The 133,706-nt window shown below is 39.4% G+C and overlaps 1 protein-coding gene across 3 annotated transcripts; it reads right to left on the bottom strand.

The window, feature by feature from the left end:
• Positions 1 to 50,076: 50,076 nt before the first annotated feature.
• On the bottom strand, positions 50,077 to 119,117 carry MAEL (maelstrom spermatogenic transposon silencer). Of its 3 annotated transcripts, XM_065882341.1 has the most exons (12): positions 118,899 to 119,092; positions 118,559 to 118,651; positions 116,658 to 116,757; positions 115,581 to 115,736; positions 114,310 to 114,351; positions 94,938 to 95,062; positions 94,125 to 94,179; positions 93,864 to 94,005; positions 55,060 to 55,122; positions 54,168 to 54,300; positions 51,136 to 51,211; positions 50,077 to 50,606 (listed from the first exon to the last, which is right to left on the bottom strand). In XM_065882341.1, exons 1-12 carry the CDS (start codon positions 119,028 to 119,030, stop codon positions 50,419 to 50,421), a joined length of 1,305 nt encoding a protein of 434 aa, XP_065738413.1. In that variant the 5' UTR covers positions 119,031 to 119,092; the 3' UTR covers positions 50,077 to 50,418. The 3 variants fall into 3 exon arrangements, with proteins under 3 accessions (XP_065738413.1, XP_065738419.1, XP_065738422.1); XM_065882347.1 differs by lacking the exon at positions 114,310 to 114,351 and having other exon boundaries at positions 118,899 to 119,117; XM_065882350.1 differs by lacking the exon at positions 118,559 to 118,651 and having other exon boundaries at positions 50,419 to 50,606; positions 118,899 to 119,030.
• Between the last annotated feature and the right edge of the window lie 14,589 nt (positions 119,118 to 133,706).

Raw genomic sequence — 133,706 nt, 5'->3', positions numbered from 1 at the left:
ATTTACACATTAAAATGATTCGATATTTGGGATTTGCTTCAAAATCATCTCTTGAGAGGTATGGGGAATGGGTGGGGATATAGATAAAATGAAACTGTTCACGTTTTATTAATAATTGTTCAATCAGGGTGGGAGTTACATTATATATTCTCTCTACTTTTATATGTTTGAAAATTTCTATAATTAAGAGTAAAAAGACCACAAAAACAATAGCCCTGTATCAAATAGTAAGATGGCCCCATTATTTTGACTGAAAAAAGGGAATAATAGGTAAGCTCATTCATTCATTTTTTCATTCAACAAATATTTATTGATCACCTACTCTGTGTCAGGCAACATGAAAACAGCAGTGAACAAAGAGGAAGAAAAATTCCCTGCTCCCTTGGAGCTTACATTCTAACGATGGGAAAAGGCAATCATGAAAAATTGAGTTAGTGAAACAAAGTATGTCAGATGCCTTTTTTTTTTTTTTTTTTGGCCTTGTGCAGCTTGCAGGATCTTAGTTCCCCCATCAGGGATCAAATCTGTGCCCTTGACAGTGAATGCACGGCAGAGTCCTGACCACTGGACCACCAGGGAATTCCCAAAGTATGCCAAATGCTTCTAAATGCAATAGTGAATGGTAATAAATCTGGATGGGGGCTAGGGAATGTTGGAGGACTTTTATTTTGAAGAAGAGGTCGCTGGGAAGATGACATCTGAGCAAACACTTAAAGGAGATGAGGAGAGAGCTACACAGATTATCTACGGAAGAGCATCGCAGGCAGATGGACCACCAAGGGCGCAGGCCCCATGCAGGAGTGTTCCTGCAGTGCTTACGGAACAGCAAGGAAAAGAGTGAGGCTAGAGCAAAGGTGAGGGTAGAAAGCAAGGTCAAAGAGGTAGTGCAGGGTCTGGGTAGCTAAAGAAAGAATTTTGACTTGTTCGTGACTTGAGATGGAAAGCCGTCAAAGGTCTGTTTGCTTGTTTTTTTTTGTTTTTTGGGGTTTTTTTTTTGCGATACGCAGGCCCCTCACTGTTGTGGCCTCTCCCGTTGCGGCACACAGGCTCCGGACTCGCAGGCCCAGCGGCCATGGCTCATGGGCCCAGCTGCTCCGCGGCATGTGGGATCTTCCCGGACCGGGGCACGAACCCGTGTCCCCTGCATTGACAGGCGGACTCTCAACCACTGCGCCACCAGGGAAGCCCTGTTTGCTTGTTTTTAAGTAGCTTTATTGAAATATGTATTAATTTCCTAGGGCTGCCATCCAAAATACCACAAACTGGGTGGCTTAAAACAATAGAAATTATTTTCTCGCAGTTCTGGAGTCCAGAAGTTTGAAATCAGGGTGTCAGTGGGGTTGATACTTTCTGGAGGCTGAGCCTCGAGGAAGTGTAAAATTTTGAGGAAGGTGGGTAATGCAGCTAAGACTGAAGAGCAATCAGTAAGACAGGAGAGAGCTAAGACAATGTGGTATCCTGGAAGCCAAGTGAAGAACCTATTTCAATTGTGTCTAAGACATGTTGCTGGTTAATTAAGAGGAGGAGGGCTGAGACTTTGACCATTCAGTTTAGCAGTATGAAAGTCACTGGTGACCTTGATAGGAAAAGTCACTGTTGACTGAGAGGGACAAATGCCTGATTGGGTTCAAGAAACAATGGGAGGAGAGGAATTGAGGCAAGGAAGAAAAGCTTTGCCCTAAAAGGGAGCCACTAATGGAGCAGTAGAGGAGTACAAGGATTGTTTTATATTTTTAATGGGAGAAATAATATCAAGTGTGTACAGTAATGAGTATGATTGAATAGGGTGGGAAGCATTAAGGATACCAAAGGAAGAAGGAGAATTACAGGTGCAATGCCCTGAGTGAAAGGGACGAGCTGTAGCCTGGAGGAGTGGTGCTGGCCTTAAGGAGGGTCATGAGCAAGTCGTCCACTCAAACAGGCTGGGGTTGGGAGGACACAAGTATGGGACAGATGCCAGTAACTGGGTAGATGTGGCGCAGGGAGCTTGTTGGAGATCTAGGAGTATAAAGCTAGGAGTGAGGATGGGGAAGGGGGTTTAGAGTTTTAAGGAAAGAAGAAAATGTATAGTCATCTAGAACAGTGGGAGAGTGAGGGACTAGGGACATACAGCAACACTAAGGGCCCCCCGGAGGTGGGGGTCATGAATTTAGAGTGAGACTGGGCAGCATGGCTGTGTGTCTTTCTCCTGCCGTATTCAGATGTGTGGGTGTGGACATAGAGTAGGCACAGAATTGGGTTTAGCAAAGATTTGAACTGTGCCAAAAAAAAGAGGAAGAGATGAGTGAAGGAGGTGAGAATGTATTCAAGGGAGTGATTATAACACTTGATTGTGGTCTTTGTTTGGTAAAAAGCAAAGTGAAGACAAAGCATGGTAAGAGATGGGGGAAATGGTGACTGAATCAACAGGTTGTAGGTTCCATGTGCAATAGAAGAATTGCTGAACTTGGGGTGCCAGAAGGTGCGAGCTAAAAATGTGAGGTGGTGAGTAGAGCACAGAACACTTGAAATGGAATGTATGGTAGGGTTGTGTTATTGGGAGTGCTAAGGACTAGGATATGACTAGGGGCGGGGTAGTTGAAGAGAGATAAAGGACAAGTTCACTGGGGAGAGGATGTCAAAGAACTGAGACATCAGGATTTGAAAAGATCATTTCCGTGGAGACTGAAATCACCTAGAACCATGGCAGAAGTGGCATTGGAGAGTGCGACAGTGAGCCCAGAGCTGAAATTGGCAAGGAATGAGTGGGAGTTCTCCGGTGGGGTAGATGACAGCAGCAAGGAGGGATAGTGAGTGACAATCTATCAACGGGACATTCAAGCCCAGAGGTCCTTAGGGTTTAGCTTTTAGGGAGGAGGAAGAGAGTGGGAAAATGGTGTTTAAAGAACAATGAGGAGACAGGGAACACCCACCTCGCCTCTAGGCCTCGGGGTATGAGGAAGGTGGGAGAGAAGCAGCTGGCAGTGGAGGGGACTACAGAGCATGACGGGGACGGGACGGAGTGTTCTGAGGAGAGGTGGTGTATATACAGGAGGGTGTGCCCACAACTGCCCTTGAGCTCCAGAGGGCCCAGTGGAAGGGTTTTATGAGATGGGGAGGGCTGAGAGATCAGGTCAGGGAAGAAACGTACAAAGCTGCAGGGGACTTCCGTTGTGCGGGAAGAGGGATGACCTGAGTCTGGTGTTTGGGGCCAGGGTTTGGGGGAAAGGTGGATGATGCAAACAGGAATAAACAGCACAGTGAGATTCGCCCAATAGTCTCAAGGCAGATGGTGGTAAAGCCACCATGTGCATGGGGGGTGGGGTGGGGTCTTGGACCATGGTGACATTTCTGCCAACCAGTACGGAGGAGCCTTGGGGGAAGACATCAGAGCATTCAGAGACCCCTGAAGGCCCTGGGGCGTCAAGGTGAGATGGTCTTACCTAGAATTTACATGGTGCCAAGGATTTTCGAAGTACATTAACTCTTTTAATCCTCGTAACAACTCCATAAGGTAGGTGTTATTATCACCACTTTTAGAAGAGAAGCACAGAGTCAAATAATTTGCCCAAGGCCATACGGCCAGTAAGTGGTGGAGCCCGGATGTGAATGGAGACTATCTGCCCAGGGCCCATACTCTTAACCACTAATACTGCACGTATTTGACATTCATTGAACATTGATTGGGTACCATCTATATGCCCACTTCTCTGTGAATTCCCTAAGAGTAAGGACTGCTGTTAATCTTTTTCTCTCCTGCACCTGGCATAATGCCAGGCACTTAGAAGGTGTTTGAATAGTAAATAAATGAATTAATAAGTAGAAAAGTGAAATAAAGGGTAGAGGTTGGATTAAAAATGAATAAAACTCTTCCTTTGCCATATCAGATGTAAACACTTGTTGTAAAGCTATAATAAATAAAATGGAGCCTAAGAACACATGAATAGAGTAGAACAGAAAGTCAGGCATTAGACCTAAATATACATAGGAATTTATGAAAAATCTTTATTTTGAAATTAGTGTGGAAATATGGATTATTTAATAAATGATGCAGGGAAATCAGCTAACCATCTGGAAGAAATACAATCTGAATCCATATCTCACACTGTCACCAGGATACAGTTTAGATTAAAATATAAAACAATGAAATTCTGGAAGTCTGAGAAGTAAGTATGGTGTATATACATTTATTTTTCACCTCAATATGGCGAAGGCATTTCTAAACATAATATAAAGCTCCAAACAAAAAAGACTGATAAATCTGACCAACATAAAAATAAGAATTTCAGCATGGCAAAAACAACAAAGAAGATTTAAAAATATAAGCTGTGGGTTTCCCTGGTGGCGCAGTGGTTGAGAGTCCGCCTGCCGATGCAGGGGACACGGGTTCGTGCCCCGGCCTGGGAAGATCCCACATGCCACGGAGCAGCTCTGCCCGTGAGCCATGGCCGCTGAGCCTGCGCGTCCGGAGCCTGTGCTCCGCAACGGGAGAGGCCACAACAGTGAGAGGCCCGCAGACCGCAAAAAGAAAAAAATATATAAGCTGTGATAAAATATTTGCAATTTATGTCATAAAGGGCTTCTGAAAATCAAAATCAAACTCAGTAGCATAGTGGACAAAGGATAGGAATGCTTAGTTAGCAGAAAAGGAAATATAAATTGCTCTTAAGCATATAAAATATCCTCGGCCTCACTCACATTAAGACAAATGGAACTTAAATTATGCTGCTGTACCATAGTTAAACATAGTTAAACCCTATCACACTGGAGAAAATCAAAGTTTGGGAACATACTATGTGGTGAGTGTGGGGAAACAGGGACTCTTACGTACTTGCATATGTGCAAAATTACATATGTACATACAAGGATATTCAATGCAGCTTTTGTGACAGTAAAAGATAAGAAGTGACTTAACTGTACCTGAGTAGGGATAAGCCACGCCATACAGCGGTGTGTTGCTACATACATGTGCAAATACAGGCACCTGTTAAAAAGCATGAAGAAACTCTGTAGAATGATATGGAATGAGTTCACAGATGCACCAGGTAGAAAAAAACAAGATGCAGGACAGTATGCTATCATTTCTAGTTTTTGAAAGCGAGGATAAAGGATATATGAATGCATGCACGTTTAGTATGTTTCTGTAAGTGTAAAGTATTTCGGAAGGACACCCAAGAAACTGGCCATATTGGGTGCCCCTGGGGAACAGAATTGGGTACATGGTTACATTGGGCACAAGTGGTGTCACGCACTTCATGCGTGGGGATTACCATGTACCCTTTGTATCTTCTGAATTTGTACGCAAATATAGTACCTATTCCAAATAATAGTAGTGATGATAGCTAAAAAGGATGTCTTTTTGTCCTCAAGTTGAGGAGACAAAATATCCATTCACTGCTTTACTACAAGATGGAAAGCGTTTGGTGTCCTAAGAGAGGCAAGGATGAGATTATGTTCTGGCTGGGCTGGAAAGACAGGGCTCGTGGAAATTTAGGCAGGAGTAGCTTGTATTTTATTTAAGTATACTTAAATGGAATTGGAACTAGTGCCCTAATCTCCAAGTTCAAGTCATGTTCAGCAGCATTTTGGCCTCCAATGAGTTTTTTTTCTGGTTAAAAGCAGGTGCCTGAAAACTTGAAGAGTTCCCAAAGAGCCCTGATAGCATCTGGTAAAAGTCAAGGGTCTAATGTCACTAGTTAAAGCCTTTTTAAGCGCTCATCACCCTCCATTGTAATCTGTTCCAGTGTTAAAGTAGCTGTGCTTAACACTATTGTATGCCATCAGGAGACAGAAAATGTATGTTATTTTTAGCAAATTCCAGTGGTAGATGCTCTTTAGACTCTGCTGGCAGACTTGCCTCTCAGCTCCTGGGAAGCCAAATTTATTTAAATTGCCATCCTTGTCTGTCATCGCAAGTGGAGAAAGGAACTTTTTAGAGTCCTCAAACTGTGATGTGCTGTGTGAATAAATTCCCAAGGTGGCATCCAACTGCAGCTGGACTGACAGTTTTGAGATTTTTTTTTTTCCCTAAAGCTAAGTAAGGACACAAAGTTTCAGCTTAGCAGCTGATAAAGACATCTGATTTACTGAGATAGCACACAGAGCTCTCCTGCCTTTATTTTCTAAAATAGAAGTCCATTAACTCTAGCCCGTTCCATAACAACTAGTGTAAACTGTCTTAAAGATTAAGATATCATAATTTGAGAGAAAGTAACTTGCTATTTTACTATTGCTTTAGTCACCAAAAGGCCTCTATTAAAATTGGCTCCTTATTGTCCCTTTAAATGTAATATTTGACACATGCATTCCTCTGCTTTCTCACTCCCATTCCCCAGAGGCAGTTGCTGTCTTGATTCTGTGCTTATAATTTCCAGTTTGTGGCTTGTCTTTTCACATTCTCTGTAGTTTTTTTTTTTTGTAATGAACACAGTTTCTTAAATTAATGAAGTCATATTTAGCAATAGTTTCTTTTATAGTCCACTCTTTCTGTATTGTGTGTTCAAACAATCCTTATAACCTCAGATATTATTATACATTTTCTTCTAAAATTTAAAAGATTTCCTTTTCATATTTAAATTCTTAGACCAAGTGGAATTGCTTTTTATGAATAAGGTGGGGAAGGGTTTCAACTTTTCCCTTTATGCGTTTATCAGTCAATTTTCCCTGGACAATTTTCTAAATAGTCCCATTGGTCAGAAATGTTACCTTGGTCATATACCGGTTTCGTAAATGCATGGGTCTTGTGATTCTGTACCATTCGTTAATTTGGCTATTACTTTAGTATCTCACAACACTAATTATCATTATAATAAGTTTTATAATCAAATATCTGGCAGAGCAACTCCCATCCTGCTTACCATATTATTCTTCCATAGGTGTGTCCAGGGTTTTCTTCGTCTCTATCTTCCTAGAATTAGCTGTGAAGTCCCACGAAAACAAGGTTGGGACTTTAATTGAAATTGCATGAATCTACAGATCAGTCCAGGAAGAATGAAAATCTTTACAATATTGAGTCTTTCTATAGATAGAAAAACTAGGTCTTGGTTAGTTTTTTGGTCAGATTTAGTCTTAGGTACCTCACAGTTTTGTTTTTGTTTTTTTTTTTGCTGCTGTAAATGCTGTCTTTTCCCCCCTTTTTATTTTTTTCCCACATCTTTATTGGAGTATGAATGCTTTACAATGTTGTGTTAGTTTCTGCTGTACAACAAAGTGAATCAGCTATATGTATACATGTATCCCCATATCCCCTCCCTCTGGAGCCTTCCTCCCACCCTCCCTATCCTACCCCTCTGGGTCGTCACAAAGCACCGAGCTGATCTCCCTGTGCTATGCAGCAACTTCCCACTAGCTAGCTATTTTACATTTGGTAGTGTATATACGTCAGTGCTACTCTCTCACTTCATCCCAGCTTCTGCTTCCCCACCCCTGTGCCCTCAAGTCTGTTCTCTATCTCTGCTTTTTTACTCCTGCCCTGCCACTAGGTTCCTCAGTACTGCTTTTTAAAATTCCATATATATGCGTTAGCATATGGTATTTGTTTTTCTCTTTCTGACTTACTTTACTCTGTATGACAGATTCTGGGTCCATCCAGCTCACTACAAATAACTCAGTTTCATTTCTTTTCATGGCTGAGTAATAGTCCATTGAATATATGTGTCACATCTTCTTTATCCAGTCATCTATTGATGGACATTTAGGTTGCTTCCATGTCCTGGAGATTGTAAATAGTGCTGCAGTGAACATTGTGGTTCATGTCTCTTTTTGAATTATGGTTTTCTCAGGGTATATGCCCAGTAGTGGAATTTCTGGGTCGTATGGTAGTTCTATTTTTAGTTTTTTAAGAAACCTCCATACTGTTCTCCATAGGGGCTGTATCAATTTACATTCTCACCAAGAGTGCAGGAGGGTTCCCTTTTCTCCACACCCTCTCCAGCATTTATTGTTTGTAGATTTATTTATTTATTTATTTTTTGCGGTACTCGGGCCTCTCACTGTTGTGGCCTCTCCCATTGCGGAGCACAGGCTCCAGACGCACAGGCTCAGTGGCCATGGCTCACGGGCCCAGCCGCTCTGTGGCATGTGGGATCTTCCTGGACCAGGGCCCGAACCCGTGTTCCCTGCATCGGCAGGTGGACTCTCAACCACTGCACCACCAGGGAAGCCCTGTTTGTAGATTTTTTGATGATGGCCATTCTGAACAGTGTAAGGTGATACCTCATTGTGGTTTTGATTTGCACTTCTCTAATGATTAGTGATGTTGAGCATCTTTTCATGCATTTGTATATCTTCTTTGGAGAAATGTCTATTTAGCTCTTCTGCCCATTTTTGGACTGGGTTGCTTGTTTTTGGGATATTGAGCTGCATGAGCTGCTTGTATATTTTGGAGATCAATCCTTTGTCAGTTGCTTCGTTTGTAAATATTTTACCCCATTGTGAGTATTGTCTTTTCATCTTGTTTATGGCTTCCTTTGCTGTGCAAAAGCTTTCAGTTTCACTAGGTCCCATTTGTTTATTTTTGTTTTTATTTCCATTTCTCTAGGAGGTGGGTCAAAAAGGATCTTGCTGTGATTTATGTCATAGAGTGTTCTGCCTATGTTTTCCTCTAAGAGTTTTATAGTGTCTAGCCTTATGTTTAGGTCTTTAATCCATTTTGAGTTTATTTTTGTGTTTGGTGTTAGGGTATGTTCTAATTTCATTCTTTTACGTGTAGCTGTCCGTTTTTCCCAGCACCACTTATTGAAGAGGCTGTCCTTTCTCCATTATGTATTCTTGCTTCCTTTGTCAAAGATAAGGTGACCATATGTGCGTGGGTTTATCTCTGGGCTTTCTATCTTGTACTATTGATCTATATTTCTGTTTTTGTGCCAGTACCGTACTGTCTTGCTTACTGAAGCTTTGTAGTATAGTCTGATGTCTGGGAGCCTGATTTCTCCAGCTCTGTTTCTCTTTCTCAAGATTGCTTTGGCTATTCGGGGTCTTTTGTGGTTCCATACAAATTGTGAAAGATTTTGTTCTAGTTCTGTGAAAAATGCCATTGGTAGTTTGATAGGGATTGCACTGAACCTGTAGATTGCTTTGTGTAATATAGTCATTTTCACAATATTGATTCTTCCAATCCAGGAGCATGGTATATCTCTCCATCTGTTTATGTTATCTTTGATTTCTTTCATCACTGTTTTATAGTTTTCTGAGTACAGGTCTCTTGCCTCCTTAGGTAGGTTTATTCCTAGGTATTTTATTCTTTTTTTTGCAATGGTAAATGGGATTGTTTCCTTAATTTCTCTTTCTGATCTTTCATTGTTAGTGTATAGGAATGGAAGAGATTTCTGTGCATTAATTTTGTATCCTGCAACCTTACCAAATTTATTGATTAGTACTAGTAGTATTCTGGTGGCATCTTTAGGATATTCTGTCTGTAGTATCATGTCATTGGCAAACAGTGACAGTTTTACTCTGTTTCCAATTTGTTTTCCTTTTATTTCTTTTTTTCCTCTGGTTGCTGTGGCTAGGACTTCCAATACTGTGTTGAATAACAGTGGTGAGAGTGGACATCCTTGTCTTGTTCCTGATCTTAGAGGAAATGCTTTCAGTTTTTCACCATTGAGAATGATGTTTGCTGTGGTTTGTCTTAAATGGCCTTTATTATGTTGAGGTAAGTTCCCTCTATGCCCACTTTCTGGAGAGTTTTTATCATAAATGGGTGTTGAATTTTGTCAAAAGTTTTTTCTGCATCTATTGAGATGATCATATGGTTTTTATTCTTTAATTTGTTAATATGGTGTATCACATTGATTATTTTGCATATATTGAAGAATCCTTGCATCCCTGGGATAAATCCCACTTGATAATTGTGTATGATCCTTTTAATGTGTTTTTGGATTCTGTTTGGTAGTATTTTGTTGAGGATTTTTGCATCTATGTTCATCAGTGATATTGGTCTATAATTTTCTTTTTTTGTGATATCTTTGTCTGGTTTTGGTATCAGGGTGATGGCGGTCTTATAGAAAGAGTTTGGGAGTGTTCCTCCCTCACAATTTTTTGGGAGAGTTTGAGAAGGATAGGTGTTAACTCTTCTCTACATTATTGATAGAATTCACCTGTGAAGCCATCTGGTCCTGGACTTTTATTTGTTGGAAGATTTTTAATTACAGTTTCAGCTTCATTACCTGTGATTGGTGTGTTTATATTTTCTAATGCTTCCTGGTTCAATCTTGGAAGGTTGTACTTTTCCAAGAATTTGTCCATTCCTTTCAGGTTGTCCATTTTATTGGCATATTGTTGCTTGTTGTAGTCTTATGATCTTTTGTATCTCTGCGGTGTCAGTTGTAATCTCTCCTTTTTCATTTCTAATTTTATTGATTTGCGTCCTCTCCCTTTTTTTCTTGTTGAGTCTGGCTACAGGTTTATCAATTTTGTTTTTCTCAAAGAACCAGCTTTTAATTTTATTGATCTTTGCTATTATTTTCTTTGTTTCTATTTCATGTATTTCTGCTCTGATCTTTATGATATCTTTCCTTCTACTAATTTTGGGTTTTCTTTGTTCTTCATTTTCTAGTTGCTTTAGGTGTAAGGTTAGATTGTTTGAGATTTTTCTTGTTTCTTGAGGCAAGCTTGAATTGCTATGAACTTCCTTCTTACAACTGCTTTTGCTGCATCCCATAGGTTTTGGATCATCGTGTTTTCATTGTCATGTGTTTCTAGGTATTTTTTTGATTTCCTCTTTGATTTCTTCAGTGATCTCTTGGTTATTTAGCAGTGTACTGTTTAGCGTCCGTGTATCTGTTTTTTACTGTTTTTCCCTGTAATTGGTCTCTAATTTCATAGCGTTGTGGTTGGAAAAGATGCTTGATACGATTTCAGTTTTCTTAAATTTTCCAAGGTTTGATTTGTGACCCAAAATGTGATTTATTCTGGAGAACGTTCCATGTGCTCTTGAGAAGAAAGTGTATTCTTGCGCTTTCGGGTGGAATGTCCTAAAAATATCAATTAAGTCTATCTGGTCTGTTGTGTCATTTAAAGCTTGTGTATCCTTATTTATTTTCTGTCTGGATGATCTGTCTATTGGTGTAAGTGGGGGTGTTAAAGTCCCCCACTATTATTGTCTTACTGTCAATTTCTCCTTTTATGGCTGTTAGCATTTGCCTTACGTACTGAGGTGCTCCTATGTTGGGTGCATAAATATTTATAATTGTTATGTTTTCTTCTTGGATTGATCCCTTGATCATTATGTAGTGTCCTTCTTTATCTCTTGTAACAATCTTTATTTTAAAGTCTAATTTTACCTGATATGAGTATTGCTACTCCAGCTTTCTTGTGATATCCATTTGCATGGAATATTTTTCCACCCCCTCACTTTCAGTCTGTATGTGTCACTAGGTCTGAAGTGGGTCTCTTGTAGACAGCATATATAAGGGTGTTGTTTTTGTATCCATTAGCCAGTCTGTGTCTTTTGGTGAGCATTTAATCCATTTATATTCAAGGTGATTATCGATACGTATGTTCCTATTACCATTTTCTTAATCGATTTGGGTTTGTTTTTGTGAGTCTTTTTCCTCTCTTGTATTTCCCACTTAGAGAAGTTTCTTTAGCGTTTGTTGTAAATCTGGTTTGGTGGTGCTGAATTCTCATATTTTGCTTGTCTGTAAAGCTTTTGATTTCTCCATCAAATCTGAATGAGATCCTTGCTGGGCAGAGTAATCTTGGTTGTAGGTTTTTCCCTTCCATCACTTTAAATATGTCCTGCCATTCCCTTCTGACTTGCCGAGTTTCTGCTGAAAGATCAGCTGTTAACCTTATTAAGATTCCCTTGTATGTTATTTGTTGCTTTTCCCTTGCTGTTTTTAATATTTTTTCTTTGTATTTAATTTTTGATAGTTTGATTAATAAGTGTCTTGGCGTGTTTCTCTTTGGGTTTATCCTGTGTGGGACTCTGCACTTCCTGGTTGACTATTTCCTTTCCCATGTTAGGGAAGTTTTTGACTGTAATCTCTTCAAATATTTTCTCTGACCCTTTCTTTTTTTCTTCTTCTGGGACCCTTATAATTCAAATGTTGGTATGTTTAATGTTGTCCCAGAAGTCTCTGAGACTGTGCTCAATTCTTTTCATTCTTTTTTCTTTATTCTGCTCCCTGGTAGTTATTTCCACCATTTTATCTTCCAGCTCACTTATCCATTCTTCTGCCTCAGTTATTCTGCTATTGATTCCTTCTAGAGTATTTTTAATTTCAGTTATTGTGTTGTTCATTGGTGTTTGTTTGCTCTTTAGTTCTTCTAGATCCTTGTTAAATGTTTTTTTGTATTTTCTCCATTCTGTTTCTGAGATTTTTGGATCATCTTTACTATCATTACTCTGAATTCTTTTTCAGGTAGGTTGCCTATTTCATCTTCATTTATTTGGTCTTGTAAGTTTTTATCTTGCTCCTTCATTGTAACATTTTTTTTGTCATTTCAACTTTTTTTTTTTTTTTTTTTGATATGTGGTGCTGTGCTCCTGTCTTACTGGTTGTTTGGCCTGAGGCATCCAGCACTGGAGTTTGCAGGCAGTTGGATAGAGCCAGGTCTTGGTGCTGAGATAAGGACCTCCAGGAGGCCTCACTCTAATTAATATTCCCTGGGGTCTGAGGTTCTCTGTTAGGCCAGCGGTTTGGACTCAGAACTCCCACCACAGGAGCTTGGGTCTGACCTCCAGTCTGGGAACCAAGATCCTGCAAGCTGTGGTACAGCAAAAAAAAAAAAAGAAAAAAGAAAAAAAAAAGCGATACAATAACAAAGGCTAAAAAACAAAATAAAATTAGAAAGATAAAAATATATTAGGAAAAATATAATTGAAACAACTGCAACAAGGTAAAATAAAATCACAACAGAAAAAAAAAATAACAAGGAGGGGGGAACAAGCCAAAAGGAGCAGAGCAATAACAAAGTATAAAGCATAAAGTAAAACTAGAAAAATAAAAGCTTTATTAGAAAAAATAAAAATATAAATGAATCAACAAGGTAAAACAGAACCCCAATCTGAAAGAGGAGGAAAAAAAAAGCCTTGGCTATGGGGGGCGGAGTTTAGGCAGGGGTGGAACTTAGGCAGGGGCGAGGTTTAGGGTGGGATGGAACCTAGGTGGGTGGGTGGTGACATTTGAGCATGGGGTAGGGCCTAGGCGGGGCAACGTTCAAGTGTGGGGTGGGACATCTGCTTAGGACCTTCTGTGGAAGGAGACAGGCAGCACCTCCAAAGGAGGGCCTCTGGAGTGTGGAGTTGGGAGTTTGGAGGTAAGGTCCTTGGTGAGGGTGTGTGGGTGGGGTTTAGGCCCAGTGCAGTTGGAGGGGTTCTCAGAGGGGATCTCCAAGTGTAGAGGTAGGGCCCTGGGTGGGGGTGTAGGGGCAGGGCTTGGGCCCTGCGCCACAGGAGGGAGACCCTGAGGGCAGAGGATTAGGCCTGGGAGACCAACAGGTTCCCTGGCGCCTAAGTGGACAGGGAAAGCTCTGGCCACCTTCTGTTCCGTCTCTCCACACACACACACCCCGTCTCCCCAGGGTCTCCAGCATCCCGGCTGGACCCCAAACCGTCGGTGGGTCCCGCCGGGTGTAGGAATGCCTCCCCTCCCCCAGCCACCCTCAGGGGTCCGGGTCCCGGAGGTCCGGCCTTTACTTTTGCTCTCCCTTCCCTCCTTCCCACTCCCTCAGGACCCGCATGGCTGGAGGGGGCCTAGGTGGGCAGAGGATCAGTCCTGGGATCTCAACAGGCTCCCAGGGGCCCAAGTGGGCAGCAGAAAACTGGCCATGCTCCCTTTTGATCCTCTGCCCTCCCAATGGTCCCCCAATTTCCCCCTTTTGGGCGTGGGATCCCTTCTCCTCCCCTAGCCACCCCTCAGGGGTGCCAGTCCCGTCCCACCTCCACTTCTCCTCCCCACTCACTCCCCCCAATGCCCCACATCCTACACAGTTGCTAGGGGTTCCTCCCGTCCCCTTAGGTGTCCATGGTCACCCACCAGTGCCTGGTAGGTGTCCTAGTTGTGCAGAGTTGCAAATTCCGTGTCCTCCTAGTCCGCCATGTTGACTCCACCCCCTCCCGTGTTTTTAAAAATGTTTTTCAAACTATTTGTTGCTGATATATAGAAATGTATTTGATTTTTTTATATTGACCTTATAGCCAACTAAACTCTTCTATTTTTTCTACTTTTTCTTTTTTTTCGGCCACACCACATGGCTTGTGGGATCTTAGTTCCTTGACCAGGGATTGAACCTGGGCCCACTGTAGTGAAAGCATGGAGTCCTGATCACTGGACAGCCAGGGAATTCCCTATTTTTTCTACTTTTTATCTGCAGATTCCTTTGAGCTATGTAGACAATCATATTGTGACTAATGACAATTTTATTTATTCCTTTCCAAACTTTGTGCTTTTATTTTCTTTCTTATATTGTGCTTGCTAGAAACTCCAGAACAATGATGAATAGAAGTAACCTAGTACATTTTTTTTGTCTTGTTCCTGAGTTTAAAGGAAAAGCTTTTAAAGTTTCCCCATTGAGAATAGTACTTGCTTTAGAATTTTTGTAGATGCTTTTCATCAGGCTAAGGAAGTTCTAATTCTATTTCTAGTTTGCTTAGAGGTTTTATCATGAGTGGGTGTTGAATTTTGTCAAATACTTCTTTGTCCATCTATTCTAATGATAATATGCTTCTCTCCCTTGAACATATTAATGTGATGAATGACATTTATAGATTTGTCTAATGCTAAATCACTTTTGCTCTCCTGAATAAACCTAACTTGGACACAGACTATATATTTTTGTATATATTTGGAATGACATATTCCTCGAAAATTTAGTAGGATTCACCTGTTAAACTATGTGGCCCTGGCATTTTATTCTTAAGAATGTTTTAAATTAATGTTTCAATTTCTCCATTACAGGAAGTGTAGGCTTTCTATGTCTTCTTAAAGCACTTATAGTGAATTACATTTTTCTAGGAATTTGTTTCCAGTTCATCTAGGATTTCAAATTTATTGGTATGAAATGTTCCAGTATTATTTCACATCTTAACCTCTGCTGGTCTGGATTTATGCCTCCTTTTATATTCCTAATTATTGTTTGTGCCTTCTTTTTTGCTTGATGCATCTCATCAGAGTTTTTCATCTATTTTAATAATCTTTTCAAAGAGCCAGCTTGGGCTTTGTTGAACCTCACGGTTGTATCTTTGTTTCCTATTTCACTGATGTTTACTCTTTATTTTCTCCTTTCTCCTACTTTTCATGGGTATATTGTTCATTTTCTAACTTCTTAAGTTAGTTACTTAGTTGCTTAATTTTCAGCCCTTCTTTTCTTCCAATATATTTAAAGCCATGTTTTTTCCTCTCTCTTAATGTAATATGTAGTATTTAATAGAATTGTTATGCAGATTTTTTACTATCAATTTAGTCATAAGTTTTTGGATTTCATTATGACTTCCAAATGTATGAGATTCAAAAAAATTTTTTTAATATATACTGATAATTGAGAAAGAACATGACTTGTCAATTCCTTGAAATTTATTGAGACTTGTTTTACAGTTTGGTCCATTACCATTGAAGAAAATTCCATGTGTGTTTGAAATAAATGTAGTTAACAAATTGTCTGTTAGTTCAAGTTTAATTAAAAATTTCAAATATTCTATATATTTACTGGTTTTTAGTATGCTTGACTTACCAAAGACACGTTTAGATCTTACAGCATGATGGTAGATTTGTCAATTTCTCCTTTTGTTCTATTACTTTTAATTTTGCATTTTTGGAAACTATTAATGAAGAAAAAATTACTGAATTAATCAGGAAATATAAAAAATCTAACTGAATGATTTTTGCTAAACCCTCCTTTGATATTAATAACACATTTTTTGGGGGTTGGTATTTCTCTGGTACATATGTACTTGATTATCCTTTTTCATTTTTTCTGCCAATTTGCTTCTACTGTATAGCCTGTAAACAGCATATAACCGGGTTTTTAAAAATCCAGGTTGGCAAACTTTTGACTGGTGAGTTTAGTTCTTTTACATTTATGGTAATTATTGACGTATTGCACTTGATTCTACCATTTCACTTTTTGCTATTTATCCTTTCCCACAACTCCATGCTTTTTCTTTCTTTTCCTCTCTCCTGCTTCCCCCAGGGAGTGAGTTTATTTATTTCTTTATTTTTTAAAACATCTTTATTGGGGTATAATTGCTTTACACTGGTGTGTTAGTTTCTGCTTTATAACAAAGTTAATCAGTTATACGTATCCATATGTTCCCATATCTCTTCCCTCTTGCGTCTCCCTCCCTCCCACCCTCCCTATCCCACCCCTCCAGTTGGTCATAAAGCACTGAGCTGATCTCCCTGTGCTATGCGGCTGCATCCCACTAGCTATCTACCTTACGTTTGGTAGTGTATATATGTCCATGCCTCTCTCTCGCTTTGTCACAGCTCACCCCTTCCCCTCCCCATATCCTCAAGTCCGTTCTCTAGTAGGTCTGTGTCTTTATTCCTGTCTTACCCCTAGGTTCTTCATGACATTTTTTAAAAATTCCATATATATGTGTTAGCATACGGTATTTGTTTTTCTCTTTCTGACTTACTTCACTCTCTGTGACAGACTCTAGGTCTATCCACCTCATTATAAATAGCTCAATTTCGTTTCTTTTTATGGCTGAGTAATATTCCATTGTATATATGTGCCACATCTTCTTTATCCATTCATCCGTTGATGGGCACTTAGGGTGTTTCCATCTCCGGGCTATTGTAAATAGAGCTGCAATGAACATTTTGGTATATGACTCTTTTTGAATTTTGGTTTTCTCAGGGTATATGCCCAGTAGTTGGATTGCTGGGTCATATGGTAGTTCTATTTGTAGTTTTTTAAGGAACCTCCATACTGTTCTCCATAGTGGCTGTACCTATTCACATTCCCATCAGCAGTGCAGGAGTGTTCCCTTTTCTACACATCCTCTCCAGCATTTATTGTTTCTAGATTTTTTAATGATGGCCATTCTGACTGGTGTGAGATGATATCTCATTGTAGTTTTGATTTGCATTTCCCTAATGATTAATGCTGTTGAGCATTCTTTCATGTGTTTGCTGGCAGTCTGTATATCTTCTTTGGAGAAATGTCTATTTAGGTCTTCTGCCCATTTTTGGATTGGGTTGTTTGTATTTTTGTTATTGAGCTGCAGGAGCTGCTTCTAAATTTTGGTAATTAATCTTTTGTGAGTTGCTTCATTTGCAAATATTTTCTCCCACTCTGAGGGGTGTCTTTTGGTCTTGTTGATGGTTTCCTTTGCTGTGCAAAAGCTTTGAAGTTTCATTAGGTCCCATTTGTTTATTTTTGTTTTTATTTCCATTTCTCTAGGAGGTGGGTCAAAAAGGATCTTGCTGTGATTTATGTCATAGAGTGTTCTGCCTATGTTTTCCTCTAAGAGTTTGAGAGTTTCTGGCCTTACATTTGGGTCTTTAATTCATTTTGAGCTTATTTTTGTGTATGGTGTTAGGGAGTGATCTAATCTTGTACTTTTACATGTACCTGTCCAGTTTTCACAGCAGCACTTATTGAAGAGGCTGTCCTTTCTCCACTGTACATTCCTGCCTCCTTTATCAAAGATGAGGTGAACATATGTGCGTGGGTTTATCTCTGGGCTTTCTATCCTGTTCCATTGATCTATGTTTCTGTTTTTGTGCCAGTACCATACTGTCTTGATTACTGTAGCTTTGTAGTATAGTCTGAAGTCAGGGAGCCTGATTCCTCCAGCTCCGTTTTTCGTTCTCAAGATTGCTTTGGCTATTCGGGGGCTTTTGTGTTTCCATACATATTGTGAAAATTTTTGTTCTAGTTCTGTGAAGAATGCCAGTGGTAGTTTGATAGGGATTGCATTGAATCTGTAGATTGCTTTGGGTAGAAGAGTCATTTTCACAATGTTGATTCTTCCAATCCAAAAACATGTATATCTCTCCATCTGTTTGTATCATCTTTTTTTTTTAATTTAATCTGTTGTTTTTTTTTTTTAAACATCTTTATTGGGGTATAATTGCTTTACAATGGTGTGTTAGTTTCTGCTTTACAACAAAGTGAATCAGCTATACATATACATATGTTCCCATATGTCTTCCCTCTTGCGTCTCCCTCCCTCCCACTCTCCCCATCCCACCCCTCCAGGCCGTCACAAAGCACCGAGCTAATATCCCTGTGCCTTGCGGCTGCTTCCCCCCAGCTATCTACCTTACTACGTTTGTTAGTGTGTATATGTCCATGACTCTCTCTCGCCCTGTCAAAACTCACCCTTCCCCCTCCCCATATCCTCAAGTCCGTTCTCCAGTAGGTCTGCGTCTTTATTCCTGTTTTACCCCTAGGTTCTGCATGACATTTTTTTTCCCTTAAATTCCATATATATGTGTTAGCATACGGTATTTGTCTTTTTCTTTCTGACTTACTTCACTCTGTATGACAGACTCTAGGTCTATCCATCTCATTACAAATAGCTCAATTTCATTTCTTTTTAAGGCTGAGTAATATTCCATTGTGTATCTGTGCCACATCTTCTTTATCCATTCATCCTATGATGGGCGCTTAGGTTGTTTCCATCTCCGGGCTATTGTAAATAGAGCTGCAATGAACATTTTGGTACATGACTCTTTTTGAATTTTGGTTTTCTCAGGGTATATGCCCAGTAGTGGGATTGCTGGGTCATATGGTAATTCTATTTGTAGCTTTTTAAGGAACCTCCATACTGTTCTCCATAGTGGCTGAACCAATTCACATTCCCACCAGCAGTGCAAGAGTGTCCCCTTTTCTCCACACCCTCTCCAGCATTTATTGTTTCTAGATTTTTTGATGACGGCTATTCTGACTGGTGTGAGATGATATCTCATTGTAGTTTTGATTTGCATTTCTCTAACGATTAATGATGTTGAGCATTCTTTCATGTGTTTGCTGGCATTCTGTATATCTTCTTTGGGGAAATGTCTATTTAGGTCTTTGCCCATTTTTGGATTGGGTTGTTTGTTTTTTTGTTATTGAGCTGCATGAGCTGCTTGTAAATTTTGGAGATTAATCCTTTGTCAGTTGCTTCATTTGCAAATGTTTTCTCCCATTCTGAGGGTTGTCTTTTGGTCTTGGTTATGGTTTCCTTTGCTGTGCAAAAGCTTTGAAGTTTCATTAGGTCCCATTTGTTTATTTTTGTTTTTATTTCCATTTCTCTAGGAGGTGGGTCAGAAAGGATCTTGCTGTGATTTATGTCATAGAATGTTCTTCCTATGTTTTCCTCTAAGAGTTTGATAGTTTCTGGCCTTACATTTAGGTCTTTAATCCATTTTGAGCTTATTTTTGTGTATGGTGTTAGGGAATGATCTAATCTCATACTTTTACATGTACCTGTCCAGTTTTCCCAGCACCATTTATTGAAGAGGCTGTCCTTTCTCCACTGTACATTCCTGCCTCCTTTATCAAAGATAAGGTGTCTGTATGTGCATGGGTTTATCTCTGGGCTTTCTATCCTGTTCCACTGATCTATCTTTCTGTTTTTGTGCCAGTACCATACTGTCTTCATTACTGTTGCTTTGTAATATAGTCTGAAGTCAGGGAGCCTTATTCCTCCAGCTCCTTTTTTCGTTCTCAAGATTGCTTTGGCTATTCGGGGTCTTTTGTGTTTCCATACAAATTGCGAAATTTTTTGTTCTAGTTCTGTGAAAAATGCCAGTGGTAGTTTGATAGGGATTGCATTGAATCTGTAGATTGCTTTGGGTAGTAGAGTCATTTTCACAATGTTGATTCTTCCCATCCAAGAACATGGTATATCTCTTCATCTATTTGTATCATCTTTAATTTCTTTCATCAGTGTCTTATAATTTTCTGCATACAGGTCTTTCGTATCCTTAGGTAGGTTTATTCCTAGATATTTTATTCTTTTTGTTGCAATGGTAAATGGGAGTGTTTTCTTGATTTCACTTTCAGATTTTTCATCATTAGTATATAGGAATGCCAGAGATTTCTGTGCATTAATTTTGTATCCTGCTACTTTACCAAATTCATTGATTAGCTCTAGTAGTTTTCTGGTAGCATCTTTAGGATTCTCTATGTATAGTATCATGTCATCTGCAAACAGTGACAGCTTTACTTCTTCTTTTCCGATTTGGATTCCTTTTATTTCCTTTTCTTCTCTGATTGCTGTGGCTAAAACTTCCAAAACTATGTTGAATAAGAGTGGTGAGAGTGGGCAACCTTGTCTTGTTCCTGATCTTAGTGGAAATGCTTTCAGTTTTTCACCATTGAGGATGATGTTTGCTGTGGGCTTCTCATATATGGCCCTTATTATGTTGAGGAAAGTTCCCTCTATGCCTACTTTCTGGAGGGTTTTTATCATAAATGGGTGTTGAATTTTGTCGAAAGCTTTCTCTGCATCTATTGAGATGATCATATGGTTTTTCTCCTTCAATTTGTTAATATGGTTTATCACATTGATAGATTTGCGTATATTGAAGAATCCTTGCATTCCTGGAATAAACCCCACTTGATCATGGTGTATGATCCTTTTAATGTGCTGTTGGATTCTGTTTGCTAGTATTTTGTTGAGGATTTTTGCATCTACGTTCATCAGTGATATTGGCCTGTAGTTTTCTTTCTTTATGACATCCTTGTCTGGTTTTGGTATCAAAGTGATGGTGGCCTCGTAGAAGGAATTTGGGAGTGTTCCTCCCTCTGCTATATTTTGGAAGAGTTCGAGAAGGATAGGTGTTAGCTCTTCTCTAAACGTTTGATAGAATTCACCTGTGAAGCCGTCTGGTCCTGGGCTTTTGTTTGTTGGAAGATTTTTAATGACAGTTTCAATTTCAGTGCTTTTGATTGGTCTGTTCATATTTTCTATTTCTTCCTGATTCCGTCTTGGCAGGTTATGCATTTCTAAGAATTTGTCCATTTCTTCCAGATTGTCCATTTTATTGGCATAGAGTTGCTTGTAGTAATCTCTCATGATTTTTTTTATTTCTGCCGTGTCAGTTGTTACTTCTCCTTTTTCATTTCTAATTCTATTGATTTGAGTCTTCTCCCTTTTTTTCTTGATGAGTCTGGCTAGTGGTTTATCTATTTTGTTTATCTTCTCAAAGAACCAGCTTTTAGTTTTATTGATCTTTGCTATCGTTTCCTTCATTTCTTTTTTAGTTATTTCTGATCTGATTTTTATGATTTCTTTCCTTCTGCTAGCTTTGGGGTTTTTTTGTTCTTCTTTCTCTAATTGCTTGAGGTGCAAGGTTAGGTTGTTTATTCGAGATGTTTCCTGCTTCTTAAGGTGGGCTTGTATTGCTATAAACTTCCCCCTTAGAACTGCTTTTGCTGCATCCCATAGGTTTTGGGTCGTTGTGTCTCCATTGTCATTTGTTTCTAGGTATTTTTTAATTTCCTCTGATTTCTTCAGTGATCACTTCATTATTAAGTAGTGTATTGTTTAGCCTCCACGTGTTTGTATTTTTTACAGATCTTTTCCTGTAATTGATATCTAGTCTCATGGCGTTGTGGTCAGAAAAGATACTTGATACAATTTCAGTTTTCTTAAATTTACCAAGGCTTGATTTGTGACCCAAGATATGATCTATCCTGGAGAATGTTCCATGAGCACTTGAGAAAAATGTGTATTCTGTTGTTTTTGGATGGAGTGTCCTATAAATATCAATTAAGTCCATCTTGTTTAATGTATCATTTAAAGCTTGTGTTTCCTTATTTATTTTCATTTTGGATGATCTGTCCATGGGTGAAAGTGGGGTGTTAAAGTCCCCTACTATGAATGTGTTACTGTCGATCTCCCCTTTTATGGCTGTTAATATTTGCCTTATGTATTGAGGTGCTCCTATGTTGGGTGCATAAATATTTACAATTGTTATATCTTCTTCTTGGATCGATCCCTTGATCATTATGTAGTGTCCTTCTTTGTCCCTTTTAATAGTCTTTATTTTAAAGTCTATTTTGTCTGATATGAGAATTGCTACTCCAGCTTTCTTTTGGTTTCCATTTGCATGGAATATCTTTTTCCATCCCCTTACTTTCAGTCTGTATGTGTCTCTAGGTCTGAAGTGGGTCTCTTGTAGACAGCATATATAAGGGTCTTGTTTTTGTATCCATTCAGCCAATCTGTGTCTTTTGGTGGGAGCATTTAGTCCATTTACATTAAAGGTAATTATTGATATGTATGTTCCTATTCCCATTTTCTTAATCGTTTTGGGTTTGTTATTGTAAGTCTTTTCCTTCTCTTGTGTTTCTTGCCTAGAGAAGTTCCTTTAGCATTTGTTGTAAAGCTGGTTTAGTGGTGCTGAACTCTCTCAGCTTTTGCTTGTCTGTAAAGGTTTTAATTTCTCCGTCAAATCTGAATGAGATCCTTGCTGGGTAGAGTAGTCTTGGCTGCAGGTTCTTCTCCTTCATCACTTTCAGTATGTCCTGCCACTCCCTTCTGGCTTGTAGGGTTTCTGCTGAGAGATCAGCTGTTAACCTTATGGGGATTCCCTTGTGTGTTATTTTCCCCTTGCTGCTTTTAATATGCTTTCTGTGTATTTAATTTTTGACAGTTTGATTAATATTTGTCTTGGCGTATTTCTCCTTGGATTTATCCTGTATGGTACTCTCTGTGCTTCCTGGACTTGATTAACTATTTCCTTTCCCATATTAGGGAAGTTTTCAACTATAATCTCTTCAAATATTTTCTCAGTCCCTTTCTTTCTTTCTTCTTCTTCTGGAACCCCTATAATTCGAATGTTGGTGCGTTTCATGTTGTCCCAGAGGTCTCTGAGACTGTCCTCAGTTCTTTTCATTCTTTTTTCTTTATTCTGCTCTGCAGTAGTTATTTCCACTACTTTATCTTCCAGGTCACTTATCCGTTCTTCTGCCTCAGTTATTCTGCTATTGATCCCATCTAGGGTACTTTTAATTTCATTTATTGCATTGTTCATCGTTGCTTGTTTCATCTTTATTTCTTCTAGGTCCTTGTTAACTGTTTATTGCATTTTGTCCATTCTACTTCCAAGATTTCGGATCATCCTTACTATCATTATTCTGAATTCTTTTTCAGGTAGATTGCCTATTTCCTCTTCATTTGTTAGGTCTGGTGGGTTTTTATCTTGCTCCTTCATCTGCTGTGTGTTTTTCTGTCTTCTCATTTTGCTTATCTTACTGTGTTTGGGGTCTCCTTTTTGCAGGCTGCACGTTCGTAGTTCCCGTTGTTTTTGATGTCTGTCTCCAGTGGCTAAGGTTGTTTCAGTGGGTTGTGTAGGCTTCCTGGTGGAGGGGACTAGTGCCTGTGTTGTGCTGGATGCGGCTGGATCTTGTCTGTCTAGTGGGCAGGTTCACGTCTGGTGGTGTGTTTTGGGGTGTCTGTGTCCTTATTATGATTTTAGGCAGCCTCTCTGCTAATGGGTGGGGTTGTGTTCCTGTTTTGCTAGTTGTTTGGCATAGGTTGTCCAGCACTGTGGCTTGCTGGTCGTTGAGTGAAGCTGGGTGCTGGTGTTAAGATGGAGGTCTCTGGGAGATTTTCGCCATTTAATATTATGTGGAGCTGGGAGGTCTCTTGTTGACCAGTGTCCTGAAGTTGGCTCTCCTACCTCAGAGGCAGAGCCCTGACTCCTGGGCTGGAGCACCAAGAGCCTTTCATCCACACGGCTCAGAATAAAAGGGAGAAAAAGTAGAGAGAATTGGTAGAAGTATGAGGAAAGAAAGAGGGAAAGGAGGAAAGGAAGGAAGGAAGAAAGAAGCAAAGAAGGAAAGAAAGGAGGGAGGGTGGGAGGAAGGAAGGAAGGAGGGAAAGAAGGAAAAAAGACAGAAAGAAAGAAGATACAGTAAAAATAAAATAAAGTATAATATAGTTATTGAATTAAAAAATATTGAGAAAAAAAAAAGGGACGGATAGAACCTTAGGACAAATGTTGGGAGCAAAGCTATACAGAGAAAATCTTACACAGAAGCATACACATACACCTTCACAAAAAGAGGTAAAGGGGGAAAAATCATAAATCTTGCTCTCAGAGACCACCTCCTCAATTTGGGGTGATTCGTTGTCTAAAGGAGGGAAGGAAGGAAGGAAAGAAAGAAAGAAAGAAAGAAAGAACGAAGGTAAAGTATAATAAATATATTACAATTAAAATTAATTATTAAGAAAAAAAATTTAAAAGAAAAACCATGGCCGGATAGGGCCCTAGGACAAATGGTGGAAGCAAGAGTATACAGACAAGATCTCACACAGAAGCATACACGTACACATTCACAAAAAGAGGAAAAGGGGAAAAAAATCATAGATCTCGCTCCTAAATTCCCCCTCTTCAATTTGGGATCATTCCTTGTCTATTCAGGTATTCCACAGATGCAGGGTACATCAAGTTGGTTGTGGAGCTTTAATCCGCTGCTTCTGTGGCTGCTGGGAGAGATTTCCCTTTCTCTTCTTTGTTCTCACAGCTCACAGGAGCTCAGCTTTGGATTTGGCCCTGCATCTGCGTGTAGGTCGCTGGAGGGCGTCTGTTTTTTCGCTCAGACAGGACGGGGTTAAAGGACCCGCTGATTCGGGGCCTCCGGCTCACTCAGGCCGGGGGTTGGGGGATGGGGGAAGGAGGGGCACTGCGTGCGGGGCGGGCCTGCGGCGGCAGAGGCGGCGTAACGTTGCGGCAGAGGCCGGCGTGACGTTGCACCAGCCTGAGGCCCGCCGTGCGTTGTCCCGGGGAAGTTGTCCCTGGATCCCGGGAACCTGGCAGTGGCGGGCTGCACAGGCTCCGTGGAAGAGGGGTGTGGAGAGTGACCTGTGCTCGCACACAGGCCCCTTGGTGGCGGCAGCAGCAGCCCCAGCGTCTCCCGCCCGTCTCTGGGGTCCGCGGTCTCAGCCGCGGCTCGCACCCGTCTCTGGGGTTTGCGCTTTCAGCCGCGGCTCGCGCCCGCCTCTGGGGTTCGCGCTTTTAGCCGCGGCTCGCGCCCGTCTCTGGAGATCCTTTAAGCAGCGCTCTTAAACCCCTCTCCTCGCGCACCAGGAAACAAAGAGGGAAGAAAAAGTCTCTTGCCTCTTCGGCAGGTGCAGGCTTTTCCCCGAACTCCCTCCCGGCTAGTCGTGGTGCACTAACCCGATCAGGCTATGTTCAAGCCGCCAACCCCAGTCCTCTCCCTGAGCTCTGTCCAAAACCAAAACCCGAGCCTCAGCTCGCAGCCCCGCCCGCCCCGGCGGGTGAGCAGACAAGCCTCTCGGGCTGGTGAGTGCCGGTCGGCACCGATCCTCTGTGCAGGAATCTCCCCGCTTTGCCCTCCGCACCCGTCGCTGTGCACTACTCCGCGGTCCCGAAACTGCCCCCTCCGCCTCCCGCAGTCTCCGCCCGCGGAGGGGCTTCCTAGTGTGTGGAAACTTTTCCTCCTTCACAGCTCCCTCCCACTGGTGCAGGTGCCGTCCTTATTCTTTTGTCTCTGTTTTTTCTTTTTCCCTACCCAGGTACGTGGGGAGTTTCTTGCCTTTTGGGAGGTCTGAGGTCTTCTGCCAGCCTTCAGTAGGTGTTCTGTAGGAGTTGTTCCACGTGTGGATGTATTTCTGATGTATCCGTGGGGAAGAAGGCGATCTCCGCGTCTTACTCTTCCGCCATCTTCAAGGTCCCCCCTGTTTGTATCATCTTTAATTTCTTTCACCAGTGTTTTATTTGCATACAGGTCTTTTGTCTCCTTAGGTAGGTTTATTCCTACATATTTTATTCTTTTTGTTGCAATGGTAAATGGGAGTGTTTTCTTGATTTCACGTTCAGATTTTTCATCATTAGTGTATAGGAATGCCAGAGATTTCTGTGCATTAATTTTGTATCCTGCTACTTTACCAAATTCATTGATTAGCTCTAGTAGTTTTCTGGTAGCATCTTTAGGATTTTCTATGTATAGTATCATGTTATCTGCAAACAGTGACAGCTTTACTTCTTTTCCGATTTGGATTCCTTTTATTTCCTTTTCTTCTCTAATTGCTTCCAAAATTGTGGAGAATAAGAGTGGTGAGAGTGGGCAACCTTGTCTTGTTCCTGATCTTAGTGGAAATGCTTTCAGTTTTTCACCATTGAGGATGATGTTGGTTGTGGGTGTGTCATATATGGCCTTTGTAATGTTGAGGAAAGTTCCCTCTATGCCTACTTTCTGGAGGGTTTTTATCATAAATGGGTGTTGAATTTTGTCAAAAGCTTTCTCTGCATCTATTGAGATGATCATATGGTTTTTCTCCTTCAATTTGTTAATATGGTTTATCACATTAATTGTTTTGCGTATATTGAAGAATCCTTGCATTCCTGGAATAAACCCCACTTGATCATGGTGTACGATCTTTTTAATGTGCTGTTGGATTCTGTTTGCTAGTATTTTGTTGAGGATTTTTGCATCTATGTTCATCAGTGATATTGGCCTGTAGTTTTCTTTCTTTGTCACATCCTTGTCTTTTGGTATCGAGGTGATGTTGGCCTTGTAGATTGAGTTTGGGAGTGCTCCTCCCTCTGCTATATTTTGGAAGAGTTTGAGCAGGATAGGTGTTATCTCTTCTCTAAATGTTTGATAGAATTCACCTGTGAAGCCGTCTGGTCCTGGGCTTTTGTTTGTTGGAAGATTTTTAATGACAGTTTCAATTTCAGTGCTTGTGATTGGTCTGTTCATAGTTTCTATTTCTTCCTGATTCAGTCTCAGCAGGTTGTGCCTTTCTAAGAATTTGTCCATTTCTTCCAGGTTGTCCATTTTATTGACATAGAGTTGCTTGTAGTAATCTCTCATGATCTTTTGTATTTCTGCAGTGTCAGTTGTTAGTTCTCCTTTTTCATTTCTAATTCTATTGATTTGAGTCTTCTCCCTTTTTTTCTTGATGAGTCTGGCTAGTGGTTTATCTATTTTGTTTATCTTCTCAAAGAACCAGCTTTTAGTTTTATTGATCTTTGCTATCATTTTCTTCATTTCTTTTTCATTTATTTCTGATCTGATTTTTATGATTTCTTTCCTTCTGCTAACTTTGGGGTTGTTTTGTTCTTCTTTCTCTAATTGCTTTAGGTGTAAGGTTAGGTTATTTATTCAAGATGCTTCCTGTGTCTTAAGGTGGGCTTGTATTGCTATAAACTTCCCCCTTAGAACTGCTTTTGCTGCATCCCATAGGATTTGGGTCGTCGTGTCTCCATTGTCATTTGTTTCTATGTATTTTTAAATTTCCCCTTTGATTTCTTCAGTGATCACTTCATTATTAAGTAGTGTATTGTTTAGCCTCCATGTGTTTGTATTTTTTACAGATCTTTTCCTGTCATTGATATCTAGTCTCATAGCATTGTTGTCAGAAAAGATACCTGATACAATTTCAATTTTCTTAAATTTACCAAGGCTTCATTTGTGACCCAAGATATGATCTATCCTGGAGAATGTTCCATGAGCACTTGAGAAAAATGTGTATTCTGTTATTTTTGGATGGAGTGTCCTATAAATATCAATTAAGTCCATCTTGTTTAATGTATCATTTAAAGCTTGTGTTTCCTTATTTATTTTCATTTTGGATGATCTGTCCATGGGTGAAAGTGGGGTGTTAAAGTCCCCTACTATGAATGTGTTACTGTCCATTTCCCCTTTTATGGCTGTTAGTATTTGCCTTATGTATTGAGGTGCTCCTATGTTGGGTGCATAAATATTGACAATTGTTATATCTTCTTGTTGGATCTATCCCTTGATCATTATGTAGTGTCCTTCTTTGTCTCTTTTAATAGTCCTTATTTTAAAGTCTATTTTGTCTGATATGAGAATTACTACTCCAGCTTTCTTTTGGTTTCCATTTGCATGAAATATCTTTTTCCATCCGCTTACTTTCAGTCTGTATGTGTCTCTAGGTCTGAAGTGGGTCTCTTGTAGACAGCATATGTATAGGTCTTGTTTTTGTATCCATTCAGCCAATCTGTGTCTTTTGTGGGAGCATTTAGTCCATTTACATTTAAGGTAATTATCGATATGTATGTTCCTATTCCCATTTTCTGTATTGTTTTGGGTTCGTTACTGTAGGTCGTTTCCTTCTCTTGTGTTTCTTGTCTAGAGAAGTTCCTTTATCATTTGTTGTAAAGCTGGTTTAGTGGTGCTGAACTCTCTCAGCTTTTGCTTGTCTGTAAAGGTTTTAATTTCTCCATCAAATCTGAATGAGATCCTTGCTGGGTAGAGTAGTCTTGGCTGCAGGTTCTTCTCCTTCATCACTTTCAGTATGTCCTGCCACTCCCTTCTGGCTTGTAGGGTTTCTGCTGAGAGATCAGCTGTTAACCTTATGGGGATTCCCTTGTATGTTGTTTGTTATTTTCCCCTTGCTGCTTTTAATATGCTTTCTGTGTATTTAATTTTTGACAGTTTGATTAATATTTGTCTTGGCGTATTTCTCCTTGGATTTATCCTGTATGGGACTCTCTGTGCTTCCTGGACTTGATTAACTATTTCCTTTCCCATATTAGGGAAGTTTTCAACTATAATCTCTTCAAATACTTTCTCAGTCCCTTTCTTTTTCTCTTCTTCTTCTGGAACCCCTATAATTCGAATGTTGGTGTGTTTAATGTTGTCCCAGAGATCTCTGAAATTCTCCTCAGTTCTTTTCATTCTGTTTTCTTTATTCTGCTCTGCAGTAGTTATTTCCACTATTTTATCTTCCAGGTCACTTATCCGTTCTTCTGCCTCAGATATTCTGCTATTGATCCCATCTAGGGTACTTTTAATTTCTTTATTGTGTTTTTCATTGTTGTTTGTTTCATCTTTAGTTCTTCTAGGTCCTTGTTAAATGTTTTTTGCATTTTGTCTATTCTATTTCCAAGATTTTGGATCATCTTTACTATCATTATTCTGAATTCTTTTTCAGGTAGATTGCCTATTTCCTCTTCATTTGTTAGGTCTGGTGGGTTTTTATCTTGCTCCTTCATCTGCTGTGTGTTTTTCTGTCTTCTCATTTTGCTTATCTTACTGTGTTTGGGGTCTCCTTTTTGCAGGCTGCAGGTTCGTAGTTCCCGTTGTTTTTGGTGTCTGTCCCCAATGGCTAAGGTTGGTTCAGTGGGTTGTGTAGGCTTCCTGGTTGAAGGGACTAGTGCCTGTGTTGTGGTGGATGAGGCTGGATCTTGTCTCTCTGGTGGGCAGTTCCACGTCTGGTGGTGTGTTTTGGGGTGTCTGTGGACTTATTATGATTTTAGGCAGCCTCTCTGCTAATGGGTGGGGTTGTGTTCCTGTTTTGCTAGTTGTTTGGCATAGGGTGTCCAGCACTGTAGCTTGCTGGTTGTTGAGTGAAGCTGGGTGCTGTTGTTGAGATGGAGATCTCTGGGAGATTTTCGCCGTTTGATATTATGTGGAGCTGAGAGCATTCTTGTTGACCAGTGTCCTGAAGTTGGCTCTCCCACCTCAGAGGCACAGCACTTACTCCTGGCTGCAGCACCAAGAGCCTTTTGGGAGGTCTGAGGTCTTCTGCCAGCGTTCAGTAGGTGTTCTGTAGGAGTTGTTCCGCGTGTAGATGTATTTCTGGTGTATCTGTGGGGAGGAAGTTGATCTCCGCCTCTTACTCTTCCGCCATCTTCCTTACGCCTATTTTTTTATTGATCATATTTTTCCGTATTCCAGTTGTTTTCTCTTTATAAATTTAGAAATTATTCACTCTGTTTGTGTTCTCTCAGTGGTTACCCTGGACATTTTGCCAAACCTATTTGATAAGATCTAGTGTCAAATAATATATTAACCTTTTAGTGAACAATTCTAGGAACTTAGAACACTTTAACTTCAACATACTCCCTGTCTGACTTACATGTTATTATAGACCCAGTATTTTAGTGCTGTCCATTTATAAACACCCTGGATTAAACAATATGCTTATAATTTTTTATATGAACAATATTTGCTTGGGTTTACATACATGTCTGTTATTTTATATCCTCGCCATTTCTTCTTGTGTCTTTAGACTGTCTAGGATCATTTTCTTTCAGAAATCCTTTATTGCAGTTCTCTTGATGTTTTCTTTTCTTTTTTTTAATCTATAAATGTGTTTTTCTTAATAGTACAGACTGCAAGAGACTGAGTGATTTATTTATTTATTTTTAAATTTACTTATTTATTTATGGCGGTGTTGGGTCTTCGTTTCTGTGCGAGGGCTTTCTCCAGTTGCGGTGAGCGGGGGCCACTCTTCATCGCGGTGCACGGGCCTCTCACTATCGCGGCCTCCCTTGTTGCAGAGCACAGGCTCCAGACGCGCAGGCTCAGTAGTCATGGCACATGGGCTTAGTTGCTCCACGGCATGTTGGATCCTCCCAGACCAGGGCTCGAACCCGCGTCCTCTGCACTGGCAGGCAGATTCTCAACCACTGCACCACCAGGGAAGCCCTAAATGTGTTTATCTTATCCTCTTTCTTCAAAGATAGTTTTACTGGGTTAACAATTGTTTCTTTGCTCTCAACGTTTTGAAGATACTATTTCACACCTTCTGATTGCCATTACTGCTTTAGAAGTTTGCTGTCATTGTCCTTTTGAAGGCAATATTTTTCTCTGGCTGGTTTTGAAGTTTATTTTGGTGTTCATGAATTTCCCTTCAATATCTCTAGGATAGTTTTTGTTTTTTAATTTATCCTGGGGATTCATGTTTTTCATCATTTCTGAAAATTTTCAGCCATTACCTCTCTAAAAACCACCTCTCCTTTATTCTCTCTATTCTTTCTTCCATGGAAATTCTAATTAGACAAATATTAGACTCCCTTTTTCCTCCAAATCTCCTACCTTTCTCTCCTTTTCCATTGTATTGTCTCTTTTTGCTGCATTCTAGGTAATTTCTTAGACCTATCTTCCAGATTTCTTTTTTTTTTCAGCTGTAGTCTTCCACTGAGTTTTTTTTTCACTTCAACAATTTATATTTTTTCACTTCTATAACTTCCCTTTGTTTTTTGTTCTTCAAATATGCCTGTTCATTCAAATAATTATTACTTTCTCTTTGTGAATGAATCTTAAACATTTCATGCATAGCTGTTCTATATTCCATATCTAACCATTCCAGTATCTGCAGTACCTGAATGAGTAATTCCATTATTTGCTGTTTCTGCTGTCATAATGTTTCACCTTTTCCTAGGTTTCATGTGCTTAATGAGCTTACTGCTTGACCTTAATCTGAGGGAATCTTGGAGGACTAAATTGGACAAACATTTCTTAAGAAAGGATTGCCATTTGTTTCTGATAGTGTCCAGGGGGTTTCACCAACCTGGTACTATTTCAGACCCCTGAGACGTGAAAGGCCCAGGCTCAGACTCTCCACCTTGCTCCTGGTCTCAGACTCAGACAAATGATAGCAGTCCTGCTACCTGCATTAAGCTTTGTGCCCATCTTCTACCCCCAGGCCTTCCACAACTTCCTCAGAATTCCCACCATGCAGGAATGAGGCAGACGTGTTTTGAGTGACCACCCTTCCTTTAACAGAGGTCTAGTGTACTGGGTCTAGGAGCATACCTCCCATAGCCCTTTACTCTTATCATCATGAATGAAAAGTCACAGAAACTCACTCATCCTGATCTGCTAACAGTGATAGTCTTAGCATCACTATCTGCTTTGAATCCACAAGGACCAACTTTCTCATGCCCTTTAGAGCCCTGTTTATGTCAGTTATCACAAGAACCACCAGATTCCTAGGTCAAATCCCACACTCAAGATTTCTCCAAGGTTCCTGACATCCCTTATTCTGCCCCTTCTACCACTCTTCTCCAATTCCTGAACCTTTCCATCATTCCCCCTAAAATTCATGGTTCAGCAAAACTGCTTTAATTTCAATGTCTTTTTCTGAAGACTCCCTTCATCTTCTTACTATAACTGAAATGTGGATTGCCCCTGAAAGCACAGTTTCCCCTGCAGTCTTCTCAAATGCTGGCCGTTTTTCTCTCACACCCCTGTTGCCACTGGGCTTAGAAGTTGGGGTAGTGTCTCCTTGTTCCTCACTGCTTCTTTCAGACCTATCTTCTTTCTCCCAAAAACCTCTACCTTTGACACTCATGTCATCAGAAAGATTACTTATTACCTCATATTTTGATGTCAATAAGATATGAAAAGGAAATTAAAGGTAGAAAGGCCAGGAAGGAAGAAATAAAATTGATTTTGTTCACAGATGACATAATAATCTATGTAGAAAATCCAAAAGAATTGACCAAAGAAACCCCTGTGAGTTTAATTATAAATTCACAATTATAACAAAGTTGCAGGATACAAGACTAATATACAAAAGTCAATCACTTTCCTATATATCCGTAATGAACAAGCAGAATTTGAAATTAAAAACACATTAGCAGGGCTTCCCTGGTGGCGCAGTGGTTGGGAGTCCGCCTGCCGATGCGGGGGACGCGGGTTCGTGCCCCGGTCTGGGAGGATCCCGCATGCCGCGGAGCGGCTGGGCCCGTGAGCCATGGCCGCTGAGCCTGCGCGTCCGGAGCCTGTCCTCCGCAACGGGAGAGGCCACAACAGTGAGAGGTCCGCGTAACGCATAAAAAAAAAAAAAAAAAAAAAAAAAAAAAAAAAAAACACATTAGCAGAGCACAGAGAATTTTTAGGGTAGTGAAAATACTCTGTATTATAACGATGGATATATAATGTATCATGTCATTTTACATATGTCCAAACACATAGATTGTACACCATTAAGAGTGAACCCCCAGGTAAACTATGGACTTTGAATGATTATGATGTGTCAATGTAGTTTCATTAATTGTAAACAATGTACCACTCTGATGGGGGATGTTGCTAACAGGGGAGAAGCTATGCATGTGTGGAGGCACAAGGTATATGGGAAACCTCTGTAGCTTCCTCTGAATTTTGCTGTGAATCTAAAACTCCTGTAAAGATGTAGAAAACAAACTTATGGTTACCAGGAGGTAAGCGGGGAGGGATAACTTGGGAGATTGGAATTGATATATACACACCATTATATATAAAATAGATAACTAATAAGGATCTACCATATAGCACAGGAAACTCTACTTAATACTCTGCAATAACCTATATGAGAAAAGAATTTAAAAAGAGTTGATATTCATATATGTATAACTGATTCACTTTGCTGTACAGCAGAAACTAACAGAACAGTTTCTAACTATAGGAATTATACAATAAAAAATTAAAACTATAATCAACTATACAGTAAAAAATAAAAAAATAAAGCTACTTTAAAAATTGTCTTTAGGGCTTCCATGGTGGCACAGTGGTTGAGAGTCCGCCTGCCGATGCAGGGGACGCGGGTTCGTGCCCTGGTCCGGGAGGATCCCACATGCCGCAGAGCAGCTGAGCCCGTGAGCCGTGGCCACTGGGCCTGTGCGTCCGGAGTCTATGCTCCACAACGGGAGAGGCCACAACAGTGAGAGGCCCACGTACTACCAAAAAAAAAAAAAAATTGTCTTTAAATATTAAAAAAATTATTTCCATCAGTACCCCCTAAAAATAAAATACCTTAGATATAAGTCTAACAAAATATGTATATGATATATATGAGGAAAACTATAAAATTCTGATGGAAGATATCAAAGAACTAAATTAATGTAGAGATATTCCATTTTCATGGATAGGAGGACTCAATATTGTCAAGAGGTCAGTTCTTACCAACATTGATCTATAAATTCAGAGTGATCCCTATCAAAATCCCAGTAAGGTATTTTGTAGATATCAACAAACTGATTTTAATGTATATATGGAGAAGTAAAAGACCCAGAACAGCCAACCCGGTACTGAAGGAGAACAAAGTTGGAAGACACACTATCCTACTTCAAGATTTACTTTAAAGCTACAGTAATCAAGAGTGTGTAGTATTGAAATAATAGACAATTAGATCAGTGGAACAGAACAGAACCACATAAATAGACCCAGATAAATATAGTGCACTGATCTTCAACAAAGGAGCAAAGGCAACACAATGCAGAAGAGATGTTTTTTTTCAGCAAATGGTGCTAGAACAACTGGACATCCACAAGCAAAAAAGTGAAATCTAGTCACAAACCTTAGATTTTTCACAAAAATTAACTCAAGATGGAGCATATATCTAAATGCAAAACACAAAATGATAAAAACCCTTAAAAAATAACAAAGGAGAAAACCTAGATGTCCTTGGGTATGGTGATGACCTTTTAGATACAATACTAAAGGCACAATCCATGAAAGAAATCATTAAGCCAGACTTCATTAAAATTAAGAATTCTGCTCTGCAAAAAAAAATATGAAAAGAGTCAGAAGCCAGACTGAGAAAATATTTGCAAAAGACACATCAGATAAAGGACTCATATATTTTTAAAAATTTTATTGGAGTATAGTTGATTTATAATGTTGGTTTAAGGTGTACAGCAAAGTGATTCCGTTTTATATATATATGCACATATATATTCATTCTTTTTCAGATTCTTTTCCCATATAGATTATTACAGAATATTAAGTAGAGTTCCCTATGTTATACAGTAAGTCCTTATTCGTTACCTATTTTATATATAGTAGTGTCTGTATGTTAATCCCAAGCTCCTGATTCCCGCCCCCTCCTCCCCTTTCCCTTTGGTAACCATAAGTTTGTTTTCCATATCTGTGAGTCTGCCTCTGTTTTGTAAATAAGTTCATTTGTATCACTTTTAAAAAATTAGATTCCACATATGAGTGATATCATATGATATTTGTCTGTCTGGCTTACTTCACTTAGTGTGGTAATCTCTAGGTCCACCCATGTTGCTGCAAATGGCATTATTTCATTCTTCGTGGATGAGTAAAATTCCATTCTATATCTGTACCACATCTTCCTTATCCATTGCTCTGTCGATGGACATTTAGGTTGCTTCCATGTCTTGGCTATTGGAAATAGTGTTGCAATGGACACTGGGGTGCATGTGTCTTTTTGAATTATGGTTTTCTCTGGATATATGTCCAGGAGTGCGATTGCTGGATCATATGGTAGTTCTGTTTTTAGTTTTTTAAGGAACATCCATACTCTTCTCCATAATGGTTGTACCAGTTTACATTCCCAGCAACAGTGTAGGAGGGTTCCCTTTTCTCCACACTCTCTCCAACATTTATTGTTTGTAAACTTTTTGATGATGGCCACCTCACCAGTGAGAGGTGATACCTCATTGTAGTTTTGATTTGCATTTCTCTAATGGTTAGCAGTGTTGAGCATCTTTTCATGTGCCTTTTGGCCATCAGCATGTCTTCTTTAGAGAAATGTCTATTTAGATCGTCTGCCCATTTTTTGATTGGGTTGTTTGTTTTCTTACATAGAGCTGCATTAGCTGTTTGTATATTTTGGAGATTAATTCCTTGTCAGTTGCTTCTTTTGCATATATTTTCTCCCATTCTGTGGGTTGTCTTTTTGATTTGTTTATGGTTTCCTTTGCTGTGTATAAGCTTTTAAGTTTAAGTCCTATTTGTTTATTTTTGTTTTTATTTTCATTACTCTAGGAGATGGATCCAAAAAGATATTGCTGTGACTTATGTCAAAGAGTGTTCTGCCTATGTTTTCCTCTAAGAGTTTTATAGTGTCTGGCCTTACATTTAGGTCTTTGATCCATTTTTTTAAAAAAACATCTTTATTGGGGTATAATTGCTTTACAATGGTGTGTTAGTTTCTGCCCCATAACAAAGTGAATCAGTTATACAAATACATATGTTCCCATATGTCTTCCCTCTTGCGTCTCCCTCCCTCCCACCCTCCCTATCCCACCCCTGCAGGCTGCCACAAGGCACCGAGCCAATATCCCTGTGCCATGCGGCTGCTGCCCACTAGCTATCTACTTTACTACGTTTGTTAGTGTGTATATGTCCATGACTCTCTCTCGCCCTGTCACAGCTCACCCTTCCCCCTCCCCATATCCTCAAGTCCGTTTTCCAGTAGGTCTGCGTCTTTATTCCTCTCTTACCCCTAGGTTCTTCATGACATTTTTTTCGCCCTAAATTCCATATATATGTGTTAGCATACGGTATTTGTCTTTTTCTTTCTGACTTACTTCACTCTGTATGACAGACTCTGGGTCTATCCATCTCATTACAAATAGCTCAATTTCGTTTCTTTTTAAGGCTGAGTAATATTCCATTGTATATATGGGCCACATCTTCTTTATCCATTCATCCGATGATGGGCACTTAGGTTCTTTCCATCTCCGGGCTATTGTAAATAGAGCTGCAATGAACATTTTGGTACATGACTCTTTTTGAATTTTGGTTTTCTCAGGGTATATGCCCAGTAGTGGGATTGCTGGGTCGTGTGGTAGTTCTATTTGTAGTTTTTTAAGGAACCTCCATACTGTTCTCCACAGTGGCTGTACCAATTCACATTCCCATCAGCAGTGCAGGAGTGTTCCCTTTTCTCCACATCCTCTCCAGCATTTATTGTTTCTAGATTTTTTAATGATGGCCATTCTGACTGGTGTGAGATGATATCTCATTGTAGTTTTGATTTGCATTTCTCTAATGATTAATGATGTTGAGCATTCTTTCTTGTGTTTGTTGGCATTCTGTATATCTTCTTTGGAGAAATGTCTATATAGGTCTTCTGCCCATTTTTGGACTGGGTTGTTTGTTTTTTTGTTATTGAGCTGCATGAGCTGCTTGTAAATTTTGGAGATTAATCCTTTGTCAGTTGCTTCATTTGCAAATATTTTCTCCCATTCTGAGGGATGTCTTTTGGTATTGTTTATGGTTTCCTTTGCTGTGCAAAAGCTTTGAAGTTTCATTAGGTCCCATTTGTTTACTGTTGTTTTTATTTCCATTACTCTAGGAGGTGGGTCAGAAAGGATCTTGCTGTGATTTATGTCATAGAGTGTTCTTCCTATGTTTTCCTCTAAGAGTTTGATAGTTTCTGGCCTTACATTTAGGTCTTTAATCCATTTTGAGCTTATTTTTGTGTGTGGTGTTAGGGAGTGATCTAATCTCATACTTTTACATGTACCTGTCCAGTTTTCCCAGCACCATTTATTGAAGAGGCTGTCCTTTCTCCACTGTACATTCCTGCCACCTTTATCAAAGATAAGGTGTCCATATGTGCGTGGTTTTATCTCTGGGCTTTCTATCCTGTTCCATTGATCTTTCTTTCTGTTTTTGTGCCAGTACCATACTGATTGATTACTGTAGCTTTGTAGTATAGTCTGAAGTCAGGGAGCCTGATTCCTCCAGCTCCTTTTTTCGTTCTCAAGACTGCTTTGGCTATTCGGGGTCTTTTGTGTTTCCATACAAATTGCGAAATTTTTTGTTCTAGTTCTGTGAAAAATGCCAGTGGTAGTTTGATAGGGATTGCATTGAATCTATAGATTGCTTTTGGTAGTAGAGTCATTTTCACAATGTTGATTTTTCCAATCCAAGAACATGGTATATCTCTCCATCTATTTGTATCATCATTAATTTCTTTCATCAGTGTCTTATAATTTTCTGCATACAGGTCTTTTGTCTCCTTAGGTAGGTTTATTCCTAGATATTTTATTCTTTTTGTTGCAATGGTAAATGGGAATGTTTTCTTGATTTCACTTTCAGATTTTTCATCATTAGTGTGTAGGAATGCCAGAGATTTCTGTGCATTAATTTTGTATCCTGCTACTTTACCAAATTCATTGATTAGCTCTAGTAGTTTTCTGGTAGCATCTTTAGGATTCTCTATGTATAGTATCATGTCATCTGCAAACAGTGACAGCTTTACTTCTTCTTTTCCGATTTGGATTCCTTTTATTTCCTTTTCTTCTCTGATTGCTGTGGCTAAAACTTCCAAAACTATGTTGAATAAAAGTGGTGAGAATGGGCAACCTTGTCTTGTTCCTGATCTTAGTGGAAATGCTTTCAGTTTTTCACCGTTGAGGATGATGTTTGCTGTGGGTTTGTCATATATGGCCTTTATTATGTTGAGGAAAGTTCCCTCTATGCCTACTTTCTACAGGGTTTTTATCATAAATGGGTGTTGAATTTGGTCGAAAGCTTTCTCTGCATCTATTGAGATGATCATATGGTTTTTTTTTTTTTAAACATCTTTATTGGGGTATAATTGTTTTACAATGGTGTGTTAGTTTCTGCTTTATAACAAAGTGAATCAGCTATACATATACATATGTTCCCATATGTCTTCCCTCTTGCGTCTCCCTCCCTCCCACTCTCCCCATCCCACCCTTCCAGTCTGTCACAAAGCACCGAGCTAATATCCCTGTGCCTGCGGCTGCTTCCCCCCAGCTATCTACCTTACTACGTTTGTTAGTGTGTATATGTCCATGACTCTCTCTCGCCCTGTCAAAACTCACCCTTCCCCCCCCCATATCCTCAAGTCCGTTCTCCAGTAGGTCTGCGTCTTTATTCCTATCTTACCCCTAGGTTCTTCATGACATTTTTTTCCCTTAAATTCCATATATATGTGTTAGCATACGGTATTTGTCTTTTTCTTTCTGACTTACTTCACTCTGTATGACAGACTCTAGGTCTATCCATCTCATTACAAATAGCTCAATTTCATTTCTTTTTAAGGCTGAGTAATATTCCATTGTGTATATGTGCCTCATCTTCTTTATCCATTCATCCGATGATGGGCGCTTAGGTTGTTTCCATGTCCTGGCTATTGTAAATAGAGCTGCAATGAACATTCTGGTACATGACTCTTTTTGAATTTTGGTTTTCTCAGGGTATATGCCCAGTAGTGGGCTTGCTGGGTCATATGGTAATTCTATTTGTAGTTTTTTAAGGAACCTCCATACTGTTCTCCACAGTGGCTGAACCAATTCACATTCCCACCAGCAGTGCAAGAGTGTCCCCTTTTCTCCACACCCTCTCCACCATTTATTGTTTCTAGATTTTTTGATGATGGCCATTCTGACTGGTGTGAGATGATATCTCATTGTAGTTTTGATTTGCATTTCTCTAATGATTAATGATGTTGAGCATTCTTTCATGTGTTTGTTGGCATTCTGTATATCTTCTTTGGAGAAATGTCTATTTAGGTCTTCTGCCCATTTTTGGATGGGGTTGTTTGTTTTTTTGTTATTGAGCTGCATGAGCTGCTTGTAAATTTTGGAAATTAATCCTTTGTCAGTTGCTTCATTTGCAAATGTTTTCTCCCATTCTGAGGGTTGTCTTTTGGTCTTGGTTATGGTTTCCTTTGCTGTGCAAAAGCTTTGAAGTTTCATTAGGTCCCATTTGTTTATTTTTGTTTTTATTTCCATTACTCTAGGAGGTGGGTCATAAAGGATCTTGCTGTGATTTATGTCATAGAGTGTTCTTCCTATGTTTTCTTCTAAGAGTTTGATAGTTTCTGGCCTTACATTTAGGTCTTTAATCCATTTTGAGCTTATTTTTGTGTATGATGTTAGGGAGTGATCTAATCTCATACTTTTACATGTACCTGTCCAGTTTTCCCAGCACCATTTATTGAAGAGTCTGTCCTTTCTCCACTGTACATTCCTGCCTCCTTTATCAAAGATAAGGTGTCTATATGTGCGTGGGTATATCTCTGGGCTTTCTATCCTGTTCCACTGATCTATCTTTCTGTTTTTGTGCCAGTACCATACTGTCTTCATTACTGTTGCTTTGTAATATAGTCTGAAGTCAGGGAGCCTTATTCCTCCAGCTTCTTTTTTCGTTCTCAAGATTGCTTTGGCTATTCGGGGTCTTTTGTGTTTCCATACAAATTGCGAAATTTTTTGTTCTAGTTCTGTGAAAAATGCCAGTGGTAGTTTGATAGGGATTGCATTGAATCTGTAGATTGCTTTGGGTAGTAGAGTCATTTTCACAATGTTGATTCATCCCATCCAAGAACATGGTATATCTCTCCATCTATTTGTATCATCTTTAATTTCTTTCATCAGTGTCTTATAATTTTCTGCATACAGGTCTTTCGTATCCTTAGGTAGGTTTATTCCTAGATATTTTATTCTTTTTGTTGCAATGGTAAATGGGAGTGTTTTCTTGATTTCACTTTCAGATTTTTCATCATTAGTATATAGGAATGCCAGAGATTTCTGTGCATTAATTTTGTATCCTGCTACTTTACCAAATTCATTGATTAGCTCTAGTAGTTTTCTGGTAGCATCTTTAGGATTCTCTATGTATAGTATCATGTCATCTGCAAACAGTGACAGCTTTACTTCTTCTTTTCCGATTTGGATTCCTTTTATTTCCTTTTCTTCTCTGATTGCTGTGGCTAAAACTTCCAATACTATGTTGAATAAGAGTGGTGAGAGTGGGCAACCTTGTCTTGTTCCTGATCTTAGTGGAAATGCTTTCAGTTTTTCACCATTGAGGATGATGTTTGCTGTGGGCTTCTCATATATGGCCTTTATTATGTTTAGGAAAGTTCCCTCTATGCCTACTTTCTGGAGGGTTTTTATCATAAATGGGTGTTGAATTTTGTCAAAAGCTTTCTCTGCATCTATTGAGATGATCATATGGTTTTTCTCCTTCAATTTGTTAATATGGTTTATCACATTGATAGATTTGCGTATATTGAAGAATCCTTGCATTCCTGGAATAAACCCCACTTGATCATGGTGTATGATCCTTTTAATGTGCTGTTGGATTCTGTTTGCTAGTATTTTGTTGAGGATTTTTGCATCTATGTTCATCAGTGATATTGGCCTGTAGTTTTCTTTCTTTGTGACATGCTTGTCTGGTTTTGGTATCAAGGTGATGGTGGCTTCGTAGAAGGAATTTGGGAGTGTTCCTCCCTCTGCTATATTTTGGAAGAGTTTGAGAAGGATAGGTGTTAGCTCTTCTCTAAACGTTTGATAGAATTCACCTGTGAAGCCATCTGGTCCTGGGCTTTTGTTTGTTGGAAGGTTTTTAATCACAGTTTCAATTTCAGTGCTTGTGATTGTTCTGTTCATATTTTCTATTTCTTCCTGATTCAGTCTTGGCAGGTTGTGCATTTCTAAGAATTTGTCCATTTCTTCCAGATTGTCCATTTTATTGGCATAGAGTTGCTTGTAGTAATCTCTCATGATTTTTTTTTATTTCTGCAGTGTCAGTTGTTACTTCTCCTTTTTCATTTCTAATTCTATTGATTTGAGTCTTCTCCCTTTTTTTCTTGATGAGTCTGGCTAGTGGTTTATCTATTTTGTTTATCTTCTCAAAGAACCAGCTTTTAGTTTTATTGATCTTTGCTATTGTTTCCTTCATTTCTTTTTCATTTATTTCTGATCTGATTTTTATGATTTCTTTCCTTCTGCTAGCTTTGGGGTTTTTTTGTTCTTCTTTCTCTAATTGCTTGAGGTGCAAGGTTAGGTTGTTTATTCGAGATGTTTCCTGCTTCTTAAGGTGGGCTTGTATTGCTATAAACTTCCCCCTTAGAACTGCTTTTGCTGCATCCCATAGGTTTTGGGTCGTTGTGTCTCCATTGTCATTTGTTTCTAGGTATTTTTTTATTTCCTCTTTGATTTCTTCAGTGATCACTTCATTATAAAGTAGTGTATTGTTTAGCCTCCATGTGTTTGTATTTTTTACAGATCTTTCCTGTAATTGATATCTAGTCTCATGGCGTTGTGGTCAGAAAAGATACTTGATACAATTTCAGTTTTCTTAAATTTACCAAGGCTTGATTTGTGACCCAAGATATGATCTATCCTGGAGAATGTTCCATGAGCACTTGAGAAAAATGTGTATTCTGTTGTTTTTGGATGGAGTGTCCTATAAATATCAATTAAGTCCATCTTGTTTAATGTATCATTTAAAGCTTGTGTTTCCTTATTTATTTTCATTTTGGATGATCTGTCCATGGGTGAAAGTGGGGTGTTAAAGTCCCCTACTATGAATGTGTTACTGTTGATCTCCCCTTTTATGATTGTTAGTATTTGCCTTATGTATTGAGGTGCTCCTATGTTGGGTGCATAAATATTTACAATTGTTATATCTTCTTCTTGGATCGATCCCTTGATCATTATGTAGTGTCCTTTGTCCCTTTTAATAGTCCTTATTTTAAAGTCTATTTTGTCTGATATGAGAATTGCTACTCCAGCTTTCTTTTGGTTTCCATTTGCATGGAATATCTTTTTCCATCCCCTTACTTTCAGTCTGTATGTGTCTCTAGGTCTGAAGTGGGTCTCTTGTAGACAGCATATATAAGGGTCTTGTTTTTGTATCCATTCAGCCAATCTGTGTCTTTTGGTGGGAGCATTTAGTCCATTTACATTTAAGGTAATTATCGATATGTATGTTCCTATTCCCATTTTATATATTGTTTTGGGTTCGCTACTATAGGTCGTTTCCTTCTCTTGTGTTTCGTGTCTAGAGAAGTTCCTTTAGCATTTGTTGTAAAGCTGGTTTGGTGGTGCTGAACTCTCTCAGCTTTTGCTTGTCTGTAAAGGTTTTAATTTCTCCATCAAATGTGAATGAGATCCTTGCTGGGTAGAGTAGTCTTGGTTGCAGGCTTTTCTCCTTCATCACTTTCAGTATGTCCTGCCACTCCCTTCTGGCTTGTAGGGTTTCTGCTGAGAGATCAGCTGTTAACCTTATGGGGATACCCTTGTGTGTTATTTGTTGTTTTTCCCTTGCTGCTTTTAATATGCTTTCTTTGTATTTAATTTTTGACAGTTTGATTAATATGTGTCTTGGCGTGTTTCTCCTTGTATTTATCCTGTATGGGACTCTCTGTGCTTCCTGGACTTGATTAACTATTTCCTTTCCCATATTAGGGAAGTTTTCAACTATAATCTCTTCAAATATTTTCTCAGGCCCTTTCTTTCTTTCTTCTTCTTCTGGAACCCCTATAATTCGAATGTTGGTGCGTTTCATGTTGTCCCAGAGGTCTCTGAGACTGTCCTCAGTTCTTTTCATTCATTTTTCTTTATTCTGCTCTGCAGTAGTTATTTCCACTACTTTATCTTCCAGGTCACTTATCCGTTCTTCTGCCTCAGTTATTCTGCTATTGATCCTATCTAGAGTGGTTTTAATTTCATTTATTGCATTGTTCATTGTTGCTTGTTTCATCTTTAGTTCTTGTAGGTCCTTGTTAACTGTTTCTTGCATTTTGTCCATTCTACTTCCAAGATTTCGGATCATCCTTACTATCATTATTCTGAATTCTTTTTCAGGTAGATTGCCTATTTCCTCTTCATTTGTTAGGTCTGGTGGGTTTTTATCTTGCTCCTTCATCTGCTGTGTGTTTTTCTGTCTTCTCATTTTGCTTATCTTACTGTGTTTGGGGTCTCCTTTTTGCCAGCTGCAGGTTCGTAGTACCCGCTGTTTTTGATGTCTGTCTCCAGTGGCTAAGGTTGGTTCAGTGGGTTGTGTAGGCTTCCTGGTGGAGGGGACTAGTGCCTGTGTTGTGGTGGATGAGGCTGGATCTTGTCTCTCTAGTGGGCAGGTTCACGTCTGGTGGTGTGTTTTGGGGTGTCTGTGTCCTTATTATGATTTTAGGCAGCCTCTCTGCTAATGGGTGGGGTTGTGTTCCTGTTTTGCTAGTTGTTTGGCATAGGTTGTCCAGCACTGTGGCTTGCTGGTCGTTGAGTGAAGCTGGGTGCTGGTGTTAAGATGGAGGTCTCTGGGAGATTTTCGCCGTTTAATATTATGTGGAGCTGGGAGGTCTCTTGTTGACCAGTGTCCTGAAGTTGGCTCTCCTACCTCAGAGGCAGAGCCCTGACTCCTGGCTGGAGCACCAAGAGCCTTTTATCCCCACGGCTCAGAATAAAAGGGAGAAAAAGTAGAGAGAATTAGTAGAAGTATGAGGAAAGAAAGAAGGAAAGGGGGGAAGGAAGGAAGGAAGAGAGAAACAAAGAAGGAAAGAAAGGAGTGAGGGAGGGAGAGAGGAAGGAAGGAAGGAAGGAGGGAAAGAAGGAAAAAAGACAGAAAGAAAGAAGATACAGTAAAAATAAAATAAAGTATAATAAAGTTATTGAATTAAAAATATTTAGAAAAAAAAAGGGACGGATAGAACCTTAGGACAAATGTTGGAAGCAAAGCTATACAGAGAAAATCTTACACAGAAGCGTACACATACACCCTCACAAAAAGAGGTAAAGGGGGAAAAATCATAAATCTTGCTCTCTGAGACCACCTCCTCAATTTGGGGTGATTTGTTGTCTAAAGGAGGGAAGGAAGGAAAGAAAGAAAGAAAGAACGAAAGAAAGAAAGAAAGAAAGAAGGTAAAGTATAATAAAGTTATTAAAATTAATTAAGAAAAATTTTTTAAAAAACCACGGACGGATAGAACCCTAGGACAAATGGTGGAAGCAAGAGTATACAGACAAGATCTCACACAGAAGCATACACGTACACATTCACAAAAAGAGGAAAAGGGAAAAAAATCATAGATCTCGCTCCTAAATTCCTCCTCTTCAATTTGGGATCATTCCTTGTCTATTCAGGTATTCCACAGATGCAGGGTATGTCAAGTTGATTGTGGAGCTTTAATCCGCTGCTTCTGAGGCTGCTGGGAGAGATTTCCCTTTCTCTTCTTTGTTCTCACAGCTCACAGGAGCTCAGCTTTGGATTTGGCCCTGTCTCTGCGTGTAGGTCGCTGGAGGGCGTCTGTTTTTTGCTCAGACAGGACGGGGTTAAAGGACCCGCTGATTCGGGGGCTCTGGCGCACTCAGGCCGGGTGGGGGGGGGAGGGAGGGGCACTGCGTGCGGGGCGGGCCTGCGGCGGCAGAGGCCGGCGTGACGTTGCTCCAGCTTGAGGCCCGCCGTGCGTTCTCCCGGGGAAGTTGTCCCTGGATCCCGGGAACCAGGCAGTGGCGGGCTGCACAGGCTCCGCGGAAGAGGGGTGTGGAGAGTGACCTGTGCTCGCACACAGGCCCCTTGGTGGCGGCAGCAGCAGCCTTAGCGTCTTCCGCCCTTCTCTGGGGTTCGCGCTTTTAGCCGCGGCTCGTGCCCGTCTCTGGAGTACCTTTAAGCAGCGCTTAAACCCCTCTCCTCACGCACCAGGAAACAAAGAGGGAAGAAAAAGTCTCTTGCCTCTTCGGCAGGTGTAGACTTTTCCCGGGACTCCCTCCCGGCTAGCCGTGGTGCACTAACCCCTTCAGGCTATGTTCAAGCCGCCAACCCCAGTCCTCTCCATGCGCTCTGTCCGGAAACCGAAACCCGAGCCTCAGCTCGCAGCCCCGCCCGCCCCGGCGGGTGAGCAGACAAGCCTCTCGGGCTGGTGAGTGCCGGTCGGCACCGATCCTCTGTGCAGGAATCTCCCCGCTTTGCCCTCCGCACCCGTCGCTGTGCACTCCTCCGCGGTCCCGAAGCTCTCCTCTCCGCCTCCCGCAGTCTCCGCCCGCGAAGGGGGCTTCCTAGTGTGTGGAAACTTTTCCTCCTTCACAGCTCCCTCCCACTGGTGCAGGTGCCGTCCCTATTCTTTTGTCTCTGTTTTTTCTTTTTCCCTACCCAGGTACGTGGGGAGTTTCTTGCCTTTTGGGGGGTCTGAGGTCTTCTGCCAGCCTTCAGTAGGTGTTCTGTAGGAGTTGTTCCACGTGTAGATGTATTTCTGGTGTGTATCTGTGGGGAGGAAGGTGATCTCCGCGTCTTACTCTTCCGCCATCTTCAAGGTCCCCTGTGATCCATTTTGAGTTTATTTCTGTGAATGGTATTAGAGAATGTTCTAATTTCATTCCTTTACATGTAGCTGTCCAGTTTTCCCAGCACCACTTGTTGAAGAGACTGTCTTTTCTCCATTGTATATTCTTGCCTCCTTTGTCATAGATTAATTAAGCAAAAGTGTGTGGGGTTATCTCTGGGCTTTCTATCCTGTTCCATTGATCTACTTTTCTGTTTTTGTGCCAGTACCATACTGTCTTGATTACTGTAGCTTTTTAGTATAGTCTGAAGTCAGAGAGCCTGATTCCTCCAGCTCCGTATTTCTTTCTCAAGATTGCTTTGGCTATTCAGGGTCTTTTGTGTTTCTATACAAATTTTAGAATGTTTCGTTCTAGTTGAGAAATGCCATTGGTAATTTGATAGGGATTGCATTGAATCTGTGGATTAACTTGGGTAGCATAGTCATTTTGACAATATTGATTCTTTCAGTCCAAGAACATGGTATATCTTTCCATCTGTTTGTCATCTTTGATTTCTTTCATCAGTGTCTTATAGTTTTCAGAGCACGTCTTTTGCCTCCTTAGGTAGGTTTATTCCTAGGTATTTTATTATTTTTGATGTGACGGTAAATGGGGTTGTTTCCTTAATTTCTTTCTGATTTTTCATTGTTAGTATATAGAAACGCAACAGATTTCTGTGTGTTATATTTGTATCCTGCAACTTTATCGAATTCATTGATGAGCTCTAGTAGTTTTCTGATAGCATCTTTAGAATTTTCTATGTATAATATGTCATCTACAAACAGTGACAGTTTTACTTCTTTTCCAATTTGGATTCCTTTTCTTTTTCTTCTCTGATTGCCATGGTTAGGGCTTCCAATCTATGTTGAATAAAAGGGGAGACAGTGGACAGCCTTGTCTTGTTCCCGATCTTGGAATGCTTTCTGCTTTTCACCATTGAGAATGATGTTAGCTGTGAGTTTGTCATATGTGGCCTCTTATGTTGAGGTATGTTCCGTCTATGCCCACTTTCTGGAGAGTTTTTATCATAAATGGGAGTTGAATTTTGTCATAAGCTTTTTCTGCATTGATTGAGATGATCATATGGTTTTTATTCTTCAGTTTGTTAATGTGGTGTATCACACTGATTGATTTGTGGATATTGAAGAATCCTTGCATCCCTGGGATAAACCCCACTTGATCATGGTGTATGATCCTTTTAATGTATTGTTGGATTCAATTTGCTGGCATTTTGTTGAGGATTTTTGCATCTATGTTCATCAGTGATATTGGCCTGTAATTTTCTTTTTTTGTGATCTTTGTCTGGTTTTGGTATCAGGGTGATGGTGGCCTCATAGAATGAGCTTGGAAGTGTTCCTTACTCTGCCATTTTTTGGAAGTTTCAGAAAGTTGTTAACTCTTCTCTAAATGTTTGACAGAATTCACCTGTGAAGCCATCTGGTCCTGGACTTTTGTTTGTTGGCAGTTTTTAAATCACAGTTTCAATTTCAGTGCTTGTGATTGGTCTGGTCATATTTTCCGTTTCTTCCTGGTTCAGTCTTGGAAGGTTGTACCTTTCTAAGAATTTGTCCCTTTCTTCTAGGTTGTCCATTTTACTGGCATGTAGTTGCTTATGATCCTTTGTATTTCTGTGATGTCCACTGTAACTTCTCCTTTTTCATTTCTAATTTTATTGATTTGAGCCCTCTCCCTTTTTTTCTTGATGAGTCTGGCTGAAGGTTTATCAATTCTGTTTACTTTTTCAAAGAACAAGCTTTTAGTTTCATTGACCTTTTCTATTGTTTTCTTCCTATTTCTGCTCTGATTTTAAAGATTTCTTTCCTTCTACTCACTTTGGACTTTGTTCTTTCTCTAGTTGCTTTAGGTGTAAGATTAGGTTGTTTATTTAAAGGACTGTTATCTTACTTGTACAAAGAACTCTCAAAACTCAGCAATAAAAAAATGAACCCAATTTAAAATATGTTCAAAAGACCTTGAGAGACACCTAACACACTTTAAAATTAGATTGTCTCTTTATTGTTGAGTTGTAAAAGTTCTTTATATATTCTGTACACTAGACCTTGCTAGATAAATGATTTGTAAATGTTGGGTTGGCCAAAAAGTTTGGGTTTTCTGGTAACATCTCATGGAAAAACCCAAATGAACTTTTTGGCCAACCCAATATTTTCTTCCATTCTGTGGGTTGTCCTTTTACTTTATTAATAATGTCCTTTAACACACACAAGGACACTTTTTCTGGACTTAATTTTGATGAAGTCCAATTTATATAATTTTCTTTGGTTACTTGTGTTTTCAGTGTCCTATTAAGAAACCATCGCCTCATCCGAAGTCATGAAGATTTACGCATATTTTCTTCTAGGAATTGTATATAGTTTTAGCTCTTACGTTTAGGTCTTTCATCCATTTTGAGTTAATTTTTGTGAATGGTTAAGGTCCAAATTCACTCTTTTGAATGTAGATATCCAGTTGTCCCAGTACCATTTGTTGACAAGACTATCATTTCCCCCATTGAATGGTTTTGGCACAATTGTTAAAAATCAATTGATATAGATTATTTCTGGATTTTCAATTCTATTCCATTGATCTATGTGTCTACTAATTTTAGTACTGCATTAATTGTTTACTGCTTCTACGAAACTGAGTTTCTCGAAGGCAGGGGCAACATCTTTATTCTTCTTAGTATTTTTAACCCAGCTGTTAGTAAAGCCTTAAAACATGCTCACTAAACAAAGTTAATCACTTAGTTTTGAGGAAAGGAATGGGAATGAAGTTCATAAGACAGGTGGGCTCCTTTACTCATGGAATACTTTATCATTTGATGTGGAAATGAAATTCTGGCATACCTTCTCCATTACTTCCAATGATTCTAACATGTACTGAACACCTTTCTCATACAGAAATATGGGCACCGCAAAGTTTGTAATTGGGTAAAAGATAGGTCTTGAACTCAACAGTAATTAAAAGCTGTAAGTATTGTCAGATAACACAAAGAAAATGCTACTGGAGTTGCAGCAGAAATCACCTTCAACCAGGATATGTTATCATTCATCAGGTCTTCTTGAAGGGTAGTTAATACTTTTGAATTTACTGCCAAAAGAATTTTGAAAATAGAGGACAGGAGTTTGAGAAAACAGCCATTTGAATTTTACTACTAATATAGTTTAGAGTTTTAATTATCTCTGAAGGGAAAGACCAGTTATTCTCCTAAAATAAAGACGTGGGGCCTACTGAATTGTTTTGGTTTGACATATTATAATATACCTCAAAAGTACAGCACAACCAGAAAAAATTTTAAAATACAAGTTGAATGATTGATTAACACGGGATTAAAGTCATATGGCACAGAACAAGTCTTAGGTACCTAAGGCCATAGCTCTGAATTATAATTTTAGGCTTTCCCTCCACATTTTAAAAAAATTTATTTTATTCATTTATTTTTGGCTGCATTGGGTCTTCGCTGCTGCACGTGGGCTTTCTCCAGTTGCAGCAAGCAGGGGCTACTCTTCCTTGCAGTGCGCAGGCTTCTCATTGCAGTGGCTTCTCTTGCTGCTGAGCACGGGCTCTAGGTGCACGGGCTTCAGTGGTTGTAGCATACAGGCTCAGGAGTTGTGGCTCACGGGCTTAGCTGCTCCCCAGCATATGGGATCTTCCTGGACCAGGACTTGAACCCATGTCCCCTGCATGGGCAGGCGGATTCTTTACCACTGCACCACCAGGGAAGCCCCTTCCCTCCACTTTTGAAGCCAACCCAATTACTGTCATGGTGATTTTGAAGAAAGAATGGTCTCAAAGCTTATATGTAAGATTTAAAAACCAATCTGCTAGTAGAAAATGTAGTATATAAACTTACATTCAATGACCTATTCTTTGTTTAAAGATCTGATTATCAGAAATAGATGAACAGGAGGTGAAAGTGTGGATATGGGTAACATGGTCTTTGGAGTCAGACCTGGTTAACAATTCCTCCATAAAGTAACTATACGACCTGAATCCGAGTTGTGTGTGTGTCTGTAAAATGGAGGTACCTCCTTCCTCAGAGTGGTTATTAAGGATTTTACAAGATGATATGTGTGTGTGTGTGTATATGTGTGCATATATATATCCACAAAGTAGGTACTCAGTAGTTAGTAAAGGAGAATATGGGTATTAAGATAAACCAGAGTCCTACGACAGACACCAAGTGATTCTCTAGGGTTTTGAGCCAAACAGACCTAAATTAGAATGCGATCTCTGCCACTGCCATGTATGGTCTTACTGTGGTTCCAAGTAAAAAGGGTTACTACATCTCTTCTCCTACTCCAAGGCTATATAACAGCCTGAGTAGCGAACCTGAGCCAGTTTAAGCCAGTCACAAACAGGGCACATACTTGACTTCATATACATCTACTTAGTATATGCAAAGAGATTTGTGGTCAAGTGGACCTGGAATCTGGTCACTATCTAGCCATGTTATTTGGGGAAAATTACATAATCTCTTTTTGGCTTCTCATCCTTCAAATGACTTTTGCCAAAGTCAGCATATTTCAAAGACTAAGTAGCAAAACTTTATTTTTGTTAAAGGCTGATTTTTCTTAGGTATTTGCAATGAAAACAGCTGCAGGTCTCAAGGGTACAGTTCCACATTTCCATAATGGAAAGAAATAGATTAAAACTATTTTAAAACCTTTCATAACAGATACTTAATACTTTTATGGTAGAGAAAAGATACCAAAATATAATATTCCCAAAAGCACAACTCTGTAAAAGCTAGTTTTATTCTTATAGGACTCAAAACTTTAATGGCATTCCCATAATACAGTCAGAAAGTAGAACAAGCCCTCAAGAAAAAAGCAAAAATGCCAAGATCTTCTCCAACCACAATTATTTTTAATCTATGAAACAGAATTTCCTTACAAATTAAGTAGTTTTTAGAGTAGTGACATTTATTGTTGATGTGGTCTGTTTAATATGACTGTAGTCAGAATGGAAGTCGGGTCCGTTGTTCTTCCAGAAATTGAAAAAAGTATCATCATTAAGATAAGGAAGAGAAAGATTTGGATTCATCTTTTTGGGACATGTAAGGTGAGAGTGAAGTCTCACAGTTGCAGAATTTGTGGATATTGCTGGAGGAATTGGAGATGCTCTCTAGTAAGCGGGTAATCCCTCTTCCCCGAACACTGCTGTTTTGGCCAGATGTTTTCACCCCAGATGGGGAGTCACCTAGGATATTAAAAATACAAGAAAAGAAATACAGCAGTTTTATAGTCTTAGAGATCCCTCAATTGACTCATCCTACTGCAGGCCTTTTCACTAAGCCATGATTAAATGGATCGTCAATAGGGGAGATAGTTCTTAGAGTAAAGGCAAAAAGGCTGAACAAGAATATTCTTTTTAAGTCCTGGAAACCTTAATTGAAGTTCTTCAGGGACCATTTGAAATTTCATGTCACTAGCTCTTTTAAACTTTACCATTTCCCCAAAAGACGCCCTCATATCAAAACTATAAAACTACAGCTGCTACAAAAGTAACAGGTTTTATTTTAAAGGCCCTGAACAAAATTCTGAATAAATTAAATTTTATCAAAGTGATACAAAAATCTACATATCCAAATTAAGTGCTTATGCCAAGTAAAACTCCCAATTCAACAAGATTCTTATACCCTAAAGCCAACTTAGATCATCTGTTTTCAGGATCATAAAAAGACCCTAAACTCTTTGAGGTGCCTTCTTATTAAATATAAGATGCTTACCAGTGGGTGTGTTTGATCTCTGTTCCTGATTAGAAGAGCTGAAATGAGAGAATCCTGGACTCTGAACCCTTAGCTTCTATAAGTAACAACAACAACAACAAAAAAAAAAAAACAGGGGAAAACATGTTTATTATCGGATCATCTACTTCAAATTACTCTTTAAATACAAATTAACACCCACTTTTCCAATGTCTGATCAACTTTTGAAGAGTACTGCTGTGAAGGGGAGCAGAGGGCAATCTTTGAGGGGGAAATTACAGGGCCAAAAAAGGGTGTTTTTTTTTTAATATGAGATTATAGCAGGTTTCCTGATAAGAATGACTCAGAACAGAGAGAAACCCTGATGAAATTATTAGAGCCATGTCCTTAGGTAGGTAAGAGAATGAGAACAGAGAAATAAAAGGATTGGTCTTAGATAGAAACACAGACAATTCATGCATTAGAGTATATGGTAGATGCAATGGTAGGAATATGGAAAACCTCGATTGCTTCTATCTTCTCAGAGAAGGAGGGGATACGAGCATCAGCTAGAACAAGGATGAAGGAAGAGGTGATGGAAGTTTGAAGTGAGAGAAGATGAGAAATAACTGTCTAGGAGAGTGGGAGATTAATCAAACTAGAGAAATGGACAACTGCCAGGCAAGGTTAAGGGCTCACTTGAGGTTGGTGGTGATGAATATTTAATAACACCAGTCAGTATGGTAGTTTCTTTTCAGCCTTGGTTAGCTTCAAATATATAACAGTAGGTGAAGAGTTGATTTAATGAGGGTTAGTGTTTGTCAACCAACTATGATGAAGAATGAAGGGCCAGTGGAGTTCATAGTGCAAGTGAGTGAAAATAATGGAGCAAGGAATCTAAGCTGGGAAGGAAGGAGGTGAAGGGCAAGGTGGGGAGAGGAGACACAAGGCTGAAGCACCTGTCTATGTGTGAATGGTACCCCTGGAGTTGTGCCATGCAGTGACCCTGCAAAGGAGGGCAGAACAGTGGAGGCATACAATGAATTGAAGGTCCCAGGAGAGATCAAAGAACTGTTGGCACTGATGTACCAGAGAAAGACAGTGGTAGTCAGAGAGTAGGATGCCTGAAAATGAGATTATGGGGAGATGCCATTGGGGCCTAGAATATGATCACGGGAGTGGATACTTGATGTATGGCAGGGGACAGGATCACTGGAGAAGGGCAAATCAAGGAACTGAAATGTCAGGCAGCTGGAAGGATCATCTATAGGGAAACTGAAATCAAGAATTCTGCCAGGAATATTGTTTGATCTCCTGGCTCAGTGTTGCTCTAAGAATGAGGATGACCAACTCAGGGGCCTATTGAGTCCAAGAAGGGGTTATCAGGTACTACAGCCTGAATGGCATGTGATTCAAAGCCTAGGGATTTTAGGGAGAAGGCAGAAAGAAGTCTAGAGGCCATAAAGTTAAACAAGGACAACTACTTCAAATCTAAGCCTGTGATAAATGAGAGAGAAAAAAAAAGTGTCGCTAACAGGGAAGCAGTATCTTTAGAGGACAGCCAAGTTTTAGTTACAACCAAGGAGGAAAACAGACCTTCCCAAGAGGAGGTTGAAGACATGAGATTTTGCTGATAACTGAGATTGAGAAGACCCACAAAGTTTTTCAGGAGTTGGGGAAGGATTAAAAACAGAATCAGCCTAACAAGATGAGTGTGGCAGATGAGCAAGGATCTAGGTATCCTGAGCTTCCTTCCACTAGTGACTGATGTGAACCATGAAAAGAGGGGTAATGAGACAAAATCTGGTAGTCTCAACACAGATGGTGATGATGGGGCTAAGGCAGTGTTTCTCATCCTGGGTACTACTGACATTTTAGGCTAAATAATACTTTGCTCAGGAGGCTGTCCGTACATAGTCAGGTGTTTAGCAGACTTACTGGTATCTAACTACCCGCTGTATGCCAGTAGCACCCCCTCCCCAGCTGTGACAACCAAAAATGTATCCAAGTGTTGCCAAATGTCCCCTGAAGGACACGAAATAGGTCCTAGTGGAGAACCACTGGGTTAAGGGTTAACAGTAGACAGGAGAGAGAAGAGTCTTGCCCAGAGATTATATGGAGAGCTCTTTTTTATTTTTAAAATTATCATGGAGTAAGACAGACTTCTTTGGTGTGTACAAGAGATTCGTGAAACCACCATTGCAATCAGGATACAGAACCATTCTATCACCTCAAAAATTTCCTATCCCTTTACAGTCATACCCCCTGGGAACCACTGGTACGTTCTTCGTCATTATCATTTGTATTTAACAATGTCATATAAACGGAATCATACATTACATAACCTTTTGAGACTGCTGCTTTTGCTAAGCGTAAGTAATGCCTTTGAGATTGATCCTAATAGTTGTTTTATCAATAGTTCATTCCATTTTGGGGTTCCCTTTTCACTATTTTATTAACTATTTAAAAATAGAACATAGTAGATAATAAATGTTACTAAGTCAGAGGTCTTAGTACTTTCATATACTGCTGCATTTAATCCTACAACGACTACTAGCCCTTATTATTATTCTTGTTCTACAGATACGGAATCAGCACAGAAAGTTCAAATAACTTGCAGAGAGTCACACAGCCTAGGTGTAGCAGAGCCTGAAGTGAAATTTAGGAATTCTAACTTGGAAGAGCCCATCCTCTTAATTGCTATGCTCTTGGTAGTGTAGAGAGGCCTACTAGTAAGTAAATACCAAGGAGGGAAGAGGGGTGGTAGGGAAATTAGATAGCCTCTAATCAAATCCTGAAGTAGATATTTAAAATATCTACTTCAAAAATGTGTGTCACATAATTTTTGGAATAATTGTTTGGATGTGTTTTGTATAAACACTAATGCTAATTTTAATTTTCTTTGTTAAGTACAGTAGGAGAATATACAAGGAAGAAAAAGGATTTTTTGTAAGATCCAACTGGATTAAAAACTGACATTCCATGAAGGATCAAAAAAAATTTTCAACAGAAGAGAGAACCAAACAAAGGCCTGATCTTGAGAGACTAGCAGCCCTGAAAAGTGAGCTCCTTACCTGGTAACGCCCTGCATCCAATACAACCATTTTGGGTGTCACACTATTGCTGGCCTCATAATCTTGAAGTGGTACATGAGCCTCTGTGAGCTGGATTCCAAAGAGAGTGGCCAGAGAATTACTGATGCAGTATCTTTAAAAAGGAATTTAAAATGTTTATTATCAGAATCTTATCTAATTCATTCTAAAAGCATTCACATTTAAAAAATTTCTGACAAAGCATGTGAGATATTGTTGTAAATTGGGAAAAAAGAAATTTAGAGATTTGGAGAAAAAATGGGAATAGGTAGCAGTACGTATCATAAAACTGGTCATTACTGGTAAGCAATACTTTGATTACCAAATAAAATTTCAGATCCATTATAAGTGAATGGGAATGAGGGGGAAGAGCACCAGAATTCTCAAATATTTAAGGCAGGGAGAGGCAACAACAGCAACAGGGCAAAAACTTAGAAACACTTATTCATCCTCAGATCAACTATCATCAGCTGTGTAAAGGGATTACCAGAGCTTCCACAGAACTGAGGCTGCAGGTACTTTCCCTACAAAATGAGGAGAAAAGGGTCTATATGTTTTCAACACCTTCACAAGGAAGTGCTGTTCTTAATGACAGTAGGGAACTTCACTTTCCTACAGGAATCCTAGAAGAAAAAAATTTCAATAGGTGCTTCTGAAGACTCAAATTGCTCAGGTGGTAACCACCAGACAAGTAGTGACATGGGCAGAAGAATACAAGTAACATAACTACTAAAAAAACCTTTGTTTTAAAAGACAGTTGTGGAAATAGAGGTAAACAGTGATGCACCCTGAATGCCAAAGCAACAACAAGCAAAGTTGCAAAGAAGTCAGTGCAGAATAGAGCATTAGGAAGAAACTCCTTTCTCCAACTTACGCAATTTTCTTGCAAACAGCTAAAGCACAGAGGACAATATCATTTTCTTCATGCCACTTGCACCTGTACAGAAAAAAAAAAAGACTTTAATATCCTCATCTAACTGAAGCAGCACTGCTTATGGGTTTTTATGTGCCAGATTTCTACCTTAGTGTCAGTTTCTTAAATGATTTCAACTATTACTCAAAGATTAAGGTCTCTAATTTAACATATAAAAAGTAGACTTTTTTAAAAACAAGTTTTTAATGTTACCTCCTCTGATGCAAATTCATGACGCATTACAAACATGCAGCTATAACAGACAGATTTTACCTTGAAAATCTATATATGTATTTATATATATATAGAAAATCTATATATAGAGTGTAGTTAACATATACTCATTAAACACACATTTACTGAGGACATACTACTTACCAGGCATTGTCCTAGGCACTAGAGATACAGTACAGAATGAAACACACTCTCTTATGCACACAAAACTTACTTTTTAATGGGGAAGTCAGATCAAAAGATATGTAGGTATAATAACATAGTAAGTTAGATGAGTTCTAAGAAGGAGAAAAACAAGAAAAAGACATGAAATGCAAGAGAAGGGTGACATTTTAGATAAGGTAGGCAGGAAAGGTGTCACTGAGGAGTGGATGTTGGAGTGAAGACGTCAAGAGGGGATGTTGGAGAGGAAATGACCAACAACATACTTTCATGACAAGAGCCACTATAAACCTGTATATCTTTCCCCTGAGTGCATAAGTTATTCGAGACTCAACAGTACTACCTGTATAATAGAAACCTTCTCTGAACTTAGCAAAAATCTTCACTTAGAAATTATAAACATGCTAAACAATAAGTGTAAAAAGTCCATTATCTGCACTTGTTATTTAACTGAATGGAAGGCTATCTAAAAATAAGATTAAGAATTCCCCACTGCTTTTACAAAAAGTGATTCAATAAATATGATTCATAAAACTAACTCTAAAATGAAGGCTTAAGTTAAAACTAAATCTAAATCAAGGCACCAGTCCCTCCCACTGGGAGGCCTGCACAAGCCTCTTAGACCAGCCTCACCCACCAGGGGGCAGACACTAGAAGCAAGAGGAACTACAATCCTACAGCCTGTGGGACTACAAACACAGAAAGTTACACAAAATGAGACGGCAAAGAAATATGTTCCAGAGGAAGGAACAAGATAAAACCCCAGAACAACAACTAAGTGAAGTGGAAATAGGCAGTCTACCTGAAAAAGAATTCAGAATAATGATAGTAAAGACCAAGATCTCAGAAAAAAAATGGAGGCACAGACCAAGAAGATAAAAGAAATGTTTTAACAAAGAGCTAAAAGATAAACAGAGCTGAACAATAACTGAAATGAAAAATACACTAGATGAAATAAATAGCAGAATAAATGAAGTAGAATGGATAAGTGAGCAGGAAGACAGAATGATGGAAATCACTGCTGTGGAACAGGATAAAGAATAAAAAGAAATGAGGACAGTTTAAGAGACCTCTGGGACAACATTAAATGCACCAACTTTTACATTATAGGAGTCCAGAATGAGAACAAATTTGAAGAGATAATAATTGAAAACTTCCTTAACATGGGAAAGGAAACAGTCACCTAGTCCAGGAAGTGCAGAGAGTCCCAGGCAGGATAAACCCAAGGAGGAGCATGCTGAGACACATAGTAATAGAACTGACAAAAATTAAAGACAGAAAGAAAATATTAAAAGAAACAAGGAGACAAAAAAACAAACAACCCAATCAAAAAATGGGCAGAAGACCTAAAGAGACATTTCTCCAAAGAAGAAATACAGATGGCCAGTAGGTACATGAAAAGATGCTCAACACTGCAAATCAAAGAAATGCAAATAAAAACTACAATGAGGTACCACCTCATGCCACTCAGAATGGCCACCATTAAAATGTCTACAAACAGTTAAATGCTGGAGATGGTGTGGAGAAAAGGGAACCTTCCTACAGTTGGTGGTAATGTAAGTTGGTGTAGCCACGGTGGAAAACAGTATAGGATGTTCCTCACAAAACTAAAAATAGAATTACCATATGATCCAGCAATCTGACTCCTGGGCATATATCCAGACAAAATTACAATTTCAAAAGATACATGTACCCCTACGTTAATAGCAGCACTATTCACAACAGCCAAGACATTTAAACAACCCAAACGTCCATCAACAGATGAATGGATAAAGAAGATATGGTACATAAATACAATGGAATACTACTCAGCTATAAAAAAGAACGAAATAATGTCATTTGCAGCAACATGGATGGACCTAGAGGTTATCACACTAAGTGAAGTAAGTCAGAAAGATAAAGACAAATACTATATGATACTATATGATATCCCTTATAGGTAGAATCTAAAATATGACACAAATGAACTTATCTATGAAACAGAACAAACATCAGGGACATAGAGAATAGACTGGTGGTTGCCAAGGGAGAGGAGGGTTGGAGAAGGTAGGAGTGGGAGTTTGGGATTAGCAAATGCAAACTGGTGTATACACAGAATGGATAAACAACAAGGTCCTACTGGATAGCACAGGGAACTATATTCAACATCCTGTGATAAACCATAATGGAAAAGAATGCGAAAAAGAAGGGGTGTGTGTGTGTGTGTGTGTGTGTGTGTGTGTGTGAAGCTCAGTCACTGCTGCACAGCAGTAATTGACACAACATTGTTATTCAACTGTACTTCAATGAAAAATAAATTACAATGCTTAAAAAAAAAGAGCAACAAGGGCAAAGCAACAAATAACATACAAGAGAATCCCCATAAGGTTATCAACTGATTTTTCAGCAGAACTCTGCAGGTCAGAAGGCAGTGGCACGATATATTTAAAGTGTTGAAAGGGAAAAGCCTGCAACCAAGAATACTCTACCCAGCAAGGCTCTCATTCAGATTTGATGGCAAAATCAAAAGCTTTACAGATAAGCAAGATCTAATAAGAGAATTCAGCACTACCAAACTAGCTTTACAAATAAATGCTAAAGGAACTTCTCTAGGCAGAAAAGAAAAGACCACAACTGGAAACAAGAAAAGTACAAATGGGAAAGCTCACCAGTAAAGGTAAACAAACATACAGTAAAGGTAGGAAATCATTCACACACAAATATGATATCAAAACCAGCAACTGTGAGAAGAGTACAAATGTAGGATATTGAAAATGCATTTGAAATAAGGGACGAGCAACTTAAAACAATTGTGTATATATATACATACTGCTATTTCAAAACCTCACAGTAACCACAAACCAAAAGTCTACAATAGATATACACACAAAAAAGAAAAAGGAATCCAAACATGACACTAAAGATAGTCATCAAATCACAAGAGAACAAAAAGAGGAAGGGAAGAGAAAAGACCTACAAACACAAATCCAAAACAACTAACAAAATGGCAACAAAAACATATCAGTTATTACGTTAAATATAAATGGATTAAATGCTCCAACCAAAAGACAGACTGGATGAATGGATATAAAAACAAGACCTATATATATGCTGTCTACAAGAGACCCACTTCAGATCTAGGGACACATACAGACTGAAAGTGAGAGGATGGGAAAAGGTATCCCATGCAAATGGAAATCAAAAGAAATCTGGAGTAGCAATACTCATATCAGACAAAATAGACTTTAAAGACGGTTACAACAGACAAAGGAGGACACTACATGATGATCAAAGGATCAATCCAAGAAGAGGATTTAACAACTGTAAAAATATACATAGCCAACATAGGAGAACCTTGATGTAGCAGCCATAAAAGATGAAATTGACAGTAACACAATTAACAGTGGGGGATTTTAACACCTCACTTACATCAATGGACAGATCATCCAGACAGAAAAATCAATAACAAAAGACAGGCCTTAAATGTCACATTAGGCCAAATGAATTTAACTGATATTTATAGAGCATTCCATCCAAAAGCAGCAGAACACATTCTTCTCAAATGCACATGGAACATTCTCCAGGACAGATCACATGCTGGGCCACAAAGCAAGCTTGGGTAAAGTTAAGAAAACTGAAATCATATCATCTTTTCTGACCACAACACTAGGAGATTAGAAATCAACTATAAGAAAAAAACCTGTAAAACAACAAAAACACACAGAGGCTAAACAATACGCTACTGAACAACCCATGGATCACTGAAGAAATCAAAGAGGAAATCAAAAAATACCTACAAATGAAAACAAAAACAGGATGATCAAAAATCTATGGGACACCGCAAAAGCAGTTCTAAGAGGGAAGTTTATAGCAATACAATCTTACCTCACGAAACAAGAGAAATCTCAAACAACCTTAACTTAAACCTAAAGCAACTAGAGAAAGAAGAACAAACAAAAGCCAAAGTTAGTAGAAGGAAAGAAATCATAAAGATCAGAGCAGAAATAAATGAAATAGAGACCCCCCCAAAAAAAAACCCAGAAAAGATCAATGAAACTAAAAGTTGGTTCTTTGAAAAGATAAACAGAATTGATAAGTCTTTAGCTAGACTCAAAAAGAAAAAAAGGGAGAGGGCTCAAATCAATAAAATTAGAAATGAAAAAGGAAAAGTTATGGTGGACACCACAGAAATACAAAGGATCATAAGAGACTACTACAAGCAACAGTATGCCAATAAAATGGACAACCGAGAAGAAATGGACAAATTCTTAAGATATAACCTTCCAAGACTAAGTAGAATAGAAAATACAAACAGACCAATCACAAGCACTGAAATTGAAACGGTGATTTAAAAACTGCCAACAAACAAAAGTCCAGGACCAGATGGCTTCACAGGTGAATTCTATCTAACATTTAGAGAAGAGTTAACACCTATCCTTCTGAAACTGTTCCAAAAAATGGCAGAGTAAGGAACACTCCTAAACTCATTCTGAGGCCACCATCACCCTTATACCAAAACCAAAGATACCACAAAAAAAGAAAATTACAGGCCAATATCATTGATGAACATAGATGCAAAAATCCTCAACAAAATACTAGCAAACTGAATCCAACAATAAAGGGATCATACACCATGATCAAGTGGGGTTTATCTCAGGGGCACAAAGATTCTTCAATATCCACAAATCAGTAAGTGTGATACACCACATTAACAAACTGAAGAAAAAACATGATTATCTCAGTAGATGCAGAAAAAGCTTTTGACAAAATTCAACACCCATTTATGATAAAAACTTTCTAGAAAGTGGGCATAGAGGGAACATACCTCAACATAATAAAGGCCATATATGACAAACTCACAGCTAACATCATTCTCAATGGTGACAAACTGAAAGCATTCCCTCTAAGATCAGGAACAGGACAAGGCTGTCCACTGTCTCCACTTTTATTCAACATAGATTTGGAAGTCCTAACCACAGCAGAGAAGAAATAAAAGGAATCCAAAAATGGATTAATTATAAAATTAATACACAGAAATCTGTTGCACTTCTATATACAAACAATGAAAAGTCAGAAAGAGAAATTAAGGAAACAATCCCATTTTCCATCACATCAAAAAAGAATAAAATATCTAGGAATAAATCTACCTAAGGAGGCAAAAGACCTGTACTCTGAAAACTGTAAGACACTGATGAAAGAAATCGAAGATGACATGAACAGATGGAAAGATATACCATGTTCTTGGATTGGAAGAATCAATATTGTCAAAATGACTACACTACCCAAGGTAGTCTACAGATTCAATGCAATCCCTATCAAATTACTAATGGCAGATCTAGAACAAAAGATTTAAAATTTGTACAGAAACACAAAAGACCCTGAATAGCCAAAGTAATCTTGAGAAATGAAACGGAGCTGGAGGAATCAGGCTCTCTGACCTCAGACTATACTACAAAGCTACAGTCAACAAAACACTGCTGGCAAAAAGACAGACTTATAGATCAATGGAACAGGATAGAAAGCTCAGAAATAAACCCACACACCTATGATCTATTAACCTACAACAAAGAAAGCAAGAACATATAATGGAGAAAAGACAGTCTATTCAATAAGTGGTGCTGGGAAAACTGGACAACTACATGTAAAGGAATGAAATTAGAACATTCTCTAACACCATACACAAAAATAAACTCAGATTAAAGACCTCAACGTAAGACTATATACTATAAAAGTCTTAAGAGGAAAACATAGGCAGAACACTCTTTGACATAAGTTGCAGCAATATTTTTATGGATCCATCTCCTAGAGTAATGAAAATAGAAACAAAATAAACAAATGGGACCTAGTTAAACTTAAAAGGTTTTGCACAGCAAAGGAAACCATAAACAAAACAAAAAGACAACCCACAGCATGGGAGAAAATATTTGAAAATGAAGTGATCAACAAGGGATTAATCTCCAAAATATACAAACAGCTCATGCAGCTCTGTCAAAAAAGCAAACAACCCAATCAAAAAATGGACAGAAGATCTAAAGAGACATTTCTCTAAAGAAGACATATAGATGGCCAAAAAGCACATGAAAAGATGCTCAACACCACTAATTATTAGAGAAATGCAAATCAAAACTATGAGGCATCACCTCACCCTGGTCAGAATGGTCATCATCAGAAAGTTTACAAACAATAAATGCTGGAGAGGGTGTGGAGAAAAGGGAACCCTCCTACACTGTTGGTGGGAATGTAAATTGGTACAACCACTATGGAGAAGAATATGGAGATTCCTTAAAAAACTAAAATTAGAGCTCTCATATGATCCAGCAATACCACTCCTGGGCATATATCCAGAGAAAACCATATTTTGAAAAGATACATGCACCCCAATGTTCACTGCAGCACTATTTCCAATACCCAAGACATGGAAGCCATCTCAATGTCCACTGACAGAGGAATGGATAAAGAGGATGTGATACATATACAGAATGGAATATTAGCCATAAAGAATCAATGCCATTTGCAGCCACATGGATGGACCTAGAGATTATCATACTAAGTAAATAAGCCCAGCAGAAAGACAAAAATCATATGATATTGCTTATATGTGGAATCTAAAAAAATTGATACAAATGAACTTATTTACAAAACAGAAACAGACTCACAGACTTAGAAAACAAACTTATGGTTACCAAAGGGCAGAGGTGGCAGGGGGGATAAATTAGGAGGCTGGGATTAACATATATACACTACTACATGTAAAATATATAATCAACGAGGACATACTGTATAACACAAGGAACTCTATTCAGTACTCTGTAATAACCTATATGAGAAATAGAATCTGAAAAAGAATAGAGGCTTCTGGGAAGATGGCAGTAAGACGCGGAGACCACCTTCCTCCCCACAGATACACCAGAAATACATCTACACGTGGAACAACTCCTACAGAACACCTACTGAACGCTGGCAGAAGACCTCAGCCCTCCCAAAAGGCAAGAAACCCCCCATGTACCTGGATAAGGCAAAAGAAAAAAGAATAAACATAGACAAAAGGATAGGGACGGGACCTACACCAGTGGGAGGGAGCTGTGAAGGAGGAAAGGCTTCCACACACTAGGAAGCCCCTTTGCGGGTGGAGACTGCGGGTGGCGGAGGGGGAAAGCTTCGGAGCCGTGGAGGAGAGCACAGCCACAGGGGTGCGGAGAGCAAAGCGGGGAGATTCCCGCACAGAGGATCAGGGCCGACCAGCACTCACCAGCCCAAGAGGCTTGTCTGCTCACCAGCCGGGGCGGGCAGGGCCTGGAGTTGAGGCTCCGGCTTCGGTCGGAGCACCGGGAGAGTTGGCGGCGTGAACACAGCCTGCAAGGGGTTAGTGCGCCATGGCTAGCCGGAAGGGAGTCCGGGGAAAAGTCTGGACCTGCCTAAGAGTCAAAAGACTTCTTCTTCCCTCTTTGTTTCCTGGTGCGTGAGGAGAGGGGATTAAGAGCGCTGCTTAAAGGAGCTCCAGAGATGGGCGCGAGCCGCGGCTAAAAGCACGGACCCCAGAGACGGGCACGAGACGCTAAGGCTGCTGCTGCCGCCACCAAGAAGCCTGTGTGCGAGCACAGGTCACTATCCACACCCCCCTTCCGGGGAACCTGTGCAGCCCGCCACTGCCAGGGTCCCGGGACAACTTCCCCGGAAGAACGCACAGCGCGCCTCAGGCTGGTGCAACGTCACGCCAGCCTCTACCACCCCAGGCTTGCCCCGCACTGCGTGCCCCTCCCTCCTCCCGGCCTGAGTGAGCCAGAGCCCCCGAATCAGCGGCTCCTTTAACTCCGTACTGTCTGAGCAAATATCCGGCGACCTACACGCTGAGGCAGGGCCAAATCCAAAGCTGAACCCCTGGGAGCTGTGAGAACAAAGAAGAGAAAGGGAAATCTCTCCCAGCAGCCTCAGAAGCAGCAGATTAAAGCTCCACAATCAACTTGATGTACCCTGCATCTGCGGAATACCTGAATAAACAACGAATCATCCCAAATTGTGGAGCCGTGTGGATGAAAGGCTCTTGGTGCTGCAGCCAGGAGACAGGCTGTGCCTCTGAGGTGGGAGAGCCAACTTCAGGACACTGGTCCACAAGAGACCTCCCAGCACCACATAATATCAAATGGCGAAAATCTCCCAGAGATCCCCATCTCAATGCTAAGACCCAGCTTCACTCAATGACCAGCAAGCTACAGTGCTGGACAGCCTATATTAAACAACTAGCAAGACAGGAACACAACCCCACCCATTAGCAGAAAGGCTGCCTAAAATCATAAGTGCACAGACACCCTAAAACACACCACCAGACGTGGACCTGCCCACCAGAAAGACAAGATCCAGCCTCATCCACCAGAACACAGGCACTAGTCCCCTCCCCCAGGAAGCCTACACAGCCCACTGAACCAACCTTAGCCACTGGGGACAGACACCAAAAACGACAGGAACTACGAACCTGCAGCCTGCAGAAAGTAGAACCCAAACACAGTAAGATAAGCAAAATGAGAAGACAGAAAAACACACAGCAGATGAAGGGGCAAGATAAAAACCCAACAGACCTAATGAAGAAGAAATAGGCAGTCTACCTGAAAAAGAATTCAGAATGATAATAAACATGATCCAAAATCTTGGAAATAGGATAGACATAATGCAAGAAACATTTAACAAGGACCTAGAAGAACTAAAGATGAAACAAACAACGATGAACAATGCAATAAATGAAATTAAAAATACCCTAGATGGGATCAATAGCAGAATAACTGAGGCACAAAAACAGATAAGTGACCTGGAAGATAAAATAGTGGAAATAACTACTGCAGAGCAGAATAAAGAAAAAAGAATGAAAAGAATTGAGGACAATCTCAGAGACCTCTGGGACAACATTAAACGCACCAATATTCGAATTATAGGGGTTCCAGAAGAAGAAGAGAAAAAGAAAGGGACTGAGAAAATATTTGAAGAGATTATAGTTGAAAACTTCCCTAATATGGGAAAGGAAATAGTTAATCAAGCCCAGGAAGGACAGAGAGTACCATACAGGATAAATCCAAGGAGAAATATGCCAAGACACATATTAATCAAACAGTCAAAAGTTAAATACACAGAAATCATATTAAAACAGCAAAAGAAAAACAACAAACAACACACAAGGGAATCCCCATAAGGTTAACAGCTGATCTTTCAGCAGAAACTCTGCAAGCCAGAAGGGACTGGCAGGACATATTTAAAGTGACGAAGGAGAAAAACCTGCAACCAAGATTACTCTACCCAGCAAAGTATCTCATTCAGATTTGATGGAGAAATTAAAACCTTTACAAACAAGCAAAAGGTGAGAGAGTTCAGCACCACCAAACCAGCTTTACAACAACTGCTAAAGGAACTTCTCTAGGCAAGAAACACAAGAGAAGGAAAAGACTTACAATAACAAACCCAAAACGATTAAGAAAATGGGAATAGGAACATACATATCAATAATTACCTTAAATGTAAATGGACTAAATGCTCCCACCAAAAGACACAGATTGGCTGAATGGATACAAAAACAAGACCCATATATTTGCTGTCTACATGAGACCCACTTCAGACCTAGAGACACATACAGACTGAAAGTAAGGGGATGGAAAAAGATATTCCATGCAAATGGAAACCAAAAGAGAGCTGGAGTAGCAATTCTATTAGAAAAAATAGACTTTAAAATAAAGACTATTAGAAGAGACAAAGAAGGACACTACATAATGATCAAAGAATCGATCCAACAAGAAGATATAACACTTGTAAATATTTATGCACCCAACACAGGAGCACCTCAATACATAAGGCAAATACTAACAGCCATAAAAGGGGAAATGGACAGTAACACATTCATAGTAGGGGACTTTAACACCCCACTTTCACCCATGGACAGATCATCCAAAATGAAAATAAATAAGGAAACACAAGCTTTAAATGATAAATTAAACAAGATGGACTTAACTGATATTTATAGGACACTCCATCCAAAAACAACAGAATACACATTTTTCTCAAGTGCTCATGGAACATTCTCCAGGATAGATCATATCTTGGGTCACAAATCAAGCCTTGGTAAATTTAAGAAAATTGAAATTGTATGAAGTATCTTTTCTGACCACAACGCTGAGAGAGTAGATATCAATTACAGGAAAAGATCTGTAAAAAATACAAACACATGGAGGCTAAACAATACACTACTTAATAATGAAGTGATCACTGAAGAAATCAAAGAGGAAATTAAAAAATACCTAGAAACAAATGACAATGGAGACACAACGACCCAAAACCTATGGGATGCAGCAAAAGCAGTTCTAAGAGGGAAGTGTATAGCAATACAATCCTACCTTAAGAAACAGAAAACATCTCAAATAAACCACATAACCTTGCACCTAAAGCAATTAGATTAGGAAGAACAAAAAAACGCCCAAAGTTAACAGAAGGAAGGAAATCATTATAATCAGATCTGAAATAAATGAAAAAGAAATGAAGGAAACAATAGCAAAGATCAATAAAACTAAAAGCTGGTTCTTTGAGAAGATAAACAAAATAGATAAACCATTAGCCAGACTCATCAAGAAAAAAAGAGAGAAGACTCAAATCAATAGAATTAGAAATGAAAAAGGAGAAGTAACAACTGACACTGAAGAAATACAAAAGATAATGAGAGATTACTATAAGCAACTTTATGCCTATAAAATTCTTAGAAAGGTATTACCTTCCAAGACTGAACCAGAAAGAAACTATGAACAGACCAATCACAAGCACTGAAATTGAAACTGTGATTAAAAAACTTCAAACAAACAAAAGCCCAGGACCAGACGGCTTCACAGGCGAATTCTATCATACATTTAGAGAAGAGCTAACACCTATCCTTCTCAAACTCTTCCAAAATATAGCAGAGGGAGGAACATTCCCAAACTCATTCTACGAGGCCAACACCACCTCGATACCAAAACCAGACAAGGATGTCACAAACAAACAAAACTACAGGCCAATATCACTGATGAACATAGATGGAAAAAACCTCAACAAAATACTAGCAAACAGAATCCAACAGCACGTTAAAAGGATCATACACCATGATCAAGTGAGGTTTCTTCCAGGAATGCAAGGATTCTTCAATGTACACAGAAGAATTAATGTGATAAACCATACTAACAAATTGAAGGAGAAAAACCATATGATCATCTCGATAGATGCAGTGAAAGCTTTCGACCAAATTCAACACCCATTTATGATAAAAACCCTGCAGAAAGTAGGCATAGAGGGAACTGTCCTCAACATTGTAAAGGCCATATATGACAAACCCACAGCCAACTTCGTCCTCAATGGTGAAAAACTGAAAGCATTTCCACTAAGATCAGGAACAAGACAAGGTTGCCCACTCACACCACTCTTATTCAACATAGGTGTGGAAGTTTTAGCCACAGCAATCAGAGAAGAAAAGGAAATAAAAGGCATCCAAATCGGAAAAGAAGTAAAGCTGTCACTGTTTGCAGATGACATTATACTATACATAGAGAATCCTAAAGATGCTACCAGAAAACTACTAGAGCTAATCAATGAATTTGGTAAAGTAGCAGGATACAAAATTAATGCACAGAAATCTCTGGCATTCCTATACACTAATGATGAAAAATCTGAACGTGAAATCAAGAAAACACTCCCATTTACCATGGCAACAAAAAGAATAAAATATCTAAGAATAAACCTACTTAAGGAGACAGAAGACCTGTATGCAGAAAATTATAAGACACTGATGAAAGAAATTAAAGATGATACAAATAGATGGAGAGATATACCATGTTTTTGGATTGGAAGAATCAACATTGTGAAAATGATTCTACTACCCAAAGCAATCTACAGACTCAATGCAATCCCTATCAAACTACCGTTGGTATTTTTCACAAAACTAGAGCGAAAAGTTTCACAATTTATATGGAAACACAAAAGACCCCGAATAGCCAAAGCAATCTTGAGAACAAAAAACGGAGCTGGAGGAATCAGGCTCCCTGACTTCAGACTATACTACAAAGCTACAGTAATCAAGACAGTATGGTACTGGCACAAAAACAGAAACATAGATCAATGGAACAGGATAGAAAGCCCAGAGATAAACCCACGCACATATGGTCACCTCATCTTTGATAAAGGAGGCAGAAATGTACAGTGGAGAAAGGACAGCCTCTTCAATAAGTGGTGCTGGGAAAACTGGACAGGTACGTGTAAAAGTACAAGGTTAGATCACTCCCTAACACCATACACAAAAATAAGCTCAAAATGGATTCAAGACCTAAATGTAAGGCCAGAAACTATCAAACTCTCAGAGGAAAGAAAACATAGGCAGAACACTCTATGACATAAATCACAGCAAGATCCTTTTTGCCCCACCTCCTAGAGAAATGGAAATAAAAACAAAAATAAACAAATGGGACCTAATGAAACTTCAAAGCTTTTGCACAGCAAAGGAAACCATCAACAAGACCAAAAGACAACCCTCAGAGTGGGAGGAAATATTTGCAAATGAAGCAACTGACAAAGGATTAATCTCCAGAATTTACAGGCAGCTCATGCAGCTCAATAACAAAGAAACAAACAACCCAATCCAAAAATGGGCAGAAGACCTAAATAGACATTTCTCCAAAGAAGATATACAGACTGCCAACAAACACATGAAAGAACGCTCAACATCATTAATCATTAGGGAAATGCAAATCAAAACTACAATGAGGTATCACCTCACACCAGTCAGAATGCCCATCATCAAAAAATCTAGAAACAATACATCCTGGAGAGGGTGTGGAGAAAAGGGAACACTCCTGCACTGCTGGTGGGAATGTGAATTGGTACAGCCACTGTGGAGAACAGTATGGAGGTTCCTTAAAAAACTACAAATAGAACTACCACATGACCCAGCAATCCCACTACTGGGCATATACCCTGAGAAAACCATAATTCAAAAAGGGTCATGTACCAAAATGTTCATTGCAGCTCTATTTACAATAGCCAGGACGTGGAAGCAACCTAAGTGTCCATCAACAGATGAGTGGATACAGAAGACGTGGCACATATATACAATGGAGTATTACTCAGCCATAAAAAGAAACGAAATTGAGTAATTTGTAGTGAGGTGTACGGAAGTAGAGTCTGTCACAGAGCGTGAAGTAAGTCAGAAAGAGAAAGACAAATACCGTATGCTAACACATATATATGGAATTTAAGAAAACAAAAATATCATGAAGAACCTAGGGGTAAGACAGGAATAAAGACACAGACCTACTGGATAACGGACTTGAGGATATGGGGAGGGGGAAGGGTGAGCTGTGACAAAGTGAGAGAGAGGCATGGACATATATACACTACCAAACGTAAGGTAGATAGCTAGTGGGAAGCAGCCGCATAGCACAGGGAGATCAGCTCGGTGCTTTGTGACCGCCTGGAGGGGTGGGATAGGGAGGGTGGGAGGGAGGGAGACGTAAGAGGGAAGAGATATGGCAACACACGTATATGTATAACTGATTCACTTTGTTGTAGAGCAGAAACTAACACACCATTGTAAAGCAATTATACCCCAATAAAGATGTTAAAAAAAAAAATCTTCCAACAAACAAAAGCCCAGGACCAGACGGCTTCACAGGCGAATTCTATCATACATTTAGAGAAGAGCTAACACCTATCCTTCTCAAACTCTTCCAAAATATAGCAGAGGGAGGAACATTCCCAAACTCATTCTACGAGGCCAACACCACCTCGATACCAAAACCAGACAAGGATGTCACAAACAAACAAAACTACAGGCCAATATCACTGATGAACATAGATGGAAAAAACCTCAACAAAATACTAGCAAACAGAATCCAACAGCACGTTAAAAGGATCATACACCATGATCAAGTGAGGTTTCTTCCAGGAATGCAAGGATTCTTCAATGTACACAGAAGAATTAATGTGATAAACCATACTAACAAATTGAAGGAGAAAAACCATATGATCATCTCGATAGATGCAGTGAAAGCTTTCGACCAAATTCAACACCCATTTATGATAAAAACCCTGCAGAAAGTAGGCATAGAGGGAACTGTCCTCAACATTGTAAAGGCCATATATGACAAACCCACAGCCAACTTCGTCCTCAATGGTGAAAAACTGAAAGCATTTCCACTAAGATCAGGAACAAGACAAGGTTGCCCACTCACACCACTCTTATTCAACATAGGTGTGGAAGTTTTAGCCACAGCAATCAGAGAAGAAAAGGAAATAAAAGGCATCCAAATCGGAAAAGAAGTAAAGCTGTCACTGTTTGCAGATGACATTATACTATACATAGAGAATCCTAAAGATGCTACCAGAAAACTACTAGAGCTAATCAATGAATTTGGTAAAGTAGCAGGATACAAAATTAATGCACAGAAATCTCTGGCATTCCTATACACTAATGATGAAAAATCTGAACGTGAAATCAAGAAAACACTCCCATTTACCATGGCAACAAAAAGAATAAAATATCTAAGAATAAACCTACTTAAGGAGACAGAAGACCTGTATGCAGAAAATTATAAGACACTGATGAAAGAAATTAAAGATGATACAAATAGATGGAGAGATATACCATGTTTTTGGATTGGAAGAATCAACATTGTGAAAATGATTCTACTACCCAAAGCAATCTACAGACTCAATGCAATCCCTATCAAACTACCGTTGGTATTTTTCACAAAACTAGAGCGAAAAGTTTCACAATTTATATGGAAACACAAAAGACCCCGAATAGCCAAAGCAATCTTGAGAACAAAAAACGGAGCTGGAGGAATCAGGCTCCCTGACTTCAGACTATACTACAAAGCTACAGTAATCAAGACAGTATGGTACTGGCACAAAAACAGAAACATAGATCAATGGAACAGGATAGAAAGCCCAGAGATAAACCCACGCACATATGGTCACCTCATCTTTGATAAAGGAGGCAGAAATGTACAGTGGAGAAAGGACAGCCTCTTCAATAAGTGGTGCTGGGAAAACTGGACAGGTACGTGTAAAAGTACAAGGTTAGATCACTCCCTAACACCATACACAAAAATAAGCTCAAAATGGATTCAAGACCTAAATGTAAGGCCAGAAACTATCAAACTCTCAGAGGAAAGAAAACATAGGCAGAACACTCTATGACATAAATCACAGCAAGATCCTTTTTGCCCCACCTCCTAGAGAAATGGAAATAAAAACAAAAATAAACAAATGGGACCTAATGAAACTTCAAAGCTTTTGCACAGCAAAGGAAACCATCAACAAGACCAAAAGACAACCCTCAGAGTGGGAGGAAATATTTGCAAATGAAGCAACTGACAAAGGATTAATCTCCAGAATTTACAGGCAGCTCATGCAGCTCAATAACAAAGAAACAAACAACCCAATCCAAAAATGGGCAGAAGACCTAAATAGACATTTCTCCAAAGAAGATATACAGACTGCCAACAAACACATGAAAGAACGCTCAACATCATTAATCATTAGGGAAATGCAAATCAAAACTACAATGAGGTATCACCTCACACCAGTCAGAATGCCCATCATCAAAAAATCTAGAAACAATACATCCTGGAGAGGGTGTGGAGAAAAGGGAACACTCCTGCACTGCTGGTGGGAATGTGAATTGGTACAGCCACTGTGGAGAACAGTATGGAGGTTCCTTAAAAAACTACAAATAGAACTACCACATGACCCAGCAATCCCACTACTGGGCATATACCCTGAGAAAACCATAATTCAAAAAGGGTCATGTACCAAAATGTTCATTGCAGCTCTATTTACAATAGCCAGGACGTGGAAGCAACCTAAGTGTCCATCAACAGATGAGTGGATACAGAAGACGTGGCACATATATACAATGGAGTATTACTCAGCCATAAAAAGAAACGAAATTGAGTAATTTGTAGTGAGGTGTACGGAAGTAGAGTCTGTCACAGAGCGTGAAGTAAGTCAGAAAGAGAAAGACAAATACCGTATGCTAACACATATATATGGAATTTAAGAAAACAAAAATATCATGAAGAACCTAGGGGTAAGACAGGAATAAAGACACAGACCTACTGGATAACGGACTTGAGGATATGGGGAGGGGGAAGGGTGAGCTGTGACAAAGTGAGAGAGAGGCATGGACATATATACACTACCAAACGTAAGGTAGATAGCTAGTGGGAAGCAGCCGCATAGCACAGGGAGATCAGCTCGGTGCTTTGTGACCGCCTGGAGGGGTGGGATAGGGAGGGTGGGAGGGAGGGAGACGTAAGAGGGAAGAGATATGGCAACACACGTATATGTATAACTGATTCACTTTGTTGTAGAGCAGAAACTAACACACCATTGTAAAGCAATTATACCCCAATAAAGATGTTAAAAAAAAAAATCTTCCAACAAACAAAAGCCCAGGACCAGACGGCTTCACAGGCGAATTCTATCATACATTTAGAGAAGAGCTAACACCTATCCTTCTCAAACTCTTCCAAAATATAGCAGAGGGAGGAACATTCCCAAACTCATTCTACGAGGCCAACACCACCTCGATACCAAAACCAGACAAGGATGTCACAAACAAACAAAACTACAGGCCAATATCACTGATGAACATAGATGGAAAAAACCTCAACAAAATACTAGCAAACAGAATCCAACAGCACGTTAAAAGGATCATACACCATGATCAAGTGAGGTTTCTTCCAGGAATGCAAGGATTCTTCAATGTACACAGAAGAATTAATGTGATAAACCATACTAACAAATTGAAGGAGAAAAACCATATGATCATCTCGATAGATGCAGTGAAAGCTTTCGACCAAATTCAACACCCATTTATGATAAAAACCCTGCAGAAAGTAGGCATAGAGGGAACTGTCCTCAACATTGTAAAGGCCATATATGACAAACCCACAGCCAACTTCGTCCTCAATGGTGAAAAACTGAAAGCATTTCCACTAAGATCAGGAACAAGACAAGGTTGCCCACTCTCACCACTCTTATTCAACATAGGTGTGGAAGTTTTAGCCACAGCAATCAGAGAAGAAAAGGAAATAAAAGGCATCCAAATCGGAAAAGAAGTAAAGCTGTCACTGTTTGCAGATGACATTATACTATACATAGAGAATCCTAAAGATGCTACCAGAAAACTACTAGAGCTAATCAATGAATTTGGTAAAGTAGCAGGATACAAAATTAATGCACAGAAATCTCTGGCATTCCTATACACTAATGATGAAAAATCTGAACGTGAAATCAAGAAAACACTCCCATTTACCATGGCAACAAAAAGAATAAAATATCTAAGAATAAACCTACTTAAGGAGACAGAAGACCTGTATGCAGAAAATTATAAGACACTGATGAAAGAAATTAAAGATGATACAAATAGATGGAGAGATATACCATGTTTTTGGATTGGAAGAATCAACATTGTGAAAATGATTCTACTACCCAAAGCAATCTACAGACTCAATGCAATCCCTATCAAACTACCGTTGGTATTTTTCACAAAACTAGAGCGAAAAGTTTCACAATTTATATGGAAACACAAAAGACCCCGAATAGCCAAAGCAATCTTGAGAACAAAAAACGGAGCTGGAGGAATCAGGCTCCCTGACTTCAGACTATACTACAAAGCTACAGTAATCAAGACAGTATGGTACTGGCACAAAAACAGAAACATAGATCAATGGAACAGGATAGAAAGCCCAGAGATAAACCCACGCACATATGGTCACCTCATCTTTGATAAAGGAGGCAGAAATGTACAGTGGAGAAAGGACAGCCTCTTCAATAAGTGGTGCTGGGAAAACTGGACAGGTACGTGTAAAAGTACAAGGTTAGATCACTCCCTAACACCATACACAAAAATAAGCTCAAAATGGATTCAAGACCTAAATGTAAGGCCAGAAACTATCAAACTCTCAGAGGAAAGAAAACATAGGCAGAACACTCTATGACATAAATCACAGCAAGATCCTTTTTGCCCCATCTCCTAGAGAAATGGAAATAAAAACAAAAATAAACAAATGGGACCTAATGAAACTTCAAAGCTTTTGCACAGCAAAGGAAACCATCAACAAGACCAAAAGACAACCCTCAGAGTGGGAGGAAATATTTGCAAATGAAGCAACTGACAAAGGATTAATCTCCAGAATTTACAGGCAGCTCATGCAGCTCAATAACAAAGAAACAAACAACCCAATCCAAAAATGGGCAGAAGACCTAAATAGACATTTCTCCAAAGAAGATATACAGACTGCCAACAAACACATGAAAGAACGCTCAACATCATTAATCATTAGGGAAATGCAAATCAAAACTACAATGAGGTATCACCTCACACCAGTCAGAATGCCCATCATCAAAAAATCTAGAAACAATACATCCTGGAGAGGGTGTGGAGAAAAGGGAACACTCCTGCACTGCTGGTGGGAATGTGAATTGGTACAGCCACTGTGGAGAACAGTATGGAGGTTCCTTAAAAAACTACAAATAGAACTACCACATGACCCAGCAATCCCACTACTGGGCATATACCCTGAGAAAACCATAATTCAAAAAGGGTCATGTACCAAAATGTTCATTGCAGCTCTATTTACAATAGCCAGGACGTGGAAGCAACCTAAGTGTCCATCAACAGATGAGTGGATACAGAAGACGTGGCACATATATACAATGGAGTATTACTCAGCCATAAAAAGAAACGAAATTGAGTAATTTGTAGTGAGGTGTACGGAAGTAGAGTCTGTCACAGAGCGTGAAGTAAGTCAGAAAGAGAAAGACAAATACCGTATGCTAACACATATATATGGAATTTAAGAAAACAAAAATATCATGAAGAACCTAGGGGTAAGACAGGAATAAAGACACAGACCTACTGGATAACGGACTTGAGGATATGGGGAGGGGGAAGGGTGAGCTGTGACAAAGTGAGAGAGAGGCATGGACATATATACACTACCAAACGTAAGGTAGATAGCTAGTGGGAAGCAGCCGCATAGCACAGGGAGATCAGCTCGGTGCTTTGTGACCGCCTGGAGGGGTGGGATAGGGAGGGTGGGAGGGAGGGAGACGTAAGAGGGAAGAGATATGGCAACACACGTATATGTATAACTGATTCACTTTGTTGTAGAGCAGAAACTAACACACCATTGTAAAGCAATTATACCCCAATAAAGATGTTAAAAAAAAAAATCTTCCAACAAACAAAAGCCCAGGACCAGACGGCTTCACAGGCGAATTCTATCATACATTTAGAGAAGAGCTAACACCTATCCTTCTCAAACTCTTCCAAAATATAGCAGAGGGAGGAACATTCCCAAACTCATTCTACGAGGCCAACACCACCTCGATACCAAAACCAGACAAGGATGTCACAAACAAACAAAACTACAGGCCAATATCACTGATGAACATAGATGGAAAAAACCTCAACAAAATACTAGCAAACAGAATCCAACAGCACGTTAAAAGGATCATACACCATGATCAAGTGAGGTTTCTTCCAGGAATGCAAGGATTCTTCAATGTACACAGAAGAATTAATGTGATAAACCATACTAACAAATTGAAGGAGAAAAACCATATGATCATCTCGATAGATGCAGTGAAAGCTTTCGACCAAATTCAACACCCATTTATGATAAAAACCCTGCAGAAAGTAGGCATAGAGGGAACTGTCCTCAACATTGTAAAGGCCATATATGACAAACCCACAGCCAACTTCGTCCTCAATGGTGAAAAACTGAAAGCATTTCCACTAAGATCAGGAACAAGACAAGGTTGCCCACTCTCACCACTCTTATTCAACATAGGTGTGGAAGTTTTAGCCACAGCAATCAGAGAAGAAAAGGAAATAAAAGGCATCCAAATCGGAAAAGAAGTAAAGCTGTCACTGTTTGCAGATGACATTATACTATACATAGAGAATCCTAAAGATGCTACCAGAAAACTACTAGAGCTAATCAATGAATTTGGTAAAGTAGCAGGATACAAAATTAATGCACAGAAATCTCTGGCATTCCTATACACTAATGATGAAAAATCTGAACGTGAAATCAAGAAAACACTCCCATTTACCATGGCAACAAAAAGAATAAAATATCTAAGAATAAACCTACTTAAGGAGACAGAAGACCTGTATGCAGAAAATTATAAGACACTGATGAAAGAAATTAAAGATGATACAAATAGATGGAGAGATATACCATGTTTTTGGATTGGAAGAATCAACATTGTGAAAATGATTCTACTACCCAAAGCAATCTACAGACTCAATGCAATCCCTATCAAACTACCGTTGGTATTTTTCACAAAACTAGAGCGAAAAGTTTCACAATTTATATGGAAACACAAAAGACCCCGAATAGCCAAAGCAATCTTGAGAACAAAAAACGGAGCTGGAGGAATCAGGCTCCCTGACTTCAGACTATACTACAAAGCTACAGTAATCAAGACAGTATGGTACTGGCACAAAAACAGAAACATAGATCAATGGAACAGGATAGAAAGCCCAGAGATAAACCCACGCACATATGGTCACCTCATCTTTGATAAAGGAGGCAGAAATGTACAGTGGAGAAAGGACAGCCTCTTCAATAAGTGGTGCTGGGAAAACTGGACAGGTACGTGTAAAAGTACAAGGTTAGATCACTCCCTAACACCATACACAAAAATAAGCTCAAAATGGATTCAAGACCTAAATGTAAGGCCAGAAACTATCAAACTCTCAGAGGAAAGAAAACATAGGCAGAACACTCTATGACATAAATCACAGCAAGATCCTTTTTGCCCCACCTCCTAGAGAAATGGAAATAAAAACAAAAATAAACAAATGGGACCTAATGAAACTTCAAAGCTTTTGCACAGCAAAGGAAACCATCAACAAGACCAAAAGACAACCCTCAGAGTGGGAGGAAATATTTGCAAATGAAGCAACTGACAAAGGATTAATCTCCAGAATTTACAGGCAGCTCATGCAGCTCAATAACAAAGAAACAAACAACCCAATCCAAAAATGGGCAGAAGACCTAAATAGACATTTCTCCAAAGAAGATATACAGACTGCCAACAAACACATGAAAGAACGCTCAACATCATTAATCATTAGGGAAATGCAAATCAAAACTACAATGAGGTATCACCTCACACCAGTCAGAATGCCCATCATCAAAAAATCTAGAAACAATACATCCTGGAGAGGGTGTGGAGAAAAGGGAACACTCCTGCACTGCTGGTGGGAATGTGAATTGGTACAGCCACTGTGGAGAACAGTATGGAGGTTCCTTAAAAAACTACAAATAGAACTACCACATGACCCAGCAATCCCACTACTGGGCATATACCCTGAGAAAACCATAATTCAAAAAGGGTCATGTACCAAAATGTTCATTGCAGCTCTATTTACAATAGCCAGGACGTGGAAGCAACCTAAGTGTCCATCAACAGATGAGTGGATACAGAAGACGTGGCACATATATACAATGGAGTATTACTCAGCCATAAAAAGAAACGAAATTGAGTAATTTGTAGTGAGGTGTACGGAAGTAGAGTCTGTCACAGAGCGTGAAGTAAGTCAGAAAGAGAAAGACAAATACCGTATGCTAACACATATATATGGAATTTAAGAAAACAAAAATATCATGAAGAACCTAGGGGTAAGACAGGAATAAAGACACAGACCTACTGGATAACGGACTTGAGGATATGGGGAGGGGGAAGGGTGAGCTGTGACAAAGTGAGAGAGAGGCATGGACATATATACACTACCAAACGTAAGGTAGATAGCTAGTGGGAAGCAGCCGCATAGCACAGGGAGATCAGCTCGGTGCTTTGTGACCGCCTGGAGGGGTGGGATAGGGAGGGTGGGAGGGAGGGAGACGTAAGAGGGAAGAGATATGGCAACACACGTATATGTATAACTGATTCACTTTGTTGTAGAGCAGAAACTAACACACCATTGTAAAGCAATTATACCCCAATAAAGATGTTAAAAAAAAATCTTCCAACAAACAAAAGCCCAGGACCAGACGGCTTCACAGGCGAATTCTATCATACATTTAGAGAAGAGCTAACACCTATCCTTCTCAAACTCTTCCAAAATATAGCAGAGGGAGGAACATTCCCAAACTCATTCTACGAGGCCAACACCACCTCGATACCAAAACCAGACAAGGATGTCACAAACAAACAAAACTACAGGCCAATATCACTGATGAACATAGATGGAAAAAACCTCAACAAAATACTAGCAAACAGAATCCAACAGCACGTTAAAAGGATCATACACCATGATCAAGTGAGGTTTCTTCCAGGAATGCAAGGATTCTTCAATGTACACAGAAGAATTAATGTGATAAACCATACTAACAAATTGAAGGAGAAAAACCATATGATCATCTCGATAGATGCAGTGAAAGCTTTCGACCAAATTCAACACCCATTTATGATAAAAACCCTGCAGAAAGTAGGCATAGAGGGAACTGTCCTCAACATTGTAAAGGCCATATATGACAAACCCACAGCCAACTTCGTCCTCAATGGTGAAAAACTGAAAGCATTTCCACTAAGATCAGGAACAAGACAAGGTTGCCCACTCACACCACTCTTATTCAACATAGGTGTGGAAGTTTTAGCCACAGCAATCAGAGAAGAAAAGGAAATAAAAGGCATCCAAATCGGAAAAGAAGTAAAGCTGTCACTGTTTGCAGATGACATTATACTATACATAGAGAATCCTAAAGATGCTACCAGAAAACTACTAGAGCTAATCAATGAATTTGGTAAAGTAGCAGGATACAAAATTAATGCACAGAAATCTCTGGCATTCCTATACACTAATGATGAAAAATCTGAACGTGAAATCAAGAAAACACTCCCATTTACCATGGCAACAAAAAGAATAAAATATCTAAGAATAAACCTACTTAAGGAGACAGAAGACCTGTATGCAGAAAATTATAAGACACTGATGAAAGAAATTAAAGATGATACAAATAGATGGAGAGATATACCATGTTTTTGGATTGGAAGAATCAACATTGTGAAAATGATTCTACTACCCAAAGCAATCTACAGACTCAATGCAATCCCTATCAAACTACCGTTGGTATTTTTCACAAAACTAGAGCGAAAAGTTTCACAATTTATATGGAAACACAAAAGACCCCGAATAGCCAAAGCAATCTTGAGAACAAAAAACGGAGCTGGAGGAATCAGGCTCCCTGACTTCAGACTATACTACAAAGCTACAGTAATCAAGACAGTATGGTACTGGCACAAAAACAGAAACATAGATCAATGGAACAGGATAGAAAGCCCAGAGATAAACCCACACACATATGGTCACCTCATCTTTGATAAAGGAGGCAGAAATGTACAGTGGAGAAAGGACAGCCTCTTCAATAAGTGGTGCTGGGAAAACTGGACAGGTACGTGTAAAAGTACAAGGTTAGATCACTCCCTAACACCATACACAAAAATAAGCTCAAAATGGATTCAAGACCTAAATGTAAGGCCAGAAACTATCAAACTCTCAGAGGAAAGAAAACATAGGCAGAACACTCTATGACATAAATCACAGCAAGATCCTTTTTGCCCCACCTCCTAGAGAAATGGAAATAAAAACAAAAATAAACAAATGGGACCTAATGAAACTTCAAAGCTTTTGCACAGCAAAGGAAACCATCAACAAGACCAAAAGACAACCCTCAGAGTGGGAGGAAATATTTGCAAATGAAGCAACTGACAAAGGATTAATCTCCAGAATTTACAGGCAGCTCATGCAGCTCAATAACAAAGAAACAAACAACCCAATCCAAAAATGGGCAGAAGACCTAAATAGACATTTCTCCAAAGAAGATATACAGACTGCCAACAAACACATGAAAGAACGCTCAACATCATTAATCATTAGGGAAATGCAAATCAAAACTACAATGAGGTATCACCTCACACCAGTCAGAATGCCCATCATCAAAAAATCTAGAAACAATACATCCTGGAGAGGGTGTGGAGAAAAGGGAACACTCCTGCACTGCTGGTGGGAATGTGAATTGGTACAGCCACTGTGGAGAACAGTATGGAGGTTCCTTAAAAAACTACAAATAGAACTACCACATGACCCAGCAATCCCACTACTGGGCATATACCCTGAGAAAACCATAATTCAAAAAGGGTCATGTACCAAAATGTTCATTGCAGCTCTATTTACAATAGCCAGGACGTGGAAGCAACCTAAGTGTCCATCAACAGATGAGTGGATACAGAAGACGTGGCACATATATACAATGGAGTATTACTCAGCCATAAAAAGAAACGAAATTGAGTAATTTGTAGTGAGGTGTACGGAAGTAGAGTCTGTCACAGAGCGTGAAGTAAGTCAGAAAGAGAAAGACAAATACCGTATGCTAACACATATATATGGAATTTAAGAAAACAAAAATATCATGAAGAACCTAGGGGTAAGACAGGAATAAAGACACAGACCTACTGGATAACGGACTTGAGGATATGGGGAGGGGGAAGGGTGAGCTGTGACAAAGTGAGAGAGAGGCATGGACATATATACACTACCAAACGTAAGGTAGATAGCTAGTGGGAAGCAGCCGCATAGCACAGGGAGATCAGCTCGGTGCTTTGTGACCGCCTGGAGGGGTGGGATAGGGAGGGTGGGAGGGAGGGAGACGTAAGAGGGAAGAGATATGGCAACACACGTATATGTATAACTGATTCACTTTGTTGTAGAGCAGAAACTAACACACCATTGTAAAGCAATTATACCCCAATAAAGATGTTAAAAAAAAAAATCTTCCAACAAACAAAAGCCCAGGACCAGACGGCTTCACAGGCGAATTCTATCATACATTTAGAGAAGAGCTAACACCTATCCTTCTCAAACTCTTCCAAAATATAGCAGAGGGAGGAACATTCCCAAACTCATTCTACGAGGCCAACACCACCTCGATACCAAAACCAGACAAGGATGTCACAAACAAACAAAACTACAGGCCAATATCACTGATGAACATAGATGGAAAAAACCTCAACAAAATACTAGCAAACAGAATCCAACAGCACGTTAAAAGGATCATACACCATGATCAAGTGAGGTTTCTTCCAGGAATGCAAGGATTCTTCAATGTACACAGAAGAATTAATGTGATAAACCATACTAACAAATTGAAGGAGAAAAACCATATGATCATCTCGATAGATGCAGTGAAAGCTTTCGACCAAATTCAACACCCATTTATGATAAAAACCCTGCAGAAAGTAGGCATAGAGGGAACTGTCCTCAACATTGTAAAGGCCATATATGACAAACCCACAGCCAACTTCGTCCTCAATGGTGAAAAACTGAAAGCATTTCCACTAAGATCAGGAACAAGACAAGGTTGCCCACTCTCACCACTCTTATTCAACATAGGTGTGGAAGTTTTAGCCACAGCAATCAGAGAAGAAAAGGAAATAAAAGGCATCCAAATCGGAAAAGAAGTAAAGCTGTCACTGTTTGCAGATGACATTATACTATACATAGAGAATCCTAAAGATGCTACCAGAAAACTACTAGAGCTAATCAATGAATTTGGTAAAGTAGCAGGATACAAAATTAATGCACAGAAATCTCTGGCATTCCTATACACTAATGATGAAAAATCTGAACGTGAAATCAAGAAAACACTCCCATTTACCATGGCAACAAAAAGAATAAAATATCTAAGAATAAACCTACTTAAGGAGACAGAAGACCTGTATGCAGAAAATTATAAGACACTGATGAAAGAAATTAAAGATGATACAAATAGATGGAGAGATATACCATGTTTTTGGATTGGAAGAATCAACATTGTGAAAATGATTCTACTACCCAAAGCAATCTACAGACTCAATGCAATCCCTATCAAACTACCGTTGGTATTTTTCACAAAACTAGAGCGAAAAGTTTCACAATTTATATGGAAACACAAAAGACCCCGAATAGCCAAAGCAATCTTGAGAACAAAAAACGGAGCTGGAGGAATCAGGCTCCCTGACTTCAGACTATACTACAAAGCTACAGTAATCAAGACAGTATGGTACTGGCACAAAAACAGAAACATAGATCAATGGAACAGGATAGAAAGCCCAGAGATAAACCCACGCACATATGGTCACCTCATCTTTGATAAAGGAGGCAGAAATGTACAGTGGAGAAAGGACAGCCTCTTCAATAAGTGGTGCTGGGAAAACTGGACAGGTACGTGTAAAAGTACAAGGTTAGATCACTCCCTAACACCATACACAAAAATAAGCTCAAAATGGATTCAAGACCTAAATGTAAGGCCAGAAACTATCAAACTCTCAGAGGAAAGAAAACATAGGCAGAACACTCTATGACATAAATCACAGCAAGATCCTTTTTGCCCCATCTCCTAGAGAAATGGAAATAAAAACAAAAATAAACAAATGGGACCTAATGAAACTTCAAAGCTTTTGCACAGCAAAGGAAACCATCAACAAGACCAAAAGACAACCCTCAGAGTGGGAGGAAATATTTGCAAATGAAGCAACTGACAAAGGATTAATCTCCAGAATTTACAGGCAGCTCATGCAGCTCAATAACAAAGAAACAAACAACCCAATCCAAAAATGGGCAGAAGACCTAAATAGACATTTCTCCAAAGAAGATATACAGACTGCCAACAAACACATGAAAGAACGCTCAACATCATTAATCATTAGGGAAATGCAAATCAAAACTACAATGAGGTATCACCTCACACCAGTCAGAATGCCCATCATCAAAAAATCTAGAAACAATACATCCTGGAGAGGGTGTGGAGAAAAGGGAACACTCCTGCACTGCTGGTGGGAATGTGAATTGGTACAGCCACTGTGGAGAACAGTATGGAGGTTCCTTAAAAAACTACAAATAGAACTACCACATGACCCAGCAATCCCACTACTGGGCATATACCCTGAGAAAACCATAATTCAAAAAGGGTCATGTACCAAAATGTTCATTGCAGCTCTATTTACAATAGCCAGGACGTGGAAGCAACCTAAGTGTCCATCAACAGATGAGTGGATACAGAAGACGTGGCACATATATACAATGGAGTATTACTCAGCCATAAAAAGAAACGAAATTGAGTAATTTGTAGTGAGGTGTACGGAAGTAGAGTCTGTCACAGAGCGTGAAGTAAGTCAGAAAGAGAAAGACAAATACCGTATGCTAACACATATATATGGAATTTAAGAAAACAAAAATATCATGAAGAACCTAGGGGTAAGACAGGAATAAAGACACAGACCTACTGGATAACGGACTTGAGGATATGGGGAGGGGGAAGGGTGAGCTGTGACAAAGTGAGAGAGAGGCATGGACATATATACACTACCAAACGTAAGGTAGATAGCTAGTGGGAAGCAGCCGCATAGCACAGGGAGATCAGCTCGGTGCTTTGTGACCGCCTGGAGGGGTGGGATAGGGAGGGTGGGAGGGAGGGAGACGTAAGAGGGAAGAGATATGGCAACACACGTATATGTATAACTGATTCACTTTGTTGTAGAGCAGAAACTAACACACCATTGTAAAGCAATTATACCCCAATAAAGATGTTAAAAAAAAAAATCTTCCAACAAACAAAAGCCCAGGACCAGACGGCTTCACAGGCGAATTCTATCATACATTTAGAGAAGAGCTAACACCTATCCTTCTCAAACTCTTCCAAAATATAGCAGAGGGAGGAACATTCCCAAACTCATTCTACGAGGCCAACACCACCTCGATACCAAAACCAGACAAGGATGTCACAAACAAACAAAACTACAGGCCAATATCACTGATGAACATAGATGGAAAAAACCTCAACAAAATACTAGCAAACAGAATCCAACAGCACGTTAAAAGGATCATACACCATGATCAAGTGAGGTTTCTTCCAGGAATGCAAGGATTCTTCAATGTACACAGAAGAATTAATGTGATAAACCATACTAACAAATTGAAGGAGAAAAACCATATGATCATCTCGATAGATGCAGTGAAAGCTTTCGACCAAATTCAACACCCATTTATGATAAAAACCCTGCAGAAAGTAGGCATAGAGGGAACTGTCCTCAACATTGTAAAGGCCATATATGACAAACCCACAGCCAACTTCGTCCTCAATGGTGAAAAACTGAAAGCATTTCCACTAAGATCAGGAACAAGACAAGGTTGCCCACTCTCACCACTCTTATTCAACATAGGTGTGGAAGTTTTAGCCACAGCAATCAGAGAAGAAAAGGAAATAAAAGGCATCCAAATCGGAAAAGAAGTAAAGCTGTCACTGTTTGCAGATGACATTATACTATACATAGAGAATCCTAAAGATGCTACCAGAAAACTACTAGAGCTAATCAATGAATTTGGTAAAGTAGCAGGATACAAAATTAATGCACAGAAATCTCTGGCATTCCTATACACTAATGATGAAAAATCTGAACGTGAAATCAAGAAAACACTCCCATTTACCATGGCAACAAAAAGAATAAAATATCTAAGAATAAACCTACTTAAGGAGACAGAAGACCTGTATGCAGAAAATTATAAGACACTGATGAAAGAAATTAAAGATGATACAAATAGATGGAGAGATATACCATGTTTTTGGATTGGAAGAATCAACATTGTGAAAATGATTCTACTACCCAAAGCAATCTACAGACTCAATGCAATCCCTATCAAACTACCGTTGGTATTTTTCACAAAACTAGAGCGAAAAGTTTCACAATTTATATGGAAACACAAAAGACCCCGAATAGCCAAAGCAATCTTGAGAACAAAAAACGGAGCTGGAGGAATCAGGCTCCCTGACTTCAGACTATACTACAAAGCTACAGTAATCAAGACAGTATGGTACTGGCACAAAAACAGAAACATAGATCAATGGAACAGGATAGAAAGCCCAGAGATAAACCCACGCACATATGGTCACCTCATCTTTGATAAAGGAGGCAGAAATGTACAGTGGAGAAAGGACAGCCTCTTCAATAAGTGGTGCTGGGAAAACTGGACAGGTACGTGTAAAAGTACAAGGTTAGATCACTCCCTAACACCATACACAAAAATAAGCTCAAAATGGATTCAAGACCTAAATGTAAGGCCAGAAACTATCAAACTCTCAGAGGAAAGAAAACATAGGCAGAACACTCTATGACATAAATCACAGCAAGATCCTTTTTGCCCCACCTCCTAGAGAAATGGAAATAAAAACAAAAATAAACAAATGGGACCTAATGAAACTTCAAAGCTTTTGCACAGCAAAGGAAACCATCAACAAGACCAAAAGACAACCCTCAGAGTGGGAGGAAATATTTGCAAATGAAGCAACTGACAAAGGATTAATCTCCAGAATTTACAGGCAGCTCATGCAGCTCAATAACAAAGAAACAAACAACCCAATCCAAAAATGGGCAGAAGACCTAAATAGACATTTCTCCAAAGAAGATATACAGACTGCCAACAAACACATGAAAGAACGCTCAACATCATTAATCATTAGGGAAATGCAAATCAAAACTACAATGAGGTATCACCTCACACCAGTCAGAATGCCCATCATCAAAAAATCTAGAAACAATACATCCTGGAGAGGGTGTGGAGAAAAGGGAACACTCCTGCACTGCTGGTGGGAATGTGAATTGGTACAGCCACTGTGGAGAACAGTATGGAGGTTCCTTAAAAAACTACAAATAGAACTACCACATGACCCAGCAATCCCACTACTGGGCATATACCCTGAGAAAACCATAATTCAAAAAGGGTCATGTACCAAAATGTTCATTGCAGCTCTATTTACAATAGCCAGGACGTGGAAGCAACCTAAGTGTCCATCAACAGATGAGTGGATACAGAAGACGTGGCACATATATACAATGGAGTATTACTCAGCCATAAAAAGAAACGAAATTGAGTAATTTGTAGTGAGGTGTACGGAAGTAGAGTCTGTCACAGAGCGTGAAGTAAGTCAGAAAGAGAAAGACAAATACCGTATGCTAACACATATATATGGAATTTAAGAAAAAAAATGTCATGAAGAACCTAGGGGTAAGACAGGAATAAAGACACAGACCTACTGGATAACGGACTTGAGGATATGGGGAGGGGGAAGGGTGAGCTGTGACAAAGTGAGAGAGAGGCATGGACATATATACACTACCATACGTAAGGTAGATAGCTAGTGGGAAGCAGCTGCATAGCACAGAGATATCAGCTTGGTGCTTTGTGACCGCCTGGAGGGGTGGCATAGGGAGGGTGGGAGGGAGGGAGACGTAAGAGGGAAGAGATAATGGGAACATATGTATATGTATAACTGGTTCACTTTGTTATAAAGCAGAAAATAACACCACTGTAAAGCAGTTATACTCCAATAAAGATGTTACAAAAATAGATATATGTATATGTATAACTGAATCACTTTGCTGTACATCTGAAAGTAACTCAACATTTTAAGTCAACTGTACTCCAATAAGAAAACAAAAAAACTAAATCTAAGTCCTTACATGCCCATGTGGAATGAAGTAATTTTAAATTTCCAGTTAGTTTTGCCCGTTGTTCAGAACTTAATCCCCAGAGTACCTACTTCATATACACATGTTCCACTGGAGATCATATTTTAAATGAAAGCAGTTAAAAAACTAACAATGTATCACAGTATTAAAACAAACTACAACAAACCCATTAAAGTCTGACTCCAGGGAAAAACGTCTCCAAATCTAGTTATACTATTAAAAATGACATTATTTGGATGTGTTTTTATTTATACTTATTGGTCCTCTTCCTCCAAATCTTCCCAAAATGAGTGAATTTTCTAGCAAAGGAAGATTCATATTCTAAAAATCTAACGGTTATCAGAACAGCTCTGTAAACTCTGTTACACTATTAATATTCATTATGCAGCCTGAAATATAGCTTCGATTTGAATGATGTCCAACGTTTCTCTTATGAAATTCCATTCCAAAGTAGTAACATAAGGTTGTAAGTGAATATGTCTGCTAAGTTCGCAACTTACTCCCAAAGTTTCACCACCACGTCATTCACTAAAATAACGTGCAGCATAAAGGCCTTTTTTACACGCTTTTCCTCTTGATTTCCAATGGTCTCAGTGATCTCTTTTCCTCTTATTTCACGGCTAAGTTTCTTCTCCTTTTCAAGGATAACCCTGCCTTTCCCTTTCTCAGGAACCACTGTCATCTGACAGTTACAGATGCTCTTTGCTCTAGTCAAACTGACTCACTGTTTTTTTCTTAAACGGTCTCTATGCTTTCATTCCCGAGTCACTGTTTTGGCCATTTTCTTCTCTTGGAAAGGTCCTTCCTTCAACCCAAATCTCTGCTCACAGGGACAGAGGAGATGCTCAATAAATATTCGTTGATTAAATAAAAGCTGCCTTGTTTCAGTCAGCAGGTCACAGTGAATTAATCCAAGGACAATTATGACAGGAAGCAACAAGGAGAATGGGGTATCTATAAAGGTTATATACTCTAGCCTTCAAAGTAACATGACAGTCATTAACAGCCTGCTTATTTAAGATTCTGATACTTTTTGCGTAACTGTATTCTATTTCACCAATATAAAACCCACCCATTTCTCCTAGAGCTAGAGACAACATTTATCAAAAATTTATTACAAACTTTAATGTCCTTTAAGTACAAGTTTAAGAGCAGTGTTTGAAAAGAGTCCTATCTGCTTATATTAACTAACAGATTCTAACAATAGTTCCTATTGTCTGCTACAACCAAAACTCCCTTGTAAAATACTATATATTGGAATCTTACAATATTATGAAGCTCAGGAAAAGGTAGACCCATCCTTTCCAAAGCAGTTATTATTAAAGTTCTTAAAGTACTATGTAACAGGTTCTATCTTTAATAAAATCCCATGGCACAGACCTCCAAAAATGTCTTACACCAAAGCTACTCTATTTTTTTTTTTGGCAGTACGTGGGCCTCTCACTGTTGTGGTGTCTCGCGTTGCGGAGCACAGGCTCTGGACGCGCAGGCTCAGTGGCCACGGCTCACGGGCCCAACCGCTCTGCGGCCCAGACCGGGGCATGAACCCATGTCCCCTGCATCGGGAGGTGGACTCTCAACCACTGCGCCACCAGGGAACGCCCTGCTACTCTACTCTTGTTGCAGCCTATACGTACTCTGAGACTCAATACCATTTCTTCTATTCTAAAACATGATTTTTTCACATTTTAACTGAATGCATTTATTGGACTGCATCATACAATTTAAGGTATTCTACAACTGCTACTGCCTAAACATGTACAAATTTATTATTTTTTAAAGCAGTAGTATGTAGTATTTTATTTTTATTTTTGTTTTTACTGCAGTATAGCTGATTTACAATATTATGTTAGTTTCAGGTATACAGCTTAGTGATTCAGTATTTTTGCAGATTATATTCCATTACAGGTTATTACTAGATAATGGTATAATTCCCTGTGCTATACAGTATATCCTTGTTGTTCATCTATTGCATATATATTAGTTTGTATCTGTTAATCTCATATCCCTAAATTTGTCCCTCCCTCCACCCTCGTCCTTTTGGTAACCACTAGTTTGTTTTCTATATCTGTGAATCTGCTTCTGTTCTGCATATATCTTTGAGTATTATTCTGGATAACCAAACAACTGTAATCCTTCAACATTTTAGTCAATAAACCATTGAGAAAGTATTGGTTTGTCTCTGAAACCTTCTACTGGTATCATCTGCTAAGATCAAGAAAGAACCAGCATCAAAACTTGCAGAAAAGGTGTCTGTGAGTGGCTCGGGAGAAAATCCGGAGACAAAAGTACAATTCCCTTTTAAGAAATGCCACATCACCACCCTGGATGGCACAGAGACAACAATGTATGAAAACATGGACAATGAATGATTCTGAATGTGAAATTTTAGGAATACTTTAGCCAGTAGCTGAGGCAATGGTACATAAATCCAAATATCCTAACACATCATCCATAAACTTTTAAGCCTAACAAGATTAAACAAAACAAAGTATATACCTGCAGCATAACTAAGAGAAGCATAACTACAAGACTACAAGACTCAATTACCAAAAGAAAATCCTTACTTTCCAATGGAGTCATTTCTCAAGTTCACACCCAAGCCTCTATATAGCTTTACAGAGAGGGTGGAGCCCAGAAAACATGGGGGAAGAGAGAGAAGGGAAATTGAGAGCCCAAGATTAAATTATAACCATTCCCACAATGAGACGGTTGATAAATATTCAGAATCCTGGTAGATCAGAGCACTGGCTACAGGAAACTGACTTAAAAGTGCCTGAAGACTCTAGAAGGCAGCCTGGAAGGCACTGTTTCTGGGCAGCAGAGGGCAAGAGGAAGGGAAGGAGTCCTTTAGAGACTGTGTGAAGGGGGAAAAAAAGCACAGAGGGGGAAACTTAGGATTCTCCAGGACAAAGAAAGCAGGAAAAAAATGGAAAGACCCACAACGACACTGCCACCACCCTGAAAGCATTCTAAGAAACCCTACTTTGCTACACTGACAGAAGAGGAAGCACTTGAACTACAAATCTCAAACCAATGTAAAGGAACAACAGAAAGCCATTGCAAGAGGTAAACAGAAAATGAGAATCACTATAGTTGATAACTCTCCCCATCCCCAACCCCTCAAAAAACCATGAAGAAGACGAAAACTATAAAACAACAGTATAACATAACATTCTACATTGTTATTAATATATGACTCAAATATCCTTAAACAAAAATTTTGAAGATACAAAAACATGGCCTGAATAAGAAACTTCAAAACTAACAACAGAGAGAAGAAGAGTTGACAAAACTCAGGAAAGAAATAAAAATCATATAGGAAAAGAACTGAATTACAAACTGCCTAAGGAAGAACAGATTCAAATGAGACGTTAGTAAGGGAAACTGAAGAAAACAGAAAACTACCATGAGAATAAGAGACTAAAGAAAGAAGAAATAAGGGTCAGAAAAACCATAATGAAAGGTAAAGAAGACCAATCATACATAATTGGACAACCTTAAGAAAAATTAAATGGAATAGAATATTAAACTACAATCTAAGAAAAATCTCCAGAAATTAGACCTGATTCTGCATACTAAAAGGGCCTGCCAAACACCTGGGAAGACTGACCTGCAGTAATATACTCAGAGAAACAGTCCAGTAAAACTATTAGACTTTAAAGATGAAAAACCATTCTTAAGGTCTCCAGGCAAAAAGAGCAAAATAACTTAAAAGATCAAGAGAATTAAATGAACAAACTTCTAAGAAGCAACATAAAGCAATACAACAATGCAGCTGTACTTTCTAGAAACTCAAGGAAATAAAATGTAAACCAACAGAAAAAATTTTAAACATGCAAGAACAGAGTTACTGCCATTCCCAAGAGCCCTTGATCAATCTACTAGATCAAGATTCAGCAAACTTTTTCTGTAAAGGCATCAAATAACACAGGCACTTATAGCTATAGGAGATATAATGAGACATACACGGAAACAGTAGTAATGAGACTTCACAGCACTCTCAATATAACACAGATCAAGTAGACAAAATATAAAGAGATAAGGCAATTTAAACATAATAATGTAGAGCTTATGGATACTTGTCAAATGTTGCACCCAGATAAACACATATTCTTCTCACATACCCACAAAACATTCACAAAAATTGATTATATATTTAGTCACCAAAAAAACTGCAAAACACTAGTAACTTCCATAAGGTAGAAATATTACAAACAATACTTTGATCACAATGCAAAGACGCTAGAATTTACTAACAAAAACCAAAAAAGCTTTCCATCTGGACATTTAAAAGCCTCATATTAACTCCTGGGTTAAAGAGAGCTGAAACTACAGAATTTTTTTAAAAAATGACAAAATACTACGTCAACAACTTATGGGATGCACTGCAAGACATGTTTAAGAGAAAATTAACTCTACTAAACACTTAACAATTTAAAGAAAACCCAAAATTAACTAAATAACGAGCCCAAAAATCTAAAAAAAAGAACCACAAAGTACCAAGAATATAGAAGCAGAAATAAATGAGGAAGAGAACAGAAAATTAGCAGATCTAATAAACTGTTGTTTTGAAAAAAACAGACAATGCACTACGCTAGCATGATTTAGGGGAAAAAGGTAGAAGCACAAATATATAAGAAACAATGAGATAAATAACCAGTGAAACAAGGAATTTTAAAAATTATAAAAGACTAGTTTGCAGACTTAATTTTAAACAAATTTGGAAAACGTATATAAAATGCATAATTTCCTAAGGAATTACAGATTACCAAAATTGATCCCATTAAAGTTAGAAAGCCTAATCAAATCAATTTTCATAGAAGAAACAGAGAAATTTTTGTGGGAACTGCCCCACAAAAATTCACCAGTCCCAGATAGGCACAATCTGTGTGAGAAAAATTTTAAAACAGACTTGAAAGACCCAAAAGTAGATCTGAACAATGGAAAGACACCTCTTGCCTTTGAACAGAATTCAACATTATATAAAGGTTTCAGTTTTCCAAGTTAATTTATAAAGTTAATGCAATCCAAGGAACTTTATGGAGCTAGACTGAAGAGTGATACTTCTGAATATACTTTGTTTCAACTATGCTAATACATTCCACATTCAAAATATAATAAAACCAACAAATATGGGCAAAACCAAAAATGGAATAAAACGAGCAAACAGACTTAACTATATTTCAAATGAATAATTTAACCACATTGAAGGAGAAAAAAAGAACCAACTCCAATAACTTCTGAACAAAGTATTTTGACTACCTTCAGACTAAAACAACTGAAAGAAGATTCTAAACTGTTAATATGCCTTTTTTTAAAATAGTGGTATCACTTAATTCTAAAACAACTTAATGCATTCTAGGACTGGACAAACAAAAATGTTGAGCACCAGGTTTTTCCACTCAGAAGGGCAACACAAAAATGGAAAACTGGAAAATTCTATGGTTTTATATTGGAATTGTAGGTTCAGCATGAACTCATGGTGAGATAAAGACAGAGGGAGAGAGAGAGGAAGGAGCAAGCAGGTGAGCCTAGCTGCATAAAAATGTTTATGAAAGGTATGTATACACATATATTTACTAGCTCTTTCCACTAAGGGGAACTAGAATCAATGACAGTCTAATAGGAATGAACACCCAGCACCCAGATTCTATCTCCTAAATGCACACTCTTCCACTAAAAGGAATCAAGGCTCCTTGGAGAAATGGCTAATTCAAAGCTGAGGCAGGGAAAAGTACAAGATGAACCTGAAATATATGGAGCTGGAAAGCAAAGAAGCACTCAAAGAATGAGGCAGCAATGTAAACAACAACAACAACAACAAAACCCAAACAAAGAGACCACTGCTTTGAAGGGACTTCCACTGGCCATAAAGGAAACAATCTGAGCATAAAAATAAGTTAATAAGAGATTATGGCCGACTGAATAAGATATAGGAATACATGAGTCCATACTCATAAATAAATGAAAAAAAGTCAGCAAAGAGGAAAAGCTCCTTACAGTAGAATGCTAACTAATAAATGTAGAAGCAAAAATCAGATTAGAAGGACTTCCCTGGTGGCACAGTGGTTAAGAATCCACCTGCCAGTGCAGGGGACATGGGTTCGAGCCCTGGTCCGGGAAGATCCCACATGCCGTGGAGCAACTAAGCCTGTACGCCTCAACTACAGAGCCTGCACTCTAGAGCCCGTGAACTACAACTACTGAGCCCGAGTGCCACAACTACTGAGCCCAAGTGCCTCAACTACTGAAGCCCACGTGCCTAAAGCCCGTGCTCTGCAACAAGAGAAGCCACCCAATGAGAAGCCCGCAAACCACAACGAAGAGTAGCCCCCGCTTGCCGCAACTAGAGAAAGCCTGCATGCAGCAACAAAGACCTAAGGCAGCCAAAAATAAAAATAAATTAAAAAAAATCAGATTAGAAAGCCATCATTTCACAAGAATAGTAATAATCGACCCAGGCAAAAATCATCAATGGATGTTAAAACTAGCAGAGTAAAGTTTGAGGAATAGATTATCTACCAAATCTCAAAGAATCTCCCAACAGAATATTAATTATAAGGTAAAAAAGAGTAAATTTTCAATAGAGAAATTTGGCAGACAATATCTTAAGCAAATGATCAAAGCTGTCAGTAGTGAGACTGACATCAGATGCCTCCAGATATGACACACTGAGAAGACACATCACTTTTGTGGTACTCCTGCTAAAAATATATAATCTCAATCTAATCATGTGGAAATACAGGCAAACTCAAACTGAGAAACATTTTGCAAAGTAATGGGCCTGTACTCTTCAAAAAGGTCAAGATCATGAGAGTCAAAGACTGAGGAACTATTCCAGATTAAAGGGCCTAAAGAGACATAATAACTAAATGCAACATGTCGTCCTGGCTTGGATCCTAAATTTTTTTTTTTTTGGCTATAGAAGACATTATTAGAACAACTAGCAAAATATGAATATAGCTTTTAGATTAGACAGTAGTACTGTATCAATGGCAATATCCTGTTTTGATAACTGTATTGTGGCAATATACATGACCTTGTTCTTAGGAACAACACATTGATACTCAGGGGTGAAAAGGCATCATGATAGCAACTTGCTCTCAAGAGGCTGAGAAAAAGAAACAGTGTATGTATATTTAGAGAAAAAGTTATAAATATATAAAAATATTAAGTTAGAGAATCTGAGAATGGTACATACAACTTCCCTGTACTAGAGTCTTGCAACTTTTCTGTAAGCCTAAAATTATTTCAAAGTAAAAAATATACTTTCAATTTATTTCACTTTTTTTTTTTTTTTTGCGGTATGCGGGCCTCTCACTGTTGTGGCCTCTCCCGTTGCGGAGCACAGGCTCCAGACGCGCAGGCTCAGTGGCCATGGCTCATGGGCCTAGCCGCTCTGCGGCATGTGGGATCTTCCCAGACCGGGGCCCGAACCTGTGTCCCCTGCATCAGCAGGCGGACTCTCAACCATTGCGCCACCACGAAAGCCCTATTTCACATCTGTATTTCTTATAACTACAAGAATTCTATGTAATAAAGTGTCTATACAAATAAATACAAAATATTCTTTCATTAGTACAGAAATTCTAAGTGATAAAGCACTGTCAGTTTATTTGGTAGTTTTTTTGTTTTTATTGATAGACGAAGTAACAATGTACCTTACAATCAATTAAATCTTATATTCAAGGAAATACAATGATTCCAAAGTTTCATAGGAAAATATTGTTTAAAAAGGCAAAAACTAATCATACCATATTTTTTCAGTTCAGAAAACAGTATCACTATCACAAAATCACTATAAATACCTTGTGTTGCTAGAATAATCCCACATGGCCACATCTAGGAAGCTCCGAACCCAGGTCTTAGAGGGCTCCTTGAGAAATTTTTGCTGGTAGATCCCTACTACAAGATCCTCTACAGTGAGAAGTTCTAGATCTTGCCTGATTTCTTCCATTGGTAAACAGAAACATACATACAATTAGTAAGTTTAGGTACACAGAACATGTACATCAAAATGGAAACACAGATATTAAAATGCATTTGAGCAGTGACCCAGTTTAACTAACCTGATGACTTCTCCATATGCTTCAAACACCAGTTGACTCTGGCTCTATCATCAGACTGGAGAAGGGAAAAAAATTTTAACTTATTTTCTCCTATCTTCTGTTACTTTTAATTAATGTGGTCCTTTCAAACTGGGGGAAGGGGAAGGAGGAGGGGTAATGATGGTGAGAAGGGAGAGACTGAACAGTCTGTGACAACTAAACAAGAACTGTAAAACAGAGCAACATATTCTAGAAAATACTGCTAATAATAACCAGTTATGCTCATAAAGCAATGTTAATATACTTTATGAACAGCAAGTGAGACTTAGGGTAAACAAATGAAGAAACCAATGTTCAGAAAAAGATAAATAAGGTGATTTGTGTTCATGGTGACACTAATAAACAGTAAGGTTAAAACCCAATTCTATGACACCTAGCCTAGAAGAACTTAGACAAAACAAAGAATAAAGATTACAAAAGGAAGATCAAGGGACTGCTACAAAAACAATTTTGAACAAACAATTCTCTTGCCTAGGAGAATAGGTGTACAGACTAGAAATCCATCCTTCAGAGTAAAAACAATTGAAGATATTTCAGAAGGAGGAACTAAAAACATGAGATTGACCGAAGCTGAAATACATTCAGTTTTTGCAGTCTTCAAAATCCCTCCAATACCAGAGATTTAGAAGAAAAAGCATTATACCTAATTACATTCAAAATAAGAATGAACATATATATTTTAATACACAGGCAAAAGTTATTTCTTTGGGTATCTTTCATGGATCTTTTGGTTTCTAAGTAATGACTTAAAAGAAATTCTTATGTTGAAATTACCTTGCAGTAGACAGGTGGCCAGTTCCCTGGATTTGGATGAATGAATCTATAAAGGTTTTGTAACACCATTGCTTGGTCATGCCCGGATTCAAAGTTTGAAATAGGAATCTTGTGACTAGAATCACCTGAAGGAAATAAAAAGTAGGTAGGAGTTAAAAATTTGACTAAGACAAATATTATGGAGTAGGTATAGAAGTAAGGGTACAGGAAGGGAGTAGTGGATAACTCATATTTAAGCACTTGTACCAAGCCTGCTTATGGTTAGGTACTTTACATATTTTATCCCATAATCTTATGAGGTAGACAATATACACATATTAGAAAAGAGATAACTGAGAAACATAGAAGTTAGCAGTAAGTTAACTGAGAAACACAAAAGTTAGCAGTAAGTTAATAGCTGGTGAACAGTGGAGTCAGGACTCAAACCGAGGTTAAGCGAAAGAGCCTATATAGTGTCTTCACTATTCCTACGTGGCCTTTCATGAATGTGGTTTATTAATAAGGCTGGAGACCTTGATAGTAATGACTGCTTTTTAAAAGACTGTACGATGAATACTTCTACTTCCAGTAAAATATGGACCAAGTAATTCAGACCAAACTTCCCACAAAAATTTAGGATGTCAATAGCACCTGCAGTAGCAAGGAATTATTAGATCAAGATGCAAAATATAAAATCCAGAGAGGTGAGTCTAGCTCTGGGGGCAGTTTTCCCCCTGGAGTAAGTTGCTAATTCCAGAAGAGGAAGTTTAATGGCTGAGATAAAAAAAACTAACAGGGCAGGAACACAACTCCTCCCACCAACAGACAAGCTGCTTAAAGTCTTCCTGAGCCCTGAGCTGCCTCTAAACACACCCCTTGACACAGCCCTGCCCACCAGAGGGACAAGACCCAGCTCCACACACAGTGGAGCTGGCACCAATCCCTCCCACCAGGAAGCCTGTACAGGACTCTTAGACTAGCCTCACCTACCACAGGGAAGACACCAGAAGAGGAACCACAAACCTAAAGCCTATGGGGCCGTAAACACAGAAAGTTAGACAAAATGAGATGGCAGAAGAATATGTTCCAGATGAAGGAACAAGATAAAAACTCGAGAAGCACAACTAAGTGAAGTGGAGATAGGCAATCTACCTGAAAAAGAATTGAGTGTAATGATAGTAAAAATGACCCAAGATCTCAGAAAAAGAATGGAGACACAGACCAAGAAGACAGAAGAAATGCTCAACAAAGAGCTAGAAAATATAAAGAACAAACAGAGTGGAACAATACAATACCTGAAATGAAAAATACACTGGGAAGAATAAACAGCAGAATAAATGAGGCAGAATAATAGATAAGTGAGCTGGAAGACAGAATAGTAGAAATCAATGCCACGGAACAGAATAAAGAAAAAAAGAATGAAAAGAAATGAAAACAGTTTAAGAGACCTCTGGGACAACATTAAATGCACAAACATTTGCATGATTGGGGTCCCAGAAGGAGAAGAGAGAGAAAAAGGACCTGAGAAAACATTTGAAGAGACAGTAGCTGAAAAATTCCCTAACATGGGAAAGGAAACAGTCACCCAAGTCCAGGAAGTGCAGCGAGTACCATATAGCATAAATCCAAGGAGGAATGTGCCGAGACACATGTTAATCAATTTGACAAAAATTAAGGACAAAAAGAAAATATTAAAAGCAACAAGGGAAAAGCAACAAATAACATACAAGAAAATCCCCATAAGGTTATCATCTGATTGTTCAGCTGAAACTCTGCAAGCCAGAAGGGAGTGACATAATATACTTAAAGTGATGAAAGGGAAAAACCTACAACCAAAAATACTCTACCCAGCAAGGTTCTCATTTAGATTTGACATAGAAATCAAAAGCTTTACAGACAAGCAAAAGTTGATAGAATTCAGCACCACCAAACCTGCTGTACAACAAATGCTAAAGGAAATTCTCTAGGTGGAAAAGACCACCAGAATACAAGAAAATTACAAACGGGTAATCTCACCAGTAAAGGTAAATATACAATAAAGGTAGGAAATCATCCACCTACAAATATGGTATCAAAACCAGCAATCCTGACATGAGGAGAGTACAAATGCAGGACACTGGAAATGCATTTGAAACTGAGAGACCAGCAGCTTAAAACAAACTTGTATGTATATAGACTGCTATATCAAAACCTCATAGTAACCTCAAACCAAAAATCTACAATAGATATATACACAAAAAAGAAAAAATCAAACACTAAAGACAGTCATCAAATCACAAGAGAACAAGAGAAAGGTTAGAAAGAAGACCTACAGAAACAAATCCAAAACAACCAACAAAATGGCAGTAAGACCATACATATGGGTAATTACCTTAAATGTAAATGGATCAAATGTTCCAACCAAAAGACACACCCTGGCTGAATGGATACAAAAACAAGACCTATATATATATATATATATATCCTACAAGAGACCCAATTCGGATCTAGGGACACATACAGACTGAAAGTGGTGAGAGGATGGAAAAAGGTATTCCATGCAAAAGGAAATCAAAGGAAAGCTAGAGTAACAATACTCATATCAGACAAAGTAGACTTCAAAATAAAGACTGTTACAAGAGACAAAGAAGGACACTACATAATGATCAAAGGATCAATCCAAGATGATTTAACAATTACAAATATATATGCAGCCAACACAGGAGTGCTTTGATACATAAGGCAAATGCTAACAGCCATAAAAGGAGAAATCGACAGTAACACAATTAAGAGTAAAGAACTTTAACTCCCCACTTAAATCTATGAATAGATTATCCAGACTGAAAATCAGTAAGGAAACACAGGCCTTAAATTACACGTTAGACCAGAAAGACTTAATTGATGTTTATAGAGCATTCCATCCAAAAGCAGCACAATACTCATTCTTCTCAAGTGCACATGGAACATTCTCCAGGAGAGATCACATGCTGGGCCACAAAGCAAGCTTGGGTAAAGTTAAGAAAACTGAAATCATATCAAGCATCTTTTCCAACCACAACACTAGGATGTTAAAAAAAATCAACTATAAGAAAAAAAAATGTAAAAACCAAAAACACTCAGAGGCTAAACAATATGCTAGTAAACAACCAATGGATCACCAAAGAAATCAAAGAGGAAATCAAAATATACCTAGAAGCAAATGAAAATGAAAGCATGACTATCCAAAACCTATAGGACTCAGCAAAAGCAGTTCTAAGAGGTAAGTTGACAGCAATACAATCTTACATCAGGAAACAAGAAAAATCTCAAATAAGCAACCCAACCTTATACCTAAAACAACTAAAAGAAAAAGAACAAACAAAACCCAAAGTTAGCAGAAGGAAAGAAATCATAAAGATGAGAGCAGAAATAAATGAAAGAGAGACAAAGCAAACAACAGAAAAGATCAATGAAACCAAAAGCTGGTTCTTTGAAAAGGTAAACAAAATTGATAAGCCTTTAGCCAGACTCAAAAAGAAAAATAAGGAGAGGGTTCAAATCAATAAAATTAGAAATGAAAAAGAAGTTACAACAGACACCAAGGAAATACAAAGGATCATAAGAGACTACTACAAGCAAGTGTATGCCAATAAAATGGACAACCTAGAAGAAAAGGACAAATTCTTAGAAAGGTACAATCTCCCAAAACTGAACCAGGAAAAATAGAAAATATGAACAGACCAATCACAAGTATTGAAATTGAAACTGTGATTTAAAAACTCACAACAAACAAAAGTGCAGGACCAGATGGCTTCACAGGTGAATTCTATCAAACATTTAGGGAAGAGTTAACACCTATCCTTCTGAAACTCTTCCAAAAAATGGCAGGGGAAGGCATACTTCCAAACACATTCTATGAGGCCACCATCACCCTGATACCAAAATCAGACAAAGATACCACAAAAAAAGAAAATTAGAGGCCAAAATCACTGATGAACATAGACACAAAAATCCTCAACAAAATACTAGCAAACCAAATCCAACAATACATTAAAAGGATAATACACCACGATCAAGTGGGATTTATCCCAGGGATGCAAGGGTTTTTCAATATCCACAAATCAATCAGTGTCATACACCACATTAACAAATTGAAGAAGAAAAACCACATGATTATCTCAATAGATGTAGAAAAAAACTTCTGATAAAATCCAACACCCTTTATGATAAAAACTCTCCTGCAAGTGGGCATAGAGGGAACATAACAAACCCAACATCATAATGGTGAAAACATGAAATCATTTCCTCTAAGATCAGGTACAAGACGAGGAGGTTGACTCTCCCCACTTTTATTCAACATAATTTGGAAGTCCTAGTCACAGCAATCAGAGAAGAAAAAGAAAGGAATCCAAGTTGGAAAAGAAGTAGTACAACTGTCACTGTTCACAGATGACATGATACTATACATAAGAAATCATAAAGATGCTATGAGAAAACTACTAGTGCTCATCAATTCGGTAAAGTTGCAGGATACAAAATTAATACACAAAATCTTTTGCATTTCTATACACTAACAACAAAAGATCAGAAAGTGAAATTAAGGAAACAACCCCATTTACCATTACATCAAAAAGAATAAAATACCTAGGAATAAATCTACCTAAGGAGGCAAAAGGCCTTTACTCTGAAAACTATAAGACACTGATGAAAGAAATCGAAGATGAAAAACAAACAGATGGAAAGATATACTGTGTTCTTGGACTGGAAGAATCAATATTGTCAAAATGACTATACAACCAAAGGTAGTCTACAGATTCAGTGCAATCCCTATCAAATTACTAATGGCAGATCAAGAACAAAAGATTTAAAATTTGTACAGAAACACAAAAGACCCTAAATAGCCAAAGCAATCTTGAGAAAGAAAAACAGAGTTGGAGGAATCAGGCTCCCTGACTTCAGACTACACTACAAAGCTATAGTCATCAAAACACTATGGTGCTGGCAAAAAGTCAGACTTATAGCTCAATGGAATAGGACAGAAAGCCCAGAAATAAACCCATGCACCTATGGTCAATTAATCTACGACAAAGAAGGCAAGACTATATAATGGAGAAAAGACAGTCTCTTCAATAAGTGGTGCTGGGAAAACTACACAGCTACATGTAAAGGAATGAAATTAGAACATTCTCTAACACCATACACAAAAATAAATTCAAAATGGATTAAAGACCTCAATGTAAGACTGGATACTATAAAAGTCTTAGAGGAAAACATAGGCAGAACACTCTGACATAAGTTGCAGCAATATCTTTTTGGATTCACCTCCTAGAGTAATGAAAACAAAAATAATAAATAAATTAGACTGAATTAAACTTAAAAGCTTTTGCACAGCAAAGGAAACCATAAACAAAAAGACAACCCACAGAATGGGAGAAAACATTTCCAAATGAGGTGACCAACAATGCATTAATCTCCCAAATCTACAAACAGCTCATGCAGCTCAGTATCAAAAAAATAAACAACCCAATCAAAAAATGGGTAGAACCCTGAATAGCCAAAGCAATCTTGAGAACGAAAAATGGAGCTGGAGGAATCAGGCTCCCTGACTTCAGACTATACTACAAAGCTACAGTAATCAAGACAGTATGGTACTGGCACAAACACAGAAATACAGATCAGTGGAACAGGATAGAAAGCCCAGACATAAAACCATGCACATATAGACACTTTATCTTTGATAAAGGAGGCAAGAATATACAGTGGAGAAAAGACAGCCTCTTCAATAAGTGGTGCTGGGAAAACTGGACAGCTACATGTAAAAGTATGAAATTAGAACACTCCCTAACATCATACACAAAAATAAACTCAAAATGGATTAAAGACCTAAATGTAAGGCCAGACACTATCAAACTCTTAGAGGAAAATATCGGCAGAACACTCTATGACATAAATCACAGCAAGATCCTTTTTGACCCACCTCCTAGAGAAATGGAAATAAAAACAAAAATCAACAAATGGGACCTAATGAATCTTCAAAGCTTTTGCACAGCAAAGGAAACCATAAACAGGACCAAAAGACAACCCCTCAGAATGGGAGAAAATATTTGCAAATGAAGTAACTGACAAAGGATTAATCTCCATAATTCACAAGCAGTTCATGCACTCAATAACAAAAAGACAAACAAAAACCCAATCCAAAAATGGGCAGAAGACCGAAATAGACATTTCTCCAAAGAAGATATACAGATTGCCCACAAACACATGAAAGAACGCTCAACATCATTAATCATTAGAGAAATGAAAATCAAAACTACAATGAGATATCATCTCACACCAGTCAGAATGGCCATCATCAAAAAAAATCTAGAAACAATAAATCCTGGAGAGGGTGTGGAGAAAAGGGAACACTCTTGCACTGTTGGTGGGAATGCAAAGTGATACAGCCACTATGGAGAACAGTATGGAGGTTCCTTAAAAAACTACAAATAGAATTGCCATACGACCCAGCAATCCCACTACTGGGCATATACCCTGAGAAAACCATAATTCAAAAAGAGTCATGTACCAAAATGTTCATTTCACCACTATTTACAATAGCCAGGACATGGAAGCAACCTAAGTGTCCATCAACAGATGAGTGGATAAAGAAGATGTGGCACATATATACAATGGAGTATTACTCAGCCATAAAAAGAAACGAAATTGAGTTATTTGTAGTGAGGTGGATGGAACTAGAGTCTGTCATAGAGCATGAAGTAAGTCAGAAGGAGAAAAACAAATACCGTATGCCACCACATATATATGGAATCTAAGAAAAAAAAAGTTCATGAAGAACCTAGGGGTAAGATGGGAATAAAGACACAGACCTACTAGAGAATGGACTTGAGGATATGGGGAGGGGGAAGGGTAAGCTCTGACAAAGTGAGAGAGTGGCATGGGCATATATACACTACCAAACGTAAAATAGATAGCAAGTAGGAAGCAGCTGCATAGCACAGGGAGATCAGGTCGGTGGTTTGTGACCACCTAGAGGGGTGGGAGAGGGAGGGTGGGAAGAGATATGGGAACATATGTATAACTGATTCACTTTGTTTTAAAGCAGAAACTAACACACCATTGTAAAGCAATTATACTCCAATAAAGATGTTAAAAAAAATGGATAGGTTGTTTGGCCTGAGGCAACCGAACACTGGAGCCTACCTGTGCTGTTTTGTGGGGCTAATAGCAGACTCTGGGAGGGCTCACACCAAGGAGTACTTCCCAGAACTTCTGCTGCCAGTGTCCTTGTCCCCAAGGTGAGCCACAGCCACCCCCCACCTCTGCAGGAGACCCTCCAACACTAGCAGAGATAAAGCTGTCCATGAATCATCTTTGGAGAGGATGTGCAGATGCCAGTGTCTATTGGTGCTGGTGACTACAGCAAGAAGAGTGTCAGAATCTCCCTCAGTTCCTGACTTAAAAGGGCTTAGGATCACAGAAGTTTCTCCAGAAAAGACTCTTGCAATCTCCTTCCTGGAGGGTAAAAACCCAACAACCAATATTTGGAAGCTAAGTAGAGGAAGCAAACTAGAGTATGCAATGTGATAAAACTGAAAAAATTCAACAACTTGGGGTAAACAAGATTTGGTATCTGGATCCCAGCTCAGAGGCAGGCCTGCCAAGCTTGCAGCGTTGCTCTTGGGGTAAATGTGTTAACCATCTAAAGAGCATACACAGAGCTTTGAGACTAGGGCAGTGCGAAAGTACCACTGGATAACTTCTCCATCGGTGAAGGAACCATCCAAAGCTGCTACACAGAAAAAGAGAACTACAATTTTGGGAAGTGGTCGAAAAGTAAAAGTTACTATTAGAATTGCCATGTGGATGAAAGGCTCTTGGTGCTGCAGCCAGGAGTCAGTGCTGTGCCTCTGAGGTGGGAGAGCCAACTTCAGGACACTGGTCAACAAGAGAGCTCCCAGCTCCACATAATATCAAACGGCGAAAATCTCCCAGAGATCTCCATCTCAACGACAGCACCCAGCTTCACTCAACAACCAGCAAGCTACAGTGCTGGACACCCTATGCCAAACAACTAGCAAAACAGGAACACAACCCCACCCATTAGCAGAAAGGCTGCCTAAAATCATAATAAGTCCACAGACACCCCAAAACACACCACCAGATGTGGACCTGCCCACCAGAGAGACAAGAATCAGCCTTGTCCACCAGAACACAGGCACTAGTCCCTTCCACCAGGAAGCCTACACAACCCACGGAACCAACCTTAGCCACTGGGGACAGACACCAAAAACAACGGGAACTACGAACCTGCAGCCTACAAAACGGAGACCCCAAACACAGTAAGATAAACAAAATGAGAAGACAGAAAAACATACAGCAGATGAAGGAGCAAGATAAAAACCCACCAGACCTAACAAATGAAGAGGAAATAGGCAGTCTACCTGAAAAAGAATTCAGAATAATGATAGTAAAGATCATCCAAAATCTTGGAAATAGAATACAGAAAATGCAAGAAACATTTAACAAGGACCTAAAAGAACTATAGATGAAACAAACAATGATGAACAACACAATAAATGAAATGAAAAACACTCCAGATGGGATCAATAGCAGAATAACTGAGGCAGAAGAACGGATAAGTGACCTGGAAGATAAAATAGTGGAAATAACTACTGCAGAGCAGAATAAAGAAAAAAGAATGAAAAGAATTGAGGATAGTCTCAGAGACCTCTGGGACAACATTAAACGCACTAACATTCGAATTATAGGGGTTCCAGAAGAAGAGAAAAAGAAAGGGACTGAGAAAATATTTGAAGAGATTATAGTTGAAAACTTCCCTAATATGGGAAAGGAAATCGTTAATCAAGTCCAGGAAGCACAGAGAGTCACATACAGGATAAATCCAAGGAGAAATACGCCAAGACACATATTAATCAAACTGTCAAAAAGTAAATACACAGAAAGCATATTAAAAGCAGCAAGGGGAAAACAACAGATAACACACAGGGGAATCCCCATAAGGTTAACAGTTGATCTTTCAGCAGAAACTGCAAGCCAGAAGGGACTGGCAGGACATATTTAAAGTGATGAAGGAGAAAAACCTGCAACCAAGATTACTCTACCCAGCAAGGATCTCATTCAGATTTGATGGAGAAATTAAAACCTTTACAGACAAGCAAAAGCTGAGAGAGTTCAGCAACACCAAACCAGCTTTAAAACAAATGATAAAGGAACCTCTCTAGGCAAGAAACACAAGAGAAGGAAAAGACCTACAATAACGAACCCAAAACAATTTACAAAATGGGAATAGGAACATACATATCGATAATTACCTTAAATGTAAATGGACTACATGCTCCCACCAAAAGACACAGATTGGCTGAATGGATACAACAACAAGACCCATATATTTGCTGTCTACATGAGACCCACTTCAGACCTAGAGACACATACAGACTGAAAGTAAGGGGATGGAAAAAGATATTCCATGCAAATGGAAACCAAAAGAAAGTTGGAGTAGCAATTCTCATATCAGACAAAATAGACTTTAAAATAAAGACTATTAGAAAAGACAAAGAAGGACACTACATAATGATCAAGGGATCGACCCAAGAAGAAGACATAACACTTGTAAATATTTATGCACCCAACATAGGAGCACCTCAATACATAAGGCAAATACTAGCAGCCATAAAAGGGGAAATGGACAGTAACACATTCATAGTAGGGGACTTTAACACCCCACTTTCACCCATGGACAGATCATCCAAAATGAAAATAAATAAGGAAACACAAGCTTTAAATGATACATTAAACAAGATAGACTTAATTGATACTTATAGGACACTCCATCCAAAAACAACAGAATACACATTTTTCTCAAGTGCTCATGGAACATTCTCCAAGATAGATCGTATCTTGGGTCACAAATGAAGCCTTGGTAAATTTAAGAAAATTGAAATTGTATCAAGTATCTTTTCTGACAACAATGCTATGAGACTAGATATCAATTACAGGAAAAGATCTGTAAAAAATACAAACACATGGAGGCTGAACAATACACTACTTAATAACGAAGTGATCACTGAAGAAATCAAAGAGGGAAGAAATACCTAGAAACAAATGACAATGGAGACACAACAACCCAAAACCTATGGGATACAGCAAAAGCAGTTCTAAGAGGGAAGTTTATAGCAATACAAGCCTACCTTAAGACACAGGAAACATCTCGAATAAACAACCTAACCTTGCACCTAAAGCAATTAGAGAAAGAAGAACAAAAAACCCCAAAGTTAGCAGAAGAAAAGAAATCATAAAAATCAGATCAGAAATAAATGAAAAAGAAATGAAGGAAATGATAGCAAAGATCAATAAAACTAAAAGCTGGCTCTTTGAGAAGATAAACAAAATAGATAAACCATTAGCCAGACTCATCAAGAAAAAAAGGGAGAAGACTCAAATCAACAGAATTAGAAATGAAAAAGGAGAACAATTGACACTGCAGAAATAAAAAAGATCATGAGAGATTACTACAAGCAACTCTATGCCAATAAAATGGACAACCTGGAAGAAATGGACAAATTCTTAGAAATGCACAACCTGCCTGCCAAGACTGAACCAGGAAGAAATAGAAACTATGAACAGACCAATCACAAGCACTGAAATTGAAACTGTGATTAAAAAGCTTCCAACAAACAAAAGCCCAGGACCAGATGGCTTCACAGGCGAATTCTATCAAACATTGAGAGAAGAGGTAACACCTATCCTGCTCAAACTCTTCCAAAATATAGCAGAGGGAGGAACACTCCCAAACTCATTCTACGAGGCCACCATCACCCTGATACCAAAACCAGACAAGGATGTCACAAAGAAAGAAAACTACAGGCCAATATCACTGATGAACATAGATGCAAAAATCCTCAACAAAATACTAGCAAACAGAATCCAACAACACATTAAAAGGATCATACACCATGATCAAGTGGGGTTTATTCCAGGAATGCAAGGATTCTTCAATATACGCAAATCTATCAATGTGATAAACCATATTAACAAATTGAAGGAGAAAAACCATACGATCATCTCCATAGATGCAGAGAAAGCTTTCGACAAAATTCAACACCCACTTATGATAAAAACCCTGCAGAAAGTAGGCATAGAGGGAACTGTCCTCAACATTGTAAAGGCCATATATGACAAACCCACAGCCAACATCGTCCTCAATGGTGAAAAAGTGAAAGCATTTCCACTAAGATCAGGAACAAGACAAGGTTGCCCACTCTCACCACTCTTATTCAACATAGTTTTGGAAGTTTTAGCCACAGCCATCAGAGAAGAAAAGGAAATAAAAGGCATCCAAATCGGAAAAGAAGAAGTAAAGCTGTCACTGTTTGCAGATGACCTGATACTATACATAGAGAATCCTAAAGATGCTACCAGAAAACTACTAGAGCTAATCAACGAATTTGGTAAAGTTGCAGGATGCAAAATTGATGCACAGAAATCTGGCATTCCTAGACACTAATGATGAAAAATCTGAACATGAAATCAAGAAAACACTCCCATTTACCACTGCAACAAAAAGAATAAAATATCTAGGAATAAACCTACCTAAGGAGACAAAAGACCTGTATGCAGAAAATTATAAGACACTGATGAAGAAATTAAAGATGATACAAATAGATGGAGAGATACACCATGTTCTTGGATTGGAAGAATCAACATTGTGAAAATGACTCTAGTACCCAAAGCAATCTACAGATTCAATGCAATCTCTATTAAACTACCACTGGCATTTTTCACAGAACTGGAACAAAAAATTTCACAATTTGTATGGAAACACAAAAGCCCCCAAATAGCCAAAGCAATCTTGAGAATGAAAAACGGAGCTGGAGGAATCAGGCTCCCTGACTTCAGAGTATACTACAAAGCTACAATAATCAAGAGAGTATGGTACTAGCACAAAAACAGAAAGATAGATCAATGGAACAGGATTGAAAGCCCAGAGATATGCCCACCCACATATGGTCACCTTATCTTTGATAAAGGAGGCAGGAATGTACAGTGGAGAAAGGACAGCCTCTTCAATAAGTGGTGCTGGGAAAACTGGACAGGCACATGTAAAGTATAAGATTAGATCACTCCCTAACACCATGCACAAAAATAAGCTCAAAATGGATTCAAGACCTAAATGTAAGGCCAGAAACTATCAAACTCTCAGAGGAAAACACAGGCAGAACACTCTATGACATAAATCACAGCAAGTTCCTTTTTGCCCCACCTCCTAGAGAAATGGAAATAAAAACAAAAATAAACAAATGAGACCTAATGAAACTTCAAAGCTTTTGCAGAGCAAAGGAAACCATCAACAAGACCAAAAGACAACCCTCAGAGTGGGAGAAAATATTTGCAAATGAAGCAACTGACAAAGGATTAATTTCCTAAATTTACAAGCAGCTCATACAGCTCAATAACAAAAAACAACCAAATCCAAAAATGGGCAGAAGACCTAAATAGACATTTCTCCAAAGAAGATATACAGACTGCCAACAAACACATGAAAGAACGCTCAGCATCATCAATCATTAGAGAAATGCAAATTGAAACTACAATGAGATATCATCTCACACCAGTCAGAATGGCCATCATCAAAAAACCTAGAAACAATAAATGCTGGAGAGGATGTGGAGAAAAGGGAACACTCCTGCACTGCTGGTGGGAATGTGAATTGGTACAGCCACTACGGAGAACAGTATGGAGGTTCCTTAAAAAACTACAAATAAAACTACCATATGACCCAGCAATCCCCACTACTGGGCACATACCCTGAGAAAACCATAATTCAAAAAGAGTCACGTACCAGAATGTTCATTGCAGCTCTATTTACAATAGCCCGGAGATGGAAGGAACCTAAGTGCCCATCATCGGATGAATGGATAAAGAAGTTGTGGCACATATATACAATGGAATATTACTCAGCCATAAAAAGAAATGAAATTAACTATTTGTAATGAGGTGGATAGACCTAGAGTCTGTCATACAGAGTGAAGTCAGAAAGAGAAAGACAGATACCGTATGCTAACACATATATATGGAATTTAAGAAAAAAAATGTCATGAAGAACGTAGGAGTAAGATAGGAGTAAAGACACAGACCTACTAGAGAACAGACTTGAGGATATGGGGAGCGGGAAGAGTGAGCTGTGACAAAGCGAGAGAGAGGCATGGACATATATACACTACCAAACGTAAGGTAGATAGCTAGTGGGAAGCAGCCGCACAGCACAGGGAGATCAGCTCGGTGCTTTGTGACCACCTAGAGGGGTGGGATAGGGAGGGTGGGAGGGAGGGAGACACAAGAGGGAAGAGATATGGGGACATAAGTATATGTATAGCTGATTCACTTTGTTATAAAGCAGAAACTAACACACCATTGTAAAGCAATTTTACCCCAATAAAGATGTTAAAAAAAAATGGATAGAAGGCCTAAAGATATATTTCTCCAAAGAAGACATACAGATGGCCAAAAAGCACGTGAAAAGATGCTCAACGTCACTAATTATTAGAGAAATGTAAACCAAAACTACAGTGAGTTATTACCTCACACTCGTTAGAATGGCTATCATCAAAAAGTTTACAAACCGTAAATGCTGGAGAGGGTGTGGAGAAAAGGGAACCCTCCTAAACTCTTGCTGGGAATGTAAACTGGTACAACCATTATGGAGAAGAGTATGGAGGTTTCTTAAAAAACTAAAAATAGAGCTGCCATATGATCTAGCAATTGCACTCCTGGGCATATATCCAGAGAAAACCATATTTCAAAAAGATACATGCACCCCAGTGTTCACTGCAGCACTATTTCAAATAGCTAAGACACGGAAGCAACCTAAATATCCATCGAAAGAGCAATGGATAAAGATGTGGTACACATATACAATGGAATATACTCAGCCATAAGAAAGAATAATATAATGCCATTTGCAGCAACATGGATGGACGCAGAGAATATTATATTCAGTGAAGTAAGCCAAAGACAAATATCATATGATATTCCTTATATGTTGAATCTAAAAAAGAAAAATGATACAAATGAACTTACTTACAAAAAGATTCATAGACTCAGAAAACAAATTTATGGTTACCAAAGGGGAAAGGTGGGGGGGGAGGGATAAATTAGGAGTTTGGGATTAACATATACACACTACTATACATAAAATTGATAATTAACAAGGATCTACTGTATAGCACAGGGAACTCTACTCAATACTCTGTAATAACCTATATGGGAAAAGAATCTGAAGAAGAATAGACATATGTATAACTATATCAGTTTTCTGTATACCTGAAACTAACACAATGTTGTAAATCAACTATATTCTAATATAAAATAAAAATTAAAGAAGCAGCTGTGGTATATATATATGCATAGGACTACTACTCAGCCACAGAAAAGAACACAATTCTGCCATGTGCAGCAACGTGGATGGACTTGGAGGGCACTATGCTAAGTGAAGAAGCCAGACAGAGAGAGATCAATATTGCATGACATCGCTTATATGTGGTTCTAAAAAAACAAACTAGCGAATATAGCATAAAAGAAGCAAACTCACACATATAAAGAACTAACCAGTGGCTACCAGTGGGAGAGGTGCAATATAGGAGTGGGGGAGTGGGAGGTACAAAGTACTGGCTGTAAGACAGGATCAAGAATGTATTGTACAACATAGAGAATATAGCCAATATTCTGTAGTATCTGTAAGTAGAAAGTGATCTTTAAAATTGCATAACGTTTGGGGCTTCCCTGGTGGCACAGTGGTTGAGAGTCCGCCTGCCGATGCAGGGGACACGGGTTCGTGCCCCGGTCCGGGAAGATCCCACATGCCGCGGAGCGGCTGGGCCCGTGAGCCATGGCCGCTGGGCCTGCGCGTCCGGAGCCTGTGCTCCGCAACGGGAGAGGCCACAACAGTGAGAAGCCCACGTACCGCAAAAAAAAAAAAAAAAAAAAAAAAAATTGCATAACATTTAAAAATTTAAAAATATAAAAATACATAAACACCCCCTCAAGAAAAACCCAAATCCTGAGATTAGAATCCTGTGGTTCCAAATCCTGAGATTCTAAATCTCAACAAGCTTTTTGTGAAGCATGATAAACTGATTCTGAATTGTATGTGGAAAAGCAAAAAGTCAAGAATAACCACAATATTCCAAAAGAACACAGTCAAGTAAATATGATCAAAATATCACGTTTAACATATGACATGGGCACCAAAAAACAAGCAGGTCTATAGAACAGAAGATATCAGAAAGACTCATGCATAAAATGAAACGTGATATGATACAGGTGGCACGACATATGGGGAAAAATTGATTATTCAATAAAATACGCTGAGACAACTGATTATCCACATGTGAAAAAAACGGAACCGAATCTTTTCCTCACATCATACATAAGTCAATTCCAGGTGGAATAAGAACTTGGAACTATAGAAGAAAATAAATATATCTTCATGGCCTTCAAGTAGAAGGGAAATCTTAAATAAGACCAAAAAACCCCACAACCATGATGGAAAAGATACATTTACTGAACTAAAAATAAAAACTTCTGTTCACTAAAATACACCATAAAGAGAGTTAAAAAAATGCAAGGCACCAACTGCAAACAGGTATCTGCACACAATTAAAACAATCAATAAAAACATATTATAAACTTCCATAAACCAAAAAAAGATGAAAAACAATCCAATGAAAAAATGGGGAAAAGACACTGTTGAGTTAAAAAAAAAATACAAGTAAAGAAATATACACAATATGTTAAATCAAAGTTCAAGCAGAATTAAATACACCATTTAAATATGTATTTATCATAAAATTATTCATAAAACAAAGGAACTAACACAAAATTCAGAACAGTGGTTCTCTTAAGAGGGAGGATGAAATCAGGGAAAAATACAGGGGTCTTCAATGATAACAGCAATGTGCTATTTCTTCAGCTGACTGATCAGCAGGTGCACTGCTGATCATTAATACTCTTTCCACCTTCAGTGAATGTTATGATGTTTTTGTGTATGAAGCTTCATTTTAAAAGCTGACAGACCTTTTGTACAGGAAGCTAAAAGCAGTTTCTAAGGCTTTGCTCCTTTTAAAGCAGAGCTTCTCTCTCAAAAATCATTAATTAGTGAAATAGATAGAAGCAGAGTTGCTCTGGGGAAGTGTGGGAGAATGAGATGGGCCCAAACCTCCTACCTCCTCCTCCCCACTCCAACACACACATACAGAACCTGCACTCCCCTTCAGAGGAACATATGGGTTGTGGGGGGGGGAGTCTGTATCAAAATCTCTTCCAATCTTGAAATTCTTCGATATTATGTGCTAAACCATAATGCCCATGAAGCCTTCGCTTGATTTCACTTGTAACTACTTCTTAAAAGGTCAGATAGCACAGGAGCATTTGAAACATCTACATGCACATTCCTTAACTTCTAATCAAATTGTAACCACGTCAAATTTTAATTGCTTCAGTGTGTTACTGTATGAAACACGGTCTTTTCCTAAATATCAGCTTGATTACACTAGCCTGGGCATTTTTAGTTATTATGTCGACATAGCTGTCACTCTAATACACTCATTTGTCTTATTTAACTGGCACATTTCTCAGGGTTATCAAATTGGCAATTTAAGACATGCTTAAATTTGTGAGCTCCAAGGATCTTAGGTTTCCTGAATGAAAAACATTGTGCTCAGTTTTAATTAGTCTGAAAAAAAACTCAAGAAAACATTCCTAGAGTCCTTAATAGGTTTGTTTCTAAGAACCACACTTTCTCTACGAATTGTGAAATTTTTTGTTCTAGTTGTGTGAAAAATGCCATTGGTAGTTTGATAGGGAATGCACTGAATCTGTAGATTGCTTTGGGTAGTATAGTCATTTTCACAATGTTGATTCTTCCAATCCAAGAACATGGTATATCTCTCCATCTGTTTGTATCATCCTTAATTTCTTTCATCAGTGTCTTACAGTTTTCTATAAGACCTTTCTATACAGGTCTTTTGTCTTCTTAGGTAGGTTTATTCCTAGGTATTTTATTCTTTTTGTTCCAATGGTAAATGGGAGGATGCTCAACATCACTAACCATTAGAGAAATGCAAATCAAAACTACAATGAGGTATCACCTCACACCAGTCAGAATAGTCATCATCAAAAAATCTACAAACAGTAAATGCTGGAGAGGGTGTGGAGAAAAGGGAACCCTCTTGCACTGCTGGTGGGAATGTAAATTGATACAGCCACTATGGAGAACAGTATGGAGGTTCCTTAAAAAAACTAAAAATGGAACTACCATACGACCCAGCAATGCCATTACTGGGCATATACCCTTAGAAAACCATAATTCAAAAAGAGTCATGTACCACAATGTTCATTGGAGCTCTATTTACAATATCCAGGACATGGAAGCAACCTAAGCGTCCATTGACAGATGAATGGATAAAGAAGATGTGGCACATATATACAATGGAATATTACTCAGCCATAAAAAGAAATGAAATTATTTGTAGTGAGGTGGATGGACCTAGAGTCTGTCATACAGAGTGAAGTAAGTCAGAAACAGAAAAACAAATACCATGTGCTAACACATATATATGGAATCTAAAAAAAAAAAAGGTTCTGAAGGACCTAGCAGGACAGGAATAAAGATGCAGATGTAGAGAATGGACTTGAGGACACGGGGAGGGGGAAGGGTAAGCTGAGATGAAGTGAGACAGTGGCATGGACATATATACACTACCAAATGTAAAACAGATAGCTAGTGGGAAGCAGCCAGATAGCACAGGGAGATCAGCTCGGTGCTTTGTGACCACCTAGAGGGGTGGGATAGGGAGGGAGGGAGGGAGACACAAGAGGGAGGAGATATGGGGATATATGTATATGTATAGCTGATTCACTTTATTATAAAGCAGAAACTAACACACCATTGTAAAGCAATTATACCCCAATAAAAATGTTAGAAAAAAAAGAACCACACTTTCTGTTAATCAGTTAATTTGGAAAGACTGTAAAAATAAGCCTTTAAAAATAATTTTTTTTAAAATTTAATCAGAAACAAAATGAACAGTAAAGGGACATTCTCACAAATGAGTGTCTGGCACATAGAGATTCCAATGCACTCATCAGATGAACAAACCAGAAAAGGAACTTAAGTAAAAATGTGAAATTAATTCACCAGCTAAGTTTCTATTTTTGGTTTTACCACTGCCTATTTTGTCAAATAACCTCAGACAATGTAACACTTGAGATTAGCTAGGTTCACACCTCAAAGTTACAACAGAATTTTTTTCAAAGCTACAAACTTACTAAAAAAAATTGCCTTAAACTCTTTGTTCCAAGGCCTACAGCCCTGATCCCAGGCAAACAAAAAAAGGACTAGGACATATTTTTCACTAAGACTGGAAAAAACTCAAAGGACAGAACCAAAAATGAGTCTAAAATATTCTTTTCACTTATAAAGAACAATGTAAGTATTACAAAACAGCTGCTTGTTATGGCAGATTTGAAAAACTTATTTCTAATTTCAAACACTTCTACTGGCTAATTGCCTACATTTTTAAGAAAAAAACTGACATTTTGAATAAAACTTAAAAAGCAAACCTATTATCATGATTTTCATTTGAATCAAATAAGAAACTGGTTAAAATCTAGTTTCTAGAAAAGAGTACAAGAGCTTAGATATACAGTCACATCCTTTGGTTGCAAAATACTTAAAATAGAAACCCGTTTTCCTTATCTGAAAAATTAATTCATAGCTGTTTTGCTGTATAACATTCTGTTATTTTTGAAGTATCAACTTTTTTTTTTTTTTTTTTTTGCGGTACTCAGGCCTCTCACTGTTGTGGCCTCTCCCGTTGCAGACCACAGGCTCCGGATGCGCAGGCTCAGCGGCCATGGCTCACGGGCCCAGCTGCTCCGCGGCATGTGGGATCCTCCCAGACCGGGGCACGAACCCATGTCCGCTGCATTGGCAGGCGGACTCTCAACCACTGCGCCACCAGGGAGGCCCAGTATCGACTTTTTATCCCTTGATTTTGAATGGATATTCCTGTGAATGGCCCTAAATCTAGGTAACCTGATACCTGTTAAAAGACCTACCTATGCACCTGGCGGGTAAAAGCCGCTGATCTTTAAGCCAAACGATATAAGCAGAAAAAAAGAAGAAAGTAAAAACACAATCTCCATAAAGGGAAAAGGATATTATCCTTTCATTCTATATAATTATAAAGTTTTTGAGGATTACATACACCATCTACCACTTCTATGAAGATTCTCCAACAATAATTTAGGTTATTCTTCCCCCCAATCAATGTTTTATGTGTCTGTTTAAAGCAGCATCTTAACCAGGTACACACGTATTCAATGCCTATATTCTACCCCATTACTTTATACTTACTTGCAGCCTGACAATGAAACCGAAATCCTCGTGGAATTTCACCTGTAATACAAAATATTTTATTGAGAGAAGCAGAAATCTGGAAGCTCTCCGGTTGTGCTACAGTAATATTCCACAGGATAACCAAATCATAACATAGGTACTTGTTACTGCTATGTGAAATTACAGAAGATTAAACCCTCCTAGGGGACTTTTTTCCTAACCAAAGCTATTATGACTATCAAAGAATCTTGGTATATTGTCTAAGCTACTTTAAAAAGCAGGTTATTCCTCACAGAGAAAGAAATACTAGGTAAAGAAAATTTGTGCTAAAGGAATCTTAGCCAGGGGTCCACGAAGAGGCCACAGGGATTCATGAGGCCCTTGATATAGCAAGGTATTTACGTATTTCTTGGAGGAAAAAAAGTCTCCAAATTCTATTTTTTAATGTCTTACACCCGTACAGAAAAAAGTAGTTTTTTGATGTGTCCTAAGCAGCAACTCTCCTAAGTGTTAAGTAGGAAAATTTTTCTTGTTATCTCAAAACAAGGAAAAGTACTGGACTGTCCTAATGAATTTTAAAGCAATTGATAAAACTGAAGATGAAATTCTTCTTTTCCCAACCTCTTCTCCTTTACTCTTCCCCCTACACATTCCACCCACTTACCTTTAAAGGTATAGTACTCCCTTAACTACTCTTTACCAACTTGGGAACTGAATCAATTCCTATGTCTTCATTACTAATTGCTTTTGATGGGGTGGAGTAGGAGGAAGAAAAAATAGTGAGAATACCCGAGAGCCTATTAAATACTACGCTATTTCCATACCTTCTCATGTCTTCCTTAGAACAGGCCTCCAATAGGCATTATCCCCAATTTATAGAGCTAATAGGTTCAGAAAGGATAAGTACTTTGCTCAAGGTTATAAAGCAATAGCAAGTTAAAAACTAGTGACTGTGGAGGTGAAGGATGGGGTAAAGAAAAGAGCAAAGGTATAAGAAGCTTTCAGGAAATTCTAAGATGTAAGACTGCAAATAAGCAAATAGCAGTCTACACATTTTTCAAGCATTCTATCCACCCAACTCTAATGCTTACTTGAGGTTAAAAGACTAAACCAAAAACTCTGTGTCAACACTTAGTTCTAAAGTTTTTCATCCAATTATTATGAAGTCCTGTGTTACACTTTAAGAACTTACCTACACAACTGCTTTTAATAAAAATACTATTATCAAATAAGGTCAATATAAAAAACAACTTTTAAAGATCTAGCATCTACTCTAACTGGCCACTTACCAGGATTTATAAAGCTGTGGAAATCTGCCATAATACCTTCTTGGAGAGAATATTTAACACAGCCTATTTCACAAGGGAGGAAGCGCTGTTCACAGTGAGGAGGTAGCTCGCCATGGCTAAAAATGTTCAAAAAATAAAAAATGCCTCCAAGGACAGCTTAAAAAAAATAAAAAAGAAAACACAAAAAGATGAGCATTTCGCATTTACCCCTTTGACAAAACCAAAAGTTTTAGAACCTTTCTCCTTGTGTTCCTATATCCCTAAATGAGCTGGAAAAGAGAAAATAAATCAGCTATACCAGGTAAATTAATCAATTTTTATAATTACACTTATCAAGGATTAAAGTAGTAACCACTCTTTGCATGAAGTAACAAAATTATTCAAACTTGCAGCCAGCTCTACGTAATTTAGCTGTACATAAGCCCTGAATCTCAGGAATGACTTAAGAAAAGCTGTGACCCATACTCAAGAAATATAAGGGCTAGGGAAATAAAACCAAGTACAATCAGTGTAGAAAAACTGATATAAACTATGGACAATTTAGTTCACTCTTTACTTTTTACCAATATACACAAGACCACTTAGATTCTCTAAAGAAAGAAAGAAATGTGAGAATGTAAGGAGGTCTTATTTACCAGGATTGGCCACACTTAAGATGCTGAAGATTAAATTTTTAACAAAGAACATATTTAATAAAAAACAGCCAGAAGGAATAGGAAGGACTCTGATTAGCTATGTTTTTATCTAGGCTAGCTCAATTTATCTTTACTTTTATAACAAGTGTATGTAAGTGTCTAGCTATAAACACTTAAATCCAAAAAGTATGTTTAATAACATATGAAGTGGTAGAAAACAAGAGACCAGATTTTTGCAAAAAAAAAAAAATCTCCCGTGTTACTTCAACGAAAGCACATTACCCGATCTTTTACAACTTTAGTGCCATCGTGTTCAAACACCTGTAGTCAATTACTTTGAAAGGCAGAATCAAAATGAACAGAACACACGTTTACTGATCAATATATCATAGTATTTTAAGCACCCAAATTTATCTAAGCAAACATTTTAGGATTACTCTACCTTGATCACTTTTTAGAGACAAGCCTGACATATCCAGGGGTGAAACATTCTGCTTTGGTACAAGCATGCCCGGACTCCTCAGTGGGGTGGAAACAGGTTTCTAAAGAAAAAGGTAATCATTGGCCACATACTTAAACTCTTGCTGGGCACTTTATACCATACATTTAAATTTAGTAAAATAACTGCAAAACAACCCACAGATTACTTTGGTAACCTCTCCAGGCCAATAAACCCAATGAGTATATAAATAAATAATCGTCAACAAAACCAACACCCAAAGGCAGACAATGGCAAAAATCTATAAATATTTTGTATCAAAAGGCTGAGTGGTAAATAACCACTCCAATTACTGCTGAAAGCCATTTGCCCACTACTGATAATCTAAACTAATCCTACTGGGTCACACAATACATGCCTGTCCAGTGGCCAAAAAAATATTTCCCAGGACTTCCCTGGTGGCGCAGTGGTTAAGAATCCACCTGCCAATGCAGGGGGACACGGGTTCGAGCCCTAGTCTGGGAAGACCCCACATGCTGCGGAGCAACTGAGCCTGCGCGCCACAACTAGAGCCCACGAGCCACGACTACTGCAGCCCGCGTGCCTAGAGCCCGTGCTCCGAAACAAGAGAAGCCACCGCAATGGGAAGCCTGCGCACCACAACAAAGAGTAGGCCCCACTCACTGCAACTAGAGAAAGCCCGCGCACAGCAACAAAGACCCAATGCAGCCAAAAAATAAATTTATTAAAAAAAAAACATTTCCCAAAGTACTCTAATATTATTTGTTCTTCACTCAAAGTAAAAACCAGATTGTGCTGACTCCAAGTCTCAATGACGTATACATACAACGTGGCTTTCATTTTGAGGGGAGATGTCTTAAGACACCGTAGTGAGAAGTAAAAAAAAAAAATTATGGTTCGCAAGTACATATTCAACTTATTAGAGCGTCTACTCAAACATAAAGCCATAAAATAAAAATCTCTCAAACCTAAAACAAGCAAAACTCTCTCGAATTTCAATCCAATATTAACAGTTTATAATAAGAATAGAATTTTTGCTATGTAAGAATGGGAAGAACACAGAGGGAGGAGGGAAATTCCACAATTACCTTGCCTTTTCTTGATATGAATCAGCAACAAATTTTATTTAGTGCTTTAACATCCTGCTACACACAAATTAACCCAAATAAACTTTATACAACTCTCACCTGTAAGACACAAACATTCACAAACATCCATAAATCTTGTTATTTCCATACTTTAAACACAGAAACTGGCCTTGTTCCAGGTGTCATTCAAAAAAAGAGAGGGGGTCTTCCCTGGTGGCGCAGTGGTTGAGAGTCCACCTGCCGATGCAGGGGACACGGGTTCGTGCCCCTGTCCGGGAAGATTCCCACACGCCGCGGAGCGGCTGGGCCCGTGAGCCATGGCCGCTGAGCCTGCGCGTCTGGAGCCTGTGCTCCGCAGCAGGAGAGGCCACAGCAGTGAGAGGCCCGCATACCGCAAAGAAAGAAAAAAAAGAGATAGAGAGGGGAGCAAACTACTTTCAAACATTTGAAAAAGGGTTCTTAAATCATAAAGGAGTTGAAAGAGACCCTTAGAGGTCATCTAGTACAAACCCTAAATATCAACGCTCCCTTTGCTAATCACGGTCAACTGGGTGCAGGTTTTCTAAGGGGATTTTCCCTGGCCTTCACCATCAAATGATACCCAGGTGTGCCCTAGTACCGGAGCCTGCTATTTTTTTTTACCAGGCATTCTCTTACGTGAGGAAAAAAATGAAAAACTCTTCTTTGCATTCACCCAAATCACCCAGTCATCTACCATTGCCATTCACTCATCCAGCATTTACTGAGCATGCCTACGTGCAAGGCAGGTGACTGCTCTTCTCTGGCTAACTTTACCTGCTTCTCCGAAGGCCCAGAGTTTTTTCCCTGGGCAGCCCTCCACTCTCGAGCCATTTCTGCATATTTCTTCTTTTCCTCCTCCCTCAGGAGCTTGAGGAGATAGAAGGGGGAGACAAGCAGCAGCAGTGAGGGCCTACTGCCCAGGGCCCAGCCTGTAGACGCCTGCACATTACAGGGAGGCGGAAGCGGCGTCGGTTGCCCTGAGCCGCGGAAGGGTGGGGGTGGGAGTGTCCCTCCTCCTCCAGGAGGGGCCCAGGGGTCACTGGCCTCCTCGAGTCTTGTTTCCCTCCCATTTGCTCAACCGCCCGACCCTGGGCTCACTGGCCTCCAGCCTTACCGCCCAGTCAGCGGAACAGTAGGGGATGGCATCAGCGACGTGAGCCACGGGCAGGCCTCTCCGCCGTAGTTCGGGGATCTTCTCCTGCACGAAGAAATAGTAGGAATTGCGACTGGCCCTGCGGTTAGGCATGGTGGGCGTGGTACAGGCCTCAAAGGGGGCCAGAGACAGTGCCACCCCCACCCGCCCTCGTTCGGCTCACGCTCTTAGTAACCGAGGTGGAGGCCTGCGCGCGCAGGTCCGCAGCTCTCAGCCAATCAGGGCACGATGCGCAGGCGCATTGGCCTCGCCAGGAGAAAAACAGCCCGAGACTGTAAGATTCCCCCTCTTGCGGCCTTGGGGGAGGGTGGGGGCGGGGAGAGGTCACAGGTGAGGAGTATTCTGATTGTCTGGGATGAGTCGTTGGCGGAGGTCTTATCACGTGGAAGGCTTGGAGCAATTTCGGTATATTATTGCGTAACATCCATCAAAATAGGTAGAGAGAAAGAGGACCAGCAAGTGCTTCAGGTTCTTCGATGTTTTACAGCTGTAAGGGGCCAAATCTGTGCTGAGAATTGTGAAAGGTATTGGGTGGGGGGACAGAGTGAGGAACACGACTAACGATCTTTTCCCTCAATAAGTTTACAATCTAAGGATGAGGGAGGCGGGTAAGATGATGAAAACCACCAGTATGATTTGATTTGGGTTTTCCCCATTCTTAAATGACATTATTGTTTCAAAGAACATGGTTCTTAAAAACGCAGTTTTTCTTAAGTGTTTGGAAGGAAACATACAGTAAGAGGCTGAGATTTTAAATAATGTCTTTGAATAAAGTTTTATAGATTTCCTCATAAAGGTCTGGTTTCTTTATTTTTTGGTTGTTTTATTCCTAGAATATATTTGGAACTATTACATGTATTTCTTTTTTCCATTATATTTTCTAATTAGTTAACGCTGGTGTGTAGAGCAGGTATTGATCTTAGTGTTAATCTTGTGTATTTAGTCACCCTGCTGAACTCTCAAATTGGTTCAAATAGTGCCAATCGATTTTCTTGGATTTTCTAGTAATATGTGCTTCCCGCAGAAATTCCTATCTGTGTTCAGTTTATTGAGTATGTGTATACGTGTTGTATGTATATGTTTTAAAATCAAGAACAGGAGTTGAAATTTTATTAAATGCTTTTTGTGCATCTTTTCAGATGACCATATGGTTTTATCCTTTAATTGGTTAGCTCAATAAATGATATTGCTAGATTTTTCTAACGTTAAAGCATCCTACCATTCCTACTACTATAACCTCTTATTGATCATGCTTGGCATTGCTTATTTTTTAAAGCATACTTAATGTGGGACTTTTGCTTCCTTGATTGAAGTGATATTAAATTACAGATGTTTTTTCATGATATCCTTACAAAATGTTGGTATCAGCGTTGTAATAGCCTCATAAAATGAACTGCTATCTTTTTCTCTGTTCACTTTGAACAACAGATGGAATTATCTATTCCTGGACACTTTGGTAGAACTTCACTAGTAAAACTCTTTGATCATAGTATATCTTTGGAGGGTGGGGTTGACCTTTGATTACCATTTCAATACTTTGCATGGTTATTAGTCTTTTCAGGTTTCCTACTTTTCCTTCAACCAATTTTGGTAATTCATTACTTTTTATAAAATTGTCTATTTCATTTAGGTTTTCATTTATATTGCTGTAAAATGTTGGCAAGAATATGACACAACTAGAATTTTCATACAGTGGCAGTTTCTTACAAAGTTACACATACATTTATCATAGGACCAAGAACTTCCATTCATTTAGGAGAAATGAAAAAATATATCCCCTTGGAAATGAATTTCATAGCAGCTCTATTTATAAGAGCCCCAAACTGGACAACCCAAGTGTTCACCAAGAGATGAACTGATTTAAAAATTGTGGTATATCCATAGTAAACTGCTATTCAGGAATGAAATGCAATGAACTATTGATATTCAACATGGATGAATTTCAAGATAATTTTGCTGAATGAAAAAAGGCATACATAAAAGGATAGATACTGTATGATTCCACTTATACAAAACTCAAGAAAAGGCAAAACTATCATTTAGAAATCAGATCAGCAGTTACCTAGGGCCAAGAGGTAGACAAAGGGGATTGACTGAGAACTGACAAGAGAACTCCTGGGTTGTCAGAAATACCTTGATTGTGGTGGTAGTCATTACAGGTGGCATATAGTTGTCAAAACTCCTCAAATAATACATTTAAAAGGTGTGCATTTTATTGTGTGTAAATTATACTTCAATAAAGTTGATTTAAAAAACAAAATTTATTGGCATAAACTATTTGCTTGTAATTTAAAATAAATATAATTCCTAATGTTATTTATACCTTGTCTTTTTTCCTCTTAATACTTGCCAAAGTTTATTTTATTGATCTTAAAAATAAACAACTTTGGGTTTTATTGATGAACTTTACAGTTTTCCTATTTCTTTTTATTTCTGCTTTTAAGTTTACAGAGTCCCTCTTTCTATTACTTCAGGCTAGTTTGTGGTTCTTTTTCTAGTTTCTTGAATAAAAAACTTCAAGTGTTTTCAATTTCTGTTTACTATCTTTCTAGTTTTCTTATTTTTCCTTTTTCTGCTTTAGTTGAATTGATCAGTTATTTTTTGCTCTACTTTCTCTTACATTGGTTTCAAGTTATGCATTCTATTTTGCTTCATTCAGTAGCTACCCATATTTTTAAGACACTTGTTTTATTTTATTTTTTTAAGATACTTGTTTTAAAACATATTTTTATAACAACTTATACAGTTAATAGGTACCCATTACCTATTAGACAAATAGACCCATTCTTCCCAAATAGACAAGAAGCTTAGAAAGCTATTGCTTCCCCTCACTTAGTATCCCAACCCACTGCTCCACCACCCCATTGCCATCTCCCACGTTATTATCTGGGATTTTAGTTCCAGACTGCTTTTTTATACCAATGTTGAGACATGATGGAAGTACAGTAAGTTAAATACGTATATCTAAAGCATACAACTTGATGAGCTTTAACATATGTGTACGGCTGTGAAACCATCACCACCATCAAGATAATGAACATATCCGCCCCCAAAAGTTTCCTCACTACCCCCCTTGGGCTGCTTAAAGTTGCCCCATAGTTCACTAATATTCTTTTCATTTTTTTCCTTCAGTCTTTGTTCTTTGCATTTTATTTTGCATTTTCTACTGCTATTTCTTCATGTTTACTAATCTTTTCATCTGTAGTGTCTAATTTGTTACTAATCCCATCTAGTGTATTTTTTGTATCAAATCATTTAGTTTTCATCTTCAGAATTTGATTTAAATCTTTTTTATATCTTCTATATTTCTACTTAACATGGTCTATCTGTCCTCTGCCTTTAACATGGAATGTAGTTATAATAAGGAATATAGTTATAATAAGTACTAAATGTCTTTGCCTACTCACTTCATCATCTGTCATTTCTGGGTCTGTTTCTACTGGTTGATTTTTTTCCTTATTATGGGTTGTATTTTGTCCTGCTTCTCTGTAAGCTTGGCAATGCTTGGTTGGATGACGGTTGTAAATTTTACCCTGTTGAATGCTGCATATTTTTGTATTCTTATAAATATTCTTGTGCTTTGTGTTATGTTATTTGGAAACAATTTTAGTCTAGTTTTTCCTCCTTTTGAGGTTTGCTTTTATGCTTTGTTATTCGGAATCAGAGCAACCTTTAGGACTAATTTTCTCCTCTGCTGATATAACACCCTTCTGAGTACTCTTCCTGACAACCCATGAATTTGGAGGTTTTTCCACTTTGGCTAATGGAAACACAGACTATTTCTAGCCCTGTGTGAATTTCAAGGATTGTTCCTTCTAATCCTTTCACGTTGTTCTTTCCCTGGCACTGTATAGTTTCCTCCCACACATGCACTGATCAGTATTCAGCTGGAGCTCCAAGGGAGATCCTCAGCAGATTTCCAGAGCTTTTTCTTCGTGCTGCTCTCTCTGTCTGGTACTCTGCCCTGTGAACTCTAGCCACCCTGGCCTACCAGACACCCAACACCATCTCCTTAACCCAGGGAGACCACAGGACTCTGCCTAGGTTACCCCTCTCGATGCTGCATTCTGGATCCTCTCTCTGGGCAACAACCTGGGGCAATCACAGGGTTAACCCTGTTTCTGTTCTTTCAAGGATTACTCATCTCTGCTTCCTGATGTCCAGTATCTGAAAACATTGTTTCATATATTTTAACCAGTTTTTTAGCTGTTTCAGGCTGCTGGATAAATTCATTTCCTGTTACTCCATCTTGGCCAAGATCGCTTTATCTTATTTTAAAAATTCAAAATAATATTTGGATTTAACTGTTAAATGTTTAAATAGGTGATCGGAGGCAAACCTCTCCGAGGAGGTGCCATTTAAAATGAGCAAGGATGCAAAGGTACAGAGCTAGTCATGCAAAGAGCTGAAAGAAGAGCATTCCAGACAGAGGGAACAGCACATGAAAAGGCCTCATGCAATAAAGAATCTGTTGAATCCTCAGAACAGATGGAAGACTGGTTGGCGCTGCTGAAGTGTATCCAGTCAGGTGGAGAGTGGTGCATGCTGAGGATAGAGTGACCAGCAGAGATTTGGGCATGGCCAGTGTCAGGGGTTCAAGTATTACTCTAATGACGTGGGTGGTCATTTAAGGGATTTTTAAAAAGTGTCATTATATAGTTTACAGTTTAAGAAGGTCACTCTTGATGCTACTCGGAGAACAGGTTCAAATCAGCAAGAAGGGTCACGAGGAGATGAGTTAGGAGGCTTCTTCAGGAGTCCACGTGAAATGATGATGACCTAGAACAGAGACATGGAGCAGAAATGGAGAGGTGAGGACGGTTTCAATTGTACTTTGTGGAAAAACAGAACTAGCTGATGGATTGGCTGCAGAAGTAAGAGAAAGGGAGGAATCCTAGGGTTTCGACTCGGGTAACCCAGTGGCAAGTGGTGTCTTTTCGTAAAATAGCGAGGACTGTGCTAGAGCCAAAGAGGGTCCAAAGCTCCTCATAATTCTATTACCTCCTCCTCTCCTTCTTTGATACAATTGATTTTTTTTCCAGTTTTACTTAAGTCCTACGTAAACAGAACAGTTTTTCCCTTTTTCCAACCACATTGATCTTCCTATTCAGAAATTCTAGAGGGGGACAGGTTTTTGCTGGGGCCGGGGGGATCAAGAATCCAGTTATGGACATGTTACTTTTGAAATGCCTATTATATAGTCAAGTGGAGATGTCAAGCAGGCAATTGGCTAAGTCTGGAGTTCTGGGCTAGAGATAGAATTTGGAAGTAAGCCACATAAAGCTGGTACTTAAATTCATGGAAATAGATGCGACTGCTTAGGCTGAGAGTGAAGAGAGAAAAAAACGGATCCAGGATGGAGTCCTGAGGAACACCAGCATTTAGAAGTCAGTTAGAAAAAGAACACCCAGGAAAGGTAAGGAAGAAGGAATGTCTGAGGAAGCAGGGAGAAAACCACGGAAACTAAGAGAAGAGTTGCTGAGAGGAAGTGCTTCATTCATTTAATAAATATTAAGAGTCTGCTGAGTGCTAGGCTCTATTTCAGGCACGATAATAAGTTGAACAGAACAAACCTAATAATGAGGAAGGCAGACAATAAAGAAATAAACAGCTATGTATATAATAAGATGTCTGAACATCTTATTGGACAGTAAGTCCAATGAAGAAAGATAATACAGGGTAAGGGAATAGGAACTGATGGAGGGGACGATTTTAGGGTGGTCAGAAGAGCCTCTATTTGAAGAAATGAAATTTAAGCAAACACTGGAAGTGAGGAAGCAAACCATGAAGATGTCAGGCAAAGAGCGTTCCAGACCAAGGGAGTAGAAAGTGCAAAAACTCCAAGGTGGGCACACGTCAGGGGTGTTTAAGGAATAGCAAAGTAAGTCTGTGGTTGGAGTGAAGTGAGCAAGGGGGAGAGCAGAGAGGATATTGCAGAGGGAGCTTGGGCCAAATCATACAGGGCTTAGAAGATCCCTGTGAGGATTTTCGATTTCAGTCTAAAGGGGTGAGAAGCCATTGGAAATTTGGATGGCTTCTACTTTTTTTTTTTTAAATATTAAGTATGAGGTGTGATTTTCAGCTGAGCATTATGAAACCACCCCAAAAGAAACAGCATTTTAGGAAAATGTTTTTCCTCATGCTATTTTTGTCCTGATGCTAGTTTAAATTAAGGCCCTGGCAGTACGGTTAACATGCATCCTCCAACCCGTGCTAATAATAATAGTAATAATAGCTAACATTCACTGAAAGCTACCGTGTCAGACTCCCTGCTAAACACTGCACAGCGTCATCTCGTCTCTCCTCTTCATAACAACCCCATGAAATAGATTCAATGATCATCCCCATTTTGCAGAGTGAGAAATTGAGGCTCAGAGTGGTAAAGTGCCTTCCCCAGCCCACACAGCCCATGAGCGGCTCTGACCTCTGTGAGATCCCTTCTTCTTTAACATAAGTATTCCAAGTTGTTCATTATAGGTGCTCAAGGATGTTTATTACACGGTGCTTTGCCAAAGCAAAAAAAGGGAATTTCCAAGTTCCCCATCATCTCTAGATATTGCCTGAATGCACACCACATTCTTGAATAACGCCCCCTGAAGTCTGGTGATTCCTTGGCTTGCTCAGTCTATACACACGCAACCTGTTGTCAGGTCATGTGGATTCTACTTCTTGTGTCTCCCTCTCCCTGTAATGTCTCTCTTACATACTATTTGCTTCTCATTCCTGCCACGCTATAGCTTAGTTCTGGTACTTGTTCCTTCTTGGGCTCTTGTGATGAGCTCTCCCATGGAAGAGGCCTCTGCCTGTTGTCTCTCTTTCCACCAATACATCCTACATCCTGTGGCCACAATAACTTGGCTGACATACAGGTCTGATCTTGTTCTTCTGCTTAGATATCCTTATGGGTGGTCCATTGCCTGCAGAGTTCAGTCCAGACCTGATAGCCTGGATCACCTTGGTCCGACCTCAGCCAACTTTTCCAGCCTCATTGCTGACTCATATTCCTGGCAGCTGGCCCCACTCTCATCTCGGCCCATTGCTTATGCATCTGCACTACCTCCTGCTCCATTTCTGCTTTTAGAAATTCTGCCCAGATCATGTTTAAGACTTAGCTCAGAGGTCACCTTTTCATGAAGACATCTCTGACCAGCACTCCAGACAGGTAACTGACCCCTCTCCCTTTGTTCCCAAACCATACCTAGAACATGTCCTAATATGGGCCCTGTCACACTATCACATTTAAAGGCCATGTGTCTGTCTCTCCCCCACCCCAACACACCACACACACACACACACACACACACACACACACACACACACACGGCTACAACTCAACTGTAAGCTCTTTGACAGAAGAGGCTGTGACTCATCCATCTTTGAATTCCTACTCATCTTGAATTTCTAGACAGCATAGTATCTAAAATACAGTAGGTGCTCAGTGAATGTGTATGGAATAAATAAATGAATGAATTCAAGAGAGAAGAGAAGATGAGGAAAAGGGAAGAAGGCCCTGGAACAGGTTGTAATTAATTAGACAGAAATACATATTGACCATCTCTGTGTATAGGGCACCCACTCAGAATCGGGTAGGTGTACGGAATTAACGATTCAAGAGAGAGCCTCACCCCACAACTCCAACACAAAGGTCAAGCTTTCTGTTCTTTAACACTAGCTTTCCAGGGTCCGCAAATGACCCTTCCGTTGCTAGAGCTGCTTCCCTTCGCGCTGTTCAGTGTTCTGACTCTGTTGTTCCAGCTGCCTTACCTGCCTGTTTTCTGGGGGTGAGGTCATTGGAGGACATACTTATTCTGGCTCACTTCCCTCTCTTGGGCTCTGTCTTTGACCTGTGCCAGGGGAGAAGGCCTCTAGGAGAATGCTTAGGGCTGAGAAGCAATCTTCTGGCTTAATCGCCAAGACCTAGAATCCAAAGCCTGGATAAAATACAGAAAGACAGGCCCCCTTCATCATTCCCCCTTTGGGCTAAAGGATGCTGCTTGATCACTGGAATCTGCTCTGCTGCTAATCTGGGGGGCTGTTGATGCTGTGCTGGTTTCCTAAGGAGGCTAACACTGAAACAAAAACAAAAGCAGAAACTGGAGATAGGGCTCCTAAAAGAGAAGCAGCCTTACTTCATCTTTGGCTCTGTAACTCACAGAGAAATTATAGGATGAACTGTCAGTCACTAAGGGCTCCCAGGGCTTCAACTGCTCATAATTAACTTGATTAACAGCTCATGATTGAGACAGAATGAGTGCAGGTGTACATTTGGGGGCTTTGTATCTGGCTAAAGATACAGGCCTGATAAAACACCCGTCACACCTTCCTGGTGACTCTCTCCTTCCTCCAGGGATGTCCTAGAGACTGAGTAGATTGTAGCACAGCTGTATCTTTTGTCCAAGCAACTCTTTCTTCATTGTAGAACTATTAGAGCATGTAGAAAATCTAAAGAAGAAAATATAAATGAATGACTATCCTATCTGAGATAACCATTATTACTCTTTTGTTGTTTCCATTATTTCTTTTAAATACATTTTCCATATTTGAGACCATGCCCTAAATGTAGTTTGATGTTCTGCTCTTTTTGTCTGCACATTATCCTTGGATAGACCTCTGTGGGGAAAGCATAGAGAGCTAGCTCAGGTGGGAGGCGCCCACCGTTGGTGGGGTCTGGCCTCAGCACGGGGCAAGCAGACATCATGGAATTCTGCCCCCACTGCACCACCGCAGTTTGATTTGAAGCCTGAGACAGCACGCTCTTGGGTTAAATCTGCTTCCAGTATGTGAAATTTTCAGTACATGCTCCCAATCTTTTACTTATTATATACTTACCACTGTTCTTGGCAGTAGAGCTTTTTAAAATTCTTTGGCATCATGCGCTTTATATTTGCATTTCCTTTCTTTAAAGCATTTTCTTAATGAAACAATTTATCCTGCAATATGAAACGGCTTCCAGATTGAAAATGTTTCCAGTTTCCAGTACAGGGTGCCTAGAGTCTCCAGTATTTGTTTATTTATTTTAGTTTATCACTTTAATTTAGATTTTTTAAAAAAAATTATAATTCATTGCAGGTGGTTTTGAAGATATGGGGGATGGGGAACATTAACAAACTGAAAAGGTAGCACAAGGGAAGGAAAGAGGGACAAAACTCAGGTAAGAAACATGGTATCTGTTTTAAAGTCACACCTCATAGATTCCTCCTGGAAGAACAGATCAGAGAGAAGTAGAAACGTGATATTATCTGTGTGCTTTAAAAAGATCTACGTTCAGCAGAATTCATGCGCATGCATGCCTATGTGCCTGCAATGAAATCATGTTTTAAAGAGGATTCAGCTGCATTATATTTATAACTATGTGGTTGCTACCAGCTACCAGCCTGTCTCCTTGCGGTGGTTCACTTCTCTTTTCTCCATGTCCTAATTCTGTTCTAAAGGGTGCAACTTTGGCAAAGCCGCCTGTCAGTCCACACCCACTCCCCATCATATACAATTCCAGCTGTGGCTTCCTGGGAATCCTGATCTGGTCCCACACAGGACTATATTCTGACATTTTGTCTCTGGTTGCAGCAGAACGTTTGAAGTGTTGGGGATCCGGACCCTTCCCTTGGCGGTGAAAAATTCATCTCTATGGGGGTCCTGTCCCATTTGGCCAGGATAAACGGACCACTGGAGCTTAACCAGATCTGAATCTGAGGCTCATTTGCAAACATCAACTCAACAGCCTCCCAGAAAAACAAAAAAGTGATTAAGTAATGCTTCTTAAACATTAGCGAGCTTCAGAAGAATGTGAGGAAGGCAGTTAAAATGCAGATTTCCAGGTCCCACCCAGAATTTCTGATCTCATAGTTTTTAGTAGAGACTGGTAATCTGCATTTAAGCAAACACTTTTATGTGATTCTGATGCCGAAGTTCAAACACCACACTTGGAAGAGCACCAGGGTTCTGCTGTCATATCCTGCTACCTCCACCAATACAGCAAAATCATACCATTGTCCCACCCTCCTCCTACCTCCATCCTTTAGGCTGCATGTTTTGGATCATCAGGTGTACCCTTAAAGTTCCTCTTAACCCTCCGTCACCTTGGTAATAACATGCATTAGGGAGGGGTACACACCATGATTTAGTCCAGTTTAGCATCTCCTTAGGGATGGCCCAGGCTCCACCCACTCAGGAAGATGCTGATCAACTGTATCTCTCTAGCTAGAAGATAGACATGCAGGGTGCTACACAGAAAATACATTCCCTGGAGGGTGGACAAGGCCCCTGCCTTCTATGATTCACTCTGGCACAAACTTTTCCCCAAGTGCCCTGACTCCTTGCTGACAAACAAACTCCAAGCACACATTCAAAGCTCACTTCTGTGGGCTCTCACTTTCCACTTTCCATGCACATCCAGGTTCCCTTAGCTCAGTCCATCCCCCATTTCCAATTTCTCAACTCTAATGTCCAAGTTTTGCATAAAATACCATCGTTATGTATGCTTAAATACTAAACACTATTCAAACTCTTATGCTCTGTGTTCATGGGCACATATGCATATACACACACACACACAGTAAATGTGTGTAAATAATCTGTAGATGATACAAATACATCATCATATCAATCCTCTGGTCTAGAGGTCAGTTTTATAGTGCAAAGGGAATATGCTTTGAGCCACAAGATCTCAGTTCAAATCCTACCCTTGCCACCTGCTAGCTACCTGATCTTAAGAAGATAATTAAATTCTCTGGGCCTGAGTTTCCTCATTAGGATTAACCGAGAGAGCTTGTGAAACATCTAGGACTGTGTCTAGAACCTAATAGGAAACCCACAAATGTTAGGTATCTCCTTTATTTCGATTTTCCCCTTCCTTCCTTCCTTCCTTTCTTCCTTCCTCCCTCCCTTCCTTCCTTCCCTCCCTCCTTCCTTCCTTCTTTTGTATATGAAAGAAAATAATCCTCCAAATTTCTCTCACACAGCATATTAGTCAGGGTTCTTAATTGCAAGCTTCAGAAATCATCTCTGGCCAAAATAAGCAAAGAGAGAATTTACAAGAGGATATGGGGTGGCTCACAGAATTGCCAGGAAGTCTGAAGAGCCAGGTGTAGAAAGTGAGCTGGAACTCAGAGAGGCTACACAACCAAGAGCACAGCCAAAAACCACACATCACAGTAGTCTGATGGCCTGACCTCTGCCATGGCTGGCCTGTGAACACTGGACGCCAGCTGCCCACCTCAGCAGCAAAACTGATTCTCCGCTGACTCTGCTTCTTGCCTCATGTGCTCCAGGTTCAAAAAGCTCTGAGTGAGAGGGTCCCCAGTTGGGCAGACTGCTCTAGACTTTTTGGCTTCCATAGTTGGGATTCCTTGAAAATAAGAAGGGAATTGTGATGTCAGGCAGCCATGAAAGACCAGAGTCAATTCTCACCATTTCTGATGTTCACATCTCATCCCCGTCTCACATATACATTCATTCATTCCTAAGCATCTAGAGTCTCTCTCCAGGAACTCTCCTCAAGCCTAGAACCACTCTGTTTTCAGAGGAATTTTCTACCTTTCTGCCTTGTCTCCTTTCTTTCCTCTGCCCAGAATTCCCCCTGCCCTGTCCCCTTTCCACCCCCAATCCCTCAATAGCACAAACCTTGCCCATTCTGCAAATACCAATTGGGAGGTTACCCCTTCTTTACTGTGGTGTTGCCCACTCTCCCCCACTCCCCACTAAACTGCTCCTTCCTTCATGTTCTGAGGGCCCTTTCTCCAGATCTCCATCATAGCATTTGCTCTGTTTTACTACCAGTATGTGTTTTGTGTTCAATGTGCTGATCTACCTCCCTCTCCGGGCCCCAAGATGAGGCCCCTTAATGGCAGGAAGTCTCTCTTCCTCATCTTTGTAGCCTTGGTTCTTAGCACCTAGTAGATGCTTAATATGTTCGTTAACATACACATTTCTCGGTTGTCTCGAAACACATACATTTAGAATCCTTTCCTACACACACAAGATCCTTTTAAGAAACTGAGTAATCCATGATAATGCGCCCTGCAAACTGTAAAGTGTTGTACAAATGCGCCTGATTTTAGCCAAAAGGCCGAGAAGCGATTAAAGGTTGTACAAATGTGAGCCGTATAATTGTTCATTTCATTCTGGTTTTACATATTTTCTGTTAAAGAGCTGCACGCCCTTATCTCATAATGCTTTAACCTCATAATGTTTTAACAGGAGAAAGTTTCGACGAGGGATTCCCGCCTACCTTTTCCAATTCTGCTGAGCCCCTCGGTTCCTTGCACTGTCAAAAAGGGAACCGAACGGAGGGGCAGGACAGGGGGGTCAGCGAAAGCGCACACCCTTGCCAACAAGTTATGCCAAGTCCCCGCAGGTCCCTCTGTCCCAGTTCAGAATGTCCCTGGCCACGTGCGTACCCAGACTCCCCCTCCTCGAGTCCCCAACCCCGCTTCTGGCTCGGGTTCCGAACGCTGGCTTCGCTGGGAGCAGCCGCACTGATCGCTCCCGGCTCCGCGCAGCCCGCCCTGCCGCCTCCCCCGCGCCCCCTCTCCCCCCTGTACTTTGTCACTGAGCGCTGACCTGCGGCCCGCAGGGGCGTGCACGTGACCGAGAAACTTTGGTAGCCCCGGGGCGGCTGGCGGCGGGGCCAGGAGCCGGCGGCTGAGCTCCCCCGCGCGGCGCGCTCTGTGGCCGGAAGGCGCTCGGTGGGCCGAGCTGCCTGGGCGTGCGGGTGCGCCAGCCCGCGGGGAAGGCGCAGCCGAGCGCCGCGCGGACCCCGGGAGCCCGCGGCAGCGCGCGTGCCGCCGGCGGCGCGGTCAGCCCGGGGCCCCGCCTGCGCGGCCCGGGCGGCGGCGCCCAGGGACGCCGGGGGTCCGCTCGCGCCCGCCGTCGCCTCCGCCACTCGGTTACCTCGATCCTTCCGTCTCTGTCGCTTCCCACTTCCTTCACTCCTTAATCTGGATGGGAAGTTGGGGAAAATGGACAGGGGCTTGCTGGCGTGGGTTGCTCTCTTCTGGCTAACAGGTAAGAGGCGTTTTCTACCGAGACGGATAACTTTATATGTATTCCGGTACTGGTACTGTTCTAACCCTAGCCCACCGCACCGCACCCCCAGTTACCCCCCATTGTGCTTAAAGCTGCTTAGCAGGCTGGTGGTAAGTGGGGGGAGGGGTGTGTGTGTGTGTGTGTGTGTGTGTGTGTGTGTGTTAGAATGATGGGGGAGGCGGGGAGAAACCCCATATCAAGTGAGCTGGATCGAGATGCAGGTGTTTTGACTCATTCGAGATATGAGATTGTTCTTTCCAGTGTGCATTTCTCCTTTCATACAACGGTTCTTCCTCGGTCTTATCTTGACTTTGTAATGCTGTGAGTCCTGGGGAAAGCCTGGTTGGGAAAAAAAAATGAAAGCTCGGAGGAAACTGATTAATTAAGAGAACTGGTTTTCTGGGGGTTGGAAGTAAAGGAGTGTCTTCTTAATTCCTTCCCTAGAGAAGCCGGGAGCCCCAGGGGCATTCTTCAGTGGCTCCCAGGTGTGCAGGGGAGCGGGGATGAGGAAGGACATGGGGATGGAGGCTTCATTGGTTGTGGAGTTGAGGGTCCCACTCGCATTTGGTACCATTTGGGGAGTGGTCCCATAGAAGAGAAGAGCCTTCCTCCCCCCATAAACAGGTGGGAACACCCTCTAATAAAGATAATTTGCAGAGATATTCAGAAGGTAGGGCCTTGCCTTGCCATTAGAGTCACTTCCTCTAGCTGAGACCTCTGTGTTTCCCCCTCCCTTTTGGTGAACTTTCTCCCCACCCTCCTGGGGTCTGGTACGGCTCTGGTTCCTAACACGCGTTCCCACAGGATGATCTGTGAGGTTGAGAGATAGGTGGCCGGGCTGAATGGGCAGCCCTGAGAGATTCACAGAGCAGCCCTGCCTTGGGTGGAGGTGGAGGGGTTAGGAAGGCTTGGGTAGTCTGGACTGGGTCTGAGGCAACAACTCAAAGCAAGGTGGAACCAAGTGATGGAGGAGAGGAACAAGGGAGCAGAAAAGTGGTGAAGACAAGATGGGGTAGTGAAGGGCAGGAGAGAAAATGGAAAATAGCACCAAGAACAAAGTTGTGCCCCCTCTGGGAGCACTGAAGACTGGGAAAAATCAAGTCAGTAGGAAAAGAGGAACAAGATAAAAATATCTAAGGCAAGTGACTAAAAGAGGGTAAAATACATTTAAGAAAAAAGACAAAACCACTATGTCACTTAGCTTCAGAATAAGATTATAGATTGCCTCAGTTTTTCTTTCTATTCCTAATGAAGGGTCCCTAACACTGGCTTTTGCCCCCTGCGGGGCTTAGGTTTGGGGAGGGGTCCCTCAGCAGAGTTAGCCTCTTCTCTTGGCTGCTGTGAGTTCATCCCTCCCACATTATTCAAATATGAATCATCTCTAATTTCAGGGATTGCCTGATCCATGTCTCCCCACTCCCCTGGCCTCCTAGTGCCTTCTACTTCCACCCTCACTGATTCTGAACGTCCTTAATTTGCCTCTACTTCTCAATTATCATATTTGAGGGGAACTTTGGCCTCAAACCTTTATCACCGCCTCCCTGAAGTCCGCTAGGCATCTGGGGAGGGGTCCCCAAGTCAGAAGTGCTCTTCCAGACACCCTGGGGTATACCCAAACAGAGCTCTCTAGGGATTTGCAGGGCATGGGGCAGAAGGGGAACATATAGCCCTTGCTAGATGGCTGACAGCTTTTCATGAAATGGTCCCTGGGACCATCGAATTCAGTCCTCTCAGTTTATACACATG

Source organism: Phocoena phocoena, chromosome 1, assembly GCF_963924675.1.
Source record: "Phocoena phocoena chromosome 1, mPhoPho1.1, whole genome shotgun sequence".
Lineage (NCBI taxonomy): Eukaryota > Metazoa > Chordata > Mammalia > Artiodactyla > Phocoenidae > Phocoena > Phocoena phocoena.
The sequence above is the reverse complement of the archived record's forward strand: the minus strand, read 5'-3'. Positions and strand labels throughout refer to the sequence as shown.

Coding starts and splice junctions, on each gene's coding strand:
- MAEL (XM_065882341.1), bottom strand. CDS start 119,030: ATGCCTAACCGCAGGGCCAGTCGCAATTCCTACTATTTCTTCGTGCAG. Junction 115,737..116,657: donor GTCTCTAAAAAGTGATCAAG/GTAGAGTAATCC, acceptor ATTTTTTTTAAG/CTGTCCTTGGAGGCATTTTT. Junction 55,123..93,863: donor GATTATTCTAGCAACACAAG/GTATTTATAGTG, acceptor TTTTCTGTACAG/GTGCAAGTGGCATGAAGAAA.